Genomic DNA, 144179 nt, shown 5'->3' on the forward strand with positions numbered 1-144179 from the left:
TAAATTTTTAGAATAACATTTTTGATAAATCATAAAGTAGGGCTATTAAACTATTAGAAGATGATTTGGATTATTTTTTGGAGGGAGTAGGAGGGGACTATGTTCTAGTTTGGGTGGGTGATTTTAATTGTGTTAAATGTGTTTTTGAAGCAGGAGAACCTTGTGGATATTGGTGACAGGATTCCCCATTTTTCACATGACCCCCTAAGGGGAAGCTAATAACAACGCTGTTCACCAATATAACTTATTAGAACATTGGAATGTTGGGAGCTCCATTGAAAACAATGGAGTGCTCTGGGCTTATAATGGCTGGTATAAGCCTGGAGCTCCAACATTCCAATGTTTCTTTCTTCACAGCTCTGGCTGTAAACAAAGGCTTCAGGGAACTTGAGGGGATTCCAACCCCTTCGGGCTACCATAAGGCTTTGTTTTTTTTTGTTAGAACATTCTGCCCTCAAGTGACAGAATGTTCTAATAGCCTTATAGCCCTTCGTAGATGGGCTATAACGGCTATTAAAGTCCCTCTCCCTTGTTAAAGGCCCTCGCCTTCGGCTCGGGCCTTTAACACTGGAGAGGGCCTTTAATAGCCGATATAGCCCTCTACGGCAGGCTATAAAGCTATAGTAGGTTTGGAGCCCACTATCTTAGCTGGAGAAATAATAACACAAACAAATGTAGGGGCAAGGTCATCCTCAAACATAAATCCTTTTATTGTATCAGCTAATTGTAAGGATTTGGTGGAATAAACTTTGATTAGTGTTAGTCTTTTTTAGCAATCATTGAGGATAACCTTGGCGCAAAAAAAGGGGAAAGACAGAGGACACTGATATCACTACCCAAGGCAACAATGGAATTTCAATAAAATGGTCAGGTGTGAATCCAACTAGCTTTATGGAAAATCTCAAAGGGAAAAAACAAGGAGACTTAGAAGTCTGTATGGATTGAACTGCGATGAATTTGGCAACTATAACTGCTTTTTGTAATATTACAATTGAAATTGTAGACTATTTAATCTTACAAAGGAGGAAGAAACTTTGTGAGTTTACCCACAGATGGTTTAATCAGGAATGTTTACGGTTGAATGGGGAATTAAAATCAACCCTTAAAGTATAACCAAGAGTTAGTGAGAGGATTAGCAGCCTGAGGAAAGCTTATAAAAATACTCTGAAAGAAAGGAAAGAGGAGATCCGTGAGAGTGCATGAGAGAATTTAATTCAGGCAGCAGAGATGAAAGATTCAGTTCTCTTTTGGAAAACAATTAATCACCCCTTTTTTAAAGAGAACACCACAGTAAATATTGACACCGTGGTACCCCCGGAAGATTGGGTATTGCAATTTGAGAGTATTTTTAACCCAGATACTGTCAAAATAAGTGAGAGTGAAATTACATGGTATACAACTGTTACAACGCATCTTTTACCACGCAATACCATTACCACGCATCTTTTACAACGCAAATACTTTTACCGCGCATATATTTACAACGCATACTATTACATCGCAAGTACCTTTACAACGCAGGTACCTTTACAGCGCATTTTTTTTAAATTAGAGTATTATTATTATTATTATTAGAGTATTATTTGTAAGTAATTATTATTACATTTTATTTTGAATTATTATTATTACTAGAGTATTTTTTTAGTTGTATTAATATATTATTATTACTAGAGTATTTATTTAGGTTTTATTGTTTTAATTATAATGCATTATATTATTAGTAGATTATTACTAGAGTATTTTTTGAAGTCTAAAATAATATTTGTAAAAGTATAAAATAAAAACTTGAGAATTTTAACTGTTTTTTTACATTGATATTGCATATAATTATATTTTTAAAGATATTCATGATATAGTTTAGGAAGAATTTTAGGTATATGAAAACAATTATTGCTATAAAATGTTAAAAATTAGAAGTTATGCTAAGCAATCTGTAAAAAAATGTGATATTTTATAATACATAAAGATAATTTTTAAATACTTTTTATTAAAAAAATGAGTATCTGGTTTTATACTACAGTATTTATTATAGTAATTTTTTAAATAATTACTAATGTTTTTAAGATTATTAAAGTTATACCTTTATGAAATGTATTTATTATAAAAAATATAGCTTTACATTTTATTTTTTCAATAATACATAAAAAGAAAATTTTGGTTTAAAAAATAAAAAAAATAAAATATTAATGTAAATGTCTATTTAAAGTATGAAATAAATGATATAAATTTTTTATCAAAAAGAATGTTAGAGATAAAATTCATGAAAGTTTTAGTTCCCACGGTTTTACATTGATTTCAATGGGTAATATTGTCCTTCTTTTATTTTGAGCATATTTGCTATGAGTCCCGCGGAACAGAAAAAGAATGTTGAAAAGAAGAAGAAAGAAGATATAAAGAAGGGAGAAGAAAACAGAAAACAAGTAAGGAGAGAAATAAGTAAATTTAGAAATTATACATTAACAAAAATAAGTAATGCATATATAATTGAACACAATAAAAAGACGATAATTTTTTTATAATAATTGTATTATTTATATAAAATTCATAGTAAATTTGTAGGTAATTTGTACAATTTATTACATATTTTTCCAAATTTTTAACATAAGGAAAACATTGTGTAAATATTCAAAAACAATTTTTTTATTATTATTAAATAAAGTAGTCCCTTTTTAATCGTTGCAGCATTCCATTATGTAACGACTAAAACGTGAGCGTAAGCGGCCATTTTGAAGAGTATCCAAGGAGGAAGCAGCTGGAAGCTGATCTGCGTCCAGGTAGGAAACATTTTAAACTTTATTTTATAGAAATAATTTAAAAAAGGTATACATTTATTGTAAGGGAAGGATAAGGAGAGGTTGCTATATCTGAAAACGATGTTATGTATGTAAAAATGCATGCCGCTAGTCGTATATCTAGAGTATGCCTATGTCAGGTCTGTGGGAAAAAAAGTTCGATAACTTTATCCAGTTTTGAAAAAGTTGTGTTTATTTGAAAAATTGTGAAAAGTTATTTATGTTTATGACTTATGTTATCGCTACGGATGCAATGTTTAAAAAGGCATTTTTGAATTTATCGATTGCTTTTGGTTCAGAAAAGAAAGAGAAAAATGAGGTTAGATTATTGTTGAAAAAAGCTTCTTTGAAAGTAAACAGTTGTATTATCAATGTTTTTGGTTATGGGTTGTTTTCTTGGGATTTGTGGTGTTGTTGAACACAGAACACAGAGATTACGTAGTATTTGTCGGTTTTTAAGATTTTTAAGGTTAAATAAAAAAATGTTTTCGGATTTTGTTGGACATATTTTTGAGAGTTATTCTTTTTGTCTTTTTTTGAAAATAGTTCATTTGTATAAGGAGAGTTCAGATTTAAAATGTTATTATTTGAAGTAAAGATTGTTTACATTACAGTATTTCTATTACGTTGAATGATGAGAAAAGATTCATTGAAGAAACAAAAACATTTTTTTATTACACATGGAGTGGTTTGAGGAAAATGAACTTGTACAAGTGGAGTATGAAAATGCTTTGAAATATTTTTGGAAAAGGAAAATTATTATAAAATGTTTTTTTTTGGATTAAAACATATGTTGTGGCATTCTAGAATATGCCAATGAAGATGGGTGAATTTAAAAAAAATCCAATCTGAAAAATGATGGATTGCTTTAAAATTTTGGAATAAAAATTATGTTGTGACCTTCTAGCATATGCCAATGGAGATGGTTGAATTTATAAAAATCCAATATGAAAAATGATGGATAGCTTTTTTGTTTTTGAAATGAAAATAAATTTAGAAAAAATATATTTTCAGTATAGAAAATATTTTTACTAATCATGCTTACTCATTTGAAGAAGCTTATTTTTAACAATTTTTGTGAAAAGAGAAGAACAGAGGAGTTTTACTATTTTTAAAAAATGCATTTATAAATGATTCAAAAATTGGAAAAATATTTTGGAAAATACAGAATTATTTTTCTTAATGGAAAGAAGACATTTCTTGGATTATTCTGATTTTTAAATTGATTTACAACTAAGGGTTTTTTAAAGTTGCATAAAGGAGAAAAAAAAGAAAATAGAAGACAACTTAATGTAAGGAGACCCGACTGTGATAATTAAAAATTTAGAAAAATGTAATAGCCAATTAAATTTAGAGAGGAATACAATTTGGAGCAAAGCAGGAAAGTAATGTGTAGGAGATAATTAAAAACTAAGAATGTTAGCAAGATTTTCCAGGTAATCTAGAGCCACACACAACGTAAACTGTTGTAATATTGCCAATCGTCCGTCTATCAGACATTTCCTTTGTTTTTTGAGTGATTTGTGAGTTTAGACTACCTGTTAGAGTTTGGGAAATTCTCATTTCTTGTAAACTTTGCTCCTTCTTCAAAGTTTCCAAAAAAGAGTAGAAATTAGGGTGGGGTTTTCCAATTAGATGGTTGAAGGAGTTATGCCATCCCTCAATGGCATTATTTGTTTTAGCCTCTCCCTGTAAGCAAGTCGAATAACAGTTCCACCACTCCACATGGAAACGTGGCTTCCTCCTGCGGCCCAATCTGCTTAGGTGTCCAATCCATGTGTCTTCCATATAATTTAGAATGGGTGCCAATTTTTCCTCATTTGCAATGTAATAATCTGATTCTGTAATGGCAGTGTAGTACTCGTCTACCCTTTTGGGAGGGACAAAACAAAGAGCAGTCAGTTTTTTTAATTCAACTTGTAGTTTGCTGTCTGAGGAGTATTCTGTAACTAGGGGTGTTTTTTTGTAACTTACGCCAGAATGCCTGGGAAAAATGGAAGAAACACCCCTGAATTTGGGTATCCGTGTACGTTTTGGTGATCACATTGATCATGCTCAATTCAAAATCAATAATAATTTTCCTAGGGCTTTGGTTTGTTTTTGATTTTATAACTGACAAAAGTTCAGTGTACGTTGCAGAAGTCTTAACAGGCAGCAAACTATATACTAGGGGGATCACACTATTGTTAATTTTAGCATGTATAGTATAAATTTGGGTGAATGGATGGGGCGTACTTTTAAACGTCCCATCCATCATCCAAATTTCACTAGTTTCAAGTTTTAGAAGGTTGCGGGTGTACTAAAAATTAATATACGTTTTTAAGGGTTTTCATTATCATGCAGTAGGAAAGGTTCATCAGCAAAAGAAATAGTAAGTTTGTGAGGTATAACTATGTCAGAAAAGGTATGAGGTGTATTTGTTTGTGTATTACTTGCCTGCTTTTGACGTTGAATAATTCTTCGCAAATTATGGATGGTAGGCATATTACTAGCTATATGACTAGGGACATGCTGAGCAACCTCTCTTAAAATTGATCCTGTAGAATCATTGGAGGTGCTTGCAAGTACTTTCATTTTGTTTACCGTTTCTCTGACATCAACCTCCATTGCAGAGGCAGAGTGGTTATGGTCAGTTGTTTTTACAATGATATCATCAACCGTAACCGCTCTGCCGCTGCAACAGGTTGAAAAGTATTGCACGCACCTCCAATGATTCCTAGGAAAACTTATCCTTTCCTTACAATAAATGTAACCTGCATGATTTAATAGTTGGTTTCCTTTTCTGGACTTAATGCATTTCGCAGGTGGATGAGTAGACATTTTCTGCAAGGAAAAAAATTAGGTTATTAAGTTTGTGCATATGTTTACTTTAATTTTTTAAACATCAATAAACAGTTTCTTGACTGCAACATTTTATAGCAGTTAGATTAGTAATGTAAACCTCCACATTATCCAGCACTTTCCCTACTGCAGCACACACCAGGAGTTAGAATAGTTTTTAATACCCCCACACTATCCAGCACTTTCCCTACTGCAGCACGTATCTGGAGTTAGAATAATAATTGATACCCTTACACTATCCAGAACTTTCCCTACTTCAGCACTTACGAGGAGTTAGAATAGTCATTAATACCCCCACACTATCCAGCACTTTCCCTACTGCAGCACTTATCTGGAGTTAGAATAGTAATTTATACCTCCACATTATCCTGCACTTTCCCTTCTGCAGCACTTACCTGGAGTTAGAATAGTAATTGATACCCCCGCAATATCCAGCACATTCCCTAGTGCAGCATTTACCTGAAGTTAGAAAAGTAATTGATACCACCACACTATCCAGCACTTTCCCTACTGCAGCACTTTCTTGGAGTTAGAATAGTAATTGATACCCCTACACTATCCAGCACTTTCCCTACTGCAGCACTTACCTGGAGTTAGAATAGTTATTGATACCGCTACACTATCCAATAATTTCCCTACTGCAGCACTTTTCTGGAGTTAGATTAGTAATTGATATCTCCACATTATCCAGCACTTTACGTACTGCAGCTATTTATCTAGCACTTTTTCAAATGTGTTTCACGTGTAATGGTATTTATTTACCTTAAAGATTGCGGCTTGTATTTGTGGACTTCTTTTGATAGGTTGTTTTTCTGTTTTGTGGTTTCTTTAGATGTGGAATTTAGTATTGTTGAAAGATTGATTTGTGTTTCTAAAAAAAGAAAATAAGAAATGTAAATGTTTAATTTGTTTTTTGTTCAATGTTGCTGGATTGTCATGAGAAAATTACACATTATATTTATTCATCACTATTCTTACAGCTGTACATTATTTGAGTGGGAATAGATAATTGACACCTTTATACTATCCAGCACTTTCCCTTATTACAGCACTTTCATGGAGTTAGAATAGTAAATAATACCCCTACACTATCCAGTACTTTCACTACTGCAGCACTTACCTGGAATTAGAATAGTTATTGATATCCGTTCAGTATGCAGCACTTTTCCTACTACAGTTCTTTTTTGGAGTTAGAATATTAATTAATATCCCCACACTATTCAGCAATTTCTCTACTGCAGCACTTACCTGGAGTTTGAATAGTAATTTATACACCCACACTATCCAGCACTTTCTCTACTGCAGCACTTATCTGAAGTAAAAATAGTAATTTATACCCTTACACCATCCAGCATTTTCCCTACTACATCACTTACCTGGTGTTAGAATAGTAATTGATACCCCAATACTATCCATCACATTCCCTATTGCAGCACTTACCTGGAGTTAGAATAGTAATTGATACCTCCACACTATCCAGCACTTTCCCTAGTGCAACCCTTACCTGGAGTTAGAATAGTAATTGATACCCTCACACTATGTAGCATTTTTCCTACTGTACCACTTAACTGGAGTTAAAATAGTATTTGATACCCCCATACTATCCAACACTTTCCCTACTGCAGCAATTTATCAAGCACTTTTAAAAATGTGTTTTTCGTGCAATGTTATTTATTTTCCTTTAAGATTGTTGTTTTGATTTCTGGTCTTCTTTAGATCGTTGGTGTTTGGTTAGTGTTCTTCAAAGATTGTTTTGAGTTTCTAAAGGAATGAAATATGAAATTTGATTGATTATTTTGTTTTCGTTTGAATGTAGTTGGATTGTGAAATGAAAATTATTCATTTTGTTTTTATCTCTTTCATTACTGCAACACTTTCCAGCAGTTACAATAGTAATTGATATTCGAACGCTATCTAGCACTTTTCCCTACTACAGCACTTATCTGGAGTTAGAATAGTAATTGGTTCCCCCACACTATCTAGCATTTTTCCCTACTACAGCACTTTCTTGGAGTTACAAGAGTAATTTATACCCCCACAATATCCTGCACTTTCTCTACTGCAGCACTTACCTGGAGTTAAAATAGTAATTGATACCCCAATACTATCCAGCACTTTCCCTACTGCAGCACTTACCTGGAGTTAGAATAGTTATTGATACCCCAACACTATCCAGCACTTTCTCTACTACAGCACTTACCTGGAGTTAGAATAGTAATTGATACCCCCACAATATCCAGCACATTCCCTAGTGCAGCATTTACCTGGAGTTAGAATAGTAATTGATACCACCACACTATCCAGCACTTTCCCTACTGCAGACTTACCTGGAGTTAGAATAGTAATTGATACCTCCACACTATCCAGCACTTTCCCTAGTGCAGCACTTACCTGGAGTTAGAATTGTAATTGATACCTCCACACTATCCTGCACTTTCCCTAGTGCAGCCCTTACCTGGAGTTAGAATAGTATTTGATACCCCCACAATATCTAGCACTTTCCCTACTGTAGCAGTTAACTGGAGTTAAAATAGTATTTGATACCCCCACACTATCCAGCACTTTCCCTACTGCAGCAATTTATTAAGCACTTTTAAAAATGTGTTTTTCATGCAATGTTATTTTTTTACCTTTAAGATTGTTGTTTTGATTTCTGGTCTTCTTTAGATCGATGGTGTTTGGTTAGTTTTCTTCAAAGATTGTTTTGAGTTTCTAAAGGAATGGAATATGAAATTTGAATGATTATTTTGTTTTCGTTTGAATGTAGTTGGATTGTGAAATGAAAATTATTCATTTTGTTTTTATCACTTTCCTTACTGCAACACTTTCCAGCAGTTACAAAATCAATTGATATTCGAACACCATCAGCACTTTTCCCTACTACAGCACTTACCTGGTGTTAGAATAGCAATTGATACCCCTACACTATCCAGCACTTTCCCTACTGCAGCACTTACCTGGAGTTAGAATAGTAATTGATACCCCCACAATATCCAGTACATTCCCGAGTGCAGCATTTACCTGGAGTTAGAATAGTAATTCATACCACCACACTATCCAGCACTTTCCCTACTGCAGCACTTACCTGGAGTTAGAATAGTAATTGATACCCCAACACTATCCAGCACTTTCTCTAGTGCATTAATTACCTTGAGTTACAATAGTAATTTATACCCCAACATTATCCAGCACTTTCCCTACTGTAGCACTTAACTGGAGTTAAAATAGTATTTGATACCCCCACACTATCCAGCACTTTTCCTACTGCTAGAAATTTATGAAGCAATTTTAAAAATGTGTTTTTCGTGCAATGTTCTTTATTTACCTTTAAGATTGATGTTTTGATTTCTGATTTTCTTTTTATTGCTGGTCTTTGCTTGGTCTTCCTCAAAGATTGCTTTGAGTTTCTAAAGGAAGGAAATTAAAAATGTGATTTGTTGGTGTGTTGGTTCTAAGGATTTTGTGTTGTTGATGATCTAGAGATTACTAAGTTTTTTTTAAAAAAGGATACAGGAAATGGCAATGTTAATTGAAAATAATACCCTTTCAAACATCCTACACTTAATACATTGCTGTCACATTTGGAAATTTATTTAGAAATTCTGACCACTAAATTATTCTGCAATTTTCAAACAGCAGTTTCTTAAATAATTATATAATTACCTTTTTAATTCGTAGACTTTTCAATTTTCGAAGTAGAAAAAATTAAATAATTTTTTCAAAAATGATGTTCTCTGTTTAAAAGGAAAAAAAATATGTGTATTAGTACATTTTAAGTTTCGTGTGTTTAGAATTGTCGAATAAAATACTTAAAAGTACCTTCAAATTATTTTTGAAGAGCAGTGTTGGCTGTGTTATAAACTACAATCTTTTGCGGCGTTGTTTTGAGTAGTTCGACTAATAAAAAAAAATACCATTTTGACACGTTAGAAAAATAAATTATATTTATTTTTTTGATTTCATTAGAAAATATTACACGCTTTTTATTAGATGTATTTCTCGGTTTAAAAAATGTCGGGTTATGTAAATATGTATATATGTTTAATTATTTGTACTAATATGTGTGTGGTTTAAAATTGTCAATAAATAATAAACTTCAACATATTAGGTGCAGCGTTAATAATGATTAAGAATATTATTTCGAAAAGTATTTCAGTAACTCACTTGTAAACCGAAAAATAATTCTCCAGAGATTCGATAAGGATTTCGTTTAGGTGAAGAGGTCAGAGGGTCAGGTTTGGCGTCTGGTCACTCCGGTAGTTGAGAATCAACTGTTTTAAAAATGCTGTCTGACTCGTATTTATAAGTTTGGGTTACTGTCTCTGTTTTTTTTTTAAACATAGCGTTGGTATGGTAGTATTATATATGTTTCATTTCTGTGTAAACATATAATTTAAAACTTAGTTAAAAGATATGTAATTTGCGTTTATCGTGCCGTTTTGGCATCCATTTTGATAGTAGTGTTGTGGTATTATTTCATAGAAATAGTAGTAGGACTAGCGTATGAATTACATATTGAAAATGGCGACTGTTTGTGAGTACGTGTATGTATGAATTTGTTGGGTATAAATAAATATTTTCAGTCATTCCTATATATGTTTAGTATATTTGTTAGTAAAATCGTTGTGTTTGTAATATTTTCTACAATATAGAAATTATGAGTATTTATTTTTAATACTCGAGTATTAATTTTAATACTCGAGTATTAATTTATTAAAATGATAGCATTTTTGTTTATTACGTTTTAGTTTATCTTTACATTTTTAATACACTTCCCCACCCAAAACCCCTATTTTCCCTGCATCCCGTGCCAGGTTTTAGAGTACAAAAAAAATATATATATATTTTATTTGCGTTGTAATGGTATGTGTAGTAAACGTTTTCGTTGTCATAGTATTTCTCTATTAATAGTGCTATATTGCGTTGTAATAGTATTCGTTGTAAAATCATGCGTTGTAATAGTATTTGCGCTGTAAAAATTGCGTTGTAAAAGTATGCGTTGTAAAAGTATGCGTGGTAACGTCATATATCCAAATTACATATTAGTGCAGCCCGTTAAGTCATTACCGAGAACAGCAGATGAAATTGAATCTGCTTTGTCAAAAAGTGCCAATGGTAAAGCAGCTGGCCCTGATGGGGTACCAATTGATGTTTTTAAATATAATAAGGATTTCTGGATACCGATCTTATTAAATGTTTTTCATGCTATGTGTCTATATTATCATACCCATTTTTAAAAAGGGGGATAAAAGGAAGGCTAACTGCTACCGCCTAATATCTCTTCTCGATTCCACTCCCGAATTTATGAGTCGAGTAATGTTGGAGAGACTTTAAAACTGGGCTAATGAGAATAAAATTCTAACAGAGGTGCAGTATGGTTTCAGAAGAGGTATTGGGACAGTAGAACAGTTTGTAAATCTATAGCTATTGATAGGGAAGTACACACTATCCAAGGAAGGGGCACTACACCTCTGCTTTGGTGACCTCACCAGCGCCTTTGAACTTGTAAGTCATGCCAAATATGGCAAACATTGAAAGGTCTAGGGGCTCCTGATGAAATAATTTTATACTTATCCCAGATTTATAATTTTTTAACTTCTAGGGTACGGTGTGGTAAAATGGGGGAATGTACACCTGACTTTAGGGCCACGCAAGGAATCAGACAGTGTTGTGTTTTAGCGCCCCTCTTATTTTCCCTATATATTAACAATGTAGATCCCTTTTTAAAAATCTAGCTGTAGACGTTCCAAAAGTTGGAATGCGTGCCACACCTGTATTATTATATACGGACGATGCTGTCCTAATATCAAGGACAGCAAACGGTCAGCAATGCCTAATAGAGAATTTTGCCCTGTGCCTGACTGAAAAGGATATACAATTAAATTTAAAGAAAACTTTCGTCATGACATGTGGGAACAATAGGTCTAAGAATAGACTACATCACGAGGGCGGGGTTGTTATTAACATAGTTGTATCTTTTTCGTACCTGGGAATGCTTTTTCATAGTGGTGGTACCTGGAATACGCATATTGAATCATGTAACATGACATTTTTAAGAACTACGGAGAGTATTTTAAGATTTTCCGCAAAAATAGGAAACAAACCCATACGGGAAATCCTTGCTCTGTATCGATGTAAATGTGTCTCAGGGGTTTGTTCTGAGACTGCCATCTGGGGGAGAGCTAACATCTCCTCCTTACAAACCCAAGAAAATACGTTTTTTAAAAGATTGTTGGCAGTTCCTACCTTCACATCACATTACATAGTCCATAAAGAACTATCTGTATTGTATCTAACTGATACAATAAACATGGCAGGCTTTACCTTTTGGCAAGGGGTATGGGCCAAAGATGAAACAAAATTTACAAAAGACCTAATAATGGACTGCCTCGCCCTCGACCTTAGCAGGAAAATACCCTGGTTGGAGCATATTTTTTATCTCCTAACATGTTGGAAAGTAGATTTTGATAGGAAGAAGCCAATGCGCATCCAGGGCCACAGTAAAAGCAACTTGAAGCTGAACTATTTAAATGCCATGGAATATGAAAGAGAAAGGTAAGCCAGTCAAAAACATAGTGTTGTTCTTTACTGCGAATGTTCGCCTAGGAGGAGCATACAGTTATATCTAATGCTGGTAAGAAACACCGAACACAAATTTTATTTAACTAGGCTACAGCTTGGCACATTACATCAGCTAATAGCATTTCCAAGATCGGATGAGTGGCGTTATAAATTCCCGTAATGCCCGTGTGATGGAAGGTCTCCACAATCCACACTGCATTTTATACTTTTTTTGTGGATTTTATAGAGATATCCGGAAATCAGTTTTAAAACTCCTTTTTATAAAACTTGCTTTTTAACTATAAATATGCTTTTAATTTTCTATGCAGTCTGGAAAATGTGAAAAACATAAATGTTGTTATCCGATTCATCCAGCTTGCAAACAGGAAAATAATTAATTATTCACACCTGGACGCTTTGGTTTATGAAAAGCCTGATGACTATTCTTAAGTTTTGTCCTTAACCTCCTTGATACATAGTGGCACTTTGCACTGTATATACTCTTTATGCACTTGCATTTTGTACCCTCTATCTGGGTACATTATATATGATAAGCTGGAATAGTATTTTAAATGTGTCTCTAATCTGTAACCCTATATGTTTGTAGGTTTCTCACACTTTACTTATTCGTTATGTACTAGTATCCTGTACCTTGTGTATCCTTATGATAGAATATTTTGCACATTTTCATTGTACTGTATTGTTGTATGTATATACATATTAGATATGATGTGGGGAGAGACAATGGAATATCCTGTCCCTTTTTATTTTATAACTTGGTGGTTTTTAAATTGTGTAATAAATTATTGTGATGTTGTAATGTAAGATTGTTTAACCAATCTTCTTCGATTAGTATGCTTTCATGGTGGTATTTCTTGCACTGAATTAAGCTGATTTTGGCTTTGAATGCTTATTTAATCTTGTTCAATATGTGATCTTCTTAGGTTCTCTGTGATATTAGACCTTTTTTTTGCCTGACACAGCATTTGCTGGCAGAATAGGCAAACATGGCAGATCATCGAACCCTTGATGGAACAACATAGGACGTCTCATTTTGGAGGTGGTAAATTTCTTTTGCCCTAGTAGAAAATGCAGGTGTGGAGTTGGAGATGCATTTTATCTGCTGAGTCTCACTCGTCATCTATGGAAATTGTATCCACAATTATACTCTATAGACGTGTAAGGCAAAGTCTTACTAGCTATATTTAGCTCTAATTTCTAGGACTTTTCAATATGTCCATCCGGTTTTCAGAGATTGGGAGCAGTGGAGGTGCCCAGGGCAGTGGTGGCAGTCTAAGCAATCAGTTTAAAGTCAATAAGACTTGGAATGCTGTACAGGTAGGGAATAGGGGGTCGCATTTTAAACTAGTGTCTGTAAGGATAAACCAATTGTGAGCACATTTGTATTCCTTGCTCATATAAAACTAATTTTTCTCCACCCGATCAATCAATCAGAAATTCGTTTTTTGTGGAACGTTATACATGAATCTACCTGCTCAAAGCTGTGCGTCCTTTGAAAGACCCACAACTATCTCTCCTTCTTATTCTACTCACGATATCTATCCATTTACTAATTTATTTGTTATTCCCCACTTATTTATCCACCACTTCACACATATCTGCCAACATATTTCCACAGAGTGACCGACCTCCAAGCATCCATTTACGCCATTTTCCAAGCACCTATCCATCCACACACACAAGCACACACACACAGGCGTATTTACCTCTAAATTAACAACCAAACTTTACTTTATCTAGCCACACTTTCATCCACCCAGCTGTACAGCTGCAACCTTCCACCCACCCACTAATGCATGCTCCTTCAACAATACAATTATCTATTCATGCTTGTATACAACCACACAGACAGACATTCATCCATGCGTCTAATCAATATCCTCCTGCTTTGTGTCCATGTGTATTTAGTCTAACCCCATCTCTTGTATGTTTCGCATCTTTGTGTGGTTTGTGTGCTTATGGGTCCCTCTCTGTATGTTTTCGGTTTGGACATCCAAATTTATCTTACAACATACGTCGCTTACAAAATAGGATAGCACTACCTTTCTTTGAGAACTTCATGTTACACCAATTGGACAAGCAGCCATATTGAGTAACTGAACACATTCAGCTGCATTACATGTATTAATCAAACTGAAACTAAAAAACATTAATAATATTAACAACAACAATGATAATCTCAACGTAGGCCATGCAAGAAAGAGAACAACTCAGTTCATACTTTGGTTACAGCGAGTGTCTCCAATCTCATGGCGTCACTGTCACTACGTTTCCTTGTAAAACATACACATTAAAAAGTTATAACATTGTGTGAAACATGAAGGTATTAAAATAAGTTTCTGTTTGAATAACCCCATATGATTCACCAATATACTCTTGTTTTATGAGATGATCTGAAGGAGGTATTTAGACGAGTTGCATTCCACGACTTTGAAACGTACGCTCAACTGCCTTTTAAAAATAGATGTTAACTTTGGAAATGTGCATTTTGCAAAATCAATAACTAACTTAAGTCACAGCTCGTGGCACTGGAAGATAACCCACATAGCAGTTATGTTACAACAGTCAGTCACTGATTTGTGGAGCAAGTCCTGCTAAATGAACAGTACAGTATTTTTCGCCCAGTCACACAGAAACAGATATAAACATATCCAGGTATATGACACTCTTTCAGTATTCTGTTTAAAATGTGAGTAATTGTCATCAAGGTTATGTCATCCCTTGCAAGTCAAATACGTTGAGATACCATACAAAAAAATAATCCATAAAAGAAGTGGAACTGCAAGTTGACCTTTAAGGAACTCTTCTATCTCAGATTTCTGCTCCAGTAGCTAGGAATGCTGTCTTGCACAAGAGTGGTAGTAAATACTTGAGGTATATTACTGATGTGATAGGACACGAAATGTATTACTTTCTGAAGTTGGCTAATATTTTTAAGACACACAGGACACATCCTGCTTTAGTAGACCAGAACAATAATTTGAGAGTAATACTAAACAAGGTAGAAGGTGGGTCCACTAGAGTTGCGTGCTGTAAATTGGAAAACATAAATATTCATTTGTGTAGAATGTATATTTGATAGTTCGCGATGTTAAGTAAGTGTTTTATGTTTGTGACCACACCCAATAGTAGTGAGTAGAAGCACTGCAGTGATTATTATTTAACAAATTTGAATGAACAGTTAGAGCGCTTACCTACGAAAGAATGTTTATAAGTTTTTAAGTATTTCATTAGTCCATTTATTGGCCTGGGCTCACTACAACCCAACACTATAAATATTATATTAAAGCAAGCACGAGTCAATGAGTCTTAAGAGAGAAATGGCTGTACGTACAGAGGAGTTTTTGTAGCTGAATCAACACAAAAAAGAAAATAACTTATGAGGCCTTGTACATCTTCCAGTTCAGAGTAGAGTCTATTGGATAACCCTCCAGTGTTCCAGAGCCAGCATCTCAAATCGTGGTGTGAATGAGCTGACCATATCTGGTTAGCGTATGAGGTACTTTGAAATGGCAGGATGTACAGCCAACAAAGCCAGTTGAGGAGAGGAGCACACAATAAGAATGGCTATTGGAATCCCGGAGCTCACAGGCAATGCAGATGCCAAGAGGAATAGCTCCTTCTACCAGACCCATGCCAATATTGGGAGTACGGTTGACCAATTCCAACCCAAGAATGATTTATTTGAGAGTGGTAAGAAAGGGAGTTTAAAGCGAGAAAGCCCTGCGCTGACCACAAAACCAAGTGTGAAGGTTTTCTGTCTACTCATCTACTTGAGACCGGGACGCCGCTACGAGCCTTATTACGAAAACGAAGCACCCGACTACAGGTGCTCTGGGGTTATTACCACGGACACCGCGTTACACTACGGACCGGTGTCCTCTACAGCTTCATTCTATGCCTGTACTGGAGTTGGATATCAGAAAGAGAGAAAAAAAGAAATCTTCCTTGGGGATCATTAGAGTCCCTGGCGAACGCTCGTCCAACCCCGAACAATCTTTATATCAAGTCCCTGAGTACTCTGAAAACTGCTGGATTTAACATTGGGATACCTACTGGGCTGACCTATTCGAATTCAATGTGAATACCACCTCTGAATATACGAAGGTTACATGCCTTTGAAGAACTAGTGCCATTTGCTGTCTGATCCACACTGTGGGTCCGAATAGGTTGACAACTTCAAATTGAATCAATTCGCCCTGACGAAGTTCCACAAGGCAAATGGAACGAAACGCGTTGGCTGTGCCTGTATTTGATAAAAACTGCTAAATAAAGAAGAAGATATACAATATACTATTCTCCCTTTGGACTCTAATTGTGTGCACCTTCCATTTTATGTTTATGTATCTCTGACTTAAACAGCTATTGGTAGCAGGTGTAGGAAGTAGTTTGCACCATCCAAAATTTAGAACTATAGAACTAGTAGTGCCTGACCTGGTCTGCTGCCTTGATCTTTTGGAACTTTGCTACTCATCTACTTGATGACAATGTCATGCCAGGACTTATGGGTGACACTGGGTGCCTCTCAACACACAGAAATACATTCACATAATGTAAAGAGATTGTAGAATATTTTGGGGCAAGTATGAAAATTATGAGCCACCAAATGTGAAGCCCTAGTAATGCATCAAAGGAGCTCAATGGAGGAAGCGCAGCCAACAGTGGAGGACAATTTTCACCTCCACATTGCTGAGGAGAGATGACTGAAATGATAAAGTAAACTATGAGACCAGACCTAAGAATGTCTTGCCTCATGGCATTCTGAAGTTGGCCATGCTGAGTGTAGTTTTAACTCGGTCTTAGTCCATCTACATAGACAAACCACAGAGGAAGGAGACGATTTCTTAAGAAAATAGCATTGACAAGAACCCAGACCCATAAGGAGTTCACTGGTACACTGGTGCAGAGCCCAGAGCACCCTTGTCTTACGATAGATGAACCTTAGTACCCCGCAAGTGACTAAATGCTGGAGTCCAGGAGCCTACCCGACAAATGAGTGGGAAGTCATAAAATCAGATAAAGGATTTAATTGTTCCAATGCCAGTGGTTGAGGTTGCATATCAAAGACTGGGCATTGGTGTTCTCCTGGAAACATCTACAAATTCAGGGAACAAATATACACTTGTTGGTTACACACAACTAGATACCCTCAGACTGTACCTTGAGGAGCATTACTCTTTCTGCCGTGACTATGGCTCTCACTAAAACCTTCTTTCCAGTTGACTCTCCAAAGATTGCGCTTCAATAACAGAAGGATACTTATAGTGACCGAGTTGAAAGCCAGTTGTTATGAGTGTGGGATAAATTGTATTTTCTCCACTTGTAAGCCCATAAGATCGATGGGTAGGTGGAAAGTAATTATACCCTGAAGGACATGAGGGGTGCTTTGGAAGAACCCTTATGAATAAAGCCGGTATCCTCCACCCATATCTCTTGTTTCCCCTAAGAGCAGTGTCACAGTAGGGAGCAGAGTTCAGCCCATTTGACCTTCCGCATGTGATTCAAGGTTATTTACAGAAAGACAGGTTACAGTAACTATGGAATACAGTACCCTCTGCAACTGCCCTGGGTTCATGAAAGCCCCCTAAAATATATCTGTGTTAGAAGGGCTTTAGGACCGTGAAGCATTTGTTTTACCAAGCACCTATTTTCAAGTCTCCTCATTATCATCATCACTTTATAAAACAGATGGACTCTTGTGGCAGACCAACTTAATAAGAGAAGAAGAGAACATCCCTTGACTCACATCAAATGCAGACCATTGACCAGAGATTATCATTTGAAAAGGAGTGCTTTACTTTACCATTGTTCTGGCCTTAAATTGATTTAGGCCCAACAAGTTTATGACCTAAACTGCAGTCCAAATGAAACAGGGCAGGAATGTCCCATGGAAATTCTAGTGGACGCTCTGGAAAGTATCCCTGTTCAGAAGATTGAGAGTGTCATGAACAGGCATAAACCTGGTCTGTCTCATCGGGAAGGAGAGTGCGGCAAGTTTTGAAGTCGTAGCACAGTTTGGAAACGGTATGCTACTTGCACTCTGTAATGTATACTTACCTGCATTATGTCCATTTACAGATAGATTGATGGTCTGTTAATCTACTGGAGAATCTCTGTAAGAAATGAGATTTTTAGTTGAGAGGGGTGAGAGCCCCACACAAATAATAAACACAATTCTTCTCAGGGTAAACCACAAAAGTCACTAAATAAACCTGTGCTTAAAACTCTGGTAGCTTTGCAGAAAAGCAACCAGGCTCGCCTTAGAGGGAAAGTGTAAAGTATTTATGCAGCACTCAATCAGAAATAAAGTGAAAAAACAACACAAGAAAAATCCCAAACCAATTTAGAAACAAATAAAGTATAATTGAATAAATACAATTAGACCAAAACTACAAAAATCAAATCAGTAGAACTGGAGTTGCTAAAGGATTAGTTGAAAGCCAAAAAACACCTAGATCCACAAGTGGGTAGCTGCTCGCGCTGGACAAGGTCAAAGACACAAGTTTACATCTACAGCAATGGAGAGCGGGTCGGTGATGAAACTTTGTGTTGGTGGGAGAAGCTGTGACCAATGCTGACTCAAGGAGCCCAGTTGCGAGGAGCCCCAAATTTATGGATTTTCACCTGAAGCTACATTTTCAAGCAGTAGCAGTGCACTTTGATTCCAGCCAAGAATCTAATGCCTAGGGCACCTCTTAGGGATCAAAACTCACTCCAGCGATGTCAGCAGCATGGTTCAAGCAGGTCCAGTTTGTACTGGAAAGCTGGGCAGTTGCAGGGTAGGCCTGTGGAAGCTTTTTGGGGTCCACTTTTCACCAAGGGGATGTCACCCAACTGGTCCTTGAAGTCACTTTTGGGCATCCTGGGCTCAAGGCAAGCAGGTCCAGTCTTCTTTCAAACAGCATGACAGTCCTTCTTCTGAATCTTCCACAGGTCCGGGAGTGTTCTGATGAGGGGTTCTGAGGGTACGTTACTATACCCAGTGCTATCCTTTGTGTGGGAGCAATCCCTGGCCTTCTCCAGAACTAGTTCAAGACAGTTCTTTTAATTCCCCTGGGTTTGGTTCTAAGCTGTCGAGATGACAAAGATAGGGCTGGTGTTAGGTTAATTTGTGAGTGCTGCAGGTAGGGTACTTTTAAGTGTAATCAGGATAGGACATAGGTCCTCTGCAGGCATCCTGTCTGGAAGACCCTCTCGCCATACACACAGGCTTCTTTTCTCCCCATATCTGCAAGAATACACTACACACCACAGAGAAGCCATTCACAGACATACGACCCTGGACACTGGCAGAAAGGTACATTTGTTTTAGGCCGGAAAATGGCAACTTTCTAAAACTTAAAGGATCAAAGGATGGACGGAATGTCGAACAGTGAAAACATTCACCCCCATGTCACAAGGATCTGGGTTTAATCTATCATTTTTGTGCTCACCACGTCTCCCCTGTGTGGACCCAGCCATATGCAAATCAGTATTGACCCTGCCCCTTATGGGAACAGTCCAGCCCGAACTGCCAAGCCAGGTCCTCCCTGGAACAGAAACAAGCATCCTGGGACTGGTTTGTCAGGCAGGCTAGCTTGAATCCAGTGCAAATTAGGCATGGAATCCACATCTGGTCATACCCGTCCCACATAGTGTGACAAAAGTAAAAGGAACAAATTATGAACAGAACGCTCGACAATGTAAACATTCACCCCTAGTAACAAGAATCTGGTTTTAATCCATCGTTCTTTTGCTCACCACGCCGCTTTCATGTGCAACTTTCTAAAACTGGCATTTTCAGAATAAAAACTTAAAATCCAACTTTACCATTCAAGAGGATTTTGAGTGGAATAGCATTTCTCTATCTGTTATCAAACTAAAGTTATCACTTATTAAGTGTAATAAGGTAACTCGGTGTTAGTTTAAGAGGGAGGTTGCCTTGCTATAGTGAAAAACAACTTTAGGGGTTGTGTAAAACTTAAGAATACATGGCCTGTGTTTTAAATAGCATGCACTCGACCCTTTGAGTCTTTAGTATTAAAAAAGAAAGGTTTTGGCCTGGCAAAAGGTGTATCTTGCTAGGTTGAAATAATAGTTTAAAGCTGCGCTATAAGAAGCAGTGCAAGCCGGAGACATGTTATTACAGGACTACTTAAGTGGGTAGTGCAATGAGTGTTGCTGCTACTATTAGCATTTAATTTACAGGCCATGGGTACATATAGTACCATTCAATAGGGACTTATAAACAGTGCCGGCTTTCAAGCAGTGCTAGAAGAGGAAACAAATAATGATAATAAAAATGATAATAATGATAATGTGCTGCTCTGCGGGTGGGTGGGTGTATGGGGCTGCTGTGCTCTTGGAGAAGGACAGGAGAGGAGTGGTTTGGCCACTCCTAAGTGCACAATGACTGTTTGGTCGGCCCTCTGTGTTCGCCCAAACTCGCCATGTGCACTTCCCTGTTCTCCATGCAGGCTGTATTACAGCCGGCGTGGAGAACATTCCCAGGCCCCCATTCCCTGGTTGAGCATCAAACCAGGACACCAAAACCAATCAGTGGGGCCTGGCTGTGCTTCCTGAATCTTGAGGAGAGCATGGGGCAGAGATGAGGATCCCGGTGTGAAGGTAGGTTAAATTATTTTTTCGTTTTACGCATCCTCGCGCATACCCCCCCCCACCCGCCACCCATGAGCCATGCTGGCTCCACTACTAATATGTAGTAAATGACATGTGCCAATGAAGTGTATATCAAGCTTACCATATATATTTGAGGGAGAGAGCACTAGTTACCACTGGTTAGCAGGGGTAAACTACACAAACTCCTCCAAAAACAAGTGCAGTAAAAAATAGGGGAGTGATTGCAAAAAGTCTGGGGGAATACCACCCCAAGGATGTCTGTCAGATCTAACATATGATTTTATTACACAATATATCTTAGCGTAGATAATAATATCTGACCTAAAAACACAATCAGCTTATGATATGGTTGGACAATTGGGAACTCTAGCCCTGATTAGGATGGCGGGCCGACTTTCGTCCGCCCGCCACTCTATCGTAGATGGGGCTGCCTGCCCGAAAGGCTGTTGGCGGTCCTGCAATAGGCATTACGATGGAACCACCACCATGGTGGTCGCAATGCCTATATTCTGCATTGAGGCGGGTGCTGCTGGCCCCGGCACCCGCCACAATGCAAAAATGTGTCACTTTTTGAATCAATGCACTGCGTGGCAGGCACCAAGTAGTGCCTGCCACATGGTGCCATGATATGGAGAGGATTCAGAAAAGGGGGTGGTGATGAACAGAGTGTCTGAATCAAGCAGACCACTCTTACCCAGTCCAAAGATCAGGGCTTGATCCATCACCGTTATGTAGCTCACTGCACCATCCCAGCTCAGAACCTGGCTATATGCAAACCAGTCTGTCCCTGGCCCAGTGCATCATGGGAACAGGGCAGGCTAAACTACCAAGCTAATTCTTCAACAGAAAGGAGACAAGCTTCCGGGGACCGGTTTCTGGCATTTCAGCCATCGGCTGATATGGAGAGGGGCACCATAGGTGCACCCCAGGGCCCACAGCTTAGGGCCAGGAGGGAATGGGGGCCCAAAGTCCCTTTCCGCCTGCCTGTTCATGGCGGGTTAACAGCCATGAACAGGCAGGCAGAAAAGGACGTCGTAATTCCTACGGCGGTGCCTGGTAGGCACCACCACCATTGTAGGGACTTCGATACCCTCCGCCGCACTGGCGGGCTCAAGGAGCCCATTGGATTCATGGCGGTCGGAATCCGACCGCCACACATCCACCCGTCATTGAAATATGGCGGGTGGATGTGATGGGTCAGATGGCAGTGGGACTGCCACCAACGGGCCGTTGGTGGTGGTCCCACCGCCATCCTAATCGGGCCCTCTATTTGTAGACAGAGAATCTTCAAGCCCAGCCTGATGGCAATAAAACCCTAGTGAGCTTGCAATGCCATTACATAATTATTGCCCTCTCAACATCAGCAGCAGTTGCCATGCTCCTTAGAGCCATTCAGTACACAGTGGTGTGTTAGCTTAAAACGTACTCATTTTATTGGATGAATACTCCAAAGTTAGTAGATGCCAAGTGCCCCATGTTGTGTCACTGAGGCAGCTAGTCTTGAATTTTTGTAATGCAGCAGCGTGCATGCTGGGACTTTTAGACCATTATTTATAACGTAAAAAAGCCTGAGAATGGTCTTATTGGTAGAAAGTTACAACTCGCTAAATATGTCACAAGTGAACATGGCTCCACGTAGCTGCATTCCCTAGCCACTTAACCAAATGCAATTTGCATGCTCGGATTTTCAATCCATAACTGCAGTGTGTGAAAAAATACTCTAAATCCCAGAATGCAAGATGATCTGAATCAAAAACCCAGGAATGGCTGAAATCATCACCAAAGATAGCATTTGGTAGTCATTGTTCACTATTTTTTAAGCAATTAATATTAGTGAAGAAGTGTGGCTCAATGATTAGAGCGGCAGACCCTGATGCAAAAGTCTAGCCTGGGACCGGGGTGGGTCTTGGGCTCAAAAATTCCACGGACCTGATAATTCTCGCCTCGGTGCCTATTCCAATCATGGAGTCCCACTCTGCAACTCTGGGCAATAGCTTGCTTAATCTCCACAACGGCCCCCACAACGCTAAGGATGCCTGGCCTCCACCTTGGGGGTGCCCAGGAGTGAACGCCTTACAGGGAAAGCCAGGATGGGTTCCACAGCGGTATTCGTACAAGCGCCTTGAGACCCTTGCGGGTGAGTAGTGCGCTATACAAGTATCCATTTAGTGAAGTCGAAAACATGTGGTATTGCTTTAACTCATAGCTGCTATGTTATACAAAATTCAAAAAGCAAGTAAGCAAATACATTGATGCTAAAATATGTACGGGTTTCTTAACTATCATCCTATGTAAATTGCTGGAGTTGCAATAGGTGCCTCTGACGTTGAATTGTTAAACCCACTTGACACCAGTGCCCTTGGAAAGCATATGGCTGCTGTAATATTGCAAAACGTGGCATTCGAAAACACTAATTGGCATTTCGTTTTTACAAAAACTGAGAGTAAATGAGGCTTGAATCCTTTAATCGAGGGTCACCTTGGGTTGACTATACGTGAATGCGCCCGCTCATAGAGGACTACATGGGCAGTGCGTTCTGCAGCTACAATTTAATAATTGATTGCTCTCGTGACAGCAATATAATGACAAAGAATCTTTGTCATTCAATTGCTGTCACGAGAGCAATTAATTGTTCCCTTCTACCTGCCGCTGTGTTTCCTGGGGCGCGCACTTGCTGTTTTAATATGCGGTTGCGCTTGTTTACGTTTGGCGCTCGCTTTGGTGACGCCTCTCCATTTAAACCTACGAATAGCGAGAGGGTGAAGCCGTCGGTGTTTTGTGTAAGTCTGCATCCCTATGCATCCAGCATCCCTGGCGCGGGCAGGGCGTGTGGGCATGTTGTGGGCTGCCGTTTGAGCGCTCAGAGGCAGGAGGTGCTGTGGATTGATTACCTCCTATGTCCTACCCTACTCCGCGCCCGTGAGCTGTTTCTGTCAACATAGGGAGCTGGTTTGAACTAGCCCCGCAGTCTGCAGTCCGTGTTTACTGCAAACAGGAGAAGCACGCCTGGCTCCTGCTGCTCGTCTAACTCCTTGGTAAATCAAGTTATGCTTTCACTTGGGTTTCTCCCAAAAGGAGTCGAAACCCGCCTCGCAGAGACGCTGCACCAGAGGTCAAACACTGCAGGCTGCTGCTTGCCTTTTTGTTGAGTAAGCATGCTGCGACAATGGCGGGCCGGGGCCTCGACAAGGCTTGTGTTCCCGCTCTCAATTTCTTGCTTTAAGGTGACCCCCTGGGGCAGATGAGAACTTATGGCGCAGCAGGGACCCCTCCAGCTGTGCTCACAGCAAGGCGTGAATGAGTTCAAGGAACAACTCTGGCGGGTAGTGATGGCTTCTGCAGCAGACTTTGCTTTCTTTTGATTGAAGTCAAAAACAAAGTTGGGCCGGTGAAAAACTTTGCAAGTTAGCTACAAATAAGTTTGGGTAAGTAATAAAGCTTCACAGGCACCTGTCGTGACGTGCAAGCCAAAGAACTGAGTTATGGTACATTCCCACATATACTTTGAAAGGCTCAAAAAAGGTGTTTTACGCTTAATGACTGTATCAGCATAATCAGCCAGTTGGTATGGTGAAAGCTCACAGCATTCACATAGATTGTAGTGCTGTGTGTTTCAAATGTTACTGCTTTCATTACTTAAGTCAAATTTCCTCAATTCAATAACCTCAGAAAGATAAGTTGAGAATCAAACTTGTAATGTACCGATGTCAGTAGAAAGCTTTTGGCTCACTGAACCACCTTGTTGGCATGATGAATACACGCAGTTTATACAGTGACAGAAACATACATATAGAGATGCCCCCACATGCACACCACTACTGCCACACCCGCCATAGAGAGAATGGGAAATAGGCACACAATAAACACGTGCAATCACCCATGCCTACATACTACCATACATGTAACAACCCATAGACACATACCAAGGAACTTGCAATGTCATGTTGTGTACTTATGTGGACGTTCATGATCCTCAAAGGCTATATCAAAGAGTTTGATGTAAAAGGCGAGTGAAAAAGGCTGATACAAAAGACAGGGAATTAGGAAAGAATCTTGTGAATATAATAATCTGTCACAAAATAGAGTGGCAGAGGATGGCCAACCTTAGATGACTGGTCAGCATTCGGAAGCAAGATAGAAAAAAAGGCTGAAGAGGAGGCAAGAAGGAACTTGTAGAGGCTAGGAGGTATAATTTCAGGGTGGAACTAGTGGAGTGAGGAATTTGGGCCTGGAAGAGTTGGGAAACATGGTAGACTGCGGGAGAGACAGGGCAAGCCGAGTAGTATGTCAACAAACCAACGCACAGAGGTCAACATAAACAGACGGCAAACATATACCTAGGTGTCTAGTCTCACCTAACATAGATGTAGTCGCACAATTCACAAGCTGCCACAGTTAAAGGGATGGATGACAGTAACATATGTAGACTTTATGCCCACTTTATACATACACCTTTCTTACATACACATTCTATACTTTTTTCATTGGTTATTTTCATGTCGGGGTGTACTGAAACTCATCAACTTCACTTCTTTAATGCTAACATATGATCCAGAGCTACAGTGACTGCGGAGGGTCTGTTTAATAACAGTTTGCTTCAAGGATTTCACAAATAACTGAAATGATAATCATTTTCATATAATAAAAAGCAGCGGGCAAGTTTGGGCCTTTTGATCACCTAAAGGTTGAGCTGCCAAGCAATAGGGTTTATGGAATGCTCTACTTATGCTCATTTCCCCTGTCCGTCGTGGCCTAATAGCCTCAGACTTTTAGTTTGCACAAAGGTTCAAGTCCTGCTGTCACCATGGTAATGATTTTTTCTTGAAATTGTTCTCAATCATGAGCTGCTTTAAGGAACTCTCAACTTTGTAAGGTTAAAACTTACAAGTGTCATTCTGCTTTGCCCTGCTTCTGTAGGGGTGGCTGCCAGCTGTCCTCTGAGGGAAGGTATACTCTGAATCCTTGCTAGGTATGAGAAGTGGTGGAAGTGGAGGGGATCTGTGGGGCACGACGTACCCATACACAGGGCTTTTAGTGGGATGAAAAAACTGTGGGCGTCTCTCAAGGGGGCGTGGCCAATGTAATGAAGGGTGTGGCTTAAAACACATAAGCTAAAAATCTGTGCTTAGCATAATGTGCAGCCCAACTTATATTTTGCTGTTTCTGTCACTGCATCCAGATGTATGAAACAACAAGTGACATCATATCTACAAAAAGTCAGGACTATTGGCTTTGTCAATGGTTGTTAGTTGCAGAAGATAATATATAATATTGAAAAAGCTTCCACTTAGCCATGGTGATACCATGACGATGTTGCTGCTCCTGAATTTCAAAAAGAGAAGGAAAATCCAGAGAGAAAATGACTCTCTTAAAAGGATTTGCCTTCCCCTACAATGCTCACCTGGCATGACGTCATGCTGTAATTTCTCCACTAGTGAGAAGTGAGCAGTGTAAGCAGCGCCCATCGATGTGCCTGATTTCACTGCAGTCCGGAAAAAAAACAGACCACCAGGTGCAAATCAGAGTCCGATAGAGCCCCGTTTTGAGACCCCCTTTAAAAAACTGACGGTGCTCAGCACCAGTGAGACCCGGCCCACTTAAAGCCCTGCCCGTACATTTTTTAAAACTGAAGGTGAAAGACCGAAAAAGTTACAGAATATTTGTTTAGCCACAATTTGGACCCTGCACCACTGGGATTTTTTCCATTGGCTCTAGTGTGTCGGTTGGGTTGTCTCTTAGATTTGTGAATTTTATGGCAAGACCGGAGGCTCCTATTATGCTTTTCTTATCTTGCTTTATTTCCCATAGCAGCCAAGATAAGTACAAAACTACAGTTCCCAGAGGGCCCAGCGGAAACAACTGGCCAATGGGAAGGCAACAGAACAAACTTGTATCCAATCATCGAAAACCAGCATGGATAATGTCACCATCTGACTGCGAACATTCCTCTTTTCTTGCTGCTCGCAGTCAGATAAGTGACATATATTTGTTGCTCTTCTTGCTATATGCTTTTCAGCTTATTGGTGTCGGTTTATGCTGTATATTATTGAGTATTTACTTATTTGTTTATTTATTTGCAAAGTTTTATATAGCGCTGGCTAGACCCGTAGGTATCAGAGCGCTTTACATGAGGAACAGCAAGTTAAAGATTACATAATTACTTCAGTTACAGATTCCAAGTATAGACATAAGAGAACGATAGAGGGAAGGAAGCATAAGGGGAGGCGAGGAAAACAATGTCAGATGTCCGGCTGGGTAGGTGATGACGAGAGGGTGAACCAGGGCCACACTCCTCTATAGCTGCATAGGACAGCTCCACTGGGCATCAGCCAAGGTTGTTCGGACTCCGCGGTGAGAACAGAAAGACGAAAAACATGCTATTACACAATAACATAAGTTATTTTCGCGTTACATAGCAAAGACAAAACATCTTATGTGGAATGGAAGGTAGAGGGGGGAAAGGTATACAGGTGAAAAAAGAATGCAGATAGCCTCAGGCAGACCAGAAGGGGGAAGGGACTTCAGGGGAAACAAGGAGTCAAAGTGAAAGATAGACAAGACTGTGAAGCACCGTTAAGAACAATGTTCGAAGTCCGGCTGGGGAGGTGACAGCCGAGGGGGTGAACCCTAGCCAGACTCCTCTATAGCTGCATAGGCCAGCTCCACCGGGCATCGGCCAAGGTTGTTCGGACTCCGCAGTGAGAACAGACAGTAGAAGAACATGAGATTACACGATAACATAGGTTATTTTCGAATTTCATAACAAAGACAAAACTAGCTATGGGCGGAAAATCCGTTCCGCTCGTGGAATTTGCGGATTTTCGGCAATTTTGCGATCCGTGAAAATACCGAAAAATCTGCAAATCCGCTCGCAGGCGGATTTCAGTTAAGGCAGGTGCTCGAGTTGAAGAAAGCTAACTTTGTAACCATTTTAGAATGGCGCCTGCAAGCTGCCAGAGTTGCAACTTGCAAGTAAGCAACTCTGGCAGCTTGCCGACACCATTCTAAAATGGTTACAAGATTAGCGTCAACTCGGGCACCTGCCTTAACTCTGTAAGTGCTCACTGTGGGCCAAAAATTAAACCTCAACAGGACGCACTTACAGATATAAATAAAGCAGGTGCCCGAGTTGAAGCTCAAATTCAGTAACGTTTTAATCAGCCCAAAACATTAGTGAGCACGGTCGAGGCTGGGCAAGTGTGCTTTAACCCCATATCTGCCGTCGAAAATTAGCCTTAAAACTCGAGGGAGGTCTTTGAATCCCTGAGTTTCTCGAGCGCAACCCCGTGTAGTTCCTGTGACCAGGAGGCTGCTTTCTCCTCACCTGCTGCCCTGCTCGCTCTCTGACCCTATATACACAAGAGGCATGTGAACAGCAGGCATAGAAACCCTGGGTCTTTGCATCCATGAGTTTCTCGAGCGCAACCCCAGTGTAGTTCCTGTGACCAGGAGGCTGCTTTCTCCTCACCTGCTGCCCTGCTCGCTCTCTGACCCTTTACACAAGACGCATGTTGACATTCATAGAAGCCCCGCACCACACACTAGAGGTATCAAACGTCTTCCCGCCGTTCCCAACTATGATGGACAGCTCACTCAAGGGACCTCGGCGCCTTTTGGTGCGGTGGCAAAGTTACAGGCACACATGGTCAGTGGAGACAACATTTGGCCCTTTACGCAGCTGCAGTGTAGGAAAAGCACTATACATTTACCCAACGAGGTAGCACTTACTGATTAGCCAGTAAAAGTAGTCCAGTTGACTAGAGGTATTGCAAAAAACGGTGGCATCTTCGTGGATAACTATGCAGGGCAGGATTCATTATGGCACGAGGCTCTTGTTACAAAAATTAAACCTCAACAGGAGGCACTTACAGATATAGCAGGTGCCTGAGTTGAAGCTCAAATTCAGTAACGTATTAATCAGCCTAAAACATTAGTGAGCATGGTCGAGGCTGGGCAAGTGTGCTTTAACCCCATATCTGCAGTCGAAAATTAGCTGTAATACTCAAGGGAGGTCTTTGAATCCCTGAGTTTCTCGAGCGCAACCCCGTGTAGTTCCTGTGACCAGGAGGCTGCTTTCTTCTCACCTGCTGCCCTGCTCTCTCTCTGAGCCTTTATACACAAGAGGCATGTTGACACGCATAGAAGCCCCGCTCGTTTGGTCCCGCACCACACACTAGCGGTATCAAACGTATTCCCGCCCTTTCCCAACTATGATGGACAGCTCACTCAAGGGACCTCAGCGCCTTTTGGCGCGGTGGCAAAGTTACAGGCACACATGGTCAGTGGAAACATCTTCCGGCCCTTTACGCAGCTGCAGTGTAGGAAAAGCACTATACATTTACCCAACGAGGTAGCACTTACTGGATTAGCCAGTTGAAAGTACTCCAGTGCAAATCGCAAAAAAATCAGCGATTCTGCAGATTTGTTTGCGATTTCGTGCAAATTTGCGGACCGCAGATCCACAAAATTCGCCCATACTTAGGAAAATCGTCTTATGTGCTGTGAAGCACCGTTAAAAACATTGTCCGATATCCGGCTGGGTAGGTGACAGCCGAGGGGGTGAACCATGGCCAGACTCCTCTATAGATGCATAGGACAGCTCCACCGGGTAACAGCCAATGGTACTCGGGATCAGCGGTAATTACAAACAGATTTGGTTTTTTGCCCATGGGGCATCTTCATAGTTCAATCGAAGGCATCAGTCCTGGTGTAATTGGGAAACACCCTTCGCTTCGTCCTCCTGCTAGCCTAAGTATGTAGATTGTGGGACAACCCATCGTTCTTGCCTTCAGGCCTCTAGTCAGTAGATCAAGCATCAAGGTCAGTACGTGGGGGAGCCCCACTGTGTCTCCAGGCTGGCAGCGCCCGAGCCAGAAATGTTCCGTGTGTCCAGGTCAGGCCACCGAGCTATTGCGCCCTCAGGAGTTCCACACTTGGGCACCACACCATTTATGCTGCTTTTTTCAGTGGCATAAGGGCTGTGTTGTAGGCCTTCCTCACTTGCGGCCCCTTCGTGTAGGCTGATGCTGAGTAGTGGCTGTGTCAGGCGTGAGCCGAGTCAATGGTGGTCTTGCCAAAATCTGCCTGAGGCGACCATCTTAGGGTCAGGCATGTGGTATAGCTTTGTTTGTGGCAGCGCGAAATGCATCAGCCTTTTCACCTTGCACTTATGGATGAGATGCTTCAGTTCTATGGCTGTTTATGTCTGTCCCCCAGACTAGTAGCCAGTGCATTTAATTGTTCCCCTATCGTGAGCGAGACCTCCGCTGGGCACCATCTTGAAGTTAGGCGTAACTTCCAGTCTTCCACCCAGCTTAGGACTCATATGCTCCTGGTGCAGTGTTGCTTAGAGCAGGGAGTCTGTTCCGCCTCTTTACCGGGCCCCGCTCACCTCCTTAGCGAGTTGCGTCAGGCGAAGCGCCACAATGTCGCAAAGCTCTGCTCTTGGGCAACGCACCCCCTCAGCCACATGTGCATTGTATCGCAGGGGGAAGCCTCTAGGCAGAGTCACATAATCCTTGTACCGGACCCTCTGCTAGGATTCCTTCTCCTCCGCCTGGTCTCGGCGCTGATCACAGCATTCAGATTAGGTTTATGTGGCTCAGGTTTGTGTCTTTACTTTTTTCCTCTAGGACTTTGCGGATACTGGCTAGCCTGTGAGCATTGTGCAGCTCTGCCCTGGGTAGTATTGCTCTGGAGCCATTAGCTTGTGCTAATGTTAACATTACCAACTTATAGCTTCGCTTTCAGCATTCTCGCCGCTGCCGCTTTGTTCCGCTCCGCGTCCCCCCCTGCGGGAGCAGAGTTTGGTTGGTCTCAACCGTTGCGCAGTGTCTTTTGTCCCGTAGTTTCCCCTCACAGAGCACGCACGTCCCCTGCCTTCTTACCTACTTACCGGAGCTTCTGTCGGCTAGAGGACCTCTTCGCTCACCCTGAAGGGAGTGTTCTGTTTGTTTTCCTCCCGTTGTTTCTGGCAGTACGCAGGATCCCTTCTTTCATGGCAGCTTTCCGGAGTTCCTGTGAGCTCTGTGGTTTGTTGCATGCCCCTTAGGGAGTGTACTCGTTGGGTTCCTCCCTCCATCATTACAGTTAACACCTTCCTTCCTCTTTTTTCCCCTTTTCATACCAATTCCATGGAACTCGATAGTTCTCCTGGTTCAGACCGGCACCATGAGGAAGGCGATGCCTTCAGAAATGATTTAAACAAGTTTATAAATAATTCTGTGGAGAATGCAGTAGAGATGTCCATGAAGCGCTTGTCTAAAGGCATGGACAATTCTATGATGAGCCTGCTGTCCAAAGCACTGGCCCAGTTTGCAGGGGATAGCAGAAAAAGAAAGGTGGTTTCCTCTGCTTCCTTACTTGCTTCTAATACTGCATCACTTTTGAATAGCAAAGTTTCCTCGCACTTGATTGAGGACCAGACGCCTTCAAAGCCTCCTTCCAAGGAGGGGTTGCTAGGTTCAGAGGGCAAACACAAAAATAAAACAAAGCATTCAGAGGTACCCAAAAAGTTGGTTATTTCCACCATTATGGGCACAGATGATTACATGGATGACGCAGATGACCTATTTGACCTTTTTGATGTGTCTAACCCCCCTCCCCTCCTTACAAAAATCCAAGTTGGATTCCTTTACTTTTGATCCTGTCATGGACTCAGAAGGTGTGCCTATTTTTGACCCTTCCACCATTCACCATCCTAATTCCACCGATTGGTTTCCTGCCCCTCATGTTGGTGATTATATATCATCCAGACTTCGTCTTCCCTTGGATTCTTCTGTTAGATCGAGGTTGAAGTCAGAGTGTCCTAAACCCTCGTTAGCTGAGAAGGTTACTATTGTCCCTTCCATCGTTCAGCCCTTACTCACTTTTTTCTCAGCTCAGCAAAGATCCACGTAAAGGGGTGGACAGGGCTTAGTCCAACTGTCAGGATAAATTGCTTGACGTTGTGGGTCCTTTGGCGTGAATTTTTGACTTGGCAGAATGTGCCCGTCTGGACGGCACTGATTTGTCTGCAGAGCACATCTCTATGTGGGTCCAATGAGCTTTTTGTCTTCTTGGGAACGCCAATGCCGCTATCACACATGAACGCCGCAAAGGGCTTCTTATCAAACTCAATCCCAAGTTGGCTAATTTAGCCCCACACGATCCAAGCATTAAAGCTAATGGACTTCTCTTTGGCGATTCTCTTGTTAAAGACCTCAGCAGGTTTGTGTCTACCTTCGCCTCCTTGGATAAGGCACAACAGTCAATCAAATAAGTTTTTTCCCCTCTGGTTTTTGGACGGGCCTGCAGAGGCAGGGGTTGCTGTTCCAGTCATCCCTATCACAACCAAGGCTCCAGAGGTCCTTCAATTTCGGTTCCCAAGACTACAAACCTCAATTCTACCTGCAAAGAGGTTGTGGATTCAAAGGTCGAGGTCAAAAGAATTACCGCAACAACAACCAACAAGGTACGTCTTACACCCCCTCCCCCAGGAGGAGGGCGTCTAAAACATTTTCTTCCAAAGGGGCAAACTATCAGTGCAGGTCCTTGGGTCCTAAATACAGTTCAAGGTTATCTTATAGAGCATTATGTGCCGCCTTCCCAAACTGTGTTCCCTCCTCCTCTGGTTTTCTCAAGTGAAATGTCTCAACTAATCTCTCTGGAGGTTAAATGTGTTCTCCAAAAGCAGGCCATCCAAGCTGTTCCCTTCAATCCTACATGGTTTCTCAGTTCTATTGTCCTCGTTCAGAAAAAGAACAAAAATATGCGTCCTGTGATAAATCTAAAATGGTTCAACCAATTTGTGGTGTATCACCACTTCAGAATGGATACTATTATGCATTTAAGAGATACCCTTCGTCCAAACGATTGAATGATAAGATTGGACTTACAGGACGCATACCTCTCCATTCCAATTCATCCTTACCATACCAAGATTCTTCAATTCCAGTGGTTGGGCGTAACTTACCGTTTCACCTCTCTTCCTTTCGGTCTGTCTTCAGCACCTTGGTGCTATACAAAAATCATGAAACCAGTGGTGGCTTTCCTGCGATCCCTCAGGATCAGACTTATCATATACTTAGACGATATTTTGATCATGAACATGGACAAACAGCTCCTTCTCTCTGATCTCAACACCACCCAATCCCTGGTCTTGGATCTGGGTATAATAATAACAATAAGACATTTTTAAATCACCTGGTTACACTAATGCCAGTGTGTCCCCGCGCTATGATACGGCAAGCAATAGTTAAGAGTAACAAGTACCTCTATCTCTGCCTACAGAGGCACCACCTCCCTCTACCCTAAAGGAAAGAGATATGTTTTCAGTTGTTTACAAAACACCAGTTCTGAGGTCTCCAACCGCAAAGTAGATGGGAGTCTGTTCCAGTGTTGGGCTGCCTGAACACAGAAAGATCGCCCTCCCATTCGGGCTCTTCTGATCTTGGGAACCTTAACCAGCCCCATACCACTGGATCTCAGTTGACGCGAAGGAATGTTCGGGGTCAGCAGATTAAGAAGATAAGCAGGCCCTTTCCCTTGAACAATGCGATGACTTATCAACAGGGTTTTGAACAACACCCGTTCCTTAATCGGAAGCCAGTGCAGTGTTTCTAGAGCTTTCTTGGATGATGCTCTTTTAGGCAACATCAGGACCAGACGGGCCGCTGCGTTCTGTATACGCTGTAGCCGAGTAATGAACCTGCTGTTAGCTCCCAGATACAGGGCATTCCCATAGTACAGCCTAGATGTGATGAGAGCATGGACAAGGGTTTTCCTAGCTGTAGTGGGCAGCAGGTCGAGAGTCTTCCTCATGCTCCTCAGGATACCAAAGCACAGGCCTGCCACTCACCTTGAGTGGTACTCAAAGGAGATTTTACTATCAAGCCAGATTCCCAAATTTCTGACTTGTTCGCTGGGAGTGGGTTGAGGTCCCAGCACCTGCAGCCACCACGTAGATGTCCACACTGAAGGTGCTTTCCCCACAATCAGCACCTCTGTCTTACTACCGTTTAGTCTTAAACAGTTATCGGCCATCCAGGCAGCTACTTCCTGCAAACAAGCAGAAAAATTACTGGCTGCTGTCTCATCTGATTGTGCGAGAGACACGACAAGTTGTGTGTCATCAGCGTACGATACAACCTGCACCCCAAATCTCTCAGTGATCCCTGCTACTGGTGCCACGTGGAGGTTAAAGAGAGTAGGGCTCAAACTGGACCCTTGTGGCACCCTCTGTTTCAGCCCGATGTCTTTGGACCGGTATGGCCCCTGAGCTACTTGAAAGCTGCAATTAGGTAGGAATGACTCCAGCCACTTCAACGCTTTACCTACCATGCCACCATTTTTTAGGCACTGCATCAAGGTGTGATGTGCTACAGTGTTAAAAGCAGCACTTAAATCTAAGAGAATAAGTGCTGCCGTCTGACCTTGATCCACCAACTTCCGTATGATCTCTGTCGATAGAAGCAGGGCAGATTCAGTAGAATAGGACGCCCGAAAACCCGATTGGGTGGGGTGAAGCAGTTTGTCGGTTTCAATATGGTCTGTCAGTTGTATATTGACGACTTTCTCCGCAATTTTAGCGAAGTTGGGGAGAAGTGAAATAGGACGCAGGTTATCAAGTTGCTCTACGCTAATATTCGTTTTTTTTAAGAGGGAGCACCACAGCCTCTTTCCAAGCTTTCGGAACCATGCCTGAACCAAAGGAAAGTTCTAGCAGATGACGAATGTGGGGTTCCAAGATCTTCACGCTTTTTCTCAGTAGTTTCGCAGGCGCAGGATCATTCGGAGAGCCCGATTTAATTTTGGCCGCTATTTTGACTAGGAGATCCGGAGGGGGAATGCTAAAGGAAGGAAGATTCTCAGTCATTTTAAAATTTATTGGGGCCTCATCTGTCCCGCATCCCACTCTAGCTTCCGCCGGAAAGGAGGAGTAGATTTTCTCTACCTTATCCGAGAAAGATTGCGCTACACGATCACAGGATTCCACTGACCCCTTCACAGGAGCGGCAATACTAGATAAGGAGGATATTTCTTTAAAAACAGAAAACAATTCTTTAACTGAATTATCAGCTCCCTTCAATTCTATCCCTAAATTATGAAGTATGGTGTTTCCTAATTAAGGCATGATAGCCCTTGAGCTTAATTTTGTAGTCCCTTTTATCTGCAGCGGTAAATCCTCTCCTCCATCGTCTCTCAAGGCGCTTGCAAGCCGCTTTTTCCTTCATAAGTTCAGGCCCAAACCAAGGTGCAGATTTAGTTTGCCTCAGTGGTCCTTTGTTTGACCAGGGGGCCGTGCTATCCAATGCCTGCGTAATGCGTCTGTCGAGAGCCTCACACGCCGCCTCTATCTCCAGACCATCCGGGGGCCCACCCTGGCCAAGAACATTATTAAACATATCCAAGAAGAAGTCTGCCCATCTACTATGCTTACTTTTGCCACCCCCCTTGGCCCATACCTTCACCAACTGTGCCTTCATCTTGAAGGAAATCTGAAAGTGATCCAACCAGACCACTGGTACTGGGGAATCAATTATCAGCGACTCCCAGTTAGAAAAAATCGGGTCAAGTAGGTGGCCCAGACAGTGGGTAGGCAATGCTGACTTAAGGGTCATTTACAGTGCGGCAAGCTCATTACGGAGCTCTAACGCCTCTGTATTGGCGGGATCATCAAAGTGAAAATTTAAATCCCCAAGAGTATCAATTTCTCGTACCTTATAGCCGGCTGTACCAAACAGTTGATCAGACTCGCCGCACTCCTTGTCCCTGAGCCCGGAGGCCTGTAAAGTAGGAATCCTTTTAGGACCTGATTATCGAGCCCAGTGATAGAAAAGAAACCAGCTTCACTGTCCCTGATAGCTGCTACCTCCAGTGTGCAGTGATTTTCATACTTAAAAATTACAGCAATTCCACCTCCCCGCGGGTCTATCTATCCTAATGATGTCATATCCCCGTGGGAGTGCGTCTATCATGTCAGGAGCAGAGTCCTCATCGAGCCATGTCTCTGTCAGAAACAATACATCCAACTGTCCGTCTATTAGTAGATCGTGAATTTCCATTTTATGCTTCCCCAGGGATCTGCAATTGATGAGGGACAGTCTCATCATCTGTTCACCTTTCGTAGGCTTTGACTGCTGATCCAAAGAGAAGGGGCAGTAGTTACACCCCCTTCTTCCGGAGTTCAAAGCCATACTGTGCACGCAGTTATCCATTGCCCTCGGTCATAGTTCCAACAATTATTTCGAGCTGTAATATACCTTAGTAAGAGGACCAGCAGGGGTTCTGACCCCAAGCCCCGTACGGCTGCGGACGGGCGCAGACGGGCGCAGACGGGCTTGTCTTTGGTGCGTCTTCGGCGCGCCGGCGGCGCACCCACTGCACATGTTCGCTGCGGGCCGCTGAGGCATGGGTCTTCTATCCCCGGACGCTCCCTCCAACTAGAGTGCTAACCACCGTTAGCGGAAGTGCCTGGCTCTACCTACCCCGCCCTCCGCGCAATGGTACTGGCTAACGCGTCGGACCTGGGCGGGAAGGACAGAACGCCGAGCTCAGACTTCCAGGTAAGTACAGTCTGCCACAAAGTACTCCCCCAATCCTGCCTTAATTTAAAAGATTCTGAAAGGAACTTATTCGCTGAGCTAAAATGCACAAGCTGAGTGCAAAGTGAAGTAAAAAACATTTTTTAAAAATCAGAGCATATACTTGCAGGGTCAACTATTGCTGCATAATCACAACAGGGCAGGGGGACACTGCCACCGCCCTCCTTGGCCATAGCGCGCCCGCCAAGCCCTGCGTCTTTTATCCCCGGACGCTCCCTCCAACTAGAGCACTAACCGCAGTTAGCGGAAGTGCCTGGCTCTACCTACCCCGCCCTCCACGCAACGGTACTGGCTACCGCGTCGGACAAGGGCGGGAAGGACAGAACGCCGAGTTCAGGCTTCCAGGTAAGTACAGTCTGCCACAAAGTACTCCCCCAATCCTGCCTTTATTTAAAAGATTCTGAAAGGAACTTGTGCTCTGAGCTAAAATGCACAAGCCGAGTGCAAAGTGAAGTAAAATGTTTTTTTTAAAAATCAGAGCATATACTTGCAGGGTCAACTATTGCAGCATAATCACAACAGGTCAGGGGGACACTGCCACCGCCCTCCTTCGCCGTAGCGTGGCCACCGAGCCCCGCGTCTTTTATCCCCGGACGCTCCCTCCAACTAGAGTGCTAACCGCCGTTAGCGGAAGTGCCTGGCTCTACCTACCCTGCCCTCCGCGCAACGGGTTTCCTTCTCAATCACGAAAAGTCAATGCTTCTTCCTTCCCAGAACATCGAGTTTTTGGGCCTCCTTGTGGATTCCTCCATGGCTTCTCTCCTGCTCCCTCAATCAAGGACTCGACCATCAAGTCAGAGATTTCTCACGTCCTTCGGACCCCCCTCATATCTCTCAGATCTCTCGCAAGAATAGTTGGCCTTTTCTCCGCTTCCATTCAAGCCATCTTTCCAGTTCTCCTCCACTATCGGGCCCTTCAGCGTCTAAAAATTAGACATTTACGTCAAGGTTAGGCCTACGCCGACCTTATCGCTTTGGATCATGAGTCTCGCAACAAACTTCAATGGTAGATTGACCTTTTAGATGCTTGGAAAGGGCAAACTATCTTCGCTTCTGCCCCAGATCTTGTATTAGAATCAGATGCAAGTCTGTCAGGTTGGGGCGCCAATTGTGGACCAATATCGACTTGCGGTACATGGTCTTGCAAGGAGTCGAAATTGCACATCAATTGTTTAGAGATGCTTACAGTCTCCTTTGCGATCCAACGCCTCTCAAAGAACATAGTTCGATGTTCCATTCTTCTTTGTATGGACTATGTTTCTGCAGTGAGCTACATCAACCATCTCGGTTGCACCAAATCCAAGCCCCTTGCAGAAATGGCAAAGAGCCTTTGGGAGTATTGTCTGTCAAACAAACTATCCCTGTCAGCGGAGTATCTTCCGGGAGATCTCAACTCTGTGGCAGATTGGCATTCTCGCTATCTTCGAGACTCCAGCGACTGGAAGTTACTTCCATCCGTCTTCCAATCCCTAGCTCAAAAATGGGGTCCCTTTTATATTGATCTCTTTGCCTCCCGCCTCAACACTCAGTTGCCTTGTTTCTTCAGTTGGCGACCAGATCCTTCAGCCCTGTAACGGATGCTTTCCTTCAGGATTGGTCCCTTCACCTCAACTATGCATTCCCTCCATTTCTCATGATCAGCAGGGTACTTTCCCAGGTACGTCGTCAGTCGCTGTCCTTGGTCATAGTGGTTCCTTTATGGCAATCTTAGATTTGGTTTCCATCCCTTCTGGAGATGGTGGTGGATTTCCCGGTGCTTCTCCTGGCACGCAAGGACTTACTGCTGAACCCCTTAGGCCGTCCACACAGTCTTATTCTGGACAATTCCCTGGTCCTGTCGGCTTGGAAAGTTTCCAGCCTGTCCCTACTGACCTCCTCCTTTTGCAAGAGACTTCTCTCTTTATCAGCAACGCCTGGGCCCCTGGGACCTCGAAAGCTTACAAATCCGCTTGGTCTTTATGGGCAAGCTCGTGTATGGAAAGACATATCGATCTCTTTTCAGCCCCTCTGAATTTTGTGGTCAATTTCTTGGCTTCTGAAGCCAGTGCAGGTAAGTCATACAGGATAGTCAACTTGTGCAGATCTGCCATTTCTCTTAACCATTCCCCAATTGACGGCAAGCTGGTGGGCGTTCATCCTTTGATCTGCCGTCTTCTGAGAGGAGTTTGGTTTTCCAAACCTCCGTTGGCTAAGTATTCAAATTTATGGGATGTTAATGTAGTTCTCAAGTTGTTTTCTGATTGGCCAGATAATTCTGCTCTTTCTCTAAAAATGTTGTCAGCTAAGCTTACTATATTACTCTGCCTTGTCTCGATAAAACGTGTTTCAGATGTTAAGGCTTTGGATATTTCCTCCCGGCAGTTTTCTCCTAGAGGTGTTTTGTTCCACATTAATAGGAGAACAAAGACAAATCTAAATTCAGTTTTTTATCCTTACTTCCCTTCCCATCCTAAATTAGTAGGGCAATGTCTCAAGGTATATGAACAAAGAACTTCTGACCACAGAACGTCCTCTCACTCCCAACTTCTCATTTATTTCCGTAAACCCCATCGTCCCATTTCCTCTGCTACTCTGCCCCATTGGGTTGGCTGGGTCATGTCGCTTGCGGGCATTGACGTCTACGTTTTTGGAGCTCATCCCACCAGGGGAGACATAGCATCCAATGCTTTATGGGTGGGCTCTCGTTTGTAGGACATTCTGAGATCAGCAGATTGGTCTATAAGACAATGTTTTTCATATGTTTTACTGCAAACCTGTTGTTACCGTTGCTTCTTTGGTGGTTGATATGCTTTAAACAAGCATAATAGCAGCCTCTGATCTTGCCATAAAATGTAGATTTTCCTAATAGTTTATGACGGAAAGTCTTAATTTTATTAAAGACATGGAGGCGAGTATTATCCCACCGCAACACTTTTAACCTGTGTTTCTCCCTCTCTTTAGCGACTCCAGCATGGCCTCGTGCATCTTCATGATGGAACATATCCACTGCAAGAGCGCCTTCCACTTCGCCTGGACACCTCTCCTTCCTGTTTCGATTCTTCTACAGAGATTCCTGCAGTTCGCCGACCCTGGTTGGATGTTGGTCAAGATTTTTGTACCTGGATTTTAGCAATTTCTATTGTTTTCTCGATTGTTCCACTTTTTATTGACTCTATTTGAGCTGCTCGCCAGCGAAAAGAGGAATGTTCGCAGTCAGATGGTGACATTATCCATGCTGGTATTCTATGATTGGATATAAGTTTGTTCTGTTGCGTTCCCATTGGCCAGTTGTTTCTGCTGGGCCCTCTAGGAACTGTAGTTTTTTACTTATCTTGGCTGCTATGGGAAATAAAGCAAGATAAGGAAAGCATAATACTCGCCTCCGTGTCTTTAATAAATTTAAGACTTTCCGTCATAAACTATTAGGAAAATCTACATTCTCATGGCTTGTGTTTTTTGTTGCTGCCCTGGGATTCAGCTATTTTTTCATATCATGGAATTGTTGTCTAAACCCCTTGACCTCTAAGCCAGAGTTGTTATATTGAGGTTCTGTGTTGTTTTTCTTCGACTCACTACAATACTAAGTATTGTGTGCAGATTCTTCAGAAATCACTGCATTTCTGTCGCAAGATACACAACCTGAGAGATGTTGTTTTCCTTTTGAATGTTCTGGTAAGGTTAATTGGGGGACACTGATGTGTGTCAATCTCAGCCATTTGTGGTGTTTTAATGATGATAACACTCACTTTGGTGCAGAGATAGAGTGGAGTGGGTCAATTGTCTTGTGGATCAGTGTTTATTTGAGTTTCCTGTCAAAATAGCCTTCAGGTGGTTTCAAGTTTTGCTCCCAAGCTTATGTCTTATTTTTCTTTGGACAGGGACTTATCAGTTTCCTTTACTCCCTTTTCATGGGTGTTTTGTTGCAATCTGTCAGTGGTTTCTTCCATATTGTCAAGCCTCTTGTTTCCAGTTCTATTGGATGGCACCTGGAGGTTTTGGAATTCTGGTTCTAGCTGACATATGCAGCATTGTACAACTTCATTTTCTGGTGCTGTTGTAATGTGTTGTAGCTGCTGCACGGTTGTGCCATTAGTTTGTCTACTGTAAACATTGTATGGCTACAACTTATCTCTAGTCAGCCAGTCTCAGCAGTTCTTTTAGTTATCAGAGCTGTAAAGACTTTCAGAAGACAGTGGACAGGGAGGTAATCTTTCAATTACTTATTGTGAATATGGCTCATTACATCGCAAGCTTATATAACGCTGTTGTTTCAACGACCGCATTGTTAGTATGCAATGCATTTACATCGCAAGTCATTACAACGACTTGAACTAGGGGGCACGCCGGACTTAGGAATAGTATTAATTACTATTCCTACTCCTGTTTGCACAAAAGTAGGGAAGGTGTTAGAATTCATTTCCAATACCTCAGCGCCCCCTAGTGCAAGTCATTGTAATGACTTGCGATGTAAAGCCATCGTATACTACCAACGCGGTCATTGTAACAACCGCTTTGTGATAGTAGCACGATGTAATGGCAGCGTTTTAAACGCTATTTCACCTAACTGTTAGACCTCGCATCCTTGGCATGGTCTTCCCTGATTTTTTGCCTCTACCACCTGTGTTTTTGATGCTGTGCTGAATTTTGTTTTTGCTGGCTTAGATGCTTTGGGCACTTTGCCACTGCTGATCAGTGTCAAAGTGCAAGTGCTCCCTGTGTAAATTGATATTGTGATTGGTTCTCCCTGATTGGCATATTTATTTTACTAGTAGGTCCCTAGTAAAGTGCAATGAGTGTGCCAGGGCTGTGAAATCAAATGCTACTAGTGGGACTGCAAATAAGAACAATTCCCAACAGGTATCAATTGGAAGACAATTTCAACAGGTGTATGCAATATGCATTACAAAAGAAAGAAATTAAGGAGTCACTGCAGTTTTTGAAAAAAAGGCGGGTATTATTCACCACTTTAAGAGCAAGGCGGGTCTGTTACAAAGTTATACAGTTAAACAGCACTGTACACATCAAATGGGGTGACAACCCGGTGGCACTTGGTGAGGGTGATATATACATGAATATATACAGTGAATAGTGGTGGTAGTGCAAGTGCTGGGGTGAAACAGCGTGGTCGGCGCGTAGTGACAATAGGTGAAATATACAGAGTAATGGCTCCAGGGATCAAGTTGTAATCACTTAAAACAAGAATGAGTCAATTTCCAGGAGTACAAAACAAGTAGGGCGCCATAAAATTAAGCTGTGTGGTCGACGGCGTTTCGATCCCCGTCAGTCGGGATCGTCATCAGGACTGGGTTGTCGAGGGAACAGTGATGTCCGCCAATGGCAATTTCATGCGGATGGAGGGGCTGGTGTGTAAGATCCAATGCTGAGTAGCGATTTAGAAGGCTTGAGGCAGCGGGGGTGATCGGCGTCTGAATAAATCAGGACGTCCGGTCGGCTAACGCGAAGGGCAGCTTCTGGCAATGAAGGCGGATCTTACACACCAGCCCCTCCATCCGCATGAAATTGCCATTGGCGGACATCACTGTTCCCTCGACAACCCAGTCCTGATGACGATCCCGACTGACAGGGATCGAAACGCCGTCGACCACACAGCTTAATTTTATGGCGCCCTACTTGTTTTGTACTCCTGGAAATTGACTCATTCTTGTTTTAAGTGATTACAACTTGATCCCTGGAGCCATTACTCTGTATATTTCACCTATTGTCACTACGCGCCGACCACGCTGTTTCACCCCAGCACTTGCACTACCACCACTATTCACTGTATATATTCATGTATATATCACCCTCACCAAGTGCCACCGGGTTGTCACCCCATTTGATGTGTACAGTGCTGTTTAACTGTATAACTTTGTAACAGACCCGCCTTGCTCTTAAAGTGGTGAATAATACCCGCCTTTTTTTCAAAAACTGCAGTGACTCCTTAATTTCTTTCTTTTGTAATGCATATTGCATACACCTGTTGAAATTGTCTTCCAATTGATACCTGTTGGGAATTGTTCTTATTTACAGTGTATACCCATCCCAACTTGGTCTATGGGTTTTCTCCTGTTTATCCTACACATACTAGTGGGACTGCAGCACTGACTGTGCCACCCACATGAGTAGCCCTGAAAAGAGTTCTCAGGCCTGCCACTGCGGTGCCTGTGTGCAGTTTGTTAACTGCCATGTTGACTTGGTAAGTGCACCCCCTTTACAGGCCCTTTCCTTCCCTTTTTTACACATTGGACACCTGAGATGAATAGACCCTGGCTGCATATAGAGTGGTGTGAGGTGATTTACCTTGGACCGGAATGGAGTCTTTCTCCCTTGCACAATGCTGTCTTCACTTCCTGTGGTCATGCTGCACCAGGGAAGGCAGAACTGGTATGAACTGGGTTCAGAGCCCCCTGCACAAAGAGAACGAAGACATTTTGGGGTATAAGTATTAGACCTAAAACCCCTGAACTTTAGAACATTCGTGGAATTCAAGAGGAACTTTTGCCAAGGAGAAGAGCTGGAGAGACTGAGGAGTGGTACTGCCCCTTTGCTGTGTGCTGTGTGGGGTTAGCCAACAGTTGCCGTTTCTGCCAAGGAAAGGAGAAGGACTTTGCTGTGTGCTGTGTCCCCTGCTTGAAGGAGATCTCCAAGGGCCTAAAGTAAGCTGACCTCCTGTTCAGAAGCCTCAGGGACACAAAGACTTCCTCCAGCTCCCCCAAACTCTGCTGTTGTGAGTTCTGACCTGCCTAGAGGTGTCTGTGCCAGTTTTGGGCCTCTGGAGGTTGTTGCTGATTTTGGGGAGCTGGAAGAAAGAAGGAATGTTAAGAACCGCTAAAATCGACGCATCTCCACGGTGCAAGAAGAATATCCATGCATCGCTGTGCCACTGCGAAAACTGTTGCAGTGCCTGTCGCCACTGAAAGAATCGATGCATCAAGGGATCGCGGCTGAAGAGGACCAATGCAGCACCGCATGATGCCGCCGCATCGATTGCTAGTGCATTCTTGATTTCCACGCATCATACCTGTGCCGCACGCTTTCCCGACACATCACCTGCGAACCGAAACCATCACGAAGAATCAACACATCACTTCCCAAACAGACTGGATTCAACTCGTACTCTGTGTGTCACAGAACTGTTGCATCGCCTCCCCAAGGCCTCAGGAGTGTCACATCTCTTTGTTTTCTGACCCTGCAGCTATTTGGCTTTGGAACTTTGATGCATCTACTGGTACTTTGGTGAAAAGTCACGCATCCATAGTTTTCTATGGTACAAGTTCTTGAAACCTTTTGAAAGTCATATTTTTAACTGTGTATGTTGGATTTTTGTCATTTTGGTCTTGTTTAGTTTAGATAAAGATACTTTCTTTTTCTAAACTGGTGTGGTGTCCTTTTTGTGGTGTTGTCACTGTGTTACTGTGAGTGTTGGTACAAATACTTTACATATTGCCTTTGGGATAAACCTGTCTGCTTGTACCAAGCTACCAAGAGGGTGAGCAGGGATTTTCCAAAGTGTGTATCCCCCTTACCCTGACTAGAAGCAAGGGTCCCTATTTGGAAAAAAATGTACTTACCTCTGCCAACTAGGGACCCCCATTTCTAACACTTACCAGTAATTTTAATAATCTGAATTCATTCTTCCTCATTTCTATCATTATGTCCCTCATTCCGTCTCCAGTTTGATTGTTGTAGCTGGCAGATGTAGGTGATTTGGGACATTACAAGCAGGCTTCTTGCTAGGTGGTCCGACTGGAGGCTGTTCTTATCAGAGCCTATTAGCACATGTGTACAGTGGCTAATCATGACCATATATATATATCCCCAATTAAGCTTCAAGTACAACGCTTTAGCACTTGAACCTTAGATTACTGTGGCTAACCATTCCAATCAGTCAATGCTTACTTAGGGAGTTGGTGTGGTGTTAGATACTTGGAACTCCATAAACAACTAATGGTATGTAATAAAACAATGTCCAGCCCATAGTTGTTTTTTTTTAAAGAAATATTTACACACACAACAAAATACTGCATGTAATGTTTCAGAAAAAACTAATTTTACTAAGGATTACTACTACACTTCAGTAACCTCTGCTGATGTTGGGAGACCACCTCCATGGTACTTGCTCATTGCAGTTAAGTCTCTTGGGCCTCCCTTAGAGGAGTCTATCACCTGGAGGGTCTTGTGGAAGTGCTTACCCATTTGTGGGCTATTACCTCTGAATATCTGTTCCCCCTATTGGCGGAGATCCTGTTCCCACCACTCCAGGATATTCCACAAATGAACAGCACATTTTCTGGTGTCTAAGTCGGTTAGCTTTGCCAGCATTTTACAGTTGGGACATGCAGCTTAAAATTATGTTTACTGCATGGCCCACAGAGCACAAGGAGTGGTATTCCTGTGCCAGCTCTGCTGAGTGCTGGTGTGAAGTTAGCAAAGGCAGCACTGCTGCCAGTCAAGATGACTGCAGTGCAGTGCAGCTTAGTTTCTTCCTTGGACCTAATCAAGAAACCCACCATGCAAATCAAGTTCAATGCACACCCCTTTTGGCCTTGGAAAGTAGTTATTTCTGGATGCAAGCCTCTCAATCTATTCAGTTCCCCTCTGTTACTCTTATTTCTTCATTGTGGGGTTCATGGACTGTAATCTGTTCTTCCTGAAAGCTGTGTGGGGTATTAGTTTGTAGTTATGAAACAATACTCATCAAGGCATGAGTTCCTCTGTACCCTCTATCCATGAGGGTATACAGTTATGTTCACAGTGCAAGGCCATTACAGGATCCCTTGGCCTCACCCTTGAAGAATGGTGCAGAACTTTCCTCAGGCAATAGTGGTAATCTTTGGCTTACCTTGTTTTGGAACTGGCACTTTCTGCCTGGCTGAGGCGGGGCCCTAGCCAGGCAGAACTTACCACTTCCATCAGGGGTGGGTGCATACACTCACTATATAACTGGTGCTAACCCTTGGGTAGTTTGGCACTGAGCTGTCCGGCTTATCACAGAGGCAATGTGTAAAGCATAGGTGCAGCACTCATACGCAAAAAAAACTAAACTGAGCGTCACAAAAGAGACTTTACATGTGGTGCATGTAAATAAAGTTTGCATTCAACACACACATTAATTAACTCAACATGAACATTATGTATTTCTGGGCATAAATCATACTTGGAAATATTACCAGCTTTACTAGGCTCAACCTTATCAAAATGACATCAGTAATATGCACACTTGGGAAAGATCCGGCTTTACCCTCCCAGCACCCTTATGCTGTGCAAAATCTTGTCAAACCTAGGCCCACAATGGCAATTATTATAATTCAATAGTAATGCTACACATATAAAGAGTGCACCCCAGATCACAATGATATCTGAAATGTGTACTAACCCTGGGCGTAGCACTTCGCTACGCCCACGGAGTGGACGTAGTGTTGCCTACTTCGCCGTTTGCGAAGTAGGCATAGCAGGCAACACTACGCCCACCCCCCGGGCGTAGCGAAGTTGCCTGCCAGTTGCCCGCCACCCGCCTCCCTCCCGCCCTCCCTAAATACTTAAATAACATTTTAGAAATGATTTAAAACCACTTACCTTGTCCGCCGCGTCCCCGGGGCTCCCTCTCGGCATTGCGCGATTCGCGCCACCGTCTTGGATAGTAATGCGCATGCGCGGGCGGACGCGCACGCGCACTACTATCCAAGACGGCGGCGCGAATCGGGCAATGCCGAGAAGGAGCCCAGGGGACGCGGCGGACAAGGTAAGTGGTTTTAAATCATTTCTAAAATGTTATTTAAGTATTCAGGGAGGGCGGGAGGGAGGCGGGTGGCGGGTAGTGGGGCTACGCGAAGTGCGTAGGTGGACGTAGTGTCTCGCCCACTTCGCGTAGCTTCGCGAAGCCCCACTACGCCCAGGGTTAATGTGTACAAACAGATAATTACAATACATTTAGCAGCACCGTGCGCAAGCGTTGATAAACCAATGTCAAACGTAGTATTTTTTGGGCAAGGAACTAATGTGCAAAGCAACACCACCGTGCAGTGTAGTTAATCAGAGTTGGTCCTTTACACTCTCTCCCACACACACACTCACTCAGCGCAGATACGTGGTGTAACAGATATCAAGCAGATACTTAGAGAACTCACTTGTACATACACGCACATAACACCATAACACCGTGCGACTGATATTTGGCTGGTCAATTGATAATACTATGAAGACTGGTGGCCCAAGCCTCTCTCCACCCTGCAACTAACCCAGACTACCCAACACCCACTAGTAGGAGATAAACAACCCAACTCCTGATACTAGGTTGTTCACTGCCATAGTGAAACTTTGTCATAGTCCCAAGGAAGAAGGTGGAAGTAGGTAGTAGGACTAATTAGGAGGCAGTCGACAAATGGGGATTAGTCCACCACTCAGAAAGTTCAACCACAAAATGCAGAGCAAAGATGGGCTGAGGGCAATAGTCGGTCACTCAAAAGGATTCCACAATGTGCCTTCCGGTACCAGTGCCGTGTTCTGTGAAGCACGGGGGTGCAGTCACACAGTCTCGACCTGCTTTTGATCGCTTTTGGAAGTGTTTCTTGAGCCCAGTCAATCAGTCTCACCACCACGGCCCGATCGAGGCAACACTACCTGGCACACAATGTCATTGGGGGGCGAGTTGGTGAGGGAAGTTGGTCCACCAAACTGAGTGCCCAAAAAGAACAAAAAATGAATGGGGTAGAAAGCAGGCAGCCTCTCAGAAGAAGGAGGCTCCCCATCAGACAATTGTCAATCGGAGTCTCATCCAGGCAATCCGGGCACACTGCCTGGTGTGCAGTGATACGAATAGCATCAGTCAAGTCGATCAATCACAATGAAGAGTCACCATCTCATTGCTTCAAGTTGCACCAGACAGTTCCAGTCACACAGAATGAAGAGTTGTTAATTTAGTACCTCCCTGGAAATGAGGCACCACATCTGGTGTGCGTTGATACAGGTCGCATCAGATGCTACTGATCACACACAATGAAGAGTTACACATTCTATAGCTCCCTGGAAGTGAGGCACAATGCCTGGTGCTCGTTGTTACAGGCTACACCAGACAATTGTGGTCACATACACAGGAGCCGGTCTACCAGTGTTCAGTAAGGTAGAATGTGGCACTACTACAGGTATTCCCTCACCTCCAAGGTTTGCAACCTGTGAATCGGACACTACGCATAATGAGCATGCAGTCAGCATGTTGCACGAGAGAGATGAGGCACGATCTATAAAGCGGGCCACGGAGGGTCCCGCAACCAGTGAATCCACTCACCACCAACAAGATGCTTATGCATTTGAGGCCCCACGATGCAGGGGCCACACTCCTTAGATGTAGGCAGTACTTTTGAGGCTCCACACAAGGTAATCCGGTTTCCAGTCACAGTTCTTAGTTCCAAGCTCACGCCATGCTACCAGTTGGGATCTGGCAGATGATGTGGACACTTAAGAGGGCAACGTTCTCTAGGTGTCACAGGTAGATGATGTCCCTCGCCAGAGCTCTTTGACGTTCCTGAGACCTCCACAAGAGAATAGGGGTCAAGCAAACAAGCCCTCGGAGAGCACACTTCATGGTGCCAAACAGCAGCAGGTAGTCAGCCCAGGCCAGCCACTATTTAGGAAGGGCACATGGTCCCTTTCAATGGCAGTAATTCCCCTTGTGCACAACGGATTCCTCTGGCAGTGTGCACCATGCGGTTCCAGATTCCCAGGTCCCACGTCTGCACAAGTGTATTTCTGCCATGCTGAAGTATGGCACCAGTCATTATACTGAAGTGTGCCTTTGAAGTTGAGGGTGGTTCAGAGGGTTTCCCTTTGAACCACAGATGTCTCCCCTAAATTTACGTCCTGTGTGCCATGAGGCCGTGAAATACCAATCTTAATCTTTAGTGATCTGGCTCCCAGAGGCCAAGTGTTAAAACATCTCCCTCCAATCTATCCACCTAGGCCCTCAGATGACAGAGGTCTGTCATTCCAGTTGCATGCCCAAGGTTTATAGCTGTTGCTGGGTGTAGGGTGGGGTCATGTAGGAAAGTGCCTTGTTTGACATGGTTATCAAACACCTTTTGCCTTATGTCTGATGTCTGATGTAATTTCGAACTGTAAGTGCATTGGGTGCTTGCTAACCAGGCTCCCAGTACCATATCTCTTTCTCAAAAACTGTAACATGATTGGCACCACTTCAGTTACCCCTGTAAGTCCCTAATAAGTGGTACACCTGGTACCTAGTGCATGGTTACTGAAGAGGTTCTTCTGGAGCTGTATCACTGGTTGTGCTAACCCACGGACCACTCATGCATTCTGCCATTGTAGGCTAAATGTCTTGGTGCACAGAAATCAGAAGAGTCGACATGGCACACAGTCATGGCTGGGTGTTAGGCCAGCCCACAGTCCAACCCCTGCCACAAACCCCTGTTGGAATGGGACCCTGCAGCCAATCCAAGCTACACACAGCCAACTCTGTGTGCAGACGAAGCTGGCCTGCCAGGGAGTGTTCTGCATCTACATTTGTAAAATTATTTACAACACTTTTAATTGTATCTGTCAATTCAAGCTTGAGGTCAAGAGTATTGATTCTAGTGTGTAAATTATGGACTGCAGACATATGAACTGGAGAGCAGATCCATGTGTAAGCATTTCACTTATTTAATGGTGTTTTCCTATGTGCAGCCTGCATGAATACCCCTTCCGAATTAGCACAATTTAAGATGATCTTCTTTGCTTTCATGTGAAACAGGTGAAGAATGGAATTTGAAAGGCTCTCTCCACTACTGGTGCCAGGGTTAGAACATCGTAATAGTGAACACAGTTTACTAACTTCCATCAGGGAGTCGAGGCAAACTATAATACTATTCTATTGATACATATTTAAACGTGTTTGACTTCTAAACTACCAAGTGTCTAATAAAGATGCGCGATGGTTGCGTCCTATCTAATCTGCATCTGAAATCAGGCTCATGAAAGGATTGGTTGCATCAGACACCGCAGCGCTTCGCGCCCTCTGGCTGTGTTGAGCGTTTTAGAATTCTGAGGCTACCATTCAGACGCATTATAAATTTAACAGCTTGGCAAACCCAGATTACAGTTTGTCATTTCTCAATATGTCCTTAGTTTGCCTACCCTGAGAGAATGGAAGGATGAGTCAAACGTGCTTGTATTTATTTGAATCTCGTAACCCGTAGGGCCGGATTATGTGCATGGCACTGATGACTGAGCAGTTTTATCCTCCTGACCAGGACATTTTGCATCCCCATGTAAACTAACAGAATGGTCTTTGGTGTGAATGCCATCACTTCAGTGAACTTTGACCTGCCCATTTCAGACGGATAATGAGATTGACACACAAAACTATGTTCGACTGCAAACGCATGTTTATGGCTAAAAAACCCTCCATTTCAACCTGTTAGTAATTCACAAAAGGTCAAGATTTGGACATTAGATGGTGTGGCTTGCTAGTAAGATCGCGAACATCGATAAACATGCATATTTGTAGGCATTTGCAAAGTAAGATCCAGCCACTTTCCAGCCTGGAAATCATTAGTAAATGATTCCAGCCAAGTACTGGAATTCACCCCCTTCCGGGAAGCAAAGGGGAGCACATTACCCCCAGGTTTGGTATAGATGTAGGCGAAGAGCTTTCTCCACAGGGGAAAAAAAATCCCTGCAGAGAAAGTAAAAATGAATTTAAACAGCAGGCAACATTCCTACTGCTGCTCGGGAGATGTCACATGACATTCCAAGCAGTATGCCGGGGAACCTTCATCTGGCACAGCCTTCAAGCCTTCTAGGAATGTGCGTGATTTGATATATTTCTGTCCACGAGTACTTTTTTGTGTGCTTTTTGTGTATTGCGCCAAATGATTTTTATTTTAATTAATTATCTTTAACTTTCCTTAATAACACCCACAACGTCCACCCTCACTGCAACATCTACCATTGGCACCCACAGATACTGTTTGAATATTTTCATGGAAAACAAGGGGGGCATATTCTTACAAAATTGTCGCGTCAGTCCCATCTGTGCTTCTTGGAAAATCTAAGCTCGTTTTAAATCATTCTTAAATTACAGATATATGGCAGTATCATTTTAAACAAATTAGGACCAATTGTGCTGTTTGTTTGCTGTGAGGACAGCACACTTGTGAGTAAAGAAAAAGTGAAAACATGTCTTTCTATTTGGCAGAAACGTTACACACATGAACTTCATATCGCCCTCAAACATCACCCTCAAAACGCTATGCATCAAGAGGTTATGATTAGGGTGGATTCTTTTGTGCAGCAGCTGTGGGCAGACTGTCTTTCCTGGTGAAAGGCTATGCAAAGCAATGTACTGTACGTTCTAATCTCTGGCAGCCGTTCAGCATCAGACGAGGCCAATGAGAGTGTCTGGTTTCTATTAGGAAGGAAGCAGTGAAGCTTCATAAAAATTAAAAAAAAGGGGAAAGTTAATGCTCAGGTTGGAAATACTAGTCTAACCTGTTTAACCGACAAACTTAATAAATGACTGAAGGCAGCCAATGTTATGCAATCCGAGCTCTGGGCTCTGTTTCAAGCTCTTAGGATACATCCAGCTTCAGTTTTTTAAAATCATTTTTTTTCTGGCAATCTTTTTTAGATGGGACTGTGTAGAATGTGAATCTTATGTTGCAATAGGTCAAAAGCAGAGAACACGCCACTCAGGACTAGATTAAGGGATGAAAGTCGGATTTTAAGACACAGTTCTGAAAATGCTTCTTTTAGAAGGTTCGGGTAGTAGTGCCTTCAAGGCATGTATTCAGAAAAATGTTCAAATAAAAATTTCGAATTACTTACTAGACCTTTAAACATGACACATGCCACCAAGATACCACTCCGAGGAATAATAGTCTGTATTATTTCAAAATTCACTCATTCATGTATTTTCTTGCAATAATACAGACTATTGTGCCTTGAAATGGTATCCTGATGTCATGCTTAGATGTCTAGTAAGTAATATGAAATGTTTATTTAAACATTTTTCTGACTACTTCCCTTGTAGGCACTATTACCAGAGAATTATATACCCAAGCCCACACAGGTATACTGATTAACTATTTTCTACATATATACTTTTGGAAAGTTGGCGTTTTCTTGTCCCAACCATTTGCACCTTCTACCAGTGTCCACTCCTCGGTCATATGACAGTGAAGAGCTCTGCTGTTGGAGTTTTTGTATTCCTTCCAGATAGTGTCAAAAAGGGGGCTTAGTTGGAGATAGGATGGGCCTTCATTACAGTATGACTGGACAGGCACTGCACCCAGCCCCGCCTACAATTCAAAGGGCTTTGCCCCCAACCCACACAAAGGAATCTGACATCAGGTCTGCCTGTCTTTTGTGACCCTGAGACAGTTTGGAGTCTTGATATGGAAAGGGGAAGACATTTTCAGAAACAGTTGTAGGGGTAGAACAGGGAGTCCCTTCCACACAAAGGCTGGCACCAAGTGTAAATATTGGACTACTAGAGCCACTCATTGGACCTGTGGATGTTACAAAAGAAGGACTTCCCTGCTGATAGAGGACTGCCCTGCTGTCTGAGAAGGAAGACCAGACTTTCTTTCCTTCATCCCCGACAACCGGAATCCAAGGGTCATTTGGCTGTCAGGGACACAACAAACTTCAGAGGCTTCCCTGCAACTGCCATTCTAGCCAGCTGACCAGCTGCAGCTGGACCTGCCTGGACCTGCCTGAGACCTGCTGGCCTCTGCTTGAGTGAGTGCCCGATCCCCAAGAGGTGCCTTCACAGGTCTTGAACCCGTGGCTGGCATCCAAGTTTACTCCTTTGCAAGAAAAGCTGACAATCTTGAAGTTTGGGCTCCTCATGACCACAAGTGGGCCCTTTGCGCCAAGACTCTGCCTCTCAAATCTGGTGAGACTTGCTCTTCACCTACAGTGACCGCCAGCAACAACCAGCAATGTGAAAGCTATGCTTCATGCTAAGCAATGACAGCTCACGGTGACAGCCTAAGCAAAGCTACAGTAACGACCGTCCAGAACGCATGACTGGCTCTTTGCGCTACAGCAACAACTGCCCGTGACACCACCCTGTTCTTCACTACAGTGACGACCATCCAAAATGTCTTACCTGGTCCTCATAGCCTCAAACAATGCAAGTACCATGCTTTATGCCAGAGTTAGTAAGTTAGTTTTCAGTGAGGCTAACCATATCCCTGTATGTGACCCATGCACCATTACAGTCACCCTGAACTTGTGAATTTACCCCAATATTGAGGACCAGATGACCGCTGGTGGTGCTTTGTGCTTTTAAAATCTATTTTCACTAAAAATATTGACATTGCATATCTCAGGTTCTCCTCATTGGATTTTTGTCATTGTGGTGTAATAATATTTATAAAATTGTACTTTTTGTAGCTTGCTTTTGGATTTTTCTTGTGCTGTGTTTTCACTTTATTCATGTTTGTCTCCAAATAGTTTACATATCACCCCTAAGTTAAGCCTGACTGCTTTTGTGCCAAACTAACAGGGTTACACACAGTTTTATTTAGTCATGTTAGTGATTCACCCGGATAACAATTGTGACTGTTGTTTGAGTCAAAAATCCACCCTCTCAACCAGTAACACAATTTCTTACAGCTTGGCTAGAGCTGAGCTTTGGCTTTTTGATTATGGGCTGATTTAGCTGGTATTCATTGTAGTTTGGAAGATACCTTGCTTAATTTAGGCATCAGTAAAATTTAAGTATTTGTCTTCAAAATAAGGAAGTTAGGCTTAAATGTTTTTCCTGGCATGTCCCACAAAAATTGTTTGTGGGCTACAACTCATTTAAGGAATAGCCACTATGTGTATGGTGATGGGTTAGAAGGTGTTCCAGTTATGATAGTATTGTGGCGGAAGGAATGGAAGAAGCACCTTTGCCAAAGTTACTTCCTATCAGTTGACTTGGCTCAATGAAGTACTGAGGAATTCTTACATTTTTTTTCTTTGCGGTGATGATGGAGTGTTCTGTATGGTTGAGAATTGTTTGAAGTAGCAGAAAAGCAACTGTCATTGGGGGAGTATATTATTTACTCCATAATGTAGGTAAATGTAGGAGAGCATATGATTGCAATATAATGTTTCTGTAGTTACCTTGCCTTGGATAGTATTTGGGAGCTTTTCACTTTTCTTTAAATTTCTCACTTTCCTGAGCATACCTTGTGCTTTGACTGGGTATTTAGGTGCGCATGGTTGAACTGCTATTGATGATGTTGGAGAGCAGGGTCATCAGCAGCAGCTATTACTATTTTCTTAAAACTGAGATTGAACAGATGTTGTTGAATATCTAATGTTTTTAGATGAAATTGGGAGGTTCAGGATTGGATTTCAGTAATACAAGCTGTTATGGATACATAGATGTAGAACAGATTTTTCAGTAAATTCTCTGTAGTATGGCAAATTAGATGTGAAGTTAGTATGTGTTTGTCAATCTGATTGGTGTATGACAGTCTGAAAGATCTTTAATTAGTTTTTACAAATTGAACAACAATTGGACGTATTATGGGATGGAGATGGATGACACATATGAAAAATATTGCATGTAAAAGTAATGTCAAAATACATAAGTCTACAGCAATTGTCAACACAGGATTAATAGTAAGGCAAGTGGAGATGAGTAGCATTGTGGTCAAGTAGTACCAGCAAATGGAGGACCTGGACAATGGGGTTCAAATCAGAAACAGAAGTGGAAAACAAGAAAAAAGGTAAGTTTCTACCACATTTCCTCCACTTCCACCAACTCAGAGTAGAAGATACCCCCGCCACAGTTAATTCGACGGAAAGCCACATATTGATTGGCCCAGCAGTAATCTTGGCTGGACTCCCGCTGACAGCTGCTTCTGCCAATAACCCCTTCAACGGGCGTGAAAATTCCTGACGGAGTCGGCTGCACTTGGGCCATCTTTCGTCCATGGACCCATTAACATCTAAATAGAGCGAACAGCCCGCCAAGTAGATGGGTGGTAATACCATTGAAACAGTGATGGCGTCACCAGATCTGCCAAAATGTAAAACAGGCCCATATTATCCGAAAAGTTCGATATTTTCAGGTTTGAATAAATATTTACCTGAATTGTTTTTCAGATACAATATTTTGGTTCATGCCCATTACATTTAAGATCAGTATTTGGAGACACAGTATGACTTTGCAGTCTTTTCTATAACTCTGTATTTAATGCATCACTTGGTGACTCGCTTTAATGCCAGGCTCCTAAATTCTCCTGGGCAGATTTGTGTCATTTTTAACATGGGAAAAGTGACGCAAAAATGGTGCAAGAGGCTTGTAAATCTGCCCCCTCTATTTTTATTTCTCAACTACCTTGAATAATTCCTGTTGCTGTCTGGCATACCTTGTACTCATCTGGTGCATTGTTCCGCTTTGAACATGTCTGTTAACAGCAATTCAGTTACAATATCATTTATTACAAAAGTTTGCATAAAGGTGCTAATTGCAACAAATATTTAATTTATACCTAGACAATTGCTTTGCTATCATCAATTTTGTTCTACCATCTTTGTGCCAAAACTAGATCTGTGTGTTTTATTTCACAGATTGTTTTAATTTGAAAATGTTGTACTGCAAGTTTTGCTGAAGGCCGTAAAACCTTTAGTTAAAGTCATTGCTTTACATCTAATTAGAATAGAAGTCAAACTATGGTCTTTGCCACTACTACTGCAAAGGTTCCTGGTCTTATTATTTTATGACTTGTTTACTTATCACAAAAGAGTGTCTCTAAGATGTTCTAATGATGTGCATGTGGGTGTATATAAATGTACTCAGGTGTTATGGTTAGGTCAACGTTTCCATTTGAAATTACTTTTCAGTAAAGTTAAATTTATTGATAGTTGAACAGGTATTCAAAAACATTAAATGGTTTTCCTGCTCCTGCCATTTTATGATTGCCTTTTGACTTAGATCTATCTTCTTCCTCTGCGCTAAACATCGCTTCCAGTCCCCAGGTTTTCTATCAAGTTAGTTCACAAGAAGATCGTTGATAAATTGACTTGCTTGGTTCAGCTGTATGGTGTCCAGTTGCACCTAGAACTTATACACCATATTATAGGACCCTAACAACATAATGTTCCTGTGGACTAAATGTGACATTTCTATCGGGGTTATCCATGATCCATTTCTCAAAAAATCGGTAACTTTAACAAATCCTGCCATGGACCAATTTTCAGCTAGGTCTGCCCCTTGTTTAATCCCCATTAACGCTAATAGGCTAGCCAGTAAAGGTATTGAATTGATGGGGGGAAGTGAGTATCTTTTAAACAAGGCACATAGTTTTTTGAAAAACCATAATAATGACTTATAGCGAACTAATTTGGGAGATTTAAGTACCTGCAAGGGGGGTGGTATCTGAGTTTTGGTGTGCATTAAATCAAAAAAGAAATTTATGAATACATTTTTACTTTGGGTTTGTCCTTTGAATCTTGATAGATACTGTGCGAAGTATGCGTTATAGTAATCCTTAAGACTTGGTAGGGCGAGACCCCCCTGATCCAGCTCCTCATGTAAGGTACCTATTGCAATACGGGGTGTCTTCTTTGCCCAAATAAAGGTCAAAAAACAAAAATTGAATAAAGGAAGAACAGACATTTTTATCAGGGCGACCCGACCCTGAATCATCAATGGAGTGAATTCCATCGAGCGAACATTCCCCTAATCTTCTGAAGAAGGGGATCAAACTTTAGCCCATACAAGTCTTTAAATGATGCTGAAAAAAGACTCCAAGATATCTCTTAGGCTTAGTATTAATGCAGCTACTTATGTCGGGATGCAGTTCCGGATTCCTATCCCCACATACCAAAATTTCCGTTTTCTTTTTGTTAATGCGGTATCCCCCAAGGGCTTCAAATTCCTCAAAAATCTGAAATACTCTAACTTGGGAACGTATTTCAGGTTTAATTGGAAGCATAATATCATCTGCGTATAATTTAACCTTAGCCATTGTTGGAATCGGGGGAAGAATACCCACGCAGTTCCTCATTGCGACTGCCAATGGTTAAAAAAAGAACGCAAAGAGGACTGTCAATAGTGGGCAGTCTTGCCTTGTGCCATGTTTGACTAAGACTGACCCAACCATTGCTGTATTTATAATAACATTAGCTTTGGCATCAGTATAAAGATTGAGAATTAAGGTTATGATTTTGCCTGAAATACCAAAATGCTCAAAAATAATAAACAGTGTCTCCCATACCACCAAATCAAAAGCTTTTTCTGCATCTAATAACAAACCCAAAGCGGGGATCCCTCGTGTCTCAAAATAATCTAAAGCTTCAATCAAATAATGAGTGTTTGTGATCAATTGCCTACCGGCGATGAAACCATTCTGATCCGGATGGATCAAATCTGTTGTGAATTGAGAGGGGCGTGGCCAACAGCATGGAAGAGTAAGACGTGCTTCTGCTCGGCTCCCTGTGTCCTGCACAAATCCGACGATATAAACCTGCCAAAACTTCCCAAAACCAAAAAAACGGCGACCGGACCAGTTCCGACACCTTTGCTGCTGAGGTCCCCAAAAAATCTGGTCGATTGCGGGCGGTGATCGGCCGAGAAAAATTACGCCAGCGCGAGATCCCTTCCCCAAGATGGCGGTCGGGCGCGCTCCATCGGTCCGAGCGTGACTCCACCCTGGCCTCGGTGCCTGCTGCCTGTGGTGTTCCTTCGCCCCAAGACCTGAGGGAGAGTCCGGCCGGCAGCGGAGTGGCCCCCGCGTCCTCCGCCCCTCCCATAAGCTGCTATCCGAGGGGCCGAGACGGCCGGTGGTCGCGGTGGTCGAGAGAGACGTCCGGCAGGGGCCTGCCGCCTGGTTGGGGACTAGCGGCTGCGGTGTGGAGACTGCGGGGGAGCCGCCAAAGTGGAGGGCTGCGAGACCTCCGGTCCGGGAGAGGCCGGGAGCCGGAGACACCTGGAAGATCTAGCAGTGGGACTTCCGGAACCAATGCCTTGCCCACCCGCACCTCGGAGACCAGTCCCGGGGGGGCATACTGCTGCGTAGGGCTGACGGACGGCCGCCGGACTTCGCGACTACCACACCGGCCGGTGAGTGAACGACTGCCCTTCCCCCCTGCCAGCACAGACGAGGAGCTGATTGGGTCCCCCCCTTGAGACGACCGGGGCTCTCGGCCTGAGACGCAGAGTGAACCCTGGCCGTCATCTCCCGGGGGTCTGGCCTGCGACGATGCCTGCTGCCCCAGGGTCCTGACTCTGAATGCCTGCGCCCTTACTGGAGAGGCCCACGATACGAGACGCATCTGAGTGCGCCTGAGGTACCCCACTGGGTCTATGAACTGCCTCCACTGCCTGAGGATCGCTCTTCCCGGACCTCCACGAGCTGGATTTCTTGAGGGCCAGCCATCACCATTGACTACTGGGTAGGGAGCCCACTGCCTACGGCGGGCCGGGGCTGGTGGGGCGGCCTCACTATCGGTGCGGCGGAGACCCGTGGATACTGTCCTGGGCCTCACCTTGTCCCCGCCGCCCGGCCTGCATTCCGCCTGCGGAGGCACACTGGACTGGAGGTGGTTGGGGTGAACTCCCCCCCCCCCCGCCCATCCGGCAGCCCCAGGCAGCTTTTGGCCACGACAGAGAGTCGGAATGGGGAAAAGAGATCTGGCGGCGAGGCCGGCAAGACAGGAAAACATTGAGAGCAATGCCACGACGCGGGTGCAGAAGGAGGCAACCCCGGTGCTGCCGGGCACATGCACTGTCACGGCCATGCTTCTGGAGGCGATCCAGGCCTCTAGGATGGATATACAGGACTCTAGAGCGGCGTTGGAGACTAAAATAGGTGAGGTGGGCTCTGAAGTCCTCTTATTGCGCCAAGACTTCCGAAATTTAACTGAGAGGGTGACTACAACGGAGACCAGAATCGGTGAAGCAGAAGATTCCCTTACCACCCTCCGAAAAGATATGGCGTAGCTACAGGCATTGCAAAGACAGCTGTTGTGGAGGGTGGACGATGCCGAAAACAGGGCGAGGCGCAACAACATACGCTTTGTGGGCTTTAGAGAGGGCATCGAGAAGACTGACGTAGCGGCCTTCCTACATACCTGTTAAGGTCGACGTTTCCGCAGGCCCAATTTTGAACTGTTTTGTCATTGAAAGAGCGCATAGGGCCCTGCTGATGAAACCGCCGGAGGGGGCGCGACCGTGGCCGATCATTGCACGCTTCCTTAATTATGCGGATAGGGACCTCATCCTGCGAGAAGCCAGAAAAAAAGGGGAACTTAGACTGGAAAACACAAATATCATGACTATAGCCAGGATGTCCAGAAACAGCGACGATCTTATGACTCAGTAAAAGCAAAGCTGCGAGATCTGCACATATCATACATGCTGCTCTTCCCGGCAAAATTGAAAGTACTCTTCAAAGGCAAGTCCCACTTTTTCAATTGACCTGAGGAAGCCTGGCAGTGGCTAGAGGAGCGCCCCCTGCTCCGCGAGGCCGAAGAGGAAGGTCACAGAATCCGATCAGAAATGCCGGCAGCCAACTTCCGGAGGAGCCCGCTCAAGGCGCAAAGGTCCCAAATTCAGAGATTGAGAAGATGCTAGCATTCGTCACCCTATCCGGAGCACCCCGCGACAGGTTGAGGGGAAAACCCGGTGCCGAGGTCCAGGTTCAGCTGTCTGGCCCCCACACTGGGGCAGAGGTGGAAAACATGGGAAGTGAACATATGTCGGACGTGGAAGAATTGACGGACCACTCGCTGCACCCTCTAGTCGCAGCAATCCGAGAGATGGAACAAGGAGCGATTGGCACAGCGGACGATCATGACATTGAAACGCAAGACTCCCACTCCTGAGGAAGTACGGAACTGATATCCGAGACAGCAGTACACCACTGCAGGGGGCACGCAAGTTACAAGCACTTTTCTTCTTGTGTTAACTCACACCATTCTTAGTTGGTTTTGTTGGCGCTCCCATCGCCCAGCATGGCACGGGTAGTCTCGGCCCCCAGGTTGCGGGGCGGTTGCTGCACGAATAACCCTGCGGGAGCTCTAGATAGAGCCCAAGAGATAGTTTAGTTGGGGATACCACTGGGAGGGCGACAGACCTTCACCACCTGAAAGTCCTATTGGTCAATGGTTGTACGGATGGGATGGACAAGGGGGAAGGTGGGGAGGGAGAAGGTGGGGAGGGAGAGGGTGGGGATGGGGATTTTCGAACAGTTTTGTTGGGGGGACTCTGGTTGGGGCGAGGGGGGAACAGTTGGTTGAATACAGTCGTGTGCCTTGGTGCTCCATGTTACACTCCTACACCGGAGACCATCTATACAGCCCTAGTTATACCCTAGAATGGTGAATGCAGTAACAGCTTCATCCACAGAATGCGGAAAAGTTAGTGTCCTGACCTGGAATGTAAACGGACTTGGTAATAAAATAAAGAGGGGGTTGGTCAACTCATACCTAAAAAGGCTAGACCCAGATATCACTTTCCTACAGGAAACTCATCTTAAGGGACATAATTGCCCTTTATAGCCAGGGGGCGCCATAAAGTTCTGGCACACGCGGGCTACACAACTGATTCGAGATGGGTAGCAGTCCCTATAAAGAACACCACCCCGTTCTGTACTACACGCACCTGGGTCGACCCGCTGGGGACTTGTGTCGGGGTTCAGGGGACATGGCGCAGGCGCACATACACTCTCATATCAGTCTATGCACCACCCAAGTTACAGGCGTAAACACTTAGGATACTGACCAACATACTCCTCGACACGGCCGACACCATTCAAGTAGTAGGTGGTGACTTTAACGATGTAATGGAAATGGGAAGGGACAGGTCAGGGGCGCCAGCCGCGGGGGGGAATCAGACCCCCCCCTTGCCCGGCTGATGGCAACTATAGGCCTCACGGATGTCTGGAGGTGGTTACACCCAGGACACACCGCCTATTCCTTTTACTCGACCGCCCATAAGGTATTTTCCAGATTGGATTACATATTCATGTCCAGACAGCACTTGACGGTAGACTCAATGGTGGAATATCAGGCGAGGGGAATCTCCGACCATTCACCACTGTTAGTGAGAATGGGTCACAATCAGGGTGCTGGTGTGGCCTCCTGGCGCCTTGCCGCCTGGGATCTCCAAAAGGCACCGATACAGAGAGGGGTGAGAGCGGATGTAAGGGTCTACATTCCCGAAAACGAAGGGTCAGTTGACTCAGGGCTGACCCTCTGGGAAGCCCTGAAGCCTGTGATGCGGGACAGGATACAAAATAGGCTGGGAGAGGAACGGAGGAAACTTCAGGGAGAAGTAGCAGCAGTAGAATGGACTATTTTGGACCTAGAGAGAGATCATCTGAGTTTCCGGAATGCCGGACTGGTTGACAAACAGAAGCAGTTTAGAGAATTGGTGATTGAGGAGGCCAAGACTCAACACCTGGCCACCCTCCACCGCCTCTATGATTTAGGTGATAAATCAGGCAAACTCCTAGCATGGCTCAGTAGAAAGGAACGGGCAGATAGATGGGTGGACCGGGTTAGAGATTCAGAAGGGGCTCTTGCTAGCACGGATGCGCACATTGCTGAGACCTTTGCCATGCATTATGAAAACTTCTACACCACCAGGGACCTAGGGACTTGCGAAGAGGCCCTACATTATATGGAACGGGTCGACCTTCCATCACTGGATCCTGATGCCCTCAAGACACTAGAGGCTGATATTACTGTAGAGGACATTTCTGAGGCCATTACTAGACTAAGACCGGGTAAAACTCCGGGACCAAATGGTTTCCCGGCAGAATTTTTCAAGTGTACGGCTGATCTTCTGGCTCCCCACTTGAGGAACCTCTTTACGGGGGCGTATCAGGAGGGGAGGCTCCCGCCAGACCTCTCCATGGCGACGATCATTCCAATATACAAGGAGGGCAAACCTCGTGAGGACTGTGCGTCCTATCGCCCCATTTCACTCCTGAACACAGAGGTGAAACTCCTTGCAACTATCTTGGCACTACGCCTGAGGTCGTGATTCCAGACCTCATACACTTGGACCAAACCGGTTTTCTGCCAGACAGGGCCACCAAGCTGAACCTTCGACGCACCCACAATTGGCTGCAGGAGGTGCGGGACAGAGAGTCACCGCACTGGTTTCTCTCCCTGGACGCTGAGAAAGCCTTCGACGCGGTCCACTGGCCGTTCCTGGAGGGTGTCATGCATAAATGTGGCTTTGGTCCTAAATTTCGGACTTGGGTCCGGCTCCTCTATACCGCACCGCGAGCTAGGGTGAGGGTAAATGGTAGACTGTCCCGTGAATTTCAGATTCAGAGGGGGACCCGACAGGGATGCCCTCTGTCCCCCCTCCTCTTCACACTAACCATTGAGGTACTAGCGACTAGGGTCCGACAAAACCCACGGATTACTGGATTTAGCAGAGCAGATACTGACCCTGCACAAGAGAAGCTATCCATCTATGCGGATGATGTCCTCATGTACATTACCTACCCGGAAACCACTGTCCCGGAGCTCTTCCTGGAATTGGAATACTATGGTAGACACTCCTGGTACAAAATAAACTGGCATAAATCGGTCTTGTACGACCCACGGGGCAGGGAAACCTGGACGACATTGCCAGGGCAACTAATTATGACGACGGAAGGCTTTCAGTATCTCTGGCTTTACAGCACCCTTGACAGGAAACTCTCCCTTCAGAAAAACTTAGAGAGGATCATGCTGAATTCCACAGCGGACATGGACCGCTGGAGAGAGCTGCCGCTTACGCTCTAAGGCTGAGCGGCTATGTATAAGATAATCATCCTCCCCAAATATTTATTCGCCTTACAGAATTAATATTACCCGATACCGGAAACACTGCTGCCTAAAATTCATTCAGATCTCAGGGCTTTTCTCTGGCTAGGTAAACAACCTAGAATAGCAATGACTACCCTCCAGAGACACCAATACAGTGGAGGAATTTCGTTACCTAATCTGGAAGCCTACTATTTGGTGGAACACATGACCCCGATAAACGAATGGATACATACTCAGGCAGACCACCCCACATATGCCCTAGAACGACACAAACTGTCCCTGCACAACATACTGCACTATCTGTACGGGGGCTCTGGACGGGGGCAGCTTGTCCCAGCGACTGTTATTACATTGCTTGCGTGGAACAAGGCCACGAAACGTACTGGCTGGGAGAGGAAACCCACCCGGCAGACGCCACTATGGCTTTGCAAATGGCTAACCGAACTTTATAAACTTAAGGGATTTAAACGATGGGATGACATCGGAATATCCACCATTGGAGATGTGGTCGCCAGGGGGGAATTAAAATTCTTTCTGACCCTAAAATCGGAGTTTGGGCTGCAACACACACACCTACATACCTCTACAAATACAACCAGCTGTGTCATGCTTGGCGGATCCAGAACATACACCTACCTGGGCTCCCAGAATATGCACCACTAGAGGGTCGGCTCCTGCAGGAACAGATCCAGGGGAAGGCGGTCTCACTCACCTATAAAACCTAAACCAACAATATGCTAGGAAATCTGGCGAAACTTAGACACACATGGGAGGCGGAGGTGGGAGAATTGGATGACCTAGATTGGGACATAAAGTTGATGCATCCCAGGGAGGTGGCGATCAAGTCCAGGCTGCGTCTCATTCAATACAGTGTACTACACAGGACTTATTATGACAGGGTGAGACTCCATAGAATGGGGAAAATAGACGACGCTACATGCCTCCGCTGCCACAGAGACGGAGGAGACTTTTATCACATATTGTGGGCATGTGACGTGATTCAAAACTACTGAAACCACATATTTATGGAGTTGAGAGAGGTATTGGAGGTCCCACTTATCCAGGAGCCCAAACTGGCCCTCTTGGGAATGACTAACGACGTGGACCTTTCGCGCCCTCTCCTAACCTTCCTGGTTTTTGCCCTGGTAGCCAAAAGGGATATAGCAAAGTACTGGGGGTCGCCGACTCCCCCAGAATTGGAGGAATGGAGACGAGGGTTAGATCTCTATATGGCTGCCGAGAGAGTGACCTATAAAGCTAGAGCGTGTCCAAGGAAGTTCCGTAAGGTCTGGGCCAGGTGGCGCCATTATCATGGTTTGGATGGGGGGCTGGGAGGGAGGTGAGCTCAGCATTAGGATGCAAAACTGCTTAAACGTCTTGCGGATGGTTTGGGAGGGGACGCTGAGAGATCTCTGCATATCGAATATACGGACATTGGACAAATGTGATATGAAACGTACCAGCAAAGTTGGATTGTGGAAGGGTGGGCGAGGGAGTAGAGGGATGAGCACGGAGACTTGCATGACTGCACTGTTGAGTTATAACCAAAATGCTAATAAAAATGTTTTAAAAAAAAATCTGTTGTGAATCGATTAAAACGTACTGATAAAAGTTTTGTTGCTATTTTATAGTCAGAGTTTAATAAGGTTATGGGTCGATAAGAATTTGGATCTTTGGCATCCTTCCCCTTCTTCAAAAAACTCACCAGAGTACCCTCCTGAAAAGAGTCTGGTATCGAGCCGCCCCCAACATAGAATTCAATAATTGTAAAAGTAAATCGGAAAAAGTGAAAAAAAAACCTTTCAAATACTCCGCAGGCAGTCCATCTGGACCACTGGCCTTGCCTTTTCGGGAGCTCCTTAACAACCAATTCTAATTCTTCCATGGAGGATGAACTTGCCATTGTCAATTGTTCAATTGGAGAGAGAGTGGGTAATGCATACTTTTGTAAAAAAGCTACTAATTTTAGCACACTGCGGGGTGCCAATTGGCATAGAATGTTTGTGTGAGGGCAGGCTTGATAAACAGGTGCGGAGGCTTAAGAATAGGTTGAAAAGGAGGTTTATTAACAAAAGTAGAAGAGATAGGTTGTTGAGTAATGGTTATCGGTTGCTTTTCGTCTTCGTCCGAGGTGTCCCGTGAACTGGAATGTTCTGATGAAAGGGGGGTGTTTCTTCCGTCTGGATGTCCTTGACCGTGATGTTCATCCCGGAGGCTCATATGGGAATAAAGAAAGGACAAAGGAGCCGTCAGACTATGTTGTTGCTAATTTAAAGTCGTAGTCACCATCACCTCACCGTGGTGCGCTAGAGTTTTAAAGTGCCACAAGAATAGGTCCAAGAGCCCAGAATTACGATAAAGCAATGAGATTCCAGAGTTAAGGTAGAAAATAAAGAAGGGATATAGGTATAGTCAATTGTTTTGTATCTTCCCTTATGGACGACAACGACTGTGCTCAGAAAAACGGTGTCCCCATGCATTCAATCCAACAGTAAACGTGTGTAGTCACAAAAGAGTTATCCTAAAGTTCACAACCCTCTCTTACACGTAACTGCCTTAATTTCCCACTCTTTCCCACCCACTTCCCAAGACCCTGACACTAACCTGGCTCCGCCGTAACTCTCCTGAGTCACGGCCGCTCCCCAGCCACCTCCGGACACCACCAATCTTCGGACCAGGCTTCTTCTTCCTCTTCGGGATTGTTGGATGGCCAGTTCCTCTTGGTATCGGGTCCCGCGTTTTCTCCTTTCCACAGGTCGGGTCCTGCGTCTTCTCTCCTCCAGTCGGGTCCCGCATCTTCTCTCCTCAGGTCGGGTCCCGTGTCTTGTCCTTTCCTCAGGTCGGGTCCCGCGTCTTCTCCTTTCCTCAGGTCGGGTCCTGCGTCTTCTCTCCTCCAGTCGGGTCCCGCGTCTTCGTACTCCCTCGTGGTCTCTCTTCCGCGTTCTTCCTCCCCTTCACGTTTGTTATGCTCTTCTCGTATTGGTCTCTCGGTTCTACTTCCAGGTCGTGGAGGCAGAACTTCCGGGTTGTTTCTACTGTGTTCCTGTGAAGATAGAAGAGAGGAATCTGGGACTCGTGGTCTCCGCTCAGGTACTTTCTCACAATGTTATTCTTTGGTAAATGGTTGTTATACCGTACACCTGCTTCTATATCTAAAATGTACGTTAATTATCCATCAAATTGTTTCAGATGTGTACACCACTCTCCAGCTAATTGGTCCCACGTAATGGTTTATTGTGGCAGAATTGGGAAGTTCTGGGATGAAATGTTTGCTTTTTTTGAGACCCATTACAACATTATGATTTCGGTGAACGTAAAATTGATGCTATATGGTTTTGCTTTCGATCTTAAGCTCTCCGATCAGCGAGCTAAATTATTCTACATTGCAATAGCAGTGGCTAGATCTTTGTTACTACAGCCGTGGCGGTCAGAACAGATCCCATCCATTCATGAATGGTTACAGAAAATGAGGAGAGTTAGGAAAAGTGAACAAACTTATACTTTGCGGGTAGGGGGATTAAGAAGATTTAACAAAATTTGTGGATCTTATTTTGATTGAAATTTAGGAAGGAAACTGAGGAGTGAAGTCAACTGTAATTATTGGCTGTACTTGAAGGTTTAATTTTGTTTTTGATTAATTTATTCTGTGATGCCAATCAGAAATGTCACTAAAGGACTTCAATAAAATTTTATTAAAAAAAAAAGAAATTACTTTTCTGAATTGATAATAACTTTGGCACCGTTTGATGAAACTCCACGAAACATTCCACAAGAGTGCACTTTGTGGCCTAGTTTGTGAATGGAAAGTTTCGAGGTGAGCCATCAAGCAGGGGTTGAGAGAATAGGAGGGTTCGGGGGGCGCTAGGTGGCGCCAGACCAAGATGGCCGCACTGGTGTGAGGCTCCCGAACGACCGAGCGCTCCTGCCTATCCTGCTGGGATCCTGACTGCGAATATTCACTCCTACACTGCCCCTTCATCTGCACCTCTCCCTGCTGATCACGGCGGTACCCAATTTGTCCCGAAAACTCTGGTCGGGGCGAGATCGGCGGCCGAAGAAAATCTGGGCGACCTGCGGAGCTGCTGAAGGTGTTCTCCTGCTCGGCCTTGCCTCACCAGGAGAGTCTGGTGCTTTGCGGCCTTTCCGGCGCAGCCTGGAGGTCTGGCCTGTTGCGGAGTTTCCGCCGCGGGACGTTCGGAGACCACCTTTGCGCCCGGGGGGGCATCAACTCGATCCTTCAGGTGAGGGCTGCCTGCTGCCTTCGGGCTTTGTCTGCCGCCTCCCCCCCCCCCCCCCCCACCGGCGCTGCTGGTGATACTGATGGGGCCCGCCATCTCAGGCCGGCTCCCTGGGCATCTAGTGGGCCTAGTGCTGAGGCCTCACGGCGGTTCACCTCCTCTGTCACCACCCCCCACCCCCCGGGGCATGGTCTGACTGGACTTGTAGCTGCCCGCTTCCCGCTGCATCAACGGTGACGCCCGATCGGCTCACACAATCTTTGCGGTTGGTGCCCATTTCCTGGCCACGACTGGGCCGCTCCGATCCTCGCTGTTGTGTACTCTCTGCGCCTGCCTGGGCTCTGCTGCCTGTCCGCCCTTCCCCCTGGACGATATCTCCGGGTCTGGTGTGACCCCCTCACACTCGGCCGGACACACCTGCTGCGGTCCCGAGCAGCGTGGCGGGTCATCAGCGAGGCACATAGCTCCATCCACGCACGGATACTTTACCCAAGGCGGCTGGCGACTCTGATCCCTCCTTCCATCCCCTTCCATTAATGCTCGGCCTAATGTTCGACCCCTGTACCTCCATCCTTGAGCAGAGACATTGGTGTGACCTGTTGTGAGACCTGCCCAGACTGCGGCACTGCGTGGGACGTCGGTCCGCAGTGCTGCCGCTCCTCCTGGCCTGTTCTTCGTGCTGTCCTCCCTCCTAAGGACCCTTAACTGGTTACCTGGAACCCCCTGGCGCAGCTTTCCCCCATTCATCACTCTTCTCCACGCGGGCACGGTCTGGTGGGCATCTTCTCAGCTTTTACTTTGGGCCCCACTGCGACCTGGCGTCTACTTCCCCACCTGCATCGCAGCCGCCCAGAAGAGACATGGGCGGTAACGATGCCCGACAGTCCAAAATTCCTTTCGAAACCAAAAAGTCTACTAAACCGGCGCCAGAGCCCGATGGCGGCCCTCCTACCCCGGCGCCTCCGGATGAAGACTGGAAAGCACTACTGCTGGGCCTGAAGCAAAGCCTATCCACAATCGACGCCAAAATAGACAACATTAACGCACGTATGGATAGTGTTGTCACTAAGCTTGAGCAACATGACACCCGCATCAAGAAGACGGAGGATAGGATCTCGGTTCTGGAAGATGGCGCCACCTCAGCGGGTAAACAGGTCACTCAAATGGACAGGCTGCTCAAGCTCATCGCGGATAAGAAGGAGGACTTGGAAGCGAGGTCTCGTCGCAATAACGTCAGAATCCTAGGCCTTGCGGAGTCCACCAACACAGCTAAAATGGAGACCTTCGTAGAGAACTTGCTTGTTGAACTGTTGGGGAAAGAATCCTTCTCCTCACACATCGAGCGGGCCCACAGATCTCTAGCTGTGCGCCCGCCTCCCGGAGCTCAACCGCGCCCTATAATTGTGCGCTTCCTGAACTATAGAGGCCGAGACTCGGTGTTAAAACGGGCGAGAGAGGTGGGAACTGTGAACTACTGCAATACTACTCTCTCTTTCTTTCCCGATTTCACCTCTTCCATCCAAGAGGCTAGGCGCAAATTCACAATGGTCAAAAAGAAACTCCAGGCGCAGGAGATCCCTTATGCTATGCTCTACCCCGCCAGATTGAAAGTGACATTTCAGGGTAAACATCATCTCTTCCAAAACCCTCAACAGGTGGAGGACTTCCTTAAGAGCTGCAGGAGGGAGCGGGGTGGAGACGACGTGGCTCAGCGCAGATCTAGGTCGCAATCACCATTGTCGCAACAGGATTGAGAGACATTATGGTGGTATTGTCAAAATGTGCGCTGACTATTGCCCAAGGTGTAACTGTTTCTATATGCTTTGTATTGGGTACTTGATCAGCACGGGGCCTACCGGTCTAAGATTTACGTAAGTGCTCGGTCACCCACCTCCGTCCCACGCTGGACGACAGGTTTAGCCTGTGGTCTGTGGGTGTAAGTAAGGGGGTGGTTCGGCACGTCTGGTGCCCCTAGTTTCGGTCCCCCAAATGGGCGAACCCCTAAACACCCCTTCCCTCCTGGGAGGTGGTATGTGTGTCATATTCTGTCTAGGGTTTAAATTGTTTGGTTTTTGGGATGCTGGGTGGGGGCTGAATTCCCGGCCAGTTGGGGTTGCCGGTGTGGGTGGGAAAGTTTTTTGTTTCACTGATGATGACATTGCAATGCTTGTTCTGTTGTCCCTGGGAGGAGCGCGGGGGGGTATCTGCGAGGTAACTGGGCTATGTTCAGAGTATTTGCTTTGGTCCTAAACTGTGAGATTTCATGCTACAGGATGCTACATATGTATGAATGGGTGACGTAGAGGGTATGCCACCATCGCACCAATTTCAGCTGGTATGGTGGAATATCCGAGGGTTGAATAACCCCAGAAAGAAGAGGCAAATTTTGGGATACCTCGATAGGCAGGGCATTTCAATTGCTATGCTCCAAGAAATGCATTTACTGTCAGACAGCACTTCCCTCTTTGCATCCAGATAGGCCTCCTGCAGGGTTTTTTCTTCCTACTCTAACTATGCCAGGGGAGTTACGCTCTTGGTTCGACGGGGTATGAAATTCGTTCCTGCCGGGACGGAGGCGGACCCTGGTGGCAGATACTGCATGGTCTGGGGGACACTACACTCACACACAGTCCTCTTTGCCTGCTACTATGGCCCCAATGTCGATGATACTTCATCACTACTGACAATGTGGGGTAAAATTCAAACTTTGGGCATAGGTCATGTGATCCTGGGCGGGGACTTCAATGCTGTCGTGACACCGAGCATGGACAGATCTCACCCTCAGGCTGCGCACTACTCCCAAACTCAGCGCGTTCTGTCTTCCTTGCTTGCTGAACACTGCTTCATTGACTCATGGCGACACCTACATCCGTCCCTCAAGCAGGGCACTCATCACTCGGCAGTACATTCCACATGGGCGCGACTAGATTACGTGTTCCTATCGTCAGGCCTCACTCCCTGGTTAATTAAAGCCACACACCTCGCTAGGACTTTCTCCGACCACTCCCCGGTCCTAATATCACTACGCATCCCCATTGAGACCTCCCCGTTTCTAAGTTGGCGCCTCAATGCCTCCCATCTCACAGACACTGCCTTCAGGGTGGACCTTGAACAAGACATCCAAGACTTTTTGGACCGGAATGTGGGGTCGGTATCGGACCTCACCGTGGTCTGGGAGGCCTTAAAGGTCACCGTCCGCGGATGGTGTATCTCTAAGGGAGTGGAGTCCTTAAATCCCTGCGGGGTGAGCTTCGTAAACTTGAATCTGAGCTGAGGGAGCTGGAACACATTAGTACTCGCGAGGCCCGCGACCACTCTTCGGGAAAAGCTGAACGAATATGCCGAAGCGGCGGATAGGGAGTGCAAATTCCTCAGCAAACAGTACACAGCACGTGTCTTCGGTGAGGGAGATAAGCCTGGAAGGGCACTTGCCTCCGCTCTTCAGCCCCCTAGATACAATAGCTTTGTCACCACCTTGCTGGATGAGCATCACACCCCACAACGAGACCTGTCAGAGCAACTCCGTATTCTTACGAATCACTACTCCACCCTCTACACCTCTCACAGATCGGCACCTATTGATTTGCGTCCCTACCTGGACGACACAGCCATTGCGTGGCTTGGCCCATCCCAACAAAAATTTCTCCACCATATACTCGAAGTAGATTAAATAAAAGACGCCATCATGTCCATGAAATCGGGCAAATCACCTGGGTCTGATGGGCTGCCAATCGACTTTTACAAGGCATATATTCACATCCTTGCCCCCATACTCCAGCAAGTTTACTATTCGGCCCTCGAAGGCGGACTCCTACCCGCCTCTATGCGTGAAGCCCTTATCACGTCACTCTTGAAACCGGGCAAGCCACCGGAACACTGTGACTCCTATAGACCCCTCTCTTTACTCAATACGGATGTCAAAATTCTAGCGAAAGTCCTGGCGTCTCGCCTCAACCTGTTGATAGAGCGTCTAGTTCTCCCTGACCAGGCGGGTTTCGTCCCCAATAGGGCGACTTTACATAACTTACGCATCCTTCAGGCTGTACTACAAGATACAAACCCAAGGTGCGAGGCTGCTGCTGTGTTTCTGGACGCCACTAAAGCGTTCGATTCCCTTGAGTGGGATTATCTATTGGCCCTCCTTGAACGCATGGGGATCCTATACAGCTTCCTAGATTGGATAAAGCTGCTTTATGGTAAACCATGTGCCTCGGTCCTCCTCAATGGGGCCAGGTCTGCACCCTTTGACATCCACAAGGGCACCAGACAAGGGTGCCCCCTCTCCCCTGTCCTTTTTGCGATAGCCATCGAACCGCTCGCTGCCAAGCTCTGACAACATCATAACCATCGCTCTCTAATATACCCAGAGCGTCAGCTCCTAGTGGCATTATATGCTGATGACATGACTCTATATGTCGACAAACCACAAGACAACCTTAACCCCCTTCTATGCGAAATCACCAAATTCGGTGCTATTTCGGGAATACAAATCAATTGATCGAAGTCGGCCCTATTCCCCTTAACAGATACGACCGTGCACTTTCCCCTGGACTATCCCCTGATATGGGAAACCGAGGAAATAAAATACCTTGGGGTGGTAGTATCCCGGAATCGTGAGACCCTCATCAGGGCTAACTACCGCACTGTACTTGACAAATTAACTGATACCATCACCAAGTGGATACATCTCCCACTTTCAATGGCGGGGCACATTTCCCTTATAAAGATGGTTGTTATACCTTTTTACTAACATACCATATAGTCCGGGCTCCCACTTCTTTCATGCCCTCAATTCCCAATTGTCGAGACTTATTTGGGGTGGCAAACAGGCTAGGATTAGTCTAAAGACGCACATGTTATCTTATCATCAGGGTGGGTTTGATGTTCCTAACTTTCAGGGATATTATGATTGTGCCCAGGGCCACTTCGTAGCGTGCTGGCTGCACCCCCCTCCCTTCATGGCCCATCTGGCGGTGGAAGTCGGATATATGCACCTCGTACAACCATTGGGTTATCTATATACCGAATCGGGTATATCGGATCGTGACCCCACCACAGTTGACTGCACTGTCCAGGCCAGGCGGCGATTGGCGGCTCGCATGCAGGTCAAGTTTTTATACTCACCATGTATGCCTTTAGCACACGACCCCAGACTGAGAGTAACCTGCGAGGAGACAGGGCGCAAACTCCTCACGAAACTAGCGATCCTCACCTGGGGAGATCTCTACCTCCAAGGGCAGTTCCGTACTTCGGCACAGTTCTTTGGGGAGACCAACCCCACTGTCATGGATACGTTCCTTTATGTCTGACTGCGGCAGAATGTTAAGGCAGTTACTCCAAACTTCCCTGATGAGCCGGACATTCTGGCCCCCTTGCACTCGCTCTTACAAAACGAAACCCCGAGACATGTGGTGTCCATGCTGTATAAACATGCTCAGTAAGTATGGGCGGAAAATCCGTTCCGCTCGCGGATTTTGCGGATTTTGGGTAAATTCGCAATCCGCGACATTCGTGAATTTCCAGCAAAATCCGCAAATCCGCGAGCAGCGGATTTTATGGCTTGCTCGCACTGTTCGCGTGAGTTCGCGGCTTCCCAGTTCAACTTCGCGCCCCGCGAATAAGCACTAAATTGCAAAAATACGATCTTAGCAAAACTGAAACTACTTACCAGGTTCAAAAGTTCAAGCTCATCATTAGTAGCCATTGCCTGTAGTGCTTCCTGAGGGGCCCCTCCAGAGTTCAGTTGCCTACTTGCAACTATTATGTGACCCTGCTCTGACCCTCAGAATAGTTACACATATGCCACAAAGGTCCTGAATTACAGCTAAGGGAGACAAGCAGGAGCCAGGCTGGAAGTTCAAATCCAGTGACACATTAATCAGCCCCTAATTCATTATTGTCAGTTGGGGCAGGGCAGGTGTTGTAACTAATTTTGCAACAATGAAAGCACTTAGCAAGTGCAAAAGATCACTAATCAGGAAGCACTAAGGAAGCAGGTGCCAGCTAAAAAAATATTCTATGACACATTAATCAGCCCCAAATTAATTCAGGTCACTTGAGGCAGGGAAGGTGTGCTTTGCTTTGCCACAATAATGTACACTGGACAACCAGAGGGTGCTGTGATGAAACAGAGGGTGGCATGGGTGGGCCAGAGGGTGGCGTGAGTAGTCAGAGAGTGGCAGTGGTGACAGAGAGTGGCAGTGATGAAGAAGAGTGTCCCAAACAGGCTGGACACGTAGAAACAACAAGTTCGCAAAACTTGCGACCCGACAGGTAAGTTCGCGTTTGCGAAATTGTACAAAACCCTTGCGAACTGGCAGAAACCCGCGCGAACACAAAAAAAAAAATCCGCAAATTCGCGAGAATTTGCGGATTTTGCGGATTGCGAGTTCGCAAATCCGCAAAATTCGCGAACGCGAGATTCGCAAAATTCGCCCATGCTTAATGCCCAGCCTGCCCAATCACCTCCCCCGCTCAGGGTACGTAGGGAGTGGGACGGTGACCTTGACACCCCACTCTCTGATGATCAATGGGAGGAAAGCTGCTCACATACTAATGCAGTGACTGGTAATACTCGTCTCCGGTTGATTCATTTAAAATTTTTGCACCGCATTTACTTCACTCCTTCCAAACTATTCCGGCTTGGCCTCCGCGACAATGACCGCTGCCTCCGGTGTGGGGTGGAGGGTGTTGACTTCTTCCATCTAGCGTGCACCTGCCCTGAAGTGGCGGACTATTGGCATGCCATTTTTAGAGCACTATCTGATATGGTTGGGGTTGATATAGGTCCCTGTCCCAGGACAGCCCTGTTGGGGCATTCGGTCTCGGCACTAAAGGCACATAGAATTTTTTTTGCGCTAGGCCTTTTTTTCGCCAAACGCCATGTTGCCTGTAGATGGGGCAGAGGATCTGGCTCAATACTATGTCTACCTGGCAAGATCACCTCCACAATTATGCCGAACTCTTACCACACAAATCACGTCCCAAGGGCCTATGGGGGCCCCTCACTGCCTATCTCCTCCGACACCAGAGCGAGGAACATTCTGATACCTGAAGCCCTCTCCCCTTCTCCCTTCTCCCTCGCCTTGACACAGCCCTGATCGCCCTACTCCCATGCCGCCCCCCCTCCCCTTCCCCTTCCTCCCTCCCTCCCCTGGTTATTATCCTGTATGTAGGCCTGCCTGCACACTATGCCCCGAGGTCCCTTACCTAAGACACTCTTCTGCCTCCTACACTATGTGGAGTCCTCATACACGCCTTGGCCACTCCCGATGCCCGGCCTTAGGCAGCTCTGCGGCGCACAGCTCATACCGGTCTGAATACTCTCGTTACCCGCATGTCACACGTAGCACTACTCACATGACCTTGGCACTCTAATGACCTCACAGATTTGACCATAGAATATCTCCCCCCCATACACTTCCCCTTCTCCTCCCCCCTAACCCCCCCCTCTCTCCCTTCTTCCCCCTCTTCCCTTCCTCTCCCTTGTTAGCCAGAAGCATTTAACTGGTGCGGAACACACTAACAATGGCACAAGTTGCCCCTACTATTTAGCAGTACATTATAGCCCCTCACCTCAAGATCCTCTAATCCACGTACAAGGTATGGTGGTACATGACGGGAGGGTTTGTTCCCAGTTTGGTTTCTGTTCATGGGTCTTTTTTCTTTCTTTTTTTTTTAAGGGAAAAAATGATAGAAAAAGCCCCACTTGCATTTTTGCTTGTATACAGTGTGCCTTCACCCTGTGCTTTATGATATATGCCTTACCTGACTATACCAATTTTACACCGCGGCCGGCCCAGTGGGGTTGCAGGCGACATGCTGTGTCTAACTTCTATTGTCATGCCGTTTCAATTATGAGCCTGCCTTACACTCTATTTTTATGGCTGCCGGCCTGAAGTTTCAGGTTGTAGGAGTGAAGCTGTGTACCGTCCTACTACTTTGGTTATCAATATAGGCTTAAAAAAATAAATAAAAGAGAATAGGATGGTTCGAAAACGCAAAATCCCAGATCTTTTTTAATAGAGTTCTGTAGACAGCGCTAATGAAAAACTGCTGAATCAAAATGCACCAAATTAGACAGGAAGTTAGATCATTGGCCCACAGATCGTGTTCCTTTATGCGTTTTTGTATAAATCCATTCAGTGGTCTTTTGAGATATTAAGGAACAGAAATATTTGTATATTTGGACGGTTCAGTCTTTTTTAGTGGGGTTGAGGTATAAAGGATTCTACACTCCTGTAATTATGTCTCCACTGTTATTTTCCAATTATTTGTGGATGCTCAGCCTGACAGCGCGAATCAACTGTCATCAAAGTATTCCGCTGGTATTACAAAATCAATGTGGACGCTCACCTTTATAGTTTTTACAACTTTCTGCACCTCGTTATACCCAGCTATGACTGTACTTTTTTAAATAAAGCGTCACTATAAGCATACCAATAATTGGAGGGTTAATGGATGCCGAAGGGACGATTACGTGTTGGCGTCATCACATTCTACGTGATAACGTACACGGAAACACCGACACTGACTGGGACATTTAACACTGCCCGCCCGGTAGATAGGTTATCCTCGGGATCCCGGGCCGGGACAGAAACAGGTGCCAGATGGAGGCGTTTACCTTGACAGATGAGTAGGGCACTTGCCAACTAACCGCGGGACTATCAATATGCATTTGTTCTAATGGAATTTTTAACTTCCTTGTCCCTAGGGTTTGGCTACAGATAGCGCTCCCACCAGGATCCATGGGGCATCTCACACTTGTGAGCTAGGTACGATACTAGTAGTCTAATGTTGTTTTGCCATGTTTCCACAAATTTCCACTCCTATAAGAGATTGAGTCTTATTTGGTTTTTTAAACTTTAACTGAATGATCACACTGTCTCCTAATACTTTTTCGAGCAATGAGAACCCCCATGCTTTCGGCATCTCTCTCTCTATGGGTCAATTTCAGCGAATAGTACGAAAATGTCCCGATAAACACACACACATCACTAGCGTCACCAGTGCGATAGAAAGCATGCGTGTCTTGCAAGTAATGGTTGCCAATTAGCCACATCAGTGTCCACTATCTGTATAATGGTCACTGGTGGAATGAATGCAATGAAGATCCAGGCTTGTGGGTCATGAGTCACTGCACCTGGTGAACCTAATGCGCACAGAACTGCTTTGGGACATAAGATCTCTTGATTGAATGATTGTTAACTTTATGCATTTTTCTTTCAACAAAGTCTTTGATAGCAGAACCGTAAGTTTGTGATTCACTTCTCACTGAATAAGAGCACCTTCCTTAGCGAGTGCACTAGTTTTTCCAGTAGTCCTGAAGAAAGCCTAGCTACTAAGTATTAAAAGGCTGAAACATATAGACTGAATCACGACCATACCATGGATGTTAATGATAAATTGAGTAACAGATAACATCCCTGCCCTTTGTTTTTATAACTTTGCCCTACAACCCCAAAAATAAATTCCTAGGTGTCATGAAGGCAATTTTAAACCAAACCACTTGCCTTTTTCTCTGCAATGTCCTCACAAAAAACCCACTTTGCTGTAACTCAGGCTTTGAAGCACACCTTGGAGGCACTCGGCCTAATGATGAAGCATGCCACCAACTAGGTTGGTGGGTGAGGGTTCTTCATAAAAAAGGAATATTTTCCCCTTTTTCTCCCTTCTAAGCAGTGATGCAAATTCGGTATTGCTCCTTCCGTGTTGATTGTGATAATCTTTAAGGGGACTAGTAGTAGTACCATCACACCTTTTCTCTCCTTGTGTTACTGTACTACCACAAGAGTCTTGTAGGAGTGGCAGTTTAAAAATAGAGCATTCTGCTTTGCCATGGGATCTTTTTTTCCCTTGGACCACTTCACTCTCAAGGGAATCAGACTCCCTTGGGAGAAAGCGCTTTGATGGGCTTCAAGCAATAAGAGAAACATGGTGCTGGCAGCCGTTACAGGACATTTCAGGGACTTAGTCACCTGTACTGAATTAAAAGAAGAAATATATAAGGGTGAAGGGAAGGGATATCCTGTCATTCTGGGCCCCATAGGGGGCAGAGAACCCCCAGGGCCAAAATAAACTCATACTCTATACTCTATACTCAGACATGAGTCCCTTGCTCACTGCACCATAAGGATTCAAGCAAGCCGGGCCGACGACGGCTAAAATGCCAGAAACCGGTCCCCGGTAGCTTGTCTCCTTTCTGGTGAAGAATTGGCTTGGTAGTTTAGTCTGCCCTGTTCCCATGATGCACTGGGCCAGGGACAGACTGATTTTCATATAGCCAGGTTCTGAGCTGGGATGGTGCAGTGAGCTAAATAACGGTGATGGATCAAGCCCTGATCTTTGGACTGGGTAAGAGTGGTCTGCTTAATTCAGACACTCTGTTCATCACCACCCCCTTTTCTGAATCGTTTTTGGCCACTATAGGTGTGGCAGGGTATACTCAGACATGAGTCCCTTGCTCACTGCACCATCAGGATTCAAGCAAGCTGGGCCGACGACGGCTGAAATGCCAGAAACCGGTCCCCGGTAGCTTGTCTCCTTTCTGGTGAAGAATTGGCTTGGTAGTTTAGTCTGCCCTGTTCCCATGATGCACTGGGCCAGGGACAGACTGATTTGCATATATCCAGGTTCTGAGCAGGGATGGGGCAGTGAGCTGAATAACGGTGATGGATCAAGCCCTGATCTTTGGACTGGGTAAGAGTGGTCTGCTTAATTCAGACACTCTGTTCATCACCACTCCCTTTTCTGAATCGTTTTTGGCCACTATAGGTGTGGCAGGGTATACTCAGACATGAGTCCCTTGCTCACTGCACCATCAGGATTCAAGCAAGCCGGGCCGACGACGGCTGAAATAACAGAAACCGGTCCCCGGTAGCTTGTCTCCTTTCTGGTGAAGAATTGGCTTGGTAGTTTAGTCTGCCCTGTTCCCATGATGCACTGGGCCAGGGACAGACTGATTTGCATGTAGCCAGGTTCTGAGCTGGGATGGTGCAGTGAGCTAAATAACGGTGATGGATCAAGCCCTGATCTTTGGACTGAGTAAGAGTGGTCTGCTTAATTCAGACACTCTGTTCATCACCACCCCCTTTTCTGAATCGTTTTTGGCCACTATAGGTGTGGCAGGGTATACTCGGACATGAGTACCTTGCTCACTGCACCATCAGGATTCAAGCAAGCCGGGCCGACGACGGCTGAAATGCCAGAAACCGGTCCCCGGTAGCTTGTCTCCTTTCTGGTGAAGAATTGGCTTGGTAGTTTAGTCTGCCCTGTTCCCATGATGCACTGGGCCAGGGACAGACTGATTTGCATATAGACAGGTTCTGAGCTGGGATGGTGCAGTGAGCTAAATAACGGTGATGGATCAAGCCCTGATCTTTGGACTGGGTAAGAGTGGTCTGCTTAATTCAGACACTCTGTTCATCACCACCCCCTTTTCTGAATCGTTTTTGGCCACTATAGGTGTGGCAGGGTATACTCCGACATGAGTCCCTTGCTCACTGCACCATCAGGATTCAAGCAAGCCGGGCCGATGACGGCTGAAATGCCAGAAACCGGTCCCCGGTAGCTTGTCTCCTTTCTGGTGAAGAATTGGCTAGGTAGTTTAGTCTGCCCTGTTCCCATGATGCACTGGGCCAGGGACAGACTGATTTGCATATAGCCAGGTTCTGAGCTGGGATGGTGCAGTGAGCTAAATAACGGTGATGGATCAAGCCCTGATCTTTGGACTGGGTAAGAGTGGTCTGCTTAATTCAGACACTCTGTTCATCACCACCCCCTTTTCTGAATCGTTTTTGGCCACTATAGGTGTGGCAGGGTATACTCAGACATGAGTCCCTTGCTCACTGCACCATCAGCATTCAAGCAAGCCGGGCCGACGGAGGCTGAAATGCCAGAAACCGGTCCCCGGTAGCTTGTCTCCTTTCTGGTGAAGAATTGGCTTGGTAGTTTAGTCTGCCCTGTTCCCATGATGCACTGGGCCAGGGACAGACTGATTTGCATATAGCCAGGTTCTGAGCTGGGATGGTGCAGTGAGCTAAATAACGGTGATGGATCAAGCCCTGATCTTTGGACTGGGTAAGAGTGGTCTGCTTAATTCAGACACTCTGTTCATCACCACCCCCTTTTCTGAATCGGTTTTGGCCACTATAGGTGTGGCAGGGTATACTCAGACATGAGTCCCTTGCTCACTGCACCGTCAGGATTCAAGCAAGCCGGGCAGACGACGGCTGAAATGCCAGAAACCTGTCCCCGGTACCTTGTCTCCTTTCTGGTGAAGAATTGGCTTGGTAGCTTAGTGTGCCCTGTTCCCATGATGCACTGGGCCAGGGACAGACTGATTTGCATATAGCCAGGTTCTGAGCTGGGATAGTGCTGTGAGCTAAATAACGGTGATGGATCAAGCCCTGATCTTTGGACTGGGTAAGAGTGGTCTGCTTAATTCAGACACTCTGTTCATCACCACCCCCTTTTCTGAATGGTTTTTGGCCACTATAGGTGTGGCAGGGTATACTCAGACATGAGTCCCTTGCTCACTGCACCATCAGGATTCAAGCAAGCCGGGCTGACGACGGCTGAAATGCCAGAAACCGGTCCCCGGTAGCTTGTCTCCTTTCTGGTGAAGAATTGGCTTGGTAGTTTAGTCTGCCCTGTTCCCATGATGCACTGGGCCAGGGACAGACTGATTTGCAAATAGCCAGGTTCTGAGCTGGGATGGTGCAGTGAGCTAAATAACGGTGATGGATCAAGCCCTGATCTTTGGACTGGGTAAGAGTGGTCTGCTTAATTCAGACACTCTGTTCATCACCACCCCCTTTTCTGAATCGTTTTTGGCCACTATAGGTGTGGCAGGGTATACTCAGACATGAGTCCCTTGCTCACTGCACCATCAGGATTCAAGCAAGCCGGTACGACGGCTGAAATGCCAGAAACCGGTCCCCGGTAGCTTGTCTCCTTTCTGGTGAAGAATTGGCTTGGTAGTTTAGTCTGCCCTGTTCCCATGATGCACTGGGCCAGGGACAGACTGATTTGCATATAGCCAGGTTCTGAGCTGGGATGGTGCAGTGAGCTAAATAATGGTGATGGATCAAGCCCTGATCTTTTGACTGGGTAAGAGTGGTCTGCTTAATTCAGACACTGTTCATCACCACCCCCTTTTCTGAATCGTTTTTGGCCACTATAGGTGTGGCAGGGTATACTCAGACATGAGTCCCTTGCTCACTGCACCATCAGGATTCAAGCAAGCCGGGCCGACGACGGCTGAAATGCCAGAAACCGGTCCCCGGTAGCTTGTCTCCTTTCAGGTGAAGAATTGGCTTGGTAGTTTAGTCTGCCCTGTTCCCATGATGCACTGGGCCAGGGACAGACTGATTTGCATATAGCCAGGTTCTGAGCTGGGATGGCGCAGTGAGCTAAATAACGGTGATGGATCAAGCCCTGATATTTGGACTGGGTAAGAGTGGTCTGCTTAATTCAGACACTCTGTTCATCACCACCCCCTTTTCTGAATCACTTTTTTTCAAAATAAAAATAAGTCTGCACATTTTACTCCGGTCCACCGGAGCCCTGCTGGATAACAGCAAAAAAATAAATGCTTGCTGACTTTTTTTACTATATATATGGGGAAGGGGCATCAGTAAGGACCCCTCACCAGCCCATTTAGAGCCCTCACAGCCCTCACCCCATTCCCAGGGCCTGTGAAGGCCCCAGGCTACCTCATACCGGGGCTGATTTTTTTAAAAAGGGAGGGTGGCCATGCAGAACCCTCCCTGGGTGTACATAGGTCCCAGGGAAGTTGAACCCATCCCCAGGTGCCCTAATGTAATAAAAAAGGGAAAGAGGCCACACAGCCCCCTTCCTGAGCCTACAAAAGGCACAGGAGACCCCAACTATAACTTAAATTAAAAGGGATGGAGGCCGTGCATCCCCCCTCCCTGAGCCTTTATTTTCCCATATTGCTAATGATCAAGGAAGCAGCTTAAATAGCTGCTCCCTCTATGCAGGAGAAATGCTGGCTCCCTAACCCTGCAGGGACCCTGCTGTGGTCATGGGTGCATTGCAGCTCCCTCTGTGGCCAACAGCGTGGTGTTTGGCGGGTGCCCTGAGTGGGCAATAGGGCATCTACCTATTATTAATGGATGCCCCGGGGTTTGGGACACAGAGCCATAATAGGCTTGGGTAGGGGGCGTTCCCCTATTAAATAAGGCATGGCCTGAGGAGATAAGGTTCCTGAGGCCTATGAAAGCTCGGCTAGGAGGCTGAATAGCCCCTCTTCCCTTCTTTATAGAATATACCTTGGGAGATGGTATCTCTGGGGTCTAATAATGCTCAGAGAGGTGGGCTACGTACCCCCCGCTCAGGGGATGGGGTCCCTGGGGCCAAAATACACAGGAGAAGGGGGGCCACATGGCCCATCCCTTTTTATAAAGCAAATAGTTCAGGGGATGGGGACTACGGGCCAAGAAGGGTCAGGGAGTGGGGGTGTGTGGCCTTTCCCATTTCTTATTATATTTAGCCCTGGGATAGGGATTGCAAGGCCCAATAAGGCTCAGCTGCAGTGCCCACATGCCCCATCCCTGTTTTTATTGTATTTGGCCCTGGAGGCGGGCCCCTTCGGCCTATTGTGGGTCAGGAAGAGGGGCTATACCTCCCTCCTCTTGGATATTTGCATAGGGGGAGGGTCCAGAAGCCCAGGAATGCCCAGGGAGGTGGGATCCATGCCCCCTTCCATTTTTATTGTTTTTGGCCTTGGGGATAGGATCCTTAGGGTTTATTAAGGTTCAGCGAGGTAGGCTTAATTCCCCCTTCCCCTTAGATTTTGGCTCACAGGGATAGTGTCCCCAAGGCACAACAAGGCTTAACCCCCTTCCCTGTTGAATTGTATGTGGCCATGGGGGATACGATCCCCCAGGCCCTTCAAGACTTTCGAGGGGGGGCCACGATGTTCCCATCTCATTTTTATTGAACTAACCCAGAGGGATGGGGTCCCTGGTTCCCATTAGGGCTTAGGGAGGGAGCCTGCACACCTCCTCCCAATAATATACATGTTTTGGCCTCTGGGAATTGGGTCTCCTGAGCCCGAAGGCCAACCCTACAACATGCATGCAAACCGCTGCGCATGGCATGGGTTTTTTACATTCCTGGGTGTATGGCCACAGGGCCTACTGGCAGGTCAATCCCTGAGGCTGGCTGTGCACAGCAGCAGGGTATCCGGTTGGCCGTGTGCTGTGGGTTCGCTGCAGGGCCTGCCCTGCAGCCAACACCCCTCCATGTGTGGCTAAAGGCCATGCGTGTCAAATGGTGGATTTTACATATTGTAATAAAATATTACTTTACATTAAAAAAAGTAGAAATTCACTGAAAAATTAATGGTCAAAGTAAAGTTATACCTAGGTGTAATAAAAAGATGTGTTTTTAAACATTGTTTTAAAAAAGAAAACCTCTGAAATCCACTGCAAAAGCCAAAGGTTAAATTGACGTTATAGTTAGTTAACTAAGTTAATGACAACATTAATGTTTTGAACTAAAAAAAAAATACAGACATTCACCAGTAATATTTAACCGAGCTAACTATAACTTTCGCCCTGCCATGCACTGCTTATGAGCTCACAAATTCACTAAGGATATGATGTGTTCCTTTTGTGGATTTGTATATGACTATTTTGTATAAACGCATACTTCTAGCCTTACTGGCCGGTGGTTGTAGGTGAGAGTATTTGTGTATTACTTTTCTTTGAAGTTATTTTTGGAGTACCTTTTTTTGTTGAAATTCTAGAAATCAATAAACATAAACTCACAAATCACATGACTCAAGATATATTCTATAACATTAATTATGACATAACTGAAGACACCTCAAATGACATCATTGATGACATGACAGATTACATCATCAAATGTGTTAATTTGTTTTTTAGTGTACACAATGGCGTATAACCCATATAAATGCAAGCGTGTACCCAAGCCATGTAAAATATTGTTATGTAAAACAGACTAAGAAAAAGAAATAGCATCTACATGTGTGTTCAATGTTAACACAAATTAATCCTTGTCATGCACTAAAAACTGCTGACCCAAATGATGAAGAAACCACATCCGCCACTGATAATTTGTAGTAGTCATTAAAAGCATTTGGGGAGGCCTGGGTTGCCACAGCACATATGTCTTTAAGGCTGCCCACAAAGAACATACTCCTGGAGGATCGACCTTGAATCAAAGAAGGAATAGGAACATTAGCTTTCTGACAGGCCAAAGAAATGGTAATTCTCACTCACCTACTGAAAGTGTCAGCAGAAGGGAGATGACCATTGTTCATGATGCCAAAGTTAACAAATAGAAAATCCACTGCACAAACTGAAGCAGTTCTCTTTATGTAAATGGACAGGGCTCTTTGTGTAAACAGTAACTGCCAAAGGGATTCTTGATCACAAATGGATAAATCCTGAGAATTGTGAAAGGAAGAAGAAACTTTGGGAAGAAAGAAATAGTCTGCTCAAAGAACCATGTTGCCCTCGAATAGAGGATATTAAAGTGCTGTAAGTACTAAAGGTAGATCCCAAAAAGGAGCAGAAGAATGAACTGCCTGTCTTTCCAGGGATATAAAAAGCATAATAACCTGGAGGCTTGAGATTCAATAGCTTCAATTGCTGAAACTCTAATTGCTCTGGTTTCTACCCATAGCTTCACAGTGTAGATACCGATAACATCATCAAACATCCACTGAAAAATAGCAAAATGACAGATCCTTCACAAAAGACACAACCTTTAGAAACATATCAGGAACAGAAATGCCTCTAATGTCTTTCATATAACTACCCCCAGGAGAACAACCCAAAATATCTAACCTTCCCCTTTCAATTGTTAAACCACCGGGGAAAGAAAAATATGAGTCCTCACCCTAAGTACTGGGTGCCTCAGTGGAGATGGAGATGTTAGGAAAATAGAAGACACTTTCACCACCAATTGGTAAAAAAGACGGAATGATGGCGGATGGGACCAATAAGGAGCTATCAGGAGAACATTCAGAAGTCCCCTTGGCCCATTGAAGCTCAATTCATTTACCCCCTGGACTGGAGATGTTGCAGGTAAGTGGCAAAATCAGTGACAAACAGCATCATTTGGAGAGGCAACAGGCTTAAACCATAGCCTCCGCATCCTCTTCTGTATCTCCTGACAAACTCGGTGGCAGAGAGTCATGGATACTGAAGATGGGAAAGAGTGGCTCAATCTGTCTCCCTGAAGATACATCATTGAAGTAGAGACTACCATCTTCTCTGCCCAGATCCTTATGGGCTCTGCTAGATGGACTGGCTGAGTAACTTCCTAGGTAATGCACATAGGTTCTCTTGCCCTGATTTTCTGTGCAGTCTCTCACAGCCTGCTCCTCAAGAAAGGGGCCGTATATTAGTAGGGCCTTGTATACGTCTGATAACTCTTTTCATTTGGATGTTGTTGCCCTGGACCATAATCTTTGACTCAAAAGATCTTTCTTGTTTGCTACCCCCAGGCTGCTGGCATATCCAGTTACTGCTATCAGAAGAGGAGGGGCTAACGAAACACCCCTGTTCTAGTTTGAAGGGTTCGACCATCATTGCAATTTGACTATAATTTCCAAATATTTTATTTTTTATTTATTTATTTTAGCATTTATAAAACGCATGAATTACCCCACATGGGGTATCTCCGCGCTGAGGATAAAGGCGGTGCAACACATAAGGGGAACGAAGCTAAAAAAGATGAGTCTTGAGCTTTTTCCTAAAAGCCAGATAGTTGGTATTCAGGCGAAGATCCAAAGGCAGCTGGTTCCATAACGTGGGAGCCATGTAAGTGAAAGATTTGCCCCCTAGTCTGGATAGTCTGATACGAGGGACCACAAGTACGCCTTTCCCTTTTGAACGCAGTGTGAGAGAAGGAATGTTTTTAGTTAGCTTTTCAGTCAAATAGATAGGAGCCATCTGGTTAAGGCTCTTAAATACTATACAGCACACTTTGAAATGAATTCTTTTCCGAATAGGAAGCCAATGTAAGTTGAACAGTAGAGCAAGAGATGGAGTTCTCCTGGGAGCACCAGTCATCAGACGGGCAGCAGTGATTTGCACTACCTGCAAACTTTGTAGATGAAGGCATTGCTATAATCCAAGCGGCTCAGGACTAGAGCATGGATTAATGTTTTCCGAGTGTTGGTTGGAAGAAAATGAAAAATCTTACGGAGCAAGCTCAGCGCATAGAAGCAGGATTTTTTAGTTGTTGCTATTGATCTTCCAAGTTGAGGTCTCTATTTACCAAGGCCCCTAAGTTTTTAAAAATGGTCTTTGGGGTAGGGGCTGTACCTAGTTCTTCTGGCCACCAGCTAGGGGACCAGTTAGTCATAGCATCCTTAAAGAGCATAATTTTTGTTTTTCCCGCGTTTAACTGCAGGATATTGCTCTTCATCCAAGAGGAGATCATTTTCATGCCTTCCAAAAATGTATTCTGAATGTTGGGGGTATATTTATTATAAATAAAAATCAACTGTGTGTCATCCACATAGGAAATTGGGGAAAACACAATTTTCCTAAGAAGTGATGGGAACCATGAGATTGTAGTTCTTTGACAGTGGGTTCCAATAATCCACACAGTATTTCACCAAATGATAAAGTTGAAAACAATCCCAGGGAACCAACAACAGAGAGGCAGCCATGTCTGCCTGCACTGTCAATTAAAGCATTGCCAGAACCTTGCTGCTGCTGAGGAGAAAAGCCAACCGGTTCAACAGTTTTCCCTGCCTTGCTGGAGAAAGAAACACTTTTCCTATATCCCTCATGAGCAAGGCTTTGATAAATTGTAGTCTCTCAAGTAAAAGAAGCTGTGACTTGTTTCTGTTTAGTGGAAAGCCCTGGGATGTTAACATCTTTCAAACCACCAGTATTGCCTTGAGACTTAATAAAAAAGAAGAGGCAGAAATTAGCTTGAAATCAAGGAAAAGAATGACTAGCAGACCTAAAGCATGTAGATTACACACCAGAGGACCAACATGTTTTGTGAACACCCTCAGAGTCATGGTCAGTCCAAATGGTAGGACACAAGAATAAAATTATCTTCAAAGACACTGAACCTTGGAAATTTTTGAGAACTGCAATGAATCGGAATGTGCAGGTATTTGTCTTGAACGTCCATCAAGACTAGAACCTTTTTGGATGACACTAACAGTGATATGGATTACATAGTCACCATTTTTAACCATTGGAATGGGATCACTGACATATTATCGATGCATACAATATCGAAATACAAAAATATCAGATATTGCATATCAATAACTATAATATTGACTTCCTATACTTAACTAGCAAAACCACAAATATCAGGAACACAAATATTGCTGCTAAAAATATTTACATAAAACAATTATTAGAAATAAACATAAAACATTTTATACACACGTTTAAATTAAATATAAAATACATTATATCAAATAAATTATATACCTACAATAATAACAATACAACCCAAAACAATATAACTATTAACTACAAACATTTGAACAACAACCTAAATAATAAATATGCCCCAAACAGCCAGTTGCACCGCAGTGGAGAAACCGCCCAACCAGAGACGGCGGAAGCACCACAGCTAAACGCAAAACCAGAGTCCCGGTCCCTTCGAGCTCTAACGTCTTCCGGGTGGTGTACCTAATACATTACCAGCAATTCATGGACGGTCGCGGATGATGCCGCAGGTATTCAATAACACATCTCCGCACACAACCACAACACACAACTTATGGGCTCACATAGGGTTCCTATCCACAACAGACACCCTGGTGGGGACAAGAACACATCCACAAGTGTACCCACACATGTCCTACCTGTCACCAAATCACCCTCCACATCCAGGTCACCCATCTACCGGGATCATGAAGTAATGTCCCAGTCACATCACTGCAGTGGTGAAGACGCTGGAAAATATGTGCACAATGCAGAAGGCAGGGCCAGTGCCAGGCATGGGCAGTGCACAAAGACCACAGGGCCACACCTCTACCTTCCACACACTAGGCTCCCCCATGAAGGGGCATGCCATGTGCCCCTCCTGTGCTACCCAATACACAACAACAAGCCAGGTGAACCCACACCCTGCACCACACACCAAACAACTAGGGAGACAGCCACAGTAGGAGTGGCTGCAGTGGAACACACAGCACAGAAGCACAGGGCAAGGACAACCCACACACCACACCTACGCCACACACATTGCAAGAAAACGGAGTCCCCGCGAAATCGCAGAAAAGTCTGCAAATTTGCGAATTTTCTCGAGAAATTGCGGATTTTTTTGCGATTTGCCCTGGAGTACTTTCTACTGGCTAATCCAGTAAGTACTCCCTCATTGGGTAAATGTATAGTGCTTTTACTACACTGCAGCCGCAGCACAAAAGATGTGCCATGGTGCTGGGTAATAACAACGTGACGCATCTGAGAGATGCATCACGTTGTAAAGCCCTGCACCATCAGGAGGCGTTCCGGCGCAGGAGAGGGAGTTCCTGCGCAGGAACGCCTCCTAAAAGTGGTTGAGTGAAATCGACAAGATTGCGCTCAGTCACTTTTAGGCCAATGCTGCGTCAAAACCCTGCGCCTGCTTGAAGCAGGCGCAAGGCTTGACGCAGCATTGGGGAGATAGGGCCCCCCAGAGCATTGCTGGAGCTGCGTCACGCTTGCGATGCAGCTCCAGCAATGCGCTGCTTTTACGGCACAAATGCGTGATGCATCTGTGCCGTTTTTGCCACATGGTGCGCCGCATTGTAAATGCGGCGCACCATAGGTGGCGGAGCTGCGGTGCACAATAACTGGCGCATCCCTGGGGATGCGCCAGTTATTGTAAATCTGCCCCTATACATTTAGCCAACGAGGGAGCACTTACTGATTAGACAGTAGAAAGTACTCCAGTTGAGTAGAGGTATTGAACAAAAAGGTGGGAAACACGCAGGGCGGGATTCATTCTGCCCACTGTTTGACTCGTTTTTTGTGCCCTTCTGCCCTCTGTTAGACTCGTTTTTCCCTTGTTTTTCTGCCCTTCTGCCCTCTGTTAGACCCGTTTTTCCCTTGTTTTTCTGCCCATCTGCCCCCTGCTAGAATCGTTTTTTGTGCCCTCCTGCCCTCTGTTATTCCCTTGTTTTGTGCCCTTCTGCCCTCTGTTAGACTCGTTTTTTGTGCCCTTCTGCCTCTGTTAGACTCGTTTTTCCCTTGTTTTTCTGCCATTCTGTCCTCTGTTAGACTGTTTTTTGTGCCCTTCTGCCCTCTGTTAGACTCATTTACCCTAGTTTTTCTGCCCTTTTGCCCTTTGTTAGACTGCTTTTTGTGCCTTTCTGCCCTCTGCATCACCACATCATCACTCAGCGCTACCCCAGCATCACTCAGCACCACCACATTATCACTCAGCACTACCACATTATCACTCAGCACCACCACAGCACCACTCAGCACCACCACAACATCACTCAGCACCACCACATCATCACTCAGCACCACCACAGCACCACTCAGCACCACCACAGCATCACTCAGCACCACCACAGCACCACTTAGCACCACCACTGCACCACTCAGCACCACCACAGCATCACTCAGGACCACCACAGCATCACTCAGCACCACCACAGCACCAATTAGCACCACCACAGGACCACTCAGCACCAACACAGCATCACTCAGCACCACCACAGCACCACTCAGCACCACCACAGCATCACTCAGCACCACCACAGCATCACTCAGCACCACCACAGCACCACTCAGCACAACCCCAGCATCACTCAGCACCACCCCAGCATCACTCAGCACCATCCCAGTATCACTCAGCACCACCACAGCACAACTCAGCATCACCACAGCACCACTCAGTACCACCACAGCACCACTCAGCGCCACCCAAGCATCAATCTGCGCAACCATTCAACAACAACTGATTCAAATATGTTCTCTCAATGTTTCAAGCTTTATTACAAATGTCACAAAAAGATATTAATATTTCACTTCTGTTCTTGGATTTTCGTCACAATAAAATACACTGAACATAATCTTCACAAAAGTTATTTACAAAAGTTTAAGCTATTGCCATTATAAATTAAAATCACTTTTATTTAAGTATTAATAATTTAAAAAAATTAAAAGCCATTGTAATTTGTACTATCAATACATCTAAGTCACGTAAATACAAAACATGTTGCATTACAAATGCCATAGGTTTCACAGTTGCGAAAGTTATAACTATTGGCATTGTAAATGATAAAGCTATTAATTTAGCTATTTTCAAAACCAACACATAAATAAAAACAATTGTCATTTACAAGACTAATAGCTCAAACTTTCCTAATGCGAGACCTATGGCATTGAAAATGCTTGTTTTTATATCTGTCAGTGCTTCCTGTTGAGGTTTAATGTTTGTGACAGGCGCCTCATTGCCTACTTGTAACTATTCTCTGCCCCTGCTTCAAGGGTCAGAGCAGGGTCAGAGAATAGTTGCAAGTAGGCAACGAGGCGCCAGGAAGCACTTACAGGCTTACATCAGCAGGTGCCAAGTTGAAGTTAATTTCTTTGTAACCCTTTTGTAAAAGGTTAAAAAAATTAGCTTCAACTTTTGCGCCTGCTGCTGTAACCCTGTAAGTGCTTGGCTGAAAATCCGTCCCCGCTGATTTGCGGATTTTACCACAATTTCGCGAGATTCGCGGATCGCGAAATCGTGGAAAATCTGCAAATTCCGCGAGCGGAACGAATTTTCAGCCCATGCTTACTCATTGACACACTCCATGACTGTCAAACAAAAGTAGGAATCTTCACACATACCCGCTCACACCTGCAGCACACAACACCAGTGTCAGATACACAGAAGGATGTCAATAATGTCCAGTCAATACACAGACAAACAATGACACTCCCTGGGGGTATCCACAAACATCACACACACAGGGATGCCAGAACCAATGTCTGCACAAAAACAACAGCCAAACACATAACTCAACAAAAACACACACAGAAACACAACAGGACCAGACATTACCTGTGCAGCAAAACTGTGGAAAGGCAATGGGAGCATAGACAGAACAAGAGTGCATAACCTCATCAGTCAGGAACAATGCACAGACAACATACCACAACACAGACATGAAGGGCACATCCAAAACAATCATGGAAACAAACTGGGAGAAATGGACCTATAATGACACACAGACAGACATACCACACCGCCCATCAAGTCAACATGATGTTGCAGTATACCACATGCCTGCACATGCACAAGAATGACAAGAGACAGCTCAAATATGAGAGGAGAAATCATAAAGGACACACCTAACACAAGCACAGGAACTGGACTAGACCTAAGTTCATGTTTCAGACACACAAGTAAGGCACACCACAGTGGCAACACACATCTAAATGAAACACACCACACCAACAAAACACACACACTGACATTCAAATAGAATACCACATACAGAACATCTGTCTTCTGCAAGAGACAACACAGCCCAAACATCACACACAGCCACATCAAACACACAACAGATGCACATGCCAATAAATCACATTGCAAACACAGCGGGACATCAGGGGTTGCACACCAGGCAAGGACAAGGCAACATACACCCACAGCACTGCATGCACACCAAGCTGTGTGTGCACACCAAACATACTTGTCCCACACAGATATGAGTGACACACCATGAACACCCACAACAACAATCAAAACAGCACACTGACAACATCACACTCAGGAAGAGAAGCAGTACCTCAGCTAACACACATACACCTAACCCAACACCCACAGATGCACAAGTCTGGGACACCAAAGTGGAAACAACTTGACCAGAGCACTGTGCAGCACAAACAGTTGAACTGTGTATGAGCAACCATGACTGCTAAACAGTACAAGAAAATCACATATAAACAATAGGGAAAATGTCCTGAGTGGCACATTGCTCCTGTGCAAAGATCTGACCCACAAAGCACAGTGTTACAAATGAAATGATGCGGAGGCACACACTGAGGCAACCCAAGGATACAGCTGACATGGAAGTGAAGTGGTGTGTATGCCAATAGTGGACATGGCAGGAGTGTACCATACACAAATAGATGGAGTGTAGACTCACAATGGGAAGCCATCTGAAGCACAGGTACGGGATGGCATGACACCACACACCACGTGCCATTCTGGAGGCAATAAAGCCCCATGTGACAGCAATGTATGAGAAAACACACCCACAATGTCAGTGTGCCTGAGCAGGTATGCACAGTGAGTACAAACAGCATCAAGACACATGGATGATCAACAAAATACAACACAGACTTGCCAGTCACATACTCTGCACACTCACAATTGCCGAAAACAACAAGTAGGAGTCAGCCAGAACTGCAAGAACACACCAACTCACTGCACAATGCACAGCATACAACACACACATGTGCACACAATCACAATCACAGGTCTGAACAATTACACCAACAGGCACTCTACTCATGGGTGACACATGTGTGTAGTTGACATTGCAAGGGCACACACACATCAACACTCCTGACAAAGTCACCCCTTCACACTTTACACTTCATGACCACCCAAGTGCACACATTAGAAGTAACCCATGTGACTAGGATGACTGACATCACAAGATGACTATACACCTACACTTCTGGGCACACATAAAGTACGATCACACATACATGATTAACCCTGGCCAGCCTGCCTGCAATCCTGTGGAAAGAATCCCACTCTGTGCTGGCAGTGCTTCGAAACCTGACATGTGTGCACTAAAGCTAGCATGGACAAAGAATGATAATGACTACAGTATTTCATCTAAAACGGCCATCATTACACCCACAAGTATCAGAGTCAGGAAGAATTGAAGTCCCTGTCACCCCTGTAAAAACTAGAAAAAGTCAGACAAGCCATTGGCAATGTTGAAGTGGCATACAGAGCATGTGGCAGAGTAAACCGTACCCTCACCGAAAAAACTTTAATCAGCAAGGACACTGACAGAACAGACAACAGGAGCAACTGTCTTTATTCACATATTGCATAGATAGGCACCAATATTAGACAGGAGCAAGACCAATGGCCAGCACATATTGCAGCGGAGTTACATGACAAGCTGCACAGGCAAGTGGCAAACAGGAGTGAACAACAAGGCCAGTGGCCAGCACAAAGTGCAGTGTAGTTACATGAGAAGCTGTACAGGAAAGGTGTGAACAGCAGTGAACAGCAAAGCCAGTGGCAAGCACAAAGTGCAGAGTAGTTACATGAGAAGCTGCACAGGCAAGGTGCAAACAGCAGTGAAAAACAAGGCCAGTGGCCAGTCCAATGTGCTGAGCAAGTCCATGAGGAGCTGGACAGGCAAGGGGCAGACAGCAGTGAACAACAAGGCCATTGGCCAGCACAAAGTGCAGAGTACGTCCATGAGAAGCTGCAGATGCAAGGGGCAAACAGTGGTGAACAACGAGGCCAGTAGCCAGTCCAATGTGCTGAAAAAGTCCATGAGAAGCTGCACAGGCAAGGGGCAGACACCAGTGAACAACAAGGCCAGTGGCCAACACAAAGTGCAGAGCAAGTCCATGAGAAGCTGCATAGGCAAGGGGCAGACAGCAGTGAAAAACAAGGCCAGCGGACATGTCAAATGTGCTGAGCAAGTCCATGCGAAATTGCACAGGCAAGGGGCAAACAGCAGTGAACATCAAGGCCAGTGGCCAGTCCAATGTGCTGAGCAAGTACATGAGAAGCTGCACAGGCAAAGGGCAGACAACAGTAAACACCAAGGCCAGTGGCCAGCACAAAGAGCAGAGTAAGTCCAAGAGAAGCTGCACAGGCAAAGGGCAGACAGTAGTGAACAACAAGACCAGTGGCCAGCACAAAGAGCAGTGCAAGTCCATGAGAAGCTGCACAGGCAAGGGGCAAACATCAGTGAACAACAAGGCCAGTGGCCACTCAAGTGAGCTGAGCAAGTCCATGACAAGCTGCACAGGCAAGGAGCAGACACCAGTGAACAACAAGGCCAGTGGCCAGTCCAATGTGCTGAGCAAGACCATGAAAAGCTGCACAGGAATGTGTGTGACTGTACCCTGCCATGGTCAGCAACACAGTCAGGGGGGTAACAATTTGCAGTACAGGCACCGCTGTGGAAGAGACAGGTGTGTGAGGGTGCCTACCACTCAGACTTGGCTGTCAGTCGGACTGGGAGCTCTGTGTGTGTCTGGGACAGTAGGAGGATTTGATCAGGGAGAGAGAGGCCCAGCCTCGGTAGAGGCATCAGTGTCTTGGGAAGCCGGAGGTCTGCTTGGACCAGGTGGTGTAGTGGCACGTGGAGGTGGAGTCATGCTGCCGTGAGACACAGTGTGGCTCACGAATTGTGGAGAGGTGCCTTTCCACTTCTTGGGGAGTCTGGTTTTGAATTAATGTCAAGTGGTGCGGACACAACAGGCACACTCACCACCAAACCTGCATCAGGTCCAGACGGTGGCCCTCCCTCTGGGGGCATGCTGGATCCAGCTGGTCGCTTGGCCTCGCCTTGCCTTTTCCCCTCTATCCCCTGTTTACCAGGTGTACCCCTACAGTGCCCTCCTTTTCCTGCTTCACAGGCCTTTGGATGGGACTCGAGGTTGTGGGTGAATCTGCCATGGAGCTCTTCTTATTTGTACTCTTAGCAGGCACAACCTTCTCAGTGGGCATGGAAACTGCCTGCTTGGCTTTGCGAGACGCTTTTGGAACAGGAGAGTCCTTGGCTGGGGATGGCTCTGAGGCATGTGACCCTGAGGTCTGCTTCTTGGCTTTTACGTCACCTGATGGGCTTTTGTTTTTGTGCTCTGGGGTGGCTTTAGTTTTCTGTGGGGATGGTGTCTGCGCTCTGGACGACTTGGGCTGCTGCTGCTGCTGTGTGCTGCATGTGCTGTATATTGACCTTGAGGTCTGTTGTGCGTGGTCACTATCGTCAGATGAGGTCACTGGCAGGGGGGTGGACAAAGGGACTGGAGCTGGACTCCGATATTTTGCCAGTTGAAGGGCTGCCGTCACTGCAGAGGACAAAGACTGGACAGTCCAGTGTAGCCCACCCAGTCTGAATGTATGCCCTCCATGAAAGCAACCACCTGTGCCAACTTTTTGTCGGAGTCTATGAAGGCATTGAGGAGAGCTGTATGGCCCGCACACTGCTGGCACAAAAAGGTCCATGGACTCAGCACTGATAGCAGCAGGGGGCGAGAGGCAGGGGCAGCGGTGCCTGAGGTGAAGGACACTCTTCTCTTCTTACTGATGCGAACATGGGCAGCACTAATGGAAGTAGCTGAGAGGGTGGGCACTTTACGCTGTGTGGTGGAAGAGGAGGCAGAGTCCTCGTTCCCTGTGCCCGCCAACATGGATGCATCACCACTGGCGTCAGATGACATGGAGCTTTGCGTCTCTGGCAGTGATTCCTCCAGCAGACTCCTGTCCCCCTCCGAGGCGCTGGTCACATCTTTGTCACTGTGCTCGTGTGCAGCTGTTGTGCTTGATGCCTCACCACTGGTGTCCATCTCTTGTCCTTCCTTACCCACGAGGATGCTGCATGAGAGAGAGAGATGTAGAGTCAGTTCATTGGTATCAACGGAACAAACATATGCAAGCAAAGCATCACTGTAGAGAATGAAATCTACATGTTGCACACCACCCTGTGCAATAACATTGTGCGACCTCAATTTTTACCTCAAACAGTGCATGTAAACAAGCAAACCAGGCATAAGTGAGCATAAGTGAGCCATGTGATGTCCACACAGCACAATATCCTGCCAGTGGCTCCGTTCACGTACAAATAGCTCTGAGCACACCTAGGGCCCTGATGGGGCCAAGTATGAACCCCTCAACATGTTGCCACTGTCATATCTGGATGGAGCAGAAGGGGACAACACCGATACAGTCTCCAAAATAACAGTCCACAATGGCCATGAGCTCATGCCATCCACCATGTTGTACTTTAGATGACAACTTTTGTTGCACATTGACCTCAGATGTCTAAATCTGAGGTCAGGCAATGCACACATTGATGAAAGCGCACTCAGATTCGGCACAATGCCATTCCCTTCCATGTGATTTCCCAGACTAACCCAATGCAGATGATACCTGAAGCCCACGACTCATAATGCAATGTCAATGCCCAGTACTAAAATTACATTAGGAAGTACAGGTAGGGCAAATGCATGACAGCTGCACCCAGCACAGAGGCCACTTACAAGCCACAGCATCACACTACCAACATCACATAGCCCTGCGTTGGCACAGGCTGTGTACACATGCAACCACTTACAGCCAAAGTCATCCTTCCCAGAATACTCACCCCTAGCTTGCTGATGATGCTCCTTCAAATGTGCATCCAGCTCAGGCTGTGTCACAGCCAAGATGCAGGCCATTAGTAGTGTCATGCTGCGCCGCGCCAAACTACCAGTCCAAGGGATCAACCCCAGCATCATCTACGCCATGTTCCCGCTCAGCCAGTAGATGCATCCCACCTCTTGTGACGGTGGGTGTGCCATCGGTTTGAGACACCCAGAGCCTGCACCTTGCTTGCAAAGGCCCTCCACACCGCCTTATGCTGGTGTACTTTGAGCTGCAGGCTTGGGAGGCAAGAGGGGGGAAACATCAGTTACACTGTTATGTACCAATATCTCTCAGTACAGTAGCATGATACTGAGTAATCCCAAATCCACAGACATGTCTAACAGAGACAAAAATGCATCCCACATGGTACATCAGCATGGGAGAACCACACGTACATGCATGCAGGTGTGAGGGTGGACACAGTACCTGCCCATCTCATAGACATGCAGGATGCCAGCACCTACAGCCATGTGTAGTATGCCCACATCTACTGTCCATTTTTAGGTAGAGCTAGACATATATTACATATCAACATGTTTTGTTCCTGGACCGCAGAGACGAGATACCGGCTTTCTAACAGAATCATGATCTTGACCTACGCCAACACCAGACCCTTGCCTTGAAAAAGCCCACGGCCTATAGGCCACCAGGGCGAAACACGTGTCGGCTGTTCTATATTCACAAATGTAACATGAAATAAAAACTAGGCACATAAAACTTTCAAAGAATGTCTGTATTTAAATTTTAGATCACTTCTGACAAAACGTGAGGGCACAGTACTCCACTTTAACTCTATACATATCAACATATGTTTGGGGTAGACTCACTGTGTCCAACACTGGGCAGCCCTCAATGTCCTTGCCCTGTGAATGGCTCACTGTGTCATGGAGGTCACATCGTGAGACATGATCTCACAAACCTACACCCTTCTCACAAGGCCTGTTGTGTGTAATCTACAGGGCAGAGATGGCTCATTGATGGAGAGTAAGGAAAAAAAGACACATGTAACACTTTGTATATTCAGTGATGTATCTTTATCAGATTGGGCAGTGACTGTGCAGGCCAGGTGGACTCACACTGAGAGGGACAACAGGGACCCACACAGCCATTCACACAAGCAATCACTGTCCTGACTCCTGCATTATCAACTTGCTGCGTCACTGTATGGCTGACAAGACAATATATGTCCCTCAAGTCTTGATGTGCAGGCAGGGAAATGTGTGAAATAGGCTACACACCCCTTCCTCCTGGGGAAAGCATGCTAGGCAGTGCATGAACACTCTTAGGCACATACTGCAGCAGCTCAACTTCATGTGTGCCCCCCTGCACTCTCATTCACACTGTTGAAGACTTAACACGAAATTTGGGGCACTATGTAGCCTTGGATACTGTGTGAGCCAGTCCACCCGGACCTCCAGCTCCTCGCTGGTGAAGGGACTGGCCCGGATCTTCTCAGTCCTCTCCAATCTCTGTGGCCAGGTGACAGCAGCAGCAGTACTTGGTGTTGAGGGGTGGCAGGCAGCAGTCCCTGGAGACAGCAGCAGTTGGTGTTGAGGGGTGGCAGGCAGCAGTCCCTGGAGACAGCAGCAGCAGTAGGTGTTGAGGGGTGGCAGGCAGCAGTCCCTGGAGATAGCAGCAGTAGCATCCGGTGGTGAAGGCTGGCAGGCAGCAGTCCTTGGAAACAGCAGCAGTAGCAGGTGAGGGGTCTCAAAGCTGCAGGCCATGGAAGCTGTGGAAATGTGAGGCTCTCTTCCACACATATATGGCCCCCTGGGACAGTTTCAGTGGTTCCAAGCTGCTGCAATTGGTGTTCCAGGTCAGCCTTTTCCAAATGCATCCGATGACCAGCTCCGCGGTGGCAGAGCATGCCTACCGCGATTTTCAAAATTGCATTAGGCCACAGTGATTGCGGTTCCCATTGGCTGCAAGGGCATGGTCCATGGCTGTGACACACCGCAGGGGCCAGGCGGGCGCTACTGTGGTGGTGCATCTTTCAATTGCATCAAATGACCTGCCACACGGTGGCGGAGCATGCCTACTGTGATTTTCAAAATTGCATTAGGCTACCACGATTGCGGTTCAGATTGGCTGCAAGGGCATGGTCCATGGCGGTGACACACCGCTGGTGCCAGGCATTAGCTACCCTGATTTGGGTGGCATACATTGAAATGAGTGACCGTGATTTGGGTGGAGGAGCATGCCAACTACCATTTGAGCATTTGCAGATGCCTATCACTACTGCTATTGTGTCTTGGGCATTGGCAGTGAGATAACACTGGTGCCAGGTGGTAGCTACCTCAATTTGGGTGCCATACATTGACATGAGTGACTGTGATTTTGGTGGCAGAACATGCCAACCGCCATTTGAGCATGTGAAATTGCCTATCACTACCGCAAATGTGTTTTGTGCATTGGTGGTGACACACCGCTGGTGCCAGGGTGTATCTACCGTGATTTGGGTGCCGTTCATTAACATGAGTGACCATGATTTTGGTGGCGGAGCAAACCAACTTCCACTTTAGCATGTGTAAATTCCTATCACACTACCACAATTGTGTTTTGGGCATTGGTGGTGACACACCGCTGGTGCCAGGCGGTAGCTACCATGATTTGGGTGCCATACATTGACGTAAGTGACAGTGATTTTGGAGGCAGAGCCCTTTGACAGCACCTATGGACACATCATAATGTGCCAATGGGCAGTTATCAATAGTGCACAGTGGCCACATGATTAATGTGACACCATTGTGCACACAATGCCAATGCCATATTTAACCCACTGCTGACTACACATGCCATGTTTGTGTATGTGATTTTGTACATTGGCATGTACTCCCTCACATGTCACTTGTGATATTGATGGGCATGTGCACAGAAGAGTGTTGGTATGGACTCTCCAATGTGTACCCATGTCAATGTGTGAAAGTGCTGTTAAACTCACAGTGATGTATGTCTTAATGAACAATGTGCATATTTGACTGTCTTCTTTTCTTGGATCATGCACACACGTGTTGTTTACGCTCAGCCTGTGGTTGTTGTGTTGTTGATGTGTGCCATGTTCAACTTACGCCTGAAGGTGTGTCAGGTACAGCAGCTAGGTATGAGACAGTAGTGTTGCAGTTTTACACATATGCTGAGTGAAATACTCTCAGGCCTGTTCATGCTATATGTGTCCGTATCCCAATGTGCATTCTCATAATCAGATGTTGTTTCGGAGGTACTTGCTGTGTGAAAGGGGACAAGTGTACAAGTAGTGTAGCTGAAGGTGTCCCTACATGTAAGCTGCTTGTAACTCAATTGTGATGACAGTCATTGTTGGTGTTGTGTCAGTCAAACCGTAAGATGTTGTGCACATCTCATGATGTATTGCATTGACATATGTCCACTTTTATCTCAACTAGGAGGAGACCAAATCTGTATCGTCCCTTCACGGTGCTGGCAGACATGGAGAATGAGGAGATCATCCGGAAATTCCATCTGGATAGAGCCACCCTATAGAACCTACGTGCTATGTTGGAGCCCCACCTGCAGCCTCGCAGAACATATCAAAATAGCTTGCACCCCAACGTCCAAGGTAAAGGCAGCCCTGCATTTTTTTGCGACTGGATAATTCCAGCACACGGTGTCCAGCGCAGGTGGGATGTCGCAACCTATGTTCAGCATGGTGCTGCGTGATGTCCTGTCCGCTATGAAGATCTACAAGGACAGAGATTTGTATGTCCTTGGACGCATCCCCCATGTAGTTGGTGCCATTGATTGCACCCATGTTGGGCTTGTTCCACCACAGGCATGTGAGCCATCTAAAGAAATCATAAACATTTCCACTCCATAAATGTGCAAGTGCTGTGCCAGGCAGATATGATCATCTTGCACATGTGTGCCAAATTTCCAGGCTCAGCCTATGGCTCATGGCTAATCTGCTTCCTGAGCGTGCATGGATTGTGGGTGAGTATGCATAGTCAAATAGCGTGCTGTGTGTGTGATATGCTGTCCTCTGCCACAGTAACATTACAATGTTTCTCTGTGTTTCTCACACCTAGGTGACTCTGCATATCCCAACCGTCCTTGGTTGCGGAATCCCTGGACACCAGCTGATGTCCGCTACAATGATGCCCACGGGAGGGCACGTCGTGTGGTGGAGGTTACTTTTGGGCTCCTGAAGTCATAATATCACTGCCTGGACAACACCGGAGGTGCACTGATGTACTCGCCCAGGAAGGTGTGTCAGAAAGTAGTGGCATGCTGCATGCACCACAACCTGGCCATTCACAAGTAGATCCCCCTGATCCTGTATGATGATGAGCAGCCAAGGCCCCTGCCTGCAAACCAACCTGTCTCCAGTGAATAGGACAGTAGAGAGGAGGAAGTTGTCAACCTCGGTCAACAGCTCATCAATTGCTACTTCACTTGAAGGTGAGTGACGATGTACAACAGACCCATTGTCTGATGATGTTGCTGTTGTTGTGAAGGTGTATGTGAGCTTTGTGACTGCAGCCGGTTGTTGATACAGTGGTGGCTGACAATCTTTCTGGGACAGGGTAGTTAGGAACAGGATGTGTATGTTGGCACTGTGACTCATTGTGATGTGTGCATGATGGGTTTGCTTGATGGTAAGTGCTGTGTGATGTCTGTGATGCCACACCCAGACTAGTGAATCTTGTTCTGTTGTGTTTTTGTAGGTCCCTTCACCCTCTCCTTGCCTACATACATTCCTTACTCCTGGTATATTGTGATCATGGTGAAGACTGCACATACAGGATTAAACACGGAGAAGAAACAACGACATGGGTGTAAAGTTTATTCCTTTACAATGGTGAAATGTGAGGGGTGAACATTTACATATAGGTTATTAGTGAAGCAGTGAGTTGACAGTTATGGTAAATGAGATAATTGAGTAGTCACCACATTGATTTGGTGACCCAGTCCAACAGACAGATGCCATTCACAAGGCAGTGTGGGGAAGGATAGTCCATAAAGTCAATGCAGCAGTGAAGTGGGTTGCCATCATGGCTGGCTCCGTGACTGACACTTTGCAGGTGCTTTGCCAAGGGATACTCCAAGGGATTTCTTAAGATGAGCCCTTCATTGTTTTGCAGGGGGGTGGGCCTCTGCTGTAGGGCCAGTGGGGTCTGAGGACTCACCTCTCTCTGTGGCCGCAGGGGAGGATGATGAACTGTCATCCTGCAGTCCACCAGAGGGAGGTGGAGGTGTTGTTCGTGGCGCCGGCCTGTCCCCCAATACCGCCACTAGCTGGCCCAAGAGGTTCACAATTTGGCAATTGCAGCTGTCCATGGACCTTATCAACAGGAGGAGCTCGCGAGAATCATCTTCTGACCGGCCTGTTCATAGGCCCCAGGGACCCTGTTTATGTTGTCCAGGGCTTCGGTTCCAGGCTCTGTTTGTCTGTGCCTGACCCTGCCCCTCCCACCTACCCTAATGCCACTGACCTGTTGCCCCACCACAGTGAGCCCCCACATCCTCTCCCTGCCCTCCTCAGTTGGTAGTGTGGGGTGGTCATCCTCTGGGACAGGGAGAGTGTTGCAGGCAGCACTGGTGGTGGTGGAGGACGCACAGGTCGTAACAGCAGGGGTCTGCAGAGAGGTTGGTGTTTCTGTAGATGTAGTGGGGGGTTGATGTGGTCCTGGGATCTGTTGCGCCCTAGGACACCAGATGGACCGTCCTGAGCTCCTGGTCCTCTGAATCCCGGGAGTTAACATCCAAGAGTCCATGTACTGGTGGTAGAGACTGGCGCTGCACGTTGCTGGTGTTGTCCTCTGCTGTCATTTCTTGGTCACCTATGGGTCATATGGGAAATGGACATTGTAGTGAACCACGCAAGCTTTGTGCTAGCTGTGTATTATTCACTGATTGTACACCACACAGTTGACTAGTCCTCACATTGTTTGTATACGCACTACTGTGCCTCCTGAGATGATGTTGAGGTACGTGCATTACTTGTCCATGGTGTGAGGCGTCACAACATACCATGCTCCACGTGCATATTTTGTGATTACAAGGACATGTTGGCACAAAGATATTCTGTGAAGCCTGTTCATTGATTACTCTGCCCTGGCAGATGTTACATCTGAGGATGAACTGGCGATTGTCATCTCAACATACCTTTGTCATGTCATGTGTATGTCTGAATTTGTACCACCAACCATGCTTTCTTTGTTTTCATATGGTCCCTGCTGTTCTGGCCCCATGGCACTTACACATGACATTCAGTGCTGTGCATGATTGTGTACCGACTTTCTTCTACATGTGAATTGGTGTGTCGCACTTTGCTTGCTGTGACCGTTCTATTTGCTTAGCTGTCTCCACACTGTGAGTGGCAATAGGATCGGTGTGTATATATGTGCAATGAGAGGACTGGTGTTGTCATATGGCACCATGGATTTTGAGAGGAATGGCTGGGTGCATGTACTGGCTATTTACCTGTTATATTTTCAAATTTGGCTTTGATTTGTGACACATCTGTGTGTGTGTGTGGTGGAGGCTTCCATCCTGCTCAGGGGTGGGACAGGAAAGCATGATATGTCTACCTAACTGCTATTTGTAAGTGTACAATGCAATGGTTGACACATGCATCTGGGTGGGAGTGAGTGTTCCATCTTGAGGAGCTGGAGAACAGGGTGGCATGTTGGGAGTTGTAATGCAGTCTTCCCACCCCCAAACAGCCCTCCCTGGGAAGTTGGCTACCTACCTGTTAGTTTGTTTGTAGTCGTCTAATGGCTGCCACATGCTTCTGGGTGGGAGGCAGTGCTCCATCCTGCTCAGGGGTGGGACGGGGTGCCTGGTGGGAGTTATTATGCAGGCCTCCAACCCCCAAACAGCCATCTGTGGGATGAAGGCTACCTACCTGTTAGTTTGTTTGTAGTGATCAAATGGCTGCCACGTGTTTCTGGGTGGGAGGGAGTGCTCCACCCTGCTCAGGAGTGGGGCAGGGGTACCTGGTAGGAATTGTTTTGCAGGCCTCCCACCCCCAAATAGCCCTCCCTGGGAGTATGGCTACCTACCTGTGAGTTTGGTTGAAGAGATACAAAGGCTGCCCCATGCTTCTGGGTGGGGGGACTGCTCCATCCTGCTCAGGATTGGGACACGGGTGCCTGGTGGGAGTTGTGCTGGTTGCTTGGGCACATTCCACACTGTAAATGTTGTGTAGCTTTGGTGTTAGTCAGATGGAGTGAATGTTACATCTACGAGACCTGTTTTGGGTATTGTGGTGCAGATGGATGGACTTGGGCCTAGGAGGTGTAGCTTTGTAGTTGTGCAAGACAGTACATAGCAGTGTGATGCTATACATTTGTTTGTACTTACCAGCCTGAACTCTCCCAACTATTCCTGTGAGACTCTCTAGATGCAGTATGGCAAACACCTTCTCCTCCCATGAAGTGAATGTTTTATTGGAATGGGAGGGCCACCACCAGTCCTCTGAGCTAGCTCACAGTTCTTGCTCCTCTTCTTCTTCACGACTGTCTTCAGGTCTTTTTCTTTTTTGGCGATAGATCCTAATCGGACCACCGGTTTCGCCACGGTATCGGCAGGTGGTTGTTTTCAGCTACCATGGTGGCCGGGGTGTTTTTCCAACTGCCATCCTAATGGGACCCCTATGACTTGAAAAAGCGATTAACTGCCAGAAAAAAACCAACTACCAGAAACCAGCAAAAATGTATAAGAAAGTAAGCATACATAAACTATTTGAAAAATATAAACTCATCCAAATAGAAAGTAAAAAAAACTTAACAAACTCATCCTCTACAGACTAAGAGCAAATTACAATTTTGAATGAAACAGTTTTTTTCATCCAACAGAAAATAAACCACCTACTCCACATTAGAACACAGGCAACAGAAAACCTGCAAAACTGTGTGAAACATCAAAACAGAAGATACATGTAAGTATACAAAATAGTAGTAGTTGCATAATTTTACATGTAAATAACAAATGTGCAAACCTTTGGATACAATGACAGAGGCAGCAAAGTACAAAACTTAGAAGAAAGGAGAGCAATTACTTGTTCACATGGGCTACACCTACAGCCAAGAAATTGCATCAACAGAAAATATAAATTTTGAAATCTACAAAATATCTTTCTAATGCATGCTCTGAAAGCCATCTACAAATGATGATGTTGTAATTCATGTAAAAGAGAACCACCACCCCCAAATGTGACAGAAATAGAAGTAAGGAAGATATTACAGTATATAGGAGAGGTAAGCACTAGCTCCCAGGGACTCATAACCCAAATCCTTAAAGATATACTGCTTAAAGTCCCTAAACACATAACAGGCCAACTAACACCTATACCCACTTTATAACATTTAATTGCACAAACTAAAAAAGCTACCAGCCGTCCTCCTCCTGCCCCTAGAAGATACCAAGGCATACATATACCTGAACAAATAACAAATCTAGATAATGAAGAACCTTTCTTTCTACATGACAATCTAAATAATGAGAAAGCAAGTTCTATATTCTCCACAGCAAATAACTTACGAAAACTTAGCAAATGTCAACCGTGGAAGATTGATGGGACCTTCAAAATGTGTCTCAAACCATTTACTCAGATATACACCATGCAAGGTGAATATCAAAATACAAATATCCCTTTTATTTATGCTCTACTAGCAAAAAAACATACCTGCATTCACTGGGACCTAATAAACCACCTTAAACATAAAACAAATAACTACGAGCTGCAAAAAATAATCATAGACTATTAGCAAGCCATGATTCACACCACTTTGAACATTTTCCCCCACTCAGCCATACAAGGATGTTATTATCATTTCAATCAATGCATATGGAGACACCTCAAACAATCTGCACTATGTGTAGTATATTCTACAAGTAGCCGAATTGCATTTGACATTTTTTTAAAAGATAGCACTATCCTATGTCTCTGTCACAAAGGTAGCCAATCACTATAATTTACTAATAGAAAGCCTTTTCTAGCAATAAAATAAAGGTAAACTAGGGCCCCTAATGGATTATTTCAAGGAAACCTGGTTTGGAAGACTGCAGCACTCCGGACATATACATAAATCCAAATTCCAAATACCATGGTGGAATGTCTATGACAGCACCTTGGCACAGAAAACCAAAACAAACAACACAGTGGCTGGATGACACAATGCCTTCCAATGCACACTAGGCAGAACAAAACCTACAATCTATAAATGTATAGAAGCATTAAAAAAAAGCAATGCTACCAACAACTATGAATGGAGCAATCTGTTAGCCAAAATTGCCTTTAAACCTATCAAACAAATCAACATACTATATGATATGCTAAATATATCGACACACTCTTTATGAATAACAAAGAAGTACATTACTTAGAATATAAATATTAACCTCCAAATTGCCCAAAACCTTTGACAAAATCTAAAACATGGTTTTAATAATAAATATCATATTTTATTACATTGGTTGAAAAATAAAATGACATTATAATGTTAATGAATAGTGAGGTAATACAATTATAGATAAATTCAATTAAAAAAATGTAACTGTCACCAACAAAACAGCAAAACAAATTCATCCCATCACATAAAATAACTACAGGACATAAAGTACACAATTCCAAATAACTATTACATGATATTTGCAATAACAGTAAAATGTCACATTTCCCACAAAAATTAAACAAATAAAATGTACTGTAGCTGCAGAGCTTCCTCTGTATAATAGTAAAACACCAAAATCAGGAATGATATTGTTCACCAAGCCCCTCAAAAAATGCAACAAACCCCCCAAAAGCTTAGAGATCCTTCTAAGCAATCGAAAGTGTCTAGTAACCATAACAGACCTGAAAAAGTGTTTTAAAAAAAGAAATGTTTAAATAAACCCAAAAAAGGGAATCAAAGTAAAAAGCGTTGGTTTATTATAAACCTAAAATGATTTCCTTTAAAAAATATTAAACTCTCTATGCTCATTGGACACGTTCATAGACAAAATCCGGTTTGGTAAATTAGAGAACCCACCCACATTACATTTCCAAAAATACATATAGATCACACTTAAACAGCAAAATATAAGTAACATGTTGTAATGAAGACACTGCAAATTGTAGCTTTAGTCAATATTTATTTAACCATTGTCGCAACCTCTAAGCCACAACAACTGTCATAACAATATTGACAGTTTAACTTTCATCACTATTAAATGTTCTAAACACACCAGAAAGGGAGGGGGGAAAGAAAGGAGAGGGGAAGAAACCAAGTGAAAACTTGTAATACCTATACTTATATTAACGTCTGTGGCATTCTAATATTGATTATAATAATAACATATGCAGAAACATACCATATAATCACAGCATTACATTACGCAATTTAGCATAACATAACAATACATTTCTAAAATATTGTACTAAAACCCAAAACTACAAACTGACAAAAACACTACTGTAATAAACTATACCAAACAAATCCCCAACCTACACAGTAACTAACTGTTAGATCTAACCTTAAACCTCCCTTACCTTCAACCCTTAAAATATGACTTACCAATTCACACAAACAGAAGCACCTTATTGTCACCTGGTTCTGAGGAAATAAACATTGGGCCTTATTATGACTATGTGGCTCCCATGATCTGCTGTATCAGAGGTGGCAGTCTGAGCATGGTGTGCTCGGCGGCCCAACGGCTGTATTACGCATTGGGCGGATTGGCTTCATAAAGAACAGCGATGGACTACTGAGACTGCCTTGCCCGTTCCACATGCAGAGCATGGCAGCACAACCACTAGTTTCTAGTTGCCAGTGACAAAGGATTTGTGTGCATACTCACCCCTTTCTTCTTCTTCCAGGCAGTTTCCAATGTTGGATCTCTTACTCCAGGTTCCCCCTTCACAGCAGGATTTTCCCCTGCAGATTACAACCCTGTTTGAGGAGATCGACAGGTGAGTTATTTCCATACCATATACCCATTGCCACAATTGCCAACATATGGGCCAAACCCCTGTAATAGGTATATGTTATTGTCCTGCACATATCATGCAAATGTGTGCATCTGACACATATGCAGTTGAAATGCACACAAAAGCTTCAATATGTTTGGTAATAGTACTCACCACTGCTGCAAGATCCCCACCTCCACAACACCAGTTCCATGGGCAACTTGTAATATGGCAGTATTTGGACTGCCAGCGCTATGTGATGCTGGTGGGGGCGGATGCGGTCCTATGGCTGTTGGACCCGCCAAACGAGTAATAAGCTTCTTAAACGAACACATATACATTACGGAAGATAGTGGTAAAAAAAAATATGGCCACTAAATGAAACTAAAAAAAGACTATCGTCCATAAAAATGAATGGAAAATTATTTTAAAATGTTAAATAAATGTATTAAAAAATGTATTAAACATGTAAAACATGTCAAAAGATGTTGTTTAAATGTCAACACATGTAAAGTAAATATAAAATAATAGTATAGAATATATGCAAATGTTTACTACAAATCAGAAAAATATGCACATAAAACAATGTAAGAACTGTTTATTATTAACAAATCATTAAAAAAATTACTTAACTATATATAAATGTTTATTTTTAAGTTGAAATATATGTTTAACATTTCAAAATTATACAATTAATAAACTTTGAAAACATAAATAAAATAAAAAAATTTGCTACATGTCTGTATTCTGCAAAAATGTAATTCATGATATTATTTACAACAAACATCCAACAATTTTTTGATATATTACTAAACACCAACAATTCTAATAAATTGACACAAACTATTTCTACTACACACATATAAAATTAAATATAGGATTTCAAACAAAAATGATACAATTAAATAATTACACTCCAAAATAAACCATTCTTTAAAAAGTGTTAGAAACTGAGAGGCCGATTATAGTGAGTGTCGGAAAGCATCCGACATCAGGTCGAAGGCTTTTCGACACTCATCGTCTGTTTCACTTCCAACAGCCTTAATACAATTTAGGCAGTCAGAATTGAAACTGGACGGGGGTTTCCGGCTGGCTTCCGATGGGCTCATGGTGTCCATCATCCAGTCGGAGACCATCCTGTAATCCCAATGGATGGTGTTTCCGCTACTGGGATTACAATGCTCAGTTTCCCACAGGCTTTCCCTGTCAGCCTTTCTGACAAGCTAGTCAAAAAGTGAGTTTGGGGGCCCCTAGAAGGGCCCCTGTCTCCGTGCGACCTTCGGTTGGGGCAGAGGGTAAACCTATGGTTCCCCCGTTTTGATCCCTGAAACCGTGTGTCAGTGCAGGGATGCAGACAATCTCCCGTTTCTCAATGGGAGCTTGTGATACGTCCATAAACCGGTGCGATCGCATCATAATATGGTGCGCAGAACCACGGACCTATGGTTAGTCAATTTCCACACTGCCCAACATTGTAATCAGGCCATATGGTCCTGATTTCGAGTTTGGTGGTGTGGGGGTAGCCACCATGCAAGCAGCCTGCTTCCGCACCGCCAAACCCGTGTGCCCACTGCATGTCAGAATACAAGGTTCCTCGTGTCTGGGGGGCTTTTTTGGTGGTCTCACAGCAGCGCCTCTAAAAATGGGCACCGCAATGAAAACTGCAAAAAAATAGTTCCTGCAGCGCATGGACTGTAAAGTCCATGTCGTACAGGAACTGTGCTGCATGCACACAAGGAGGCACATGTTGTCCCCCCTGCATGCATCCCCATTCAAATGGGCAACATGTGGCCCTGTAGGGACTCCTTTGTTTCAGGGCCACCAGTCTTTTCATGGAAGAAAGACCTCCATGTCACCACTGGAGGTCCTGACACTCATGATATGCCTGGTGTTGCTGCTTGTTTTTGCAGCGGCACCACCTGCATATTACTTGGATCCTCACCGCTGCACCACAGCTAAGGAACTGAGGTTCCCTGGTGGCTGAGGAGGTGCAATGGCGGTCATACTACCAATGTTGGAATTGGACCGCTACTGCTATGCCCCCATGAGTCTGGCAGTCCTCGGACCACCAGACTTGTAATTAGGCAAATAAATGGTGTCATTTACTATTCCCCCTTTATTCTAAATATGTTGGGTGCAAGTGTTAGACACTAAAGGGGTAACATTTACTATTTTATAAGCAGGGGCCTGTGTTCGACCTCATGGTCACATGTTCAAATTCCGGTATGTCTTCTCAGCCTGCCATCCATCTGAGGTCAATAAAATGAGTACCATTGAGTTGGGTAACAATAAACATATGTTATTTAGCGCAAAGATACCCCATCAGGGGTGAACGTGCGCTTTACAAATACGCATGTTATGTTATTCCCACTCCAATCTAACCGTATTGGGAAAGGGTTGGACACAAAAGGAGTGAATTTTCCTATTCCCACTTCAATATAAACCAATTTGGGGAATGTGCTGGACATTAAAGGAGTGACATTGGCTATTCCCACTCCAGCGTAACAATATTAGGAGAAGGTATTGGACACTGAAGGGGTTACATTTACTATTCCCACTCAAGTCTAACCAAACTGGGGGAAGGTGTTGGACACTTAAGATGGGACATTTACTATTTCCATTCCAATTTAACCATATTGGAGGAAGGTGTTGGACACTAGTTATGTTTTCGGACTTAGCAGATACATGTCCACAATGTCAAGAATCTGATGCTAATTTACTACCTATGATGTGGACCTTCCCACGGCTGATACCTTACTGGGCCACGGTTCATACAATATTAAATGCAATAGCCCGGGCGCAGGGGAGTTTCACTAGAAAACTACATACTGGGTCTCAGTCCTAAAGCCACATATAGATTTGTCAACCTGGCGCTGATAGTAGCTAAACGAACAATAACCCTGCGATGGAAAGCGAAAAAAGTACCAGCAGTGTTGGACTGGTGTAATGAGATGATCAGATGGGGAAGTGCTGAAAGTACAGAGTTACAAAGAGAGGAACGTAGAGGTATATGTAAAAAAACTTATATTGTTAGAATGGAATGTGTTGCTGGAGGCATTTATAGCAACGAAGGTACCAGCAATATAATAAGGATAACAAAAATCTGTTATTGTAACTTTTACTGAAATACAAATTGGAGGTTAAGTCCAGGATGTGATAGTGTCATATTCTGTAATAGTTATATACTGCAGATGATGTGCTCTTAACCGCCGTAGATAAAGAAGGAGGTTAAAATTGCAACAACCGTTGTCCAGAAGCAGATCTGAGTACGTAGGGGAGGGGGGAGTGGGGAGTTATGATTTAGGGTTAGACTCATGAAAAGTATAGAGCTATGCAAAACTATAAAATGATTATAGTAAGATATATATACGAACATAGATGGCCCGAAGTCATTGCAATGTTTTGGACTGCATATGCAAATATATAAAAATATGTAAACAATGTTTTTACTCTCATTGCTATCTCTGTAAATTACTCACTGTATAACCTATGCATCATATTACCAAAGACGTATACATGTAACTATAAGCTCAGAGAAGTTGTAATCACCAGAAAATCAATAAAATCTGTTTAAAAAAAAATAGTGTTGGACACTAAAGCGGTGACATTAACTACTCCTTTTCCAATCTAGGTAATATCGGGGAAAGTGTTGGACACTAAATGGATGACTATTCCCACACCATTCTAAACTAACTTGGTGAAGGCATTGGACACCTAAGGGATGACGTTTACTCTTCCCACTCCAGTCTAACTACACTGGGGAAATGTGTTGAACACTAAAGGTATTACATTTACTATTTCCACTCCAAACTAACTGTACTAGGGGGAGATGTTGGACACAAAAGGGATGCCATTTACTTTACCCTCTCCAGTCTAATCATATTGGGGGAAGATGTTAGACATTAAAGAATTGGCATTTACTATTGATACTCCAGTCTAATGATATTGGGGAAGGCGGTGGACACTAAAGCAGTGACATTTACTATTCTCACTTCAAACTAACTATACTGGAGGGGTGGTGTTGGACACTAAAGAGGTGCCATTTACTTTTCCCTCTCCAGCCAAATCATATTGGGAGAAGGTATTGGACACTAAAGAATTGGCATTTACTATTGCTACTCCAGTCTAATTATATTGGGGGAAGGCGTTGAACACTGAAGGGGTGGCATTTAGGCCCTTATTATGATGTCGGGCATGCTTGTGCCCGCACTACACCATCGTGGATACGGGACCGATCGTCCTCCAGTCGGTGATCCCAACCACTGAATTTTTATGCAACCGCACATGGTGCGGTTACAAGCTCCTTTTTCTGTATGGGAGCTTAATCTACAGTCAGAAACCGGCCGCAACATAAGCTCCCATACATGCATGGGATTTTGTGTTCATCTTTGCACCGTGTGGCACACATGGTGCAGGGATGAACAAGGGGGCACCCGCCCAGAGGCTGCTTGCTGAATGGGTTCTGCTGGGGCTCCCTAAATTTGCTTACCAACAGTTTTTCCATGTTGGAAAGACTGGCATGGAAAGCCTGCTGGAAACCGAGCAACATAATCCTGACAGCTCAAAACGCAGTCCATAGGGATTTTGTGCCGGTTCCGACTGACAGACGAGCTCCTTGAGCCCATCGGAAGCCAGCTGGAATGTCTGGTTGTTTTTTAAACCAACAGACTCCTTTATAATGAGGCTGTTGGTTTTGAAACCGTAGATGAGCTTTGGAAAGCCTCTAAACTACATTTGGAGGCTTTCTGAGCCTCAGCCAAATGAGGCCCTTAGTATTCCCACTACAATCAAACTATATTGGCGGAAGATATTTGATACTAAAGAGGTCACATTTACTATTTCGACTCCAATCTAAGAATATTTGTTTATGGTGTTAGAAGCTATAGAGGTGAAATTTACTGTATACACTTCTAAAACGTTTTTTAACAGAAGGTAATACAAATTAAAGAGTTGAAAAACAATACTTTACACTCATTTTTTAAAGCATAATATCCATTAAATCTAATCTAAAAGCACACTATCCAAAACTACATTCCTATATATACATATTAAAACATAAACATATAAAACATTTTTATTACAATTTATTATTAATATAATATAGAAATATTTACTGCAATTCATAAACTTTATGCCACAACAAATAAATAAAAGAATTTCCAAAATGAAGACATAAAATTGAAAATGATTTAAAACCTATTTTGTATTTATAAAAATTGAAAATATAATTTTAATATTTATTTATAATTTTGAAAACATAAACAATTAAAATATTTGCTTTACATAAAATGTATATGTTATAAATGATTACATTTAAGGGCCCGCTTACAGTGGCATCCGGACTACTGAATTACAAGTTAACCACAGGGATGGCGGTGCCATGGCATGCATGACACACAGTACACACACAACAAGAGGAGGGCAAAACATTTGCCGCCATGCACACCCCCATGGTCTACAACACCCTAGGGCCCTTTTGTGGTACCGTCTGACCTCCATCCTCGTAATCTGGCCGTTGGATGGTTGAGAAGTCAGTGGTCGAACTGCCACCGTGGGTACGATGACCAGTTATGGGACTCTCCTGCTCATAATCAGGCCTTAATCTGTTATATGAAAATAATTCTTAACTATTTACCTTTACTAAAATACATTTGGACATATTTTTAACTGGTAAATTGTTTTAATCATGTATATTTTGTTAATGCAGTTTTTTTTCTTTAATGCTAATGCTGCGTGTCCGCTGCGCAGCGGACGCGCGCAGCAGGCGTGCGCAGCGGGTGCACCGGCAGCGCACCGAAGGCATGCCAAAGGCAAGCCTGTCTGCGCCTGTCCACGCCAGGCCGCCGCCAGTTGCCAGGCCCCCTGCATGTTTCTTTGCAGACATAGCCCCAAACAGCATCTTGCCTACTCCAGACAAGAGCTATTAAGCATTAGAAAGACCACCGCTAATGTTAAGGGGGGATGTAACATCAATTTGTGTACTAACCGGTTTCCTCTCAATATGGAATGTCCACTCTCATGTATTCACTGTGGGTTTCAGAATTTACCTCCTCCTTCAGAAGCGGTGTTATATACAATCCAAGATACCGACAACACCCAACTTAAAACTAGTTGGAATTGTTTTCTAGCGAATGTTCGTTCTCTTCCTAAGCATGCAACTAATATCTGGGATCTCTTTTTTTTCCTCTGCCCCGGACATCGGGTTTTTAATGGAGACTTGGATTAAACCGTCCTCCACTCCTGATATCGCGATTGCTGTACCGGATGGTTATCATATCCTAAAACTGGATTGGCCACCTAAAGTAGGTGGCGGAGTCGCCATAATCTATAAAGATCCAATAAAAGCTACTTTATTAGACGATTTTAGTACCGATAAAATTGAAATTCTTGTTTTTAGACTTGATTTCCATTCACAGCTGAATTGGAAGGGAGCTCTTGCCTACCGCCCCCCAGGACCTATTCTTAATTCTATCTCGCACCAATTAGATATATTGGCACCCCATGTTATATCATCGGATAAATTTGTTCTCTTGCGAGATTTTAATGTCCATAGTGACAATCAGGAAGTCTCAGATGCTGTTATTTTCTCTAAGGAAATGTTATCCTAAAACCTCACGAAAAGGAATGATGTCCCTACACATATTGCTGGGCCTATTTTAGACCAGGTTCTTTCTTATTCACCTGATCTAATCTATAAATCCACTGATCCGCTTATATGGTCAGACCATTCTATGGTATCATTTGACCTCATAAATTCACGGAAACAAATAGTAAAGAAGGCACCCACCAACAGGGCCTTCAGACACTGGCACAAACTATCCCCTAACAATTTTGGTGAATTGTTCATCTGAAATGGGCAGAAATCTGGACCAGTCACAGTGGATAGACACTATACGACTTTTCACAATGCCATGAAAACTACCTTGGATGCTTTAATTCCGGAAAAAACATCCAACACTGTTTCGAGCCGCATTCAGACCGCCTGGTATACATCTGATCTCAGGATGGAGAAGAGAAATTGTAAAAAACTTGAACGCCATTGGCGGCGAACCAAGGACCCCTCAAACAAAGAACAATATAAAATGACTTTGGACAAATACCATAAAAATGTAAAATCTGCACGTAAACATCAAATCACCATGCAACTGGAACAATCAGGCAATTCTTCCAAAATGGTTTTTCAAATTCTTAATACATTTGTTAACACTAAAGTCCTTAATACAGAAGAGGAACCCACTCAACTTCTCTGTGATAAAATTGCAGACCACTTTTCTATAAAAAATAGAGGATATATAACAACATAACCTTTTCTGTCAATAATAAATGTGACTTTGGCACTGTCCAATTCCCCGACTTTCTTGGACAGGGTACTTTAAAAGAATTTGCATTGCTGACAGCCGAGGACACGAAACTCTTACTAAAATCTGCAAAATATGGCTCACCAACTGATTTCATCCCTGCTAAAATTGCCAAAAAAATAGCAGCTGAATTGGCGGAACCTCTTAGTTCCATTGTTAACTATTCCATTAAAGAAGGCAGACTTCCTAAAGCATGGAAAGTTGTTCAAATCATGCCCATCCGAAAAAATACCAAATTGGCTTCTGACATCATAACTAACTATCGTCCTATTTCCCTGTTACCTCTATATAGTAAACTGTTAGAGAAACATGTTAATACCCATCTTTCGGCCTATCTGGAATCCACCAACTGTTTGGACTATTCTCAGTCTAGTTTTCATCCCAGACATAGGGGCCCATTATGATCGCGGGCGGACTTAAGTCCATCCGCGATCACTGAGTAGGAGGGAACCTCCGCGTGGCCTGCGGAGTTCCCTCCTGTGCAACTAGGATGTGACCGCCACCATGGCGGTCACATCCTCTATTTTTAACATTGTGGCGAGTGCGGCTTCAAGCTGCACCTGCCGCAATGTTAAAAATGCATGCAATGCATTTGTATGCAGAAAGAACCAGGCACCATGCGGTGCCTGCCAATTTCTGCATACAAATGCAGGGGGTACCACAGGTACCCCCCATGTGCACCCCCCACCCCCCTTCACCCAGGGGGCTCGCAACAGGCCCCCACAGTGAAGGTCCGTATGCTTTTCCACGGAGGAAAACCCACTGCGGAAAAGCATATTTTTTTTGGCATCTTAATATGGCTGGCGGTGTCTGAGAGACACCGCCACCATATTAGGGCTTTTCTGCCATGGTTTTAAGCCAACCGCGGCGGAAAAGCTGCGGACTAAAACCAAGACCCACCAGCCATCCTAATGTGGGGGTGGGTCTTTGGTGGGTCCGCTGCGGTTTGTCCGCATCCTCCAGGCCGGCGATGGCTTCCTCCGGCCCGGAGGATGCGGAAAATCCACAATCCTAATGTGCCCCATAGTACTGAACTTGCCTTGGTGAAGATAACTGATGATATACGAATGCTGGCGGACGCAGGTCAGGCAGTAATTCTTGTACTGCTTGATCTCTCTGCCGCATTTAATACCATATCTCATCAAATCCTATTGGATAGATTACACTCCATAGGTGTGCAGAACACTGCCTTGAACTGGATACAAGATTTCATTACAGATAGGACACAAACAGTGAAACTAGGTCCTTTCCAATCTAAGATCAGCCATGTTATGAAAGGGGTCCGCAAGGCTCCTGCCGTAGTCCGTGTTTATTTAATGTGTATGTCACCCCCTTGGCAGCACTTCTTAGGAAAATTGGGTTTTTCCCAATCTCCTATGCGGACGACAAACAACTGATTTTTACATATAATAAATACACCCCCAACATTCAGAATGTGTTCTCAGAAGGCATGAAAATGATTACCTCTTGGATGAGGAATAATTTCCTGCAGCTAAACGCAGGAAAATAGGAAATCATGATTTTTAAGGATGCTATTACTAGGTGGTGTCCCGGATGGTAGCCAGAAGAACTTGGTTTAGCTAATCCATGCCAATCCATGCTTTAGTTCTCAGTCGCTTGAATTATAGTAATGCTTTGTTAATCTCCGCCAAGGATTCTGACCTACAAAGTTTGCAGGTAGTGCAGAACACTGCAGCACGTCTGGTGACCAGTGCTCCCTATCGTGCCCCATCTCTTCCCCTACTACGCAACTTTCACTGGCTTCCTATTCGGAAGAGAATTCATTTTAAAGTGTGCTGCCTTGTGTTCAAAGGCTTCAATCATATGTGCTCTATATATCCGGCTGAAAAACTAGTCAAATATACTCCATCTCGCACACTTCGTTCTGAGGGAAAAGGCCTACTCGTCGTTCCTCGAATTAAGCAAACCAGATTAGGAGGAAAATATTCTCCTACATGGCTCCCATGCTATTAAACCAATTGCCTCCGGAACTTTGCCAAAATACCAACTATCTGGCATTCAGGAAAAGGCTTAAAACGCAGCTTTTTTAGTATTGTATGCTCCCACTGTGTTGTACCGCTTGTCGTCTTTAGTGCGGAGATACCCCATTTGGGGTGAGTCAGGCACTTTTTAAATGAATAAATAAATAAATAAATAAATAAATACATAAATAAATAAATATATTTTACTTATGGGCCGATTTCAATTTGGGAAAATGCCCTCCGAATAGCCGTACGGAGCTTTTTTCCCGTACGATTCGTATGGAGAACCGTACCCGTACGTACGACCTAGTACGATGTGTACCCAAAGCAGTTCTCCGTTTGAATCAAACCGAAGACCGTACAACTCACTGATTTGTACGAATCGCATTCGGAACGCGCAGTACGTGACGTCCGTACGGATCGAAGCTGTATTTTCTGACCCAGCAAGTACAAATCGTATCGACAACACTCCGTACGACTCTTTTTCTTTGGGAGCTTAAACAACCGTAAAAGCATATTTTGCCTCGAAATGCATATTAAACGGACCCCCCGGGTATGGTGCGTACACCCCATGATAGCAGGGGTACGGTGCGTCGGGGTACGGTGTGTACACCCCAGGATTTCAGGGGTATGTCCCCCATGCGTACACTCCATGAATGTTGGCGTACGGCACGTAGGGGTACGGTTCATACCCCTCAAGGCCGTAGGTGTACGGTGTGTACACCCCGTGCATACACCCCATGCGTTTAGGGGTACGGTGCTTATGTGAATATATGGCTCGCCATATGAATTACCTACACGCGATGTGTTCCGTATGAATCGCGTATTCATTAACCGGTCCGGATCTTACTTGGCGGTCATACGGCATGTTTACGAATCGTACGGTTCACTTAAAGAGTCTAATTCGTACGGATTTCGCTTTGTATTTCATACGGTTCGTACGGATTCAGACGTATTTCTATCCTACGGATTGTACTACGCGATTCGGACGGATTTGTACGGATCGTACGGAAACGGCTTCGAATACAATTCGTCGTAAGGATTAGTTTCCCGAAACGGAATCGACCCCTTAATGTTGAATAAAAACTTATCATGAATATTAAAATAACAAAATTAGTTTAAAAAATATTTGAACTATATGAAAAAAAATCCCAGGAAAATATATAACATTTTAAACTTTATATAAAAATTACAACTCATTAAAATTATTTTTGTCTTTTAGAAGGATTTTTTAAATGTTTGTATTTTCAAAATAATTTTTATATTTTTTTAACAAATCTATTTAATTTACTATCAATAATATATATTTTAATTAATATTAAAACAAAAGTAATTAAAAAAATTAATGTAACAAAATAAATGTAACTCTTGATTTACAAATCATTAAAATTATTAAGATAAAATCTAGTTTCACACATACACTTTTTAAAAATCTCCTGAACCTTATCCCCTAAAAACACACTATCCTGCTACAAAAAACAGCATTATTTATATACATTAATACAGCACAAAAAATACAAATTTCAACAATGTTATAAATATTAAATGATCCTACAAAAACCACAAATAAAAAAAGTCATACACATATAGGGCCTCATCATGATGAGGCTTTTAGAGCCTCATCACAGTTTCAAAACCAACAACCTCATTACAATGGAGGCTGCCAGTTTTGAAAGTAACCGAACATTTCAGCTGGCTTCCAATGGGCTCAACAAGCTTTTCTGCCAGTCGGAACCGGCGCGTAATCCCCATGGACACAGATTTATGCAGTCCAGATTATGATGTCATTTACTGGTAGGGTTTCCATGCCAGGAATTCCGACATGGAAACCCTTTCGGAAAACGAATTTGTGGGCCCCTAGCAGTGCCCCCTTCAGCCAGCAGCCTCCGGTCGGTGGCCGAGGGGGCACCTATAGTGCCCTCTGTTCACCCCTGCAACATGTGGTAGGCATCATGAGGTGCCTGCCATGTGGTGTAGGGATGAACACAAACTCCCTTTTCATTGTGGGAGCTTATGCTGCGGCCGGTTACCAATTGCAGCACAAGCTCCTATACAGAATAGGAAGCTTGTGACCACGACATGTGTGGTTGTATCAATATTCAGTGGTCGGGACCGCCGACCGGAGGTGAGTCTGACCCATATTCGCAACGGTGTTGGGCAGACGCAAGTCTGCCTGACACCGAAATAAGGCCCATAGAATCAAACACTTTAATAAATTACATACTAATTACCACTTACACACAATATTACTTACAACAAATTCTTTTACATCAATATGTTTTACAACATTACAAAAAACACTAAAAAATATGTTTTTATCTTCCATATTCCTGTCAAAGATATTTATGGCATCCCGCTATTCTTGACACAAAATTTTTGTGAACAAACACACAAGACCTGCTCCTTAAGGCTTATCCTTTCTTAGTGTGGGCGTAACTAGCTTTCTCCGAGTATATACGTAGATTACTTCTTCAATTTCTCATAAGGTAGTATCAACCCACTTTCCTCGCCTTTTTCTTCTAAAAATTTGTCTTTTGTCGAATGACAGTCAAAACCAATCTAATAATCTTTAGAGGGATCACCCTTATTATAACATCCTTATATGTGTTATAATAATCCAAAAACGTGCAAAAACAGTGACAAAAGCAAAATGGCACCTCACGTGCGCACCACCAGTGGAGCTTTGCTAATTTGTACTCATCAGCTATGCTCACTCTTAACATCACCGGCCTTCATTTTGCTAAAAATTATAAGAGTGCCCCAAAAAAGTGATCAGATTGATTAAAAAACAACACAACTTATGTGTTTTTTGGAACTACCACCACAAAACAAGACCCAAAAAATAGTATAAAATCTGTAGTAAACCAGACAGATTCACCAACTTTATTCTTTCCTTGTGTGTTTACTCAGAAATTTAAAACTGGTTGCATACATGCAAAACCAACTTCTTCATTGCCGACATGTTTCATCTGCATAAAATCTTCAGGCAATTTCGTCAGGGCTGGGTCAAACGTCGCTAGGACACTGGAGCATTTTTCTTACAATGACTGTCAAATGACAAAATGACACAATAGCCTGGTTACTCCCACCTGTACTATCCTCACTACCCCTTCATCAAGGGAAGAAGAAAATGGGGAAGGGGATGGACATATACATCAATTGGGGCCACATCATTACCAGAAGGAGGCCCAGGTCAGTCGTACCAGCTCTCCTTTATGTGACGGGGATCCTATCATGAACACCTCCCTTCAAGGGCAAATCCTACATATGGTTTCTAAATGTGGAAATAAAAACATTATTAAAAAGACCGTCATTAACCTCCATTTTGTAACCACTACAAACACAACATGTCGGCAATGAAGAAGTTGGTTTTGCATGTGTGCAACCGGTTTTAAATTTCTGAGTAAACGCACAAGGAAAGAATAATTTGGTGAACCTGGGTGGTTTACTACAGATTTTATACTATTTTTTGGGTCTTGTTTTGTGGTGGTAGTCGCAAAAAACACAAAGGGTGTGTTGTTTTTTAATCAATCTGATCACTTTTTTAGGGAACTCATAATTTTTAGCAAAATGGTGGCCGATGATGATAAGAGTGAGCATTGCTGGTGAGTACCAATCAGCAAAGTTCCACTGGTGGGGCGCAAGTGAGGTGCCATTTTGCCATTTTGCTTTTGTCACTATTTTTGCACATTTTTGGATTATTATAACACATATAAGGATGTGTTTGTTTTGGGAAATACACCAAGGTGATCCCTCTAAAGATTATTAGATGGGTTTTAACTGTCATTCGACAAAAGACACATTTTTAGAAGAAAAAGGCGAAGTAAGTGGGCTGATACTACCTTATGAGAAATTGAAGGAGTAATCTACGTATATACTAAGAGAAAGCTAGTTTACGCCCACACTAAGAAAGGATAAGCCTTAAGGAGCAGGTCTTGTGTGTTTGTTGACTTATTGAGAGGAGGGCGACCTGGTTCCTATAACCCTCTATAGCACCATATTGACCTCCCGGAGCAGTGGGTCATACACTTTAGGGATTTATATAACCATGAGCCCGGCATCCCTGTAGAGTCACCGGTAACCCCAAGTCAGGTTCCCCCGGTAGTATTCACTCTTAAGGAGATTACTGCAGGGATGGAGGGTCTGACTAAAAATAAAGCCACGGGTCCGGATGGAATTGCTCCTGACCTGTTTCTTAGCAATATAGAACTATGGGCCCCTCTGATGACCAGGGTCATAAATACTGCTACCACCTGTGGCCTGCCACCATCCTGGTCTAAAGCGATTATTGTGCCAATTTTCAAAAAGGGCAATAGGGACGACCCCAAGTGCTATCGGCCTATTTCCCTGATTGATGTATCGGCCAAACTTTTGGGTAGGGCAATCCTTAATAGACTGTCCGAGTGGACCGAAGAGAATAACACCTTCTCGGACACTCAATACGGGTTCAGGACAGGGAGGTCCACCAGTGACCAATGCCTGAACCTTTATATGCTGACTGCCAAATATACTCTGGCCAGTGATGAACCCATTTACATGGGATTCATGGATTTGGCAGCAGCATTTGACCACGTCAATAGAGGAAAGTTGTGGGATATGATGTCAAGCATGGGGATTGAGAGTGGTTTAATTACCATATTAAGGGAATTGCACAGCGACACCACGGCCAAGGTTCGATTTAATAGGGAGGGAGGATTGTCTGACTCTTTTCCATGTAAGAGCGGAGTCAGACAAGGTTGCATTCTTGCCCCTTTTCTGTTCTCCCTTTATATTAACAACTTGGAGCAGTTTCTTTTGGGTTTAAAGGCAGATTCCCCAAGGGTTGGGCCGCGGCATATTCCTGTTCTGCTCTATGCAGATGACGCGGTCTTGCTTGCACGTACACCCCGAAGCTTACAAGTCCTGATAGACGGGTTTGTTAAGTTCATGTGTACCCTGGATCTATCTGTTAACCTGGGTAAATCATATGTGCTCCTGGCCGGCAAAAAACCTTCCTCTAAATTTACTTATACAATAGGCACCCATATTTTAGAGGAGGTCAAAACGTTCTCTTATCTTGGAGTAACCTTTGACGGCGCTCTGCAGTTTAACTCCTTGGTGGCGGAACGTTGTAGCAAAATGATTGCCTCCAATGGGGCAATAGCTGGATATGGCAGGAGGCTAGGTAGATAGAGTCCGGAACAGGTGATGAACTTGTATTGCTCCGTATCATGCTCCAAAGTAACCTATGGGGCAGAAGTATGGGGCTTTGTGAACACCACTAGAATCCAACAGGAAGAAAACAAATATCTGAAATCTATCCTGAGGGCACCACCCAGTACCGCTGGAATCATAGTTCATAGGGAGCTAGGGAGGCCATACTTGGATGACCTATTAAAACTTAGGCCAATTGTGGCCTGGCTAAAAATATGGGTTAATCCAGATGCGCACCTCAGCAGAGAAATTTTATTGGACTGCTTAGATAGGACTAATTGTATGCGCATCCCCTGGCTTAAATACGTAAAAAACACCCTTGAAGATTTAGGTTTTGGAAACCTCTTCACAAACCCTACAACAATTTCAGCCCAGCACAAGAAACAAGTAGGGGAAATTTTCCTAGAGCGGAAAATCCAATGCAGAGCTGAGGCTGAAGGAGTTAAAAAGACTGTGAGGGCTCATAATTTGGCGAAGAGTGTGGAGGGTATAGAGCCTTATCTGTACCTCGTGCATAATGCACAGGATAGATTTCTTATGTGCCGTTTTAGACTGAATTTACTTCCTTTTATGTTGGCTTCACCAGCAGGTTTCACCACGTCAATTGAGCAGAAGGGACCCTGCGGCTGCGACAACAGGTCTCCGCAGGATTCCCTCCATTTTGTTTTGCTTTGTCCCTATTTTTCCATGCCCAGGCGCAGATTTCTTGTAAATATTTTAAAAAAAGCCCAACAGGAACATGCCAGGGATGCATTAGTGTTTTTGCAAAAAGCCTCTGATCCCCTAACCTTGTGCTGTATTATGAATTTTATTAAGGTTGCGGTCCGATTAAGGATGACTAGGGGGGATGAATGAAAGATTTTGGATTTTCTATTTTAAATTTATGGACCTGTATGTCGGTATTTCTATTTGTATTAACTTTGAGTGTAAGGATCTTGATTAATGTTTAATGACTTTTTATCAATGTATATATACATGTGCTTTTATGGTGTTTTTTAATCGCCGAATAAAGATTCTTGAATTGAATTGAATTGACTGAATATAATGTTTTTGTGGCCTTATATTATTTATCTGATATTTTGTCCAAACACCATTGGTATGGTTTGAATGTGTTGACTTTCTTTAGATCCAGGACATAACAGTATTCTCCTGATGTTTTTGTTTAATTAAACATGATGGAGTACAGCACAGACTCTTCTTCTGATCCATAACTGGAATATTAGCTACTTTGTTGAGAGGTTGACAGGAAAAATAATCATCTGGTTAAGTAAAGAACACAATCCGATATCCCTCTAGGACAACTTGATGGACCCAGCCATCTGACATGTCTGCTTGCTACTCTTTTAGAAAAACGCTTAATCCTTCCACCCATCTTGTCGGAACTGTCATAATTTTGGAATCGCTGGGTTTGAAAAGACTGTAAGGTTGTTACCAGGCTTTATCCATGACGGGTTCTCTCGGGCAACATCCCCACAATGAAAGGTGGACTGGATCCCTTGGAAGTATATTGCTGACTAACGCCTGACAATAACCAAAGCCTCTGCCTCTTCCAGGAGGGGGTCATACTGGAAACAGAAATTTGCGATCCTCAGCTGATTTTTTACCTAGAGCTTCCACCAGGGGATCAAGAAATTAGCTGCTTTTAAATAAAAAATGGCTCAGGAGAGACTTTTGAGTGGTGTCAGCCCTCCAGGACCTGATCCAGGTTTGTCTTCAGGCTGTAATTGTAGAACCCAAGGCAAAGGCAGCAGCACAAAAGGTGTTGTAGAAAATATCCAGCAGACACCAGACCTGTTGTTTTATTCTTGCAAAATGAGCAATGCTGTCTTCACCTTGATGTAACTCCTCCACTAAGGCATGAAAATCCTGAAAAAACAACTAGATTATATGTCGCATTGGTTTTCAGTTAGGGCGCACTTGGGGGCAGCTTTTTTGATAGCTTCCTCAAACTTCTTATTATTTGCATCAGAGGGAGTTGTCTACTCTGAAATAATCATCCCATGTGACGCAAGAACTCCCATAAGAGAGTCCACTTGATATTTGAAGGAAACTTCCTAGAATTTCTCGAGAGGATATCGTTTGGAAAGGAATTGTGTACAATCAGGCTTCTCCACATCTGCCCACTTCCTAGACAGATGTCATCTGATAGCTTTATGGATATTAAAGCTATCTGATTGCTTCTGAGAATTATGGGAGAAAACATCCTCCACCTCCTATTGAGAGGATGAGGGCAAAGAGAGGTTCTCCCTTAAATGATCCAAACCTTCTTATAAATCTGCCCCCTGCATGTATCTATACTTGTGTTTCCCCTTATTTTTTGATACATTTGTGTGAGCCACTTTGGGCTTTTTAGGGGCAGAAAGGGCTTCTACTACTTTATTTAAAAGCTATTATAAAATGCCAAAATTGGGCTGACTAGGATCTGGAGCAGACTTCTGGGACAACTTCTCTTCAGATATAGGCTTCCGGTTCATAAAGGAATAACTGGCACCAACCACTCTCCTGCAGTTACAAATGATACGTGACAGAAAAGGGAGCCAGTTTTAAACACTTCCCACGTTCCCATTGCCTAGCAATATGAATACAGGAGGATGCAGAAGTTCAGAAAGCATTAACCAAAATTCAGTGCAGCCCTGTGTAGACTAGAAAGAATGATCATAATTGCATAGAGAAGGACAGTGCCAAAGCTTATTACATTCCTATGTGCTTACAGAGGAGCAGAAAACTTTCCCAAATGGGTTAGAAATCAAATAGCATTTACATTTTTTGCAGAGCAGGCCAATCTGCTATAATAAAATACAGTACAATTAATACACTTACCTGAAGGCTCGATCTGCCGATATTGCAGTACAAAAAACAGGAAGTTCCTTTACAATGGTCCTTCTTTTGTTGGTCATGTGGTAAATGTCATCATGACTCAGAGTAAGAAGGGACCAATGGAAACATTTTTTATACTGTGAGATATGTACCTAACGAAGCAGCCGCTCAACCAGTGAGGACTGTAATAATAAAGACAGGTGAGGAAGATACTGCCACAGCACTCTCTTCACCCTGTCCACTACAGAAAAGCCAGAAAGGCCTTCAGGCAATGTAATGCCTTTTAAGCGCTCTTTCATTATTTTTATCATGTCCTTCCCTTCCACATTCGCAGGCAACAAGATAACTCTGATTTTATTGTGACTATAGCAGTCTTCTGCACCCTCCACTCGGTATTCAAGGTACCAAACGTTCTTGGTCATTTCAATTGCTGATTGCTGAAGCACTGTCATGAAGTATTCATATTTGCCAGTTTCTTCTTATTTTCCTTCCCTTATTTGCTAGTTTGCCCTGTTTCTTTCACAGATGATTCAATGCTACCACCACGGTATACATTTTAGTCCCCAGAATCCCCTCGTTGATGTTTTTCTGCCAGTATCTTGGCTAATGTTTCTTTGAATTGGTGGTTCCAGGTACCGGTGTAGCATATACATTAGGGAAGTCTATGTTAAGTCTCAGTTCTATGGGTTTAACCTCAATCCCGGCACTTCGAGAGGCATGAATATTGAGTCAAGATTTTTGTGACAGCGTTATTTCGAGGTTAGTAATATCAATGTCAAAAATGTTGAAATTGGTTGTGTATTAAATATCAAAGTTTAAAATATCGATGTTAAAAATATAGCTATATATAATATTGACCTTTTGGGTTATTTTATTACAGTGTTAATTGTTTTGTTTAGGTTATTTGTAATGTTTTTGCTTATTTTTAAAGTTGATTTAAAAAGGTAACATTTTTAAAATTTGAATATGTATTTTAGTAGCGGGGTTGGGTTTAAAGGGGAAAAGGATGGAGAGTAAAATGTGTGTGTTATAATTTTATAAACTTTTTTATAATGTTAATTTGGATATATTATGTTTATAAAATTTACAACAATTTTAGTAGCAGGATGTTGGGTTTATAGAAGATAAGGGTGTTGGGTAATTTGTGTAATTTGCTATTACTTGAAAATAAACTATTTGAAATATGTCTTTTATTAACTTTTTTTAAAATATGATTTTTAGTTGTTCGTAATTTTTTGATGGGCTTGGAGTTACATTTATAATTCAAATGAAATGATAAAAATATTTTTTTTAACTTTTTTTTCAAGTTTGGCAAATAATAGCAGTAATGAAATAATATGCATTTCTACATTTTCAGTTTTCTTTAGAGTTTTAAACACATTTATATATTTATAAAATTCTTTTAACATTATTTGTAAATGTTTTATTTTTAACAGATATAATCATATTTCTTTTGCAATGTTTATATGTATATGTATGTGTATTATTACATTTCTTTAGTTACATATATTAATAAAATACAGATGCATTTCTAATACATATGCTTTTTATACAAATTTGAATTTTTCTGACTATATGTTAAATTATTTTTTTGAAATTATAAAATTATTTAATATGTACTTTCAAATGACAAATATGTTAAACAGTAGTTACTTAGAACATTTTGAGTCTATTAAATATTATTAATATTTTTACAATGTTAATAATTTTATTAGCATTTTTAAAGTCTGTACAATCAGCATTTTGGTACATTTTTTCATTGTTATACATCATGTATATTTTTCAAATTTTATTGACATTTTTAACATTTTATTCATTGCATTTTACAAATGAACAGATAGGGCCTCATTACGATGAGACCCAGAAAGTATCCAGCGCCAGTTGGAGGCTTTCTGGGTCCCATGGCGGGTTTCAGTTTCAACCACCGCAATACGATGCAGGCGGTCGAAAGTGAAAACGGCCAGTCATTTCGGTTGGATTCCGACTGGCTCAAACAACCCATCGACCAGTCAGAGGCCTGCCTGAAATATCTATGGACAGCGATTCTGCCGTAGGGATTACAACGTTGGTTTCTGACAGGCTTTCTGTGTCATGCTTTCCGACACGGAAAACCTGTCTGTAAGTGAAATTAGGGCCGCTAGCAGGGCCCCTTTCTCCCTGTGGCCTCCAGTTGGGGGCCTGTTCATATCTGCTCCATGTGGTACAGGGGATGAACAGATCCACCCATTTGACTATGGGAGCTTGTGCTATCTCTGGTTTATGGCTGCAGTACAAGCTTTCATAGACAAATTGGAGTATGCATTTGCATCATGTGTGGTCGCATTTTTATTCTGCGTTCGGGGCCGCCGACCAGATGATGGTCGGATCTCAGTTCTGCAACAGTGTTGGGCAGATGCGAGTCCGTCCAACATCATAATAAGGGCCATAATATATATTAAATATTATTTATAATTGTATTATCATATTTATTTTATATTTTACAATTTTAGTTTTGCATTGCAATACAGTTTATTTTAAAAAAAAACACTTTTCTACTTATTTGGAACAAAATATCAGAATAGTTTTTCCTATTGTTTTCTATGGGTAAATATTCTTTTTTCCACTTTAATTAAGCAGCTGTTTTCGTTTTAGTATCTTTGTTCTGTATTATATTTATTTCATTGTTTGGTCACTTTTGCAGAGGGAAGCTCACGGTTTGGAGTTGTGTTTCTTCGGTTAAGGTAGGTTTGTTTTAAAACATTTTTAAGCACATTCTGGGGTAAGGGGGGTTAGTAGAGGTGTAGGTAAGTAGTGCATTAATTATAGTTTTGTTTTGTAGCATGATGTAGTTTGGGTGGTGTAGTGTTCCATATCTTTTTTGTGGTTTAAAAGTGTAGGTTAGTGAATTAAATTGTTAGTTACATGTTTTTGGTTATGTGTCATGATTTATTGTTTGTTGTAGGTAATGTATGTGGGGTTGCATCTGTTTTTGTGGTAGGGTGTTGTGTTTTTCAAAGGAAATGTTATACAGTTTCATTGAAACTATTAGTTTTACATACATTTCCTTCTGCTTTTCGTTTTTGTGTTTTTAAGGATTTGATTATAGAGAGGATTGTGTTGTTGGATCCCTAATTTTTCACAGTTATATATTTTCTTTTTTTGGGAGGATTTATTTGTTTAATGTTCTGTATTATATTTATTTCATTGTTTGGTCACTTTTGCAGAGGGAAGCTCACGGTTTGGAGTTGTGTTTCTTCGGTTAAGGTAGGTTTGTTTTAAAACATTTTTAAGCACATTCTGGGGTAAGGGGGGTTAGTAGAGGTGTAGGTAAGTAGTGCATTAATTATAGTTTTGTTTTGTAGCATGATGTAGTTTGGGTGGTGTAGTGTTCCATATCTTTTTTGTGGTTTAAAAGTGTAGGTTAGTGAATTAAATTGTTAGTTACATGTTTTTGGTTATGTGTCATGATTTATTGTTTGTTGTAGGTAATGTATGTGGGGTTGCATCTGTTTTTGTGGTAGGGTGTTGTGTTTTTCAAAGGAAATGTTATACAGTTTCATTGAAACTATTAGTTTTACATACATTTCCTTCTGCTTTTCGTTTTTGTGTTTTTAAGGATTTGATTATAGAGAGGATTGTGTTGTTGGATCCCTAATTTTTCACAGTTATATATTTTCTTTTTTTGGGAGGATTTATATGTTTAATGGATTTGGAGTGACTTCATTTGGGAAATGTACTTGTTTGAGGACGATCTACTGCAGCATTATTTTATTATGGGTGGGAAATGTTTATTTTTGTGATTTATTTTGATGTTTTATTTTAAAATTGTAATAATTGTATTTTGTCATATGTAATTGTGCAAAAATTAAAAACAATATGACGTAATAATATTTATTACATTTAAAACAAAGTAATAGTTTTTGGTTGGTGTATTTGGATTATTCTAGTAGATTGTGTTTGGATAGTCATTATAGATTTAGTAGTTGTATCTATGTATTCTAGTCATTGGGTGGTTTGCGTATAATCTAATTTTGTATTGTAGGTGTTCGTACATTGTTTTGGTTTGTTTACTTATTTGTAGCTAGAGATTTGCCTAGTGTTAGTTCTTTGTTCTTTTATTATAGATTCTAGTACTTTCTGTGTACTTGGTTGTGTTCTTCTTAATGTGGCTTGGAAGGCATTATGCCATCCTTCCACTGCATTGTTGGTTTTAGCTTTTTGGGCTAGAGTACTGTCGTACAAATTACACCAGGAAATGTGGAATTTGGGTTGTCTTCTATGTCCTGATCTATGTAGTTGCCTTACCCATGTATCTTCAAAATAGTCTAGTAAGGGAGTTAGTTTAGGTTCATTTTTTGTTAGAGGGACTTTCTATAAATAAGTTGTAGTAGTTTGCCACTTCAGTTATGGGGACATAGGCTAGGGATATTCATTTTTTTATTTGATATGAAAAGTTACTGTTTGCTGCTTATTCTACACTTAATGGCTCATTACAATGTCGGGCAGAAAGCCTTCGCCCAACAGTCGAAATCTTTCCAACCATGTCGGAGCCCCACCGATCGACTCGCTTGATTTACAGTCCAACCACCCAATTATGATGTTTGCGGTCAGAATGTACACCAGCCGGTTATTCCCACTCAGTTCCGACTGACCCCGGGAGCATTGCTGTAGGTTGGAAGTGCAACGCAACCCCTATGGACAGCTTTTCCGCCATTGTGATTATGATGTTGGTTCCCATCAGCTTTTCTGGGTAGGCCTGTCTGACATGGAAAGGCTGTCGGAAGTGACTTTGGGGGCCCCTGGCAGGGCCCCTTGGCCCCGCGACCTACGGTTGGTGGTGCATGATGTACCTAAGGTACTCCCCTGTGAAACCCTGCACTGTGTGGCAGGCACCATGGGGTGCCTGCGACAGGGTGAAGCATTTTCCACACAGACCGCATTTCCCAATAGGAGACTGTGTTATGGCGGGTTCTCAGGCGTAACTTGAGCTTCCATAGGAAGCAATGGGAATCCAACCAAACAGTGTTCAGTTGCATCATAATACGGCTGTCGGAATCACTAACCACAAGTCAGTCTGTCCCAATTCAGAGACAGTGTCGAGCGGAGGCTTTCAGCCCAAGATTGTATTGAGCCCCGTAGAGTAGATTTTTGTCGATGCCTCCATATACTTTTGAAGTGGTAATGGCATCCTTGCATTACTGTATGTGGGAATCTTTTTTAAATTGCTTGTATTATTGCTTGTTCTAAGTCACTGGTTATTTTTTGGGGGAAGTAATTTTCTGTCTGTTGTTTTCTTTCTGTTAGTAATTCAATGTAGATTGTAGAATTTGTTTCTTGGTATTCTCTATGGATAGTGTATTATTGGTAGAATGGCTTGGGGCATATTTTGAAAGTCCATCCATCATCCAGTTTCACATTGCTTTAGTTTTTGGATAGTTGTAGGGGTGGCAAAGATGATAATTTTATTTCTGTTCCTTTTAAAGAAGGAATTGCTCGTTTTTGTGTGGTGAGTATTCAGGTAGTAGTTCTACGTCTGAAAATGATTTTGAGGCTTGTGGCATTGGGTGGTAGATTTTTTGGTTCTGGTTATTAGGCGTTTTTAGTGATGGGATAGCAGGTAACTGGCCAGTTACGTGCCCACCCCCGGGACATGGATCTTTTAATATTTAAGTGCTTGGTTGTTGGGACCTAGTGCTTTTCTCTTAGATATTTTCTAAAACATCTCTTACTTCAATTTCAGTAACATTGGGGTGTATGCTGATGTTGCTTAACAATTAGAAATTAGAACTGTAGTTTCCCTGGTTGTTGCGCTCCCATAGCAGGAATTAGAGTAGTATTTGGTATATTTCCAATGTAAGTGATTTGTTGATCTTCTTTCTTGGATATAAGTGTAGCCCATGTAACAGAGTAGGAGTTTCCCTTTTTTTGTGAAGATATGAATTTAGCCCCTTTTGTCATTTTATATTGTGAATATATATATCATGTGATCAAGGCAGGGATCTGCCAAAATGCGGCGTGATGGCGGCTGGTGGTGTTTCTAAATAAACTAAATTGGCACTAAATCCGGGTCTACGCTCGTCTCTTCACTGATCCGAGGAATTGTGCGAGGAGCAAGCTTCACGGCATATATGTATGTATATATATATATATATATATATATATATATATATATATATATATATATATATATATATATATATATATATATATATATATATATATATATATATATACATACATGTATATACATACATATATATACATAATGAGTTTATGAACTTTGGGCAAGAAGTATAAGCAAGGTGTCACGGGTATGTATATATATATATATATATATATATATATATATATATATATATATATATATATATATATATATATATATATATATATATATATATATATATATATATATATATATACATACCCGTGACACCTTGCTTATACTTCTTGCCCAAAGTTCATAAACTCATTACCCCTACCCCAGGTCGTCCCATCATATCGGCCATTGGGAGTATGACAGAGAATAACTCCAAGTATGTGGACTTTTTTCTTCAGCCCCATGATGCAAGTCTCCCTTCTTACTTGAAAGACACAACAGACTTTTTAACCAAGATCCAAACTGTTGACTGGTGCAGTGATTTTTTGTTCTTAATTTTGGACATTGAATCACTTTATACCTCTATCAATCATCACCATGGTATCAATGCATGTCAATATTATCTGAATACACGTGCTATCTGCTTCAGAGAACATAATTCTATGCTTATTTCAATGATCAGATTGTGCCTAACCTCCAATTTCTTCCGTTTCCAAAACAACACCTATCATCAATTGCGTGGTGTGGCGATGGGCTCGTGTTTTTCTCCCAGCTACTCATGTCTTCATGTGGGTTGGTGGGAGGAACGCGAGCTCAGAACCACACACGCCCTAGTACCTGTCAGGTGTCAGCAGCCAATCGCAGCAAGACATTTTGTTTTAAAGGTGGACATTGGCGAGCATTCAAGGATTGAAGGCATTTGAAAAAGTTTTATTACGAAACGCGTCATGCCAGAAAGCCGCGCAATAAAGTGTGCTGGACCAGGTTACCTATGTGTGGCTTTTTCTTCTTCCAGGTGAAGGGGATTTGGACTGTATATATATATATATATATATATATATATATACATACCCGTGACACCTTGCTTATACTTCTTGCCCAAAGTTCATAAACTCATTACCCCTACCCCAGGTCGTCCCATCATATCGGCCATTGGGAGTATGACAGAGAATAACTCCAAGTATGTGGACTTTTTTCTTCAGCCCCATGATGCAAGTCTCCCTTCTTACTTGAAAGACACAACAGACTTTTTAACCAAGATCCAAACTGTTGACTGGTGCAGTGATTTTTTGTTCTTAATTTTGGACATTGAATCACTTTATACCTCTATCAATCATCACCATGGTATCAATGCATGTCAATATTATCTGAATACACGTGCTATCTGCTTCAGAGAACATAATTCTATGCTTATATAAATGATCAGATTGTGCCTAACCTCCAATTTCTTCCGTTTCCAAAACAACACCTATCATCAATTGCGTGGTGTGGCGATGGGCTCGTGTTTTTCTCCCAGCTACTCATGTCTTCAGGTGGGTTGGTGGGAGGAACGCGAGCTCAGAACCACACACGCACATTGGTCATCTCGCATCGCACATTACTGGCGTTACATTGATGACATCTGCATTATTTGGAAAGGTACACAGGAGGAAGCTTTTTCATTTGTATCTGATTGCAACACCAACTCTCTCAATTTGAAATTCACCGCCAATGAGGCAAAATTCCTTGATGTGCATCTATTCGTTAAAGACAACAAACTTGAGACCAAACTGCATCGCAAGAGCACCGTGGGCAATGCTATCTTACATGCGCGCAGCTCTCATCCAGCACACACCATTCGCAGCATTCCGTATGGTGAATTCATTAGAATTCGCAGAATCTGCAGTGACCATGATTCTTTAACCACATGCCTTGAGGAATCTAGACAACGCTTCATAAAAAGAGGCTATTCCAGAACCATTCTTGATCAGGCTTTAGTTAAAGCCTTATCAGTGGATCGAGTTTCACTTCTCACACCTAGCGACTCCACCACTGCTAGCACTAACAACACACGGGATACCACTCATTGTACAATCAGATTGATCACTACTTTTAGCTCACAAGAGCGTAAGATTAGGCGCATCATTGGCACTGAATGGCCTATTATTCTGACTGACTCTATCCTTGGCCCAATGTTATCTGAAACACCCACAATCACATTCAGACGTGCGCCCTCCATGCGTGATGCTCTGGATAGAGCAGCACCTGAAAACCCACCCAAAATCAGCAAAATTAACAAAATGGGCTTTTTCAAATGCACATCTTGTCGTGCCTGTAATTTTGCCACCAACACCACTCATTATGTCACTGCGTTCAGCGATGTACCCATCCCGATTAAAGAAAATCTAACATGCAGATCTGAGTTTGTGGTTTACAAGCTCAAATGTACATGCAACCTGGAGTACATAGGTAGCACTAGGCTGCCTGTTCACCAAAGAATACTCCAACATATTAGAGTTATTGTAAACAGTGACAGTAATTACCCTGTGGCCAGACATTTTGAGGCAATTCATGACAAAAAACTTAAAGACCTGCAATATACTGTTCTATGTTCGGTACCTCAACTGAGCCGCGGTGGTGACCGCGAGAAACTACTGAGACAACGTGAATCCCAGCTTATCATGTCACTTGACACCAAGGCCCCAAATGGTTTAAATCTGACGGAAGATTTGAAAAGTTTTCTCTGATTTTTTCTGTATTTGGTTTTGGTCTTGGTTCCTGTCTGCCTCTTTCTTATACTGTGACTGTATTGATTTTTTCATTTATTCTTGTTCGAGAAACTGCAGCACCTAGTGGTCTTGGTCTACTATTGCTCATCTGCTCTGATGCTTTGAGCATATGATCTATGGAATTTTCCTTCCAAGCATCGGTGTTATTTCAACCCTTGCTTTTTCCAATATCTATCCCTTTGCCTCGCATTTAATTTTCCCTTGCCTTTCTATGGACTTCTTTTTTACTATTGCACACATTTTTCGGTTGGGCCTTTTGCTTTTATTTCTACTTTCACATCAACCTTACGGTTATTTTTTATACAAATGTATTTTGTGTTTAGCACTTCTTTTGCATGACATGACTCGGATTATTGTTGTTTCTTCTAGCTGATGTGGCAGCCCTTCAATTTGTAACAGTGATGTGGTTATTTTCATTCAGACACTATGTCCTTATGTATCTGACACGTGTTGTACATTTTATGTTGCTGGCGCGTATATGCTCCTTCGGGCTTTTTCGGCACACAACACAGATTCTGGCACTATGCCATTATACTTGCAGTTTGTTTGTTTCTGTGCTATTACTCCAGTATTTGACCAATAATAATTCTGTTCTTTGAGCTATTTTTCGCCAATGCCATTGTTTACATGTTTTTAACTACAACGTGTCAGTTCTTTGTATTTACACCTATTACCACAAATTGCTATTAGTTGTTCATTTTGCCACTATCTTCTTAGTGATACCCAGCAATGATTAATGCCTTATCATCTAATTTTTCATGTTTGAATTCCATTGCTCATGTCAGTGTATTTTTAAAACAATTTTTTTGCACTGTTCTTCTATTTTTCTTGTCTGGGCGTGTTCCCCCAATTCAGCCCCTCCCTGTGTTGTGTATATATACTTTCATTTTTTCCTGAGTGCTTGTATGTGAACAAGCTCCCTCGCGGAGCGAAACTCGTCATTGTGTAATAAACGTTTTGATTTCCTGCATACTCACTTGAGTTGGATCGTTTGTGAGCTTCTCTGACTGTTTGATGTGGCGTTCGGAGGTCTGCACCCTGCCGTAGCCTGTCATCCATTGACGGGTTGGGAATTCTTCTTCATATATATATATATGTATATATATATAACCTACAGGCTATCGCCAATAGGTATGTATAGTTACAACCTAGTTTCCATAGGAAAAGCATGTTTTGATTTGCTTATAACTTTGGCGTCGTTTTACAAATTTTTATGAAATGTTCCAAAAGGTTGCACTTATTACCGCACAGGTCTGGAAGATATTTGTGCCACTCCTTTTGGGATCACTCCCCAATGCTTCCTCAGACTCTCTGGAATCCACAAAAGGTCTGCCTCCTACGCAAGCTCTCTGGGATCAGAGAACTCCCACTCCACCAGGTGTTGACATAGCTCTGGAAAACAGGGACTTAAAATATGCTCTTCAACAAATGAATCACACAGCCCCCCACAGTTGTTAACCAAGCTATGCTTTGCCTCACCCTCCAGTGCTTCACACAAGTATCCCACACTACTCTCCTGAGACTGGCAAGACAGTATCTGACTGTCTCTGTCACACAACCCACACTCTTCTGGCTGGTCTTCACAAACACACACCAAGGTTTCTACCATGGGGGAACCCCTCTCCCTGTACCTCTCTTCTAGAGTCAGTAGAGTGTCCCTCCCACCACTTGGAATATGGTCCCCTGTTCCAATCCCCCAATCTACTTCAGGGACACTGCACTTCACTGGAACTACATAAACCTGAACCCCCTGGTGTATTCTCAAGCACCACATTCATCAATGACAGAAAACGAGAATAGAAAGATTTGGGACAAAGATAGGTTTCTCAAAATTTGGGAAAATAAATAGGAGCATTACTAGAGAAAAATTGATGTACCCACCTAAGACCCTTATCCTTCCAAGAGTGACAAAAAAGAGGCCTATTATTAATCTGAATTAAAGAGTTATACAATAGCATCATTTCCAGAAATACGGAAAGGGTCAACTGAGTTGGGCGAAAGGAGGATATGACCAGTTAAACAGACTAATTTAAAACCGGAGAGTAAAGGAATGATTTTGTAGAAGAAAAGAACAAGACATCCTTAAAAGAGAAGGGTTTATCAAAAGCCCTTTCAAGATCCAACCACAGAGGAGCGAGGGGTGAAGTTACAGTAGAAGTCCAAAAAGCAGCTTGTTTTAGAGTATATGCTCTGTGATAAGAATTGAAATCGGGAAGTTAACTCCCCCAATAGGTTAGGGCTTCTGCAAAATAGAAAGAGCTATATACAATTTATTTTTGTGCCACTAGAAAGGAAGAAGCAGTGAGTTAAACTTTGTATAAAAGGATTTAGGTATGTGGAAAGGCAACATAGAAAGAAGATATAAGAAAGTAGGGTAAGCCATCATCTTAACCGCATGTAAGCGACCCCACCAAGAAAAAACTCATCCTAATAGTTTCCGGCCCACATACCTAAATATTTAATTTTGGCAGAAATTGATAACTGGAAGCAATTCATACGATAAGGATGGCTGAAGGTAAATTTATTAAGGGGAAGAATTGCCGTTGTATCCTTATTTACTTTAAAACCCGATACCTCAGAGAAAAGAAACATTTCTATTAAAAGAGAAGGCAAAGAGTAGAGGAGGAGGAGCTACGCACCGGACAAGATGGCAGCGTAAAAATCTAGCTCCGCCGTAACCGTCCCCCAGCCTACTATCCTGCCTGTTATCCTGGCCCTGGAGCCCAGAGGTCGACAGCGTAACACAAGGGGCACTCCCAGCTGCAACTCCGGTCTCCCTGCGACATCAGAGACCGAGAGATATAACCATCGGGAATTGCGGCCCCTGCCGAGCCCAGAGCCAGGGACTGAGGTGAATTGTGGCCGGTGCAGAGTGCATCGATACGGGAGTCCCAGGTCTGAAGTCACTGGGCAATTTGCAGAGGTGGACCTAGAGTGAGAGGTGACTCGTGCTAAGCTGCATGTCCTTAATCTCAAACAGCATGAATATAGAACACTGGTCAGGGATAGCGCTAAAGCCTTGAGTAGAGAAAACCAGGGTCGGTTGTATGACATCGGGGATAAAGTGGGAAAACTTATTGCTTGGTTGGACAAGAAGGATAGGGCGGATCGTGTTGTCCCAGAGATTGTGACAGAGAAAGGAATACACCTTACAGACCCCCAGAATATAGTAGATAATTTTGCGGATTATTTTCGCATTGTGTACACCTCGGTCTTGGATCTCCCGGAGGAGGACTCCCAATTGATGCTGCGAGACTTGCAGCTTCCATGCTGCACCAGGTAGGACCGTGAGTTGATGGACAGTGCCTTTACCATAGACGAAGTAGCTTAGGCGGTGCGCTCTTTGAATTCGGGTAAGGCGTTGGGGCCTAATGGGATCCCAATTGAGCTGTACAAGCTTCAACCTGATAAGATTGCTCCCTATCTGAGACGCATGTTCCTTGAAGCCCGAGAAAAGGGGATACTGCCCTACGATCAGAGAGTAGCCTCTATAGTTGTTAGTCATAAGGAGGGCAAATCAAAATCGAGTTGCGCTCCATATAGGCTTATTTCATTATTGAATGCGGAACCCAAGATCCTTTCCATCAGATTGATAAAGGTGATCAGTGGATTGATACATCCCGATCAATTGGGGTTTATCTCTCATAGAAACATGGCCCTCAATTTGCGTAGGTTGCATGGCATGATCGCCAGGGCTCATACCCTGATGGAGCCCACCGTAATAGCATCGCTTGATGCAACAATGCCTTTTGATACTGTAGAATGGCCTTATCTGTGGGCTGTTCTAGCTAAATTTGGATTTGGCTCTGATTTTATCCGTTGGGTACGCTTGTTGCATACTGATCCCCTTGCCCGAGTAGTGGTGAATAACTGGGTCTCGTCCCCATTTTGCCTTGGACGAGGCACCCGACAGGGGTGTCTCCTTTCTCCCCTTCTCTTCTCACTTGCTCTGGAGCCGTTAGCCACCTGGATCCGCTGGGAGCCCTCAGTCCGAAGTCTCCGGTGGTCGCTACAATGGGAGGACAGGATCTCTCTGTATGCAGATGATATTTTACTTTACTTGGCCTCACCTAGGAAATCCCTGGATGCTGTCTGCAATGTGTTGGCCTCCTTTGGTAGGAATTCGGGGATATCTATAAATTGGGGAGAATCGATTTTGTGCGTTCTTAGTGGGGAGGCTCCGCTTCCCCCGCGAAATTGTCCGATTCAAATAGCTACAGGTGGGTTTAAGTATTTAGGGTTATTTGTTTCATTGGACCCTTTAGCCCGTTATGAGAGGAATCTCATTCCTCCCTTAGTCAGACTAAGAAGCGATGTAGCCGGCTGGAAGAAGCTCCCTCTCTCCTTGCTGGGACGTGCAACCCTCTTCAAAATGATGTCTCTGCCTCATTTTCTTTATGCCCTTCAAAACACATTAGATGTAGTGCCAGGTAGCTATTTTCGAGAGGTCGAAGGGTTACAACGCAGTCTGTTATGGGATGGTAGACCTCGGATCGCATTAGCCAAATTGACGCTTCCATGGTATGACGGCGGGATTGCACTCCCGGATATCAGGCAATACTATTGGGCCTCTCAGTTGGCAGCTTTTAACCTCAGTACTTAAGGGGGCCCATAAGTACTGAGGTTAATAGCTGCCAACTGAGAGGCCCAATAGTATTGCCTGATATCCGGGAGTGCAATCCCGCGTCATACCATGGAAGCGTCAGATTTGCGATGGACAGATGGCTTCTTCCTGGAGGCAATTATAATAGGGCACTATATACTAAGATAGTGGAGAGAAGTTTGACGGGCCGACTAAGCATGCGGTGTGGATCTGGCGTGATGCCTCTAGCTCTTTGGGACAGAGGGACGAATTGACGCAGGCCACCCCACTATTTGACTCCGATAAGTTGGGCAAGCTTTGGAATACGAAGGGTTTTGACAAATGGGACCTGATCGGGATCTCGACTATCGGCTACGTCTGGGCTAAGGTGAGGATTAAAACGTTTCTAGAATTGCAAACTGAATACAAATTGTGGAGCACTGAGTACTTTCGCTATGCATAGGTCAGACATGCGTTGACGGCGGCACTGCCGGCGGTGGCAGACCTGCCCGAGGTGTCACCTATTGAAGATAGAATTTTAGAGGGTCATCTGTCCGAAAAAACAATTTCCCTGATTTGTAAAAAGTTGATTAATCATAGGGCAGATCTCCTGGTTGAATTGAGGGAAAAATGGTTGCAAGATGGTGTTGAATTAGATGATGAGGACTGGCATGCGGCTGTTTCTTCGCCGAGGGTGGTCGCGATTCCAGCACGCTTGTGGCCTGTTCAGTTGAAAATATTGCACAGAGTTTATGTCACAGGACCCCGCCTGGCTCAGATGGGGCTGTCGGATACAGATTTGTGCAGACGGGGGTGTGGTCTTGTGGGTACGTTCCTCCATATCATTTGGGAGTGTTGCTATGCAGCCGAGTATTGGAGTGGGATACATGATGTCATGCAAGAGGTTTTGAGAGTGACTGTGTTGCCGGAAGCGTGAAGATGCCTCCTAAATATTTGGGAACCCACTGATCCTAATACAGCACAGACCAACTGGGTAACTTTAGGTGATATGATAGCAAAAAGGAATATAGCGCAGCGGTGGGGATCTGAGAGGCTACCGACCATTGAACAATGGAAAGAGAACATGGATTGGTGTATGTTCCACGAAAAAACTGTTTATATGGCGAGGGGCCGCCCTCGTAAGTGGGCATCTGTGTGGGGGTAGTGGAACCGATACAGGGGTAGACATCTGTGTCCCACCTGTTGATTCTCCCATTGATAATCCTACCTCTCCGTGATGGTCCTATTTTTATGTATTATGTTCCCTGCTTCCTCCCCTCATCCCCTTTTTTCTCCTGACGAGATGATGTGCAACATGGGAGAGTGTCTCCTCCATGTTATGTCTTTATTTTTTGATGCCTTATTTCAATAAAAAGAAATATATAAGAAAAAAAAGAGAAGGCAAAAAACTCTCAATATCTGTGTAAGCAGCAAATTTCAACTGATTATCACCCAATGGCAAGCCAGAGATCGTAGGATTAAGACGAATTTGGGAAAGAAAAGGTTCCAGTGCCAGTACAAACAATAACAACTGCAAAAACAACAATTGATGGACAGAATGCAGAACAATGTCCTACATTCACCCCAGTACAGATATCTGGGCCTAAATCCATCATTTTTTTGCACTCCACACCACCCCAGTTCAGACATGGCCATATGCAAATCAGCTTTGACCCTGTGCCTCATGAGAACAGTCCAGCCCGAACTGCCAAGCCATGTCTTTTCTGGACCGGAATCAAGCATCCTAGGACCGGTTTCTGGCTATCAGCCGTCTTCAGCCAGGATAGCTTGACTCCAGTGGTGTGGAGAGCATGGGACTCACGTCTGAGCATACCCATCACACTCGGGGTGACAAATGCAAAAACAACAATTGATGGACAGAATGCAGAACAATGTCATACATTCACCCCAGTACAGAGATCTGGGCCTAAATCCATCGTTTTTTTGCACTCCACACCACCCCAGTTCAGACATGGCCATATGCAAATCAGCTTTGACCCTGTGCCTCACGAGAACAGTCCAGCCCGAACTGCCAAGCCATGTCTTTTCTGGACCGGAATCAAGCAAACTAGGACTGGTATCTGGCTATCAGCCGTCTTCAGCCAGGATAGCTTGACTCCAGTGATGTGGAGAGCATGGGACTCATGTCTGAGCATACCCATCCCACTCGGGGTGACAAATGCAAAAACAAGTGAGGGGCAGAATGCAGAACAATGTCATACATTCACCCCAGTACAGAGATCTGGGCCTAAATCCATCGTTTTTTTGCACTCCACACCACCCCAGTTCAGACATGGCCATAAGCAAATCAGCCTTGACCCTGTGCCTCATGGGAACAGTACAGTCCGAACTAAAAAGCTATGTCTTTTCTGGACTGGAATCAAGCATCCTAGGACCAGTTTCTGGCTATCAGCCATCTTCAGCCAGGATAGCTTGACTCCAGTAGTGTGGAGAGCATGGGACTCACGTCTGAGCATACCCATCCCACTCGGGGTGACAAATGCAAAAACAACAATTGATGGACAGAATGCAGAACAATGTCATACATTCACCCCAGTACAGATATCTGGGTCTAAATCCATCGTTTTTTTGCACTCCACACCACCTCAGTTCAGACATGGCCATATGCAAATCAGCTTTGACCCTGTGCCTCATGAGAACAGTCCAGCCCGAACTGCCAAGCCATGTCTTTTCTGGACCGGAATCAAGCATCCTAGGACCAGTTTCTGGCTATCAGCCGTCTTCAGCCAGGATAGCTTGACTCCAGTGGTGTGGAGAGCATGGGACTCACGTCTGAGCATGCCCATCACACTTGGGGTGACAAATGCAAAAACAACAATTGATTGACAGAATGCAGAACAATGTCATACATTCACCCCAGTACAGAGATATGGGCCTAAGTCCATCTTTTTTGCACTCCACACCACCCCAGTTCAGACCTGGCCATATGCAAATCAGCTTTCACCCTGTGCCTCATGGGAACAGTCCAGCCCGAGCTGCCAAGCCATGTCTTTTCTGGACCGGAATCAAGCAAACTAGGACTGGTATCTGGCTATCAGCCGTCTTCAGCCAGGATAGCTTGACTCCAGTGATGTGGAGAGCATGGGACTCATGTCTGAGCATACCCATCCCACTTGGGGTGACAAATGCAAAAACAATTGAGGGACAGAATGCAGAACAATGTCATACATTCACCCCAGTACAGAGATCTGGGCCTAAATCCATCGTTTTCTTGCACTCCACACCACCCCAGTTCAGACATGGCCATATGCAAATCAGCCTTGACCCTGTGCCTCATGGGAACAGTCCAGCCCTTACTGCCAAGCCATGTCTTTTCCGGGACCGTAATCAAGCATCCTAGGACCGGTTTCTGGCTATCAGCCGTCTTCAGCCAGGATAGCTTGACTCCAGTGGTGTGGAGAGCATGGGACTCACATATGAGCATGCCCATCCCACTCGAGGTGACAAATGCAAAAACAACAATTGATGGACAGAATGCAGAACAATGTCATACATTCACCACAGTACAGAGATCTGGGCCTAAATCCATCGCTTTTACAAACAATAAGGCAGAGAAAGGACAACCCTGCCTTACTACTCTGTAAAGAGAAAAATATGAAGAGATTTCACCATTAATTAGTAGAGAGGCTTTAGGCGAGTGAAAGGGAAACAAAAGAAATAAATATAGGTCCAAAACATGCTAAGCTATGGGTTTAGTGTTATGCAAACAAATGATGGACTCACTGTGCCACTGGATTCAAGCTAGCCTCGCCGATGAAGGGTAATACCCAGAAACCGGTCTCAGGATGCTTGTTTCCAGTCCAGGGAGGACCTGGCTTGGCAGTTCGGTCTGGACTGTTTCCATGAGACAGGGTCAATACTGATTTGCATATGGCTGGGTTTGTACTGGGGTGGCATGGTGAGCAAAAAAACGATTGATTTAACCCAGATCTCTTGACTTCGGGTGAATGTATGATTTATTCAGCATTCCGTCCATCATTTGTTTGCGTAGCACAAGCTAAAGATTTAAGCATAAATTCCCGACTTATATTATCAAAGGTCTTTTCAGCATCTATTGTTATGGCTGCTGGTAAGGATTTAAACAAAGTGGCCTTGCTGAGAAAATTGAACAGTAAACGAGCATTATCAATAATAAATCTGCCCTTAATGAAACTTGTTCTTTTGCAATAAGGGATGGGAGAAAGGACTGTATCCGAAGAGCAGGAAACTTAGAAAGATCTTATTGTCCACGTTTAACAATGAGATGGGTCTATAATTTTTACAATTCTGGGGATCTTTACCTTCTTCAGCAACTAAATTTACAATAGCCTGCTGGAATGTACCGGACGTGGAAGAAGAGTCTACAAAATAGTTAAATAGGCAAAATAAATAAGGAAGAAAAATATTTGAGAAATGCAAAAAAAACTCTGTTGTAAACCCATCCAGTCATGGGGTTTTCCCAAATTTTAACTTTTGCAATGCACAGGCAATTTTCTTCAACAGCCAGATCTTCCTCCAAGGTCTGAAAGGCTAAATCTGGAGGGACGGTGTGGGAGATTTGATTCAAATAGTTTTCAGTAGCGGAGGGCTATAGATTTCTAAAAGTTAACAATTTCTTCTAAAATGTCATCATGATTAGTAATAGATCGAACTTGAGCAACCATAACTCAGTCAATAACTTACTGTTCTTTCCTAACTTTTAAATAGTTTGCTAACAACCGGCCTGCTTTGTAATAAGGTGCACTCTGTTTAAGAAGAATACAATTAGCCTAATTGGTAGAAATAGAGTTAAATGTTAGTTTTTCCTGAATTAGATTATGTAGATCCAAAGGCAGTTTAGAGAAAAAATATTTTTTGTTTCAAAGATTTCATGGAAGAAAGTAGGGCAGTGTGTTCTTTAGCATGATTTTTTTCTTAGTACTAGAAACATAAACCATAAGAAAATCCCTTGCAGATGCTTTTAACGTATCCCACAGCAAGGGAGAAGAAACAGTAGCATTATCATTAAACTCAAAAAAATCAGAAACAAAAGAACCAAAAGAGCAAGAGAAATGAGCATCATGTAAGAGAAAGTGATTAAACATCCATTGATGCGAAGAAAGAGTAGGGGGAGCCAAATCTAAGTCAGTAATAACAATAGCATAATCAAAATTGGGAAATATATGGTTGTGAAGTATGCTGTGAGAGAGACTTAGATAAAAAATTATGATATAAGCAAAGAAGTGTTCCATGAGAAGGTGAATAATATTTGTAGTCCCACATAGTAGGATTAAAAATCCTCCATGAATCTACCAAGGCATCCTAAGTGACGGCCATACAGAATTGTTTAGACGTTCTTTGAGATAGAAATTTGGATGAAGAACATCTGTCTAAGAAGTGACCCATAATCTGACTTCAGTCACCACCCAAAATAAAATATGATTCAAAAAGTAAAATGAGGAATCGTAGGGGCATATACATTTAACACTGTGTTATGTTATGTTATTTACTTTTATAAGGCGCTCAGCTACCCAAGGGTTTCCCGGCGCCACCTGAAAGTGATCAAAAACAGTCAAAAGAGAGATGAAAGACCTATTAATTAAAAAGCCAGGTTTACAGCATTTTACGAAAGTGTGCAAAACTGGACTCATTCCTCAAGGATACAGGAAGAAAGTTCCACAGGGTCGAACCTAAATAGGAAAAAGATCGGCCGCCTACCCTGAACAATCTATGTCTCGGAACCCAAAATTATCTGGTTGGCTGAGCGGAGAGAGCAAGAGGGGACATACAGTTGAACAATGGAACTCAGATATAGGGGGCCCTTGCCTGTTTTAATCCTGTGCATATAAGTTAAAGTCTTGAATTTGATACGATTTTCCACTTTTAACCAGTGGAGTTCAAGCAAGGAACTGGAAACAGGTGCGGTTTTGGGGATCTGGCAAAGCAGGTGAGCAGCAGCATTCTGAACGACTTGCAACTGACGAATGACCTTCATATTGGCACCAAGAAAAAGGATGTTGCCGTAGTCCAGGCGAGAGGTGACTAAGTTTACAGTTCTTTTTGTCTAATCCAGCAACATCCATAAAAAAAATGTGAGCCATCTAAGTATGGAAAAGCATGTTGCAGCCACCTTTATTGCTTGAGGTCTCATCGAGAGGAGGTCATCAATGACGAATCCCAAATTCTGGGCTTTTTTAGTAGGCTGAGGGGGAGCACCCAATTCAGGGGGCCAATGTGGGGGACCCCAAAGCTCTTTGTTATTACCCAGGATGAGCACCTCTGTCTTCTCCCTATTGAGCTTTAGTGAATTAATTTGCATCCACTGCATGATTTTACTAAGCCCAACTTTAAGAGAAGAGGGCTTAGAAGCTCCTTTAGCAGAAAGGGAGAAGACTATTTGGGTGTAGGAAAAAAATCAACAGTCCTACCTTCTCGGCGATGTCAGCCAAAGGTTTAACATAAATATGAAACAATAAGGGGCTAAGAATCAAGCACTGCGGCACCCCATAGGGGGTGGCATGGATTTTGGAAGCCGCTTTTGAGGAAGAAATTTGAAACATTCGGTCCAACAAATTATTTGTCAGCCATTTCAGGGCAGATCCAGTCACGCCGATGGATTGGAGAGTTTGCAAAAGCACTGACTGAGAAACTGTGTCAAAAGCGGCGCTCAGATCTAACAATATGAGCGCCATAGTATCGCCAGCATCCAAACGACTATGCATCATTTCACTGACTCCTAGAATTGTGGTTTCTGTTGAAAACCCTTCCCTAAACCCTGATTGGGATGGGTGTAAGAACTTGTGAGTTTCCACATAGTGAGTTAGTTGCGAATTCACATGTTTCTCCAACATCTTGAAAAAAACTGGGAGCAGGGAAATGGAGCGTAAGTTGGATAATTGGGCTGGGTCAGCGTTAGATTTCTTTAACAGAGACAGGATCATTGCATGCTTCCACTCAGGTGGAATCAGGGCTTCACGTCAGGAGGCATTGGGTAGCTCCCTGATGAACTGCAAAGTAGGTAGCTTCATTTTTTGCATTATGGTAATAGGAAGTGTGTCCAGAGGGGAACCTGATTTAATACTTTTTAAAATACTACTGAAAGAAGTAGTATCAAGCAAGGTCCATTGTTCGAGTTTGTTTATACTGGCCTCCTCCTGGGCCTCTGACTGAATTCTAGAATTAAGTAAGGCAGGGGTAGCCATCCATTGCTGCAAGGTAGAGATCTTAGAAGTATTTAATCTTGAATAGATCTGTTCTGCTTTGTCAAGACAATACATCTCAAGCTCCTCACACTACAATTCAGAAAGAATTGGTTGTGGAGCTTGACTGGCTGTACCGGAAAGTTCCTTAACCAGTTTAAACAGAACTTTAGGGCAATTGTGGGCAATAGAAATAGTAGCACTAACATAATTGGCCCGAGCTGTATTACAGAGAGAATGATATTCTCGGATTGACTGTTTATAGTTTGCTTTAGATTCTGGAGTATAGTCCTTCCTCCAGCATCTTTCTAATGCTTTACACTTACTCTTTACTTTTTGTAAAGTGGGTGAAAACCAGGGAGCCGGAGGACAATGATTTTTTACTTTCTGAGAGGAAGGAGGGAGACAGATGTTAACAGAATTTGAGATTTAATTTATAATAGTACTTAAATCGGTCATGGAGGTTTGAATAATGGGAGGCATGGTTTCCATTAGAAGATGGTTAAAAAGATCCATGTCACATTTACTCCAGTTTCTAGAGTTACGTTT

Source organism: Lissotriton vulgaris, chromosome 7, assembly GCF_964263255.1.
Source record: "Lissotriton vulgaris chromosome 7, aLisVul1.2, whole genome shotgun sequence".
NCBI lineage: Eukaryota > Metazoa > Chordata > Amphibia > Caudata > Salamandridae > Lissotriton > Lissotriton vulgaris.